The following is a 144,179-nucleotide window of genomic DNA, read 5'->3' as shown; positions in this document are numbered from 1 at the left end:
AATAATGATGTGAATCCAAACAGGTGATTGTAATCATGGTTTGGTACAAAAGCAGCCTCCAGGAGTCTTTGATGAGCAAAGATGATCAGAGGATCTCCAGTTTGTCAACAAATGCATGAGAAAATGATTGAAATGTTTAAAAACAATGTACCTCAAAGGAGGATCGGAAGGGATTTGCATATTTCTCCCTCTACAGTGCATAATGTCATTAAACGATTCAAGGAATTTCAGTGCATAAAGGCCAAGGGGGCAAGCTTAAGCTGAACGTTTGTGATCTTATATCCCTCAGACGGCACTGCATCAAGAACCGCCACTCAACAATAGCTGATATAACCACATGGGTGAGGGATTACTTTTCAATACAGAGTTACATGCACAAATGCCACTTAAAACTTTACTGTGCAAAAAAGAAGCCTTATGTTAACCATGTCCAGAAGTGGCATCGACTTCTCTGGGCTCAGAGGCATCTAGGATGGGCCATCACACAGTGGAAACATGTATTGTGGTCAGATGAATCAGCATTCCAGGTCTTTTTTGGAAAAAATGGATGCCGTGTGCTCCAGACCAAAGACAAAAAAAGCAAAACCACACGCTGCACACATTACAAAGGCATGGCTGTGGAAGAAGAGGGTATTGGTACTGGAATGGCCTGCCTGCAGTCATGACCTGTCCCCAGTAAGCGATATCTTAAGACGTGCTTCTTGAAAATACTTATTTTACACATGCTCGGCTTAACCTTGTTAATTATTTTGTTAGGTCTATTAAGCCTTGATTGGCTTTATTTACTGGATCACACACACACACACACACACACACACACACACACACAAAACACTGAAACATTTGGATCTCACAGGCTGTAGGTGATTTTAGTGAACACAGATTTCAAGCACCATAAGAAATTCAGTGCAGACATTCCAAACGTTCTGCTGTACAGTAGCGATAATGATATCAGCATGCCAGAGATCTGTGGCATGCTGTGTGGGTGCTAAAAGCACCTGACTGCTGGATGCCATTGCTCTATTACACTTTCAGACTGTGTTTTTCACATGGACGGTATGTGTTTGTGTGTGTGTGTGTGTGTGTGTGTGGGTTTTTTTTTGTGGAGGGGGCTGATGCATTTGATATGGGGCTCAACAGACACTTGACAGGATCAGACTGAGTGGAACTCAGTATTGGATTTGGCTGTTAAAAGCACGCTATCTGGTGAGCTGTCACATGAAATCATAGGGAAATGTGATTGGATAGCAAAATGTGTTTTTTATAATGTAAGAGCAAAAGTTGCTGTTATTATTATTGTTGGTATTATTGTTGTTATTATTATTGTTGTTATTATTATTGTTGTTATTATTATTGTTATTATTGTTGTTATGATGATGATGCTTATTATTATTATTTATTCATTAATTAATTGTTTGTTTTACCACCATCTTTTCCATGAGTGGTAGCGGTGGGTCACCTCACTACTTCTTCACAGGGCAAAATTCTACTTCTTATTATTATTGTTGTTATCAATATTATTATTACTATTGATGTTAGTATTATTGTTGTTGTTATCATTATTGTTGTTGTTGTTATGATGATGATTATTATTAATATTCATTCATTCATTCATTTATTGTCTGTTTCAACACCACTTTATCCTATTAAGCGTAGCGGTGGGTCAACTCACTACTTCATCACAGGGCAAAATTATTATTATTATTATTTTTATTATTATTATTATTAAGTGTCATTTCAGTAGACTGTCACGCTAATGTTATCCAAAAGTCTTGTCTTCTTCTTATAGTAATAATAAGAATATGAATAATAATAATTACTAGTATTATTATTATTATTAAGTGTTATTATTATTATTATTATTATTATTATTAAGTGCTATTATTATTATTATGAATCATTATTAAGTGTTATTATAATCATTATTATTATTATTAAGTGTTATTTTATCACTATTATTATTAAAGTGTTATTATAAATATTATTATTATTATTATTATTATTAAGTGTTATTATAATCATCATAATTATTATTATTATTAAGTGTTATTATTATTATTATTATTATTATTTCAGTGGGCACACTACTGTTATCCAAAAGTCTTCTTCTTATAATAATAATAATAATAATAATAATAATTATTATTATTATTATTATTATTATTATTATTATAGTATTAAAGTAGTATTTAATTATTGGAAATATTTAAAAAAAAATACTTGAATTGAGTTTTCAGAGGTTTTTCACTGACCAGCCCACTAGTCATAGTTTTGAAACATTTAACAATAAGCAGATGAATTGGTAACAGGTGAAGAAATCATGACTGGGTATAAAAGAAGGATCCACCTTGCAAAGACTTTGCAAGCAAAGATTGGTTGTGGCTCACCCCATTGTGCTAAACTTTTTTTTTGTCTTGTATTGAGAGATGTTATTCTGATTAATTCTGTAATTCTGATGATTAACAATTCTCTAATTATGTATTTTATGTGTACTGTACATAATATTGTAAAAAATATGTGGGGATTCCAGAGAAATCTCAGCCTGTGTAGGGTAGGGGGTAATCGTGGCTCTGCCCCATCTTTTCGCTGCTGTGCATTTCTGGCATGAACTGTTACATTTAAGTATAGTGACAACATACAATTAAGTTAAACATATTTTCTTTGTTTTTTTATGCTTCAAGACACAGATTGTTATTTGTATTGCTTTTTTTTTTCAAATGTCCCAACTTTTCTGAAAATGGGGATTATTTTATTCAATTTGCACATCAAAAGATCACTCTTATAATAGGGATGGACTAATTTACTATGTCAAATACTATATGGCTAAAGGTATGTAAACGTCTGTCTTTTTAATTAGGTCAGATGTTCTTTTATATAAACAACTATAGTGTATAATTCTCAATGAATCAAATATTGTGTGTGACTATAAATAAAAAGATAATATATTATTCTCTATAAATACAAATATTATTTTATTATTCATAAATATTTATAATGTATGATTCTCTTCAAAATACATATTTCATAAACTAAAAATATGAATCTTCATAAACTAAATGCATTTTATTCTTTATAAACAAAAATAATTGTTATTCTTTATAAACATACACTATCGTATTCTTCATAAATAAAAATACTAATTATTGTTTGTGATTATGTGTGGGTTTTGTAGACACAAATGTGTGTGATAATTATAATTTATCATTGATAATTATAATGTTTATAGTTATGCATATTCTTGTTTTTTTTTCTTCATGAGTAATTCTAGTTTTATTTGTGAGTTTTCATGAATACTCAGTAAGTGATTCTCCATCAACGAAGTCAACGAGTGCTTCTACATAAATACACTGTGTCTGCCACCTACTGTTATTTTTGAAACATTACAGTACATTTACTACATCCTGTGTGATTTTATTACCTTTTAAATTGGCTAAATATAAATGAATTTGAATAAATTGGCTGTCCTTAAAATACAGAACACACTATAATGACTGTGCTGCTTATGAACGATCAGGATAAATTCAATATGAAGTACTAGCAGCCAAAATAAGACAAATTAACCCAGAAATATAAATAAATCAGTCCATACAATTTTGTACTACAATGAGGACCAAAACCTGAGTTAAAAAAAACCTATTTTATTTAACTTTTTGTTTATGTTTATGGTTTAATAACACTATAACCAATAATAATGCTTGGAGCATTTTGGGGTGTTGCTAAAAGCTACTTATTATAAATAAAAACTTAAAGTAAGTGTTGCACTAGAGTCAGTTATTGACTAAACATGCATAAAAATTCGAATTATTTACTGACTGGGTCTTCATTTGATTAATCAATTTGTCTTAGTATGATGAGTGCTATCGGAGACCCTCCAACTTGGTTGGAATAAAAACCTGTAGTCATATTCAAATTAAGCCAGTGATAGCTCAGTGGTTAAGGTACTGGACTAGTAAACAGAAGGTTGCCGGTTCAAGCCCCGCCACCACCAAGTTGCCACTGTTGGGTCCCTGAGCAAGGCCCTTAACCCTCAATTGCTCATTGTGTAAGTCGCTTTGGATAAAAGCGTCTGCTAAATGCTGAACTAATGAAACACAAGTTATTTCTTTTGACATGTTTGTTAGCCAATGACCGGAAAATTAATTCTGATTGTTACAAGCATCTGGTTTGCTTCCAAAGGAGGACAATTATGTGTCCGTCCAGTCATTGCGCCAGACTATGGACAGGTAGATAAAAAAACATTCTGTCTGCCTTGAAACTGGATGTTTTGACACTGTATGAGAGCCACAACTAAGAGACAGAATCAGACACGGACACACTCACAGTGTGTGTTACAACATATTTATTGAAGAAAACAGACAGATAATACTCAATCAGGCATAACATTATGACCACCTCCTTGTTTCTACACTCACTGTCCATTTTATCAGCTCCACTTAACATATAGGAGCACTTTGTAGTTCTACAATTACTGACTGTAGTCCATCTGTTTCTCTGCATGCTTTTTTAGCCTGCTTTCACCCTGTTCTTCAATGGTCAGGACCCCCACAGGACCACCACGGAGTAGGTATTATTTGGTTGGTGGATCATTCTCAGCACTGCAGTGACACTGACATGGTGGTGGTGTGTTAGTGTGTGTTGTGCTGGCATGAGTGGATAAGACACAGCAATGCTGATGGAGTTTTTAAACACCTCACAGTCACTGCTGGACTGAGAATAGTCCACCAACCAAAAACATCCAGCCGACAGCGCCCCGTGGGCAGCGTCCTGTGACCACTGATGAAGGTCTAGAAGATGACCAACTCAAACAGCAGCAACAGATGAGCGATCGTCTCTGACTTTACATCTATAAGGTGGACCAACTAGGTAGGAGTGTCTAATAGAGTGGACAGTGAGTGGGCACGGAATTTAAAAACTCCAGCAGCGCTGCTGTGTCTGATCCACTCATACCAGCACAACACACACTAACACACCACCACCATGTCAGTGTCACTGCAGTTCTGAGAATGATCCACCACCTAAATAATACCTGCTCTGTGGTGGTCCTGTGGGGGTCCTGACCATTGAAGAACAGAGTAAAAGCAGGCTAACAAAGCATGCAGAGAGACAGATGGACTACAGTCCGTAATTGTAGAACTATAAAGTGCTTCTATATGGTAAGTGGAGCTGATAAAATGGACAGTGAGTGTAGAAACAAGGAGGTAGTTTTAATGTCATGGCTGATCAACAAGACCTAACCTTATGCTAAGCTATGCTAATGCTAATCGCTAAAGCACAGATACAATGATAGGGACTAATCGGAGGGAAGAAGCAGACATAAAAAGAGTGTGTAACCAAAACAAACACATTGAGTCTGACATCATGACATACAGGTATTTACTCCTCACCAAACTTGACATTTGTGAGGTAGTGTATTCCTAGCAAATTATAGCCCTCAGCCACTGTTTGAGTTTGCTAGCAATGAAAATGTGGACTTTATAGCACCAAATATGTATCACATTACACGATTTTTTTTTAAACATATACACACACCTACGTACACACACAACCCTGATTTTTAGTCTGACTTCAGTCTAACTTCTCATCAGTACTCCATGTAAATTTCTCATTCTCCTCTTTTCCACCCTTCTCTATTGCTCCATATTCAGTCACCTTCCTGAGGCTCAGCTGCTCCGTGACAGGTAGCTGCTCAGTCTCAACCCTGCAGTGGTTTATGGAGGAGAACATCTGGCTAATCTCCACAAATGTTTTGTTCTTTGTCTCAGGGATGATGAAGTAGACATAAGCTGCCACGCCAATGCAAACCCCGAAGAAAATCAAGTAGCAGAAAGCACCAGCTGACATCTGAGAAAGAAGGTGTTAATTTTAGGCTATTATTATTAAGGACTTATTTAGTACTTATGGAGTTTATGGATTAGGGGCATTCGGGTATCTGAGTTCATGGATTGGGGGATTAGGGTGTCTCAGTACTTAGGAATTAGGGGCATTTTGGTGTCTCAGTACTTATGGATTAGGGACATTTGGGTGTCTCAGTACTTATGGATTAGGGACATTTGGGTGTCTCAGTACTTATGGATTAGGGACATTTGGGTGTCTCAGTACTTATGGATTAGGGACATTTGGGTGTCTCAGAATTTATGGATTAGGGCCATTTGGGTGTATTAGAATTTATGGATAAGGGACATTTGGGTGTCTCAGTACTTATGGTTCAGAGGCATTTATGTGACTTAATATTTATGGATCAGGGGAAATTGTGTGTCAGTACTTATGGTCAGGGCCATTCAGGTATCTCAGAGTTTACGGATTAGGGGCATTAGGGTGTCTCAGTACTTATGGTTTGGGGACATTTGGGTGTCTCAGTATTTATGGATTAGGGGCATTAGGGTGTCTCAGTACTTATGGTTTAGGGGCATTAGGGTGTCTCAGTACTTATGGATTAGGGACATTTGGGTGTCTCTGAATTTATGAATTAGGGACATTTGGGTGTCTCCAAATATTACCCAGGCCTCCATGCATTCTGTCTCTTATTAAACACATAGGCCTAAAATCACACTAAACTATTATTAAAAGTGAAACATGCAAAAATCAATCAGAAAACTAGAAAGAAATGGATGTATACTTCACCTGTAGGAACGGAAAGACAAAACCGACAGTGAAGTTGGATAACCAGTTGAGAGATCCTCCCACGATGTACGCCGCAGGTCGGTGAGACTGTTTAAACAGCTCACCTGTCATAAGAAAAGGGACTCCGGCTGTGCACATGAGAACCAAAATCTCTTTAATTTAAAACAAAGCAACCCTTATTTTAACACCAAATGCAGACATTTCTTATTTTTTGGGTTTTATATGGTAAGTACATACGTTTGTGCCACTCTACACATGTCGGCTTCATCAGTAATGTACTAGGTTGCACCATTTTACTTATAAAAAATTGGGTATACACAATATGATGTACACGTCCAATTCAACTCGGCTTTCAAAGACTGTGGTTGATCAATTATTTATTGTGGAATGTTTTAAAATGGTTTACTTCTTATTTTACAATGTCCTCATTTTAATTGTACATTGCAGTCATCAAACTTTACTTATTTTAAAAACATAGAAACAAGCTGGTCAGCCAAATCATCAATCATCAATAAAATTCATATCTTTGTATTTTAATCACTGAAATAGTAGTTCAAAAGACCTAATAAATCATAGATTCAAGAAATGTGTTTTGTAATTTAGAACTGGATAATTTGTATAATATAATAATGTGTATGCTTCAGTGACACAAGAATACATCATCAGAGTTGTTCAGTACTTTTTTAATAGAGCTTTAAATTAAAAATTCTAATTTAAATTTTAAATTGTTCTCACCAGGCCCAATGCAGAATCCCGCAATAATGCCAACCACACAGGTCACACTGACATAGTGCATGAAGGCTATGTGAACCTTGAATTAGAAAGAACAATAAGCATCTAGCAATCAGTGTCTTACTTTCAAGGCCTGTAATTGCTATATAAGGTCATGTTTAAATGAGGTGAGGATTTAGATAGGTGATGCTGATACCTGCAACACATGGGAAAGTGTAATTCCCGCACAGCAAATGCCCATAAAGCTGAATCCACCAACCATCAGAGCCCTGCGACCCACTCGTTCAATGGTGAAACACTGTGAAGTAAATAAAGAAGACCAGAGAAAATCAAGAACTATCATGCTGCAGGAAACAATTAATGGGGGAAGTGATAAGAGAAGTGGTTGTGAAGGAAAATGAGAAGAAGGACTGGAAGCAAAGGAAACTAAATTAAATATAATAAAGGGAGTGAAGGGAAATCCAATGAAACTGAAGTATAAAGAGAAAAGGAAAACATAGGGCAGGGATTGAGAGGTGATGAGAACAAATAAAAGAGAAAGTAAGGCAATAAAATGAAAAGGAGGAAAATAAGAAAGAATTGATGGTGGGGCTGGGATTAGGAAGCGAGTGAAGGACCACATGGAATAAAAAAGGTATTAGCAAAGTAAGGGAAAAAGAAAGAACGGAATTGCAGAAATACACAGTCACGCATAGCTCATGAAGAAAGTTATGTTTGGTGAGCTGGCTTGGTGGGTATATAAAGTGTACGATAAGCTGTGTTCAGCCATAACATTAAAACCACCTCCTTTCTACACTCACTGTCCATTTAATCAGCTCCACTTACCATATAGGAGCACTTTTTGTTAGCCCCCTTTCATGCTGTTCTTCAATGGTCAGGAACCCCACAGGACCACCACAGAGCAGATATTATTTAGGTGGTGGATCATTCTCAGCACTGCAGTGACACTGACATGGTGGTGGTGTGTTAGTGTGTGTTGTGCTGGTATGAGTGGATCAGACACAGCAGCGCTGCTGAAGTTTTTAAATACAGTGTCCACTCACTGTCCACTCTATTAGACACTCCTACCTAGTTGGTCCACCTTGTACATGTAAAGTCAGAGACGATCGCTCATCTATTGATGCTGTTTAAATTGGTCATCTTCCAGACCTTCATCGGTGGTCACAGGATGCTGCTCACGGGGTGCTGTTGGCTTGATATTTTTAATTTGTGGACTATTCTCAGTCCAGCAGTGACAGTGAGGTGTTTAATAACTCCATCAGCGCTGCTGTGTCTGATCCACACATACCAGCACAACACACACTAACACACCACCACCATGTCAGTGTCACTGCAGTGCTGAGAATGATCCACCACCCAAATAATACCTGCTCTGTGGGGGTCCTGACCATTGAAAAACAGGGAGAAAGCAGGTTAACAAAGCATGTAGAGAAACGGATGGACTACATTCAGTAATTGTAGAACTACAAAGTGCTTCTATATGGTAAGTGGAGCTGATAAAATGGACATTGAGTGTAGAAACGAGGAGGTGGTTTTAATGTTATGGTTGATCGGTGTATATCCTTTGTTGCTGTCAAAATTGTGTTCCCTGGGTTGGATGGGACCTTCCAGCAAGACAATGCAACACGTCACACAGCTAGAAATGTCCAACGTTCCCCAGACCTAAACCCAATTGAGCATCTGTGGGACCACCTCGATCGTTGTGTTCACTCTATGGATCCTCCACCATGCACCCTCCAACAGCTGTGGGATGCACTGCAGTTAACATGGTTCCAGATACCTGTGACAACCTACCAGGACCTCATTGAGCCACTCCTAGTTCCTCTAGCTGCTGTACACTCCGTGCTGCACACAAAGGTTACTCTAGATATTAACTGGTGGTCATAATAATGTGACTCGACTGTGTAGTGAAGGGTAGAGAATAGAATGAGGCCAACAAACCCAATGGGAATGAAAGAAAGGAAGTGATGAAATTGGTAATAGCACACGACAAGTAGCAAAAGAAAAGAAAACACACTAGCACACCAGAACTGACATCTTGAAGTTTGAATCTTAGTTCTGTAACCGCCAGACACCTATACCGACAATGACTGGCTTGTCTCCTGGCTGATCGATGGTGTATTCATAATGAAACGGGGGGTAATAGAGATCAGTGTGTGACTCTCCATGCGCGATACAGATCGTAATATGAACCCGCCTTGGACTGATAAAAAAAAAAAGCGATCAGCTACTGCACATGTGTCAGAGGAGGCGTGTGTTAATTACGGTCCTCGTTTTATTGTTTTAAAGAAGGAGGTCCCTCCCTGTTTTTTTTAAGCATTTTACGAAGGCAACAAAAGACAAATCACAGGTTAAAGCAAAGAAATGAAAAAAATGAAGACAGTGAATGTTTTCTTACCCCGATGAGTCCGGCAATGACCTCGATGGCACCCGTTCCGACAGTTGTGTACTGAACCTGTGACACAGAGATTCCTGCACTCTCAAAGATGGCGTTTGTGTAGAACCAGATCTGAAAACAGATTCCAATATGTTTTATTTAAATAGCACACTTCTCCAACCCTCAGTTGCTTTACACAGACGTTACACACATATAACTTCATAAAATGTGCAAGAGCGTGATGGTCTTGCAGTTTTAGGCTGGGTTTTTAAATAAGAAGATTAGGAAGCTGTACTGGTGGAGCATTTTTGGCAAAACAGGGGTTTTGAACATGGTATCTGCTGGGTTGGCAACTGTCTGGCAGGTAAATTTGTCTAGCTTATGCTAGACTACACATATTTTGCCCTTATTTTCGCTCACCGACAGGTCGCCACTAGATTTGCCGGCTCGGAGGCAATTCGGCGTTCACTCTCGATCGCTGTGTGAACTGTTCAACAACTAGATCCGGCGGCTCGTTGAGCGCTTGCAGACTCAAGAAAAATGTCTAGCATGTTAAATATCTGGACCCCTCGTCATTTCTCGACAAAACGTAGTGTGGGAGACCAGACTGACTCATCTGCGATTCCTCCCAGTGATAGATCGTGTAGTGTGTGACCCACTATTACCGATTAGTTGTGTAGTGTGAAATCCACAAAAAACTTAAAAAACTCCTGATTGCAAGAGATCCAGTTGTGTAGTGTGAACTGGACAGCGATCTGACAGCCCCAAAAGTTGTGTGGTGTGGTGTGAACTTGGCATTAAGGGCTGGAGGATGACTGAAATAAATGTGCATGGAAAATGTGAGCTGTATTATCTGATTGTACACCTACAAATGGTTCCAACAAAGTAGCTGTAGCTAATGAAGTAGAAAGTGCAGACCATTGCTTAAAAATAGTAATTAGAGGAACTGTGACATAAAGGAACTCTGCTGTTCTCAGAGGCTTCTGCTTAATGCAGTAAGCCAGAATTCCCAGTATAAAAGTATCACAAATCCAGCACCTTTGATGGAGCACATTGTTGGGGTGGTTTTTGTTTATAGTTTCAAGTTGACGCCTCCTCATGATTATTGGACAATGAGCTAATGATCCACAGCTGAACCTCAGCAGGTGAAATGCTCAAGGTATTTAAGGACTGCTGTGGAGAATTCATTGAGGGCTGTTTTGATGGTTGTGCAGTAGATAGGTTTGATGGTTGGCTTGTATTCTAGTTCTTTTATTTAGCTTAGAAATGTTGTTTAGAGAATCATGTCTTGTTTTGTGTAACAGTCTAGTTCATGTTGAGCCTTAGCACTATGTTAGCTTAGCCTAGGGTTAAGGTAGTTTAGGAACACGTTTCATGTGTTAGCATTAGCGATTAGCATTTATGATAGGAGTTAGCATGGTAGTATAGTTCATGTGCCTTGTCCATTGTAATCATAAATAAACTTTATGTAACATCTGTGTGTGTGTCCGCCCTCGTCTCCCACCATGAGCCCTTTGTCATGTGGTATGAAAGGCAAAATGGGGGGGAAGTATGAAATGGGTGGTCCTACTCCCCAACTGCAGGTATTTAATAAGTCTATTTATTCACAAGTGCAGGTTATATCTTTTCAGTAATATTAATGTACAGTTAGGAATTGGAATTATTAGGCTAGAGGTTATGGGGGCTCCTACTTTGTGCTGGCCAGCCAGCCAGCAAATACTCACCGCATCTATGCCGGAGAGCTGCATGCCCATATTAATGACCATGACGGATATGACCTGCCAGCGCACGGCCCGGTCTTTAAGCAGCTCATAAACAGAGATGGTCCTCATTGAAGACAGCGAGCGCTGCTCCTCCTGCATCTCCTCCACCTCTGCCTGGATGTTAAGCTTTGCTCTGTACCACTTCAGAGCTGCCAACACAAGAAGACAAGAGGACGTCTGACACAAACATGGTGATGCTAATGATAAAGTGGGACTTTTTTTTATTTAGCAGGGCAGATAAAGCTGTAAACCAACCTGACCTGCTCAGCCTTTTAAAATGATAGCTGGTACATCCAAAATTAATAGTCAACCTGCAGCAACTATATTGTCAAAAGTATGTGACACTGCTCCTATTATTGTTATTAGTAGTATTACATTCAGGGCAGTACGGTGGCTCGGTGGGTAGCACTGTGGCCTCACAGCAAGAAGGTCCTGGGTTTGATCTCCAGGTGGGGAGGTCCAGGTCCTTTCTGTCTGGAGTTTGCATGTTCTACCCGTGTCTGTGTGGGTTTCCTCCGGGAGCTCCGGTTTCCTCCCACAGTCCAAGTAAGGATACGCAAGTAAGGTGAAATGAAGATACAAAATTGTCCATGACTGTTTGATATTAAAAGACTTGAAATGATGCATCTTGTGTAACCAGTAACTACCTGTCCTGTCATAAATGTAACCAAAGAGTGTAAAGCACGATGTTAAAATCCTAATAAGTAAATATGAATGTTATGATTACATTCAAGTGTTTCAGCCACACATATTGATAAAGGTGTAAAAAATCAATTCTAGAAATTACAATCTTCCAACTTTGTGTTAATCTTTGGGGAAGGCTCCCCGGTATGAATGTACCCCTGTTCATGAAGACTGGCTTGAAGAGTTTGGTGTAAAGAAACTTAAGTGCCATAAACCCAAAACCCTAATTTTTTGGATTAAATGAAACCTTATTTTTGACCAAAGTCAATGCCTGGCCTTAAAAATGCTCTTTTGACTAAATGGGCACATATTCCCAAAGACACAATTTAAAATCTTGGTGAAAGCCTTACAGCAAGAAGGTTCTGGGTTTGATCCCCAGGCAGGGCGTTCCGGGTCCTTTCTGTGCGGAGTTTGCATATTCTCCCAGTGTCTTCGTGGGTTTCCTCCGGCAGCTCCGGTTTCCTCCCACAGTCCAAAAACATGCAGTCAGGTTAACTGGAGACACTGAATTGCCCTATAGGTGAATGGATGTGTGTGTGTGTGTGTGTGTGTGTGTGTGTGTGTGTGTCTGCCCTGCGATGGACTAGCCCCGTCCAGGGTGTTACTGTGTGCCTTGCGCCCATTGAAGAGCTGGGATAGGCTCCAGCTATCAAATAAAAGTCAGTAAGAAAGTAATTGTAAGAAACTGTGTGTTTTTTTTATTATTTGCTTTTTCCATGCTGTCTCAACTTTTTCTGATTTGGGATTGTAATTATTACAAGTGACATGCATTATGTATCTATGTAGTAGTGCTCAAACATGCCTCATTCATTTGCCTCACTGTACCCCCATGCAAAAGCTTTGGCATTGTACTAATTGAACCTGCTAAATATTTATTTCACTATTTATTTTACTCTGATAATTTATTAGTACCTTTACTTGTTCCTTACAAGGCCTCATCAGACTGGTGGATTTTATTGTGGATAAATGAATAATTTACCTGTAATGGATGCATGAATATTATGCCTTTCAATCAGCAAATATCGAGGACTCTCTGGAAACCATGGCAAGAGCATTAGCTGGATAAATGTTGGAATCACAATTAAAGAAAGAAATAGTGGCCAGTGCTCTTCCTGTAAAATAAAAACAATACAACTATATAAGCCTGTGTTGTGCTAACATGTCATTTAGAAAAACACACTACAGCCAAAAATATAAGCAGCCTCAGGTCACTGGTTCAAGCCCCACCACCACCAAGCTACCACTGTTGAGACAGTCAGTAAGGACCTTAAGGTCCCTTCTGGCATTTTATTGTCAACACTTGTGAGTCAGTTTGGATAAAATGCTTCCAACTTTGTGACCAGAGGCACATTCATTCTGTAGCCTTCTGCAAACTCTTGACACAAGGTAAGGTTCATGAAGACTGGTTTGATGAATTTGGTGTCAAGGAAGTTAAGTGACCTTTACAAATATTAAGCCCTCACATTTTAGTTTAATTGGAACCTTAATTGTGAGCCAGGTCTTCTTATCCAACATCAGTGCCTGGCCTCAAAAATACTCCTTTAACTAAATGGGCACGTATTGACACAGACACAATCAAAAACTTTGAGGGGAGGTGCCCAGGTGGCAGAGAAGGATATTCCGCTAGCACACCAGCGCCGAGATTCTGAACACCCTGATTTGAATCTCAGCTCTGCTATCAGTCAGCTGGGCGCCATCTAGCGAGCACAATTGGTAGTGCCTGAAATTGGCCACTGTGTCTGCTGGGTAGGGAAATGACCGGACCAAGGGGGTGGGGTCTCAAACGCTGTGCAAGGACCCTGATTAGCAGACCAAGGCGCCTGTACGGAAAGTGCTTAAGAGCGGGGCAGCTTTAATTTAATTTGTAAAATACCTCGCAAGCCATTTAAAAAGTCTGGACATTCCTGGTCTAAAGTATTAAATTAGTATTCTAATAATCTGGCAGTCTGCCACAGAAACTTATCTTGTTTGTTTTAGAGATTGTGGCTACCTTCAAATATTGGATTTAATTGTATTTTAGAAAGGCAGTGAGCCAGGCTGTGTCCAACATACAGTATATAGTGTCCATATATATATATATATATATATATATATATATATAGTACCATAGTTGGTTATCAAAATCTAGTTTAAACCCTTCCCAGATGAATGAAGGATGTTATAGCAGTGACCCAACTCTCTATTAATGTTCAAGTCATGAAATGAGATTAAACAATCACATATGAATATAATGTTCATGTGTCCAAAAATATTGTTTTGATGACCTTTAATAAATGGTTGAATATTTGAGAAGTGTAGAAGTGGAAAAGCACCACATCCAATGGATAAAATGTCAACATAATGGAAGATCACTTTACCTTTCCAAGGACCTCATGGAGTCCCAGAATCTGAGCGATGAAAACTCCAACACAGATGAAGATGCTGGGTACAAAGCCTAGAAAACCACGGAGGCTCTTTGGAGCAATTTCTCCAAGAAACATGGGCACTACACTAAGAGAAATTCCTACACAAGCACAGAGTACGTAAAATTATAGACCTTATAAATGAGAAGTTGCTTTCTGTATTTCTGTATTTTCCATGTGCATCAGTGTTTTAAAAGAAAAACATACCATGAATAACAAAGACCAGACAGTCAACTAGAAATTCTCTTTTCAGTTTTACCTGAATGTATCCCTGTGATAAAGCGACCAATGATTATTAACTCTGGAATGCCACTTAGCCTGCTAAAGCCCATAAGTCCACCAGCTATGAACACGAGAATAGAACTCTTCACCAGAGTCCCTTTCCTGCACAGAAATAGAAGAAGCAACTGAATTAAACATCCTGTTTACTCCCACTACGATTAAAATCACTGCAGTGATCAATTCTTGCTTTGTTTAGGCACACTCACCTTCATTACCTCAGTCCAGCAAGATTTCTGTCTATGCTTAACAGAAGCCTGAATTAACATTGTAACATCAGTAATCAATATCTTTAGAGTATCTGTGCCAAGGTTGGTTCATCTGAGTGTTCAGAAAACTAACTCTTCACTGTTTCTAGACATTTCTACAGAGCTAAAAAGTAGTGTAGACCAGCGGCCCCCAACCTTTTCTGAACCACGGACCGGTTTCATATAAGATACAATTTCACTGACCGACAGGGATGGGAGGATTTAACAATACCAGTCACAAATTATTTAAAATGAGCTTTTTTGCTTCAACGAGACGCTGTTTCCACATAGGGGTGATACGAGACAACTGGTGGGGACCACTGGTGTAGACCATTTTAAGATATTGGTAACTAGAAATTCATAGCAATGTTTTATTTATTTTTTTCTCAATAGTTTGTCATAAAATTCAATATAAATTTGTCTTCATTTATATATTTGTTGAAAACCAAACTGATGCATGTACACTATTTGTTCTCGCTACTTAGAGTACAACAAAATGAGCCAAAAAAAAATGTGAAACAGTACCTGCCAAATTTGGTGACCAGCATTCCCACGGTGATGGAGCCTACCAGTCCACCAATGGCGAAGATGGACACTGTAATAGAGTAGAGTACAGTGATGGTATCCTTGCTCAGTCCACTCCCATTGCGCCTCAGTGCCGTTTGGTTAAAGAACTCTTTAATGTACTGGGAAAAAGAAAGTTGAGATAAAAACAAGAACAAAAATAGCTACATTTTTGTAACAACATTTTTGCAAATCCAAGGTTCAATGATGACCTGGTGGCATAATAGTAAGTGATTAAAAGATTGTGTCGTTAAAAATGCTATCATAGCCTTTCAAGAAAGCATAACTGGCATTGCCTGTGATTGTAACGAGGGACAGTATCTCTATAACCCCCTGAAAGCATGTTCTCATAATCAGAAGCTGTCTAGACCTTTCTTGTATTTACAAACCATATAAGATCTTCATATAAGAGAGCTTGTATTGGCACTGGGTGGTGGATTGAGTAGCTGGCATGGGTGGTAACTCATCTTTTATCTATTTATTTTTTAATTTATCCTTTACTGTTTTTCTTTGTTTGTCTGTCTGTGCTTGTCTATCTGTTCTATCACCTCTCCGCTTGGAGCTGAAGATTTTGATTTAATTTCCATTTGTTTTAGGTTCTGTTATTTTGGCCACCATGTTTGGGGTTCTTTAGCCACAATATTGTTTCACCTTGGTAAAGTATCATGCAGTAGTGTTCCTATGTTAGAACCTCACAGGTGCAAGGCTCTATCAGGTGCAGCCCTAGCGAGGTACGGCCCATCCTGTTTTACTTTTAGTTTAATTTTACTACCATAATTAAAAAACTATTGAGATTCGTCAAATAGACTAATTTACTTAACGACAAGGATTGTCTAAAACGGTTTGCACTCAGGGTTCCAGTTAATCCCTCTGATTAATTGTATGCCATTGGAATGAATAGAAAAAGACAAACTAACTAGTTTATTTAACCTAACCAAGTGGATTTTCTGTTAGAACAAGCATAACTGATTTAATTTTTTTTTGTGTGTTACGACTACTAACCCCTGCCCTTGTCACAAACTTCCTTTGCAAAACTTATGTCTCTCTGTCTATTAATGGCTAACACAACGCAACCAAAGGCATGCATTTCTTATTCTGGCATCGTGAACACTAACTGCATTCATGGCCATAATAAGGACATAAATTTCATTGGGCTCAGTCTTTGTACAGCTTCCCCTTTAGTCCAATAACTGATGGAATTCCTACAGCAGTAAGATACTCATTCATGGTAGAGAATTCAAACTAGTGTCATTTTTTACATATGCAACAGACAAACAGAGCAGACCAGTTACAGCCGTAGTATCCCCAACCATTTCAAATTTCCATGTATTACTTTTATGCTTATTATTATATATGTAATATTACTAACCTGTGCTGGAGAGTTGACAACGGCTAGGTTGTAGCCGTAAAGCATAGAGCTTCCGAAGGATGAGAGGAAAGCGGCAGCTAGCAGGGACCAGGTTAAATGCTGTCCAAACAAAAAATATGGTCAATATTAGTTATACAGTAATGTTTGATGACCATAAACAGGCTTCTGGTACATTTCTGCCTAGATTGTTAAACACTATCTGAATGAATTGGTAACGTTTAAGTGTCTTAAATATTTGTCTGGGTTATTTTCTGACTTTCATGTTGGGTCACCTTTGCACCTATGGCACTTCTGGGAAGGTTTACTTCTGTTTTAAATTTTCTGCACTTACAGCAGTGGTCCTCAACCACCGAGCCATGTGCAGGTACAAGTCCGCGGGTCACTGTGAAGCAGGCTTTTCTGAAGTGATGGCAACCAAAACAAAGTTACAGAGTAGACTGGACATAAGGAACACACTTCGGGTGTTATTGTGTTCTATCACCCCTAGGTGGGAGTGTCACATTGCAGCACAAAAAGCTCAGGGTTACCACTGGTTTTCCATCATTGGTGAGTAGTATTGTTATGCACTTTGTGTTTTCTATTATGCTTGTCGTATAATTCTATTTTAAATCCTCCAGCCTTCGCCGGTCTGTGAAATTATATCTTATATGAAAGCGGTACATGGTCGGGGAACACTGATTAAGAGCTCTCACAGTGGAGTCTTAAGGTCTTAAGGAAATTGCTTTGTAAGCTTTTCTAGATGAATAAACTTTTGATTCTTTGCAGTCTTTACTAGATGATTAGATTCAATGGAACTGTCAGTAATCAGTCCTCAGTGTGTCTAGTATAATTTAACCCAGTTATCAAATCAAATACATGGTTGATGGGTAGATTAAGTAACTAAAGAGGCAGTTAAATTTTCACACAGTGTTTTATAAGAATAAAGAAAGAAGAGCAGGTCATGACTAATCATGAGTACACAACAGTGCAGCAATTGTGCAGTGCCAGTTCCTGTGAAATAACCTGGAGGGCTTGATGTACTATTTAACAGTGATTGTAGTATTCTATCAGCTGAGATTAAACCCATGATTTTCTGCGTTAGTGCCAAGTCTTCTGCCTGCTGAACTACCAACATCCTGGTAAAAAAGGTTTTATAATCTGGTACTGGAGATGCTGGCGCCGTGTAGCATAGCATATCCAGCTTCTTGCATTTAATATAAGTGTGTCTGACATTTACTGACACCACAATATCACATTTTAATGCAGCCATGTTGTGTTAATAACTGCAGTGGCAAGAAGTGACATAGTAATGATAGACAAACACATTTTATGAATCACAGAGTATGAATCTCAGTTCTGCTTTATCCCAGAGCTGAGATTGCAGGGGTATGACTCTATGTGCATGATATCTGGCCTCATGTGTGAATCTACCAAAGGGAATAAGAAGGAGTCAAGGGACTGCATACGTATCGAAGGGACTGTGGGGTAGGTAAATATACCCTCCTCGGATGGCTAAGCTAATTTGGGAGAAAAAGGAAGTAAATGCATAAATAAAATGGAATAAAAAACACAGTGTGGACAAAAGTATTGGGACACACCTCTTTATCATTGTATTCAGGTGTTTCATTCAGTTCCATTGCTACAGGTGTATAAAATCAAGCACCTAGCTGTGTAGTCTGTGTGTGTAACAGATCATGTAAAGTTACAGAGAGGGGTCACCAAGTGCAGAGATCCAAACCTCCTCTGTCATTAACATCAGCACAAAAACTGTGCATCGGGAGCATCATGGCATTGGTCTCCATGGCCAAGCAGCTGCATGCAAACCTTACATCACCAGGCATAATGCAAATGCCGGATGAAGTGGTGTAAAGCACTCCACCACTGGACTCTGGAGCAGCGGAAACGTTCGATGGAAAGACAAATCATGCTTTCCTATCTGGCAGCCTAGCAAACAAGTCTGGGTTAGGCGAATGCCAGGAAAACGTTAACTGCCTGACTGCATTGTGCCAACTGTGTGCCAACAAGTCTGGTGGAGGAGGGATGATGCTATTGGGTTGTTTCTCAGGGGTTGGCCTAGGCCCCTTAGTTCCAGTGATGGGAAATGTTAATGCTTCAGCAGACCAAGACATTTTGGACAGTTTTATACTTGTAAATCTGTTTGAGATCAGTTTGAGATAGTCCCCTTTCTGTTCCAGCATGAATGTCCCCCAGTAAACGAAGCAAAAGAGGTGTGGTACCATGAAGGATCCCATCAAACACCTTTAAAATACCTTTTAATTCTCTTATAGATAAATGGACAAAAATTCCCACAGATAAACTCCAAAATCTTGCAGAAAGCTTTCCCAGAAGAGTGGAAGCTGATATAGCTGGAAATGGAGGGTTAATTCCATATTAATGCCTATGCATTTAGTTAGGTATGTCATGAAAGCTACTGTAGGTGTAATGTGTAGGTGTCCCAATACTTTTGTCCATATAATACAAGTACCACAGAGCGTATGTAACACAGTGATGGATTATGCTCTGACAATAATCCATCCAGCCATGCACGATGACATAAAAGCTACTGTATGTGTAATATGTAGGTGTCCCAATACTTTTGTCCATATAATACAAGTACCACAGAGCATATGTAACACAGTGAGGGATTAGGCTCTGACAATAATCCATCCAGCCATGCACGATGCCATAAAAGCTACTGTATGTGTAAAAGGAAGGTGTCCCAATACTTTTGTTCATATAATACAAGTACCAAAAAGAATATGCAACACAGTGATAGATTAAGCTCTGACAATAATCCATCCAGCCATGCACGTGATTGAATTAGCTAAAGCAAAGAATGTAACTGAGTCTGTCCAGAACATGCAGTTAGTGTTTTGGAACTGAACCAGCCTTTGATTTCTTCCAGAATATTTCTCAATGCCTGTTCACATCATCAGTTGTATAAAACTTTGGCAATTACTCAGAGTTATGAAACAGTAGCAGGCGAGTAGATTTTGGTAGCAGGTGTGTTAACATGTGTGCTCCATGACTGCAGTAGTTGCCATAATGATTAATGATAATAAATATTAAAGTCAAAATAATAAAAAAGAAATAGATAAAATGAGTAAAAATAGATATACTATGAATACAGGTGATTGACCGGGATGGGTGACCATCATCCTCATGCACAAATGACACTTAAAACTTTACTGTGCAAAAAAAAGCCTTATGTTAACCATGTCCAGAAGCGGCGTCGAATTCTCTGGGCTCGAAGGCATCTAGGATGGACCATCACACAGTGGAAACGTGTATTGTGGTCAGATGAATCAGCATTCCAGGTTTTTTTTTTTGGAAAAAATGGACGCCGTGTGCTCTGGACCAAAGACGAAAAGGACCATCCATACTGTTATCAGCAACAAGTCCAAAAGCCAGGGTCTGTCATGATATGGTGCTGTATCAGTGCCTTTGGTAAAGGTCATTTACACTTCTGTGATGGCAGCATTAATGCAGAAAAGTACATTAAGATCTTAGAGCAACATGTGCTGCCTTCAAGACGTCATCTTTTCCAGGGACGTTCAGGCATTTTTCAACAAGAAAATGCAAAACCACATGCTGCACACATTACAAAGACATGGCTGCGGAAGAAGAGGGTACGGGTGCTGGACTGACCTTTCTGCAGTCCTGACCTGTCCCCAATAGAGAATGTGTGGAGAATTTTGAATGGAAAAATGCGAAAACGACGAACCCGTACTGTTGCACATCTTAAGACGTGTTTGCAGGAAGAATGGGACAAAATAAAAGCTGAAACACTAAATCACTTGGTCTCCTCGGTGCCAAAGCGTCTTTTAAGTGTGGTGAAAAGGAATGACAACGTTACAAAGTGGTAAATACTTTACTGTCCCAACTTTTTTTTTAATGTGCTGCAGACCTGAAATGCAGGATTGGATGTTTATTAATAAATGAAATGAAGTTGAGCAGATAAAACATGAAATATCTCAGGTTCATTCTGTCTGCAATGAGCTAAAAGTCTTTTAGGAGGGACAAGCCACAAATCACTGACAGGTTGTTGTGTAGCTTACTAATGTACATACACACACAGATCCAAAACTGCCATGACCTCCCTGTCTCTTACTTTAAACATGTATTTAAAAGCAATGAAAGGTATCTTGACTTACCCCTTTAATTTTTCCACTGGGCTCTATTAAAACCTCTTCCGCCATCAAGGTGCAAATACATACAGGTCCCCACAAAGATAAGTGACTTGTTTATGTGATAAAAGTTCTGTATAATCAAAGCATTCTGATTCAGGCTCTGAAGGATTAAAGGGGCTGGTGATCAGTCTACCAGTCTGTGTATGCAGCACCTCCTCTACCTCCTCCTCCACCACCTTCTCCTCCCGTGACCAACTCATGCGGCTTTTCCTCGGGACTCGACAGTGAGACTCACATGTTAACTACCCTCTACGCTAACATACCGTAGCAAGTGTAAATTCCCATGAACCAAATCACATGAAAGAAAATAATATTATGAAGTGAGGGGTACTTACAGTACATGTTAGTCAAAGATCTTACAAATGTAGCTGTTGAATACATCCATCCAAAACCATACAACTCTCCATAACACTATATCAAACTTACTTAAATAGTAATTGCTGTAATGTTGCTATTATACACTGTCAGTTTACACCGATCAGGCATAACATTATGACCACCTTCCTAATATTGTATTGGTCCCCCTTTTGCTGCCAAAACAGTCCTGACCCGTCGAGGCATGGAGTCTGACACCTTTCTATCAGAACCAGGATTAACTTCTTCAGCAATCTGAGCTACAGTAGCTCGTCTGTTGGATCGACCACACGGGCCAGCCTTCACTCCCTACGTGCATCAATGAGCCTTGGCCCATTGATGCAAGGCCCTGTCGCCGGTTTACCACTGTTCCTTTCTTGGACCACTTTTGATAGATACTGACCACTGCAGACCTGGAACACCCCACAAGAGCTGCAGTTTTGGAGATGCTCTGACCCAGTCGTCTAGCCATCACAATTTGGCCCTTGTCAAACTCGCTCAAATCCTTACGCTTGGCCATTTTTCCTGCTTCTAACATCAACTTTGAGGATAAAATGTTCACTTGCTGCCTAATATATCCCACCCACTAACAGGTGCCGTGATGAAGAGATAATCAGTGTTATTCCATTCACCTGTCAGTGGTCATAATGTTATGCCTAGTCGGTGTATTTTAGTGTACATTATATAGTCACTAAAAGTATGTTGACACCCCTTCTAACTATTGAGCTCAGGTTTTAAAGTCACACCCATTGATAAAAGGTGTATAAAATCAATTTTATGACATAAAATAGCAAGTCAAAGTCGAGTCAAATCTATTTGTATAGCAGTTTTCACAATGGGCATTGTATCAAAGCAACTTCACAGAATCCAGGACCGACAGACCAAAGAACCCTGTTGAGCAAGCCAAAGAAAAGTACAGGGAGAAACCTTGAGAGGGACCAGACTCAGAAAGTCTCCTTGGGTGGTTATATAAGCTTCCAAATTTGTGTCACCGAGCCCTGTACCCAAAGCAAGGTCCACAAAGACATTGTTTGATGAGTTTGGTGTAAAGGATGCCAGTGGTCTGACCTCTACCATAATGCAACATCTTTGAAATATCAGCGCTTAACACAGGAATGCTTTTTGGACTTTATTATGAATGTCTGCAAACACACTCCAGTTTTTTTTTGGAAACCCAATTCCTAAACCTTTAATGTCTCTGGAGTTGCTCCCAATCCCTCTTTGTGGCTGTGACGACATTATTAACCATCTCAACACTTGTCCCATTAGGGGTCACTACAGTGAATGATTCGTTCATATATTTGATTTGGCACAGTTTGTTTATTTATATATGCTGGATACCCTTCCTGACGCTCTATTGTTCGGGATTGGGACTGGCACAAAGGGTGCACTAATATATGTCCTCCCACTAACTAGGTTCACACCTTGTGCTGAACTCCAAGAACTCAGACCACTGCTGTTACCAGTAGCATGGCTCTTACCATGAAGTCATATGAGCCCACACCTGTAAATAAATGTTAATATTAGCTCAAATTAATATTAATTACATATTTATTACAACTTACATTAACTGACATTAATAATTTGACTTGAATGCGACTTTAAAGTTTACACAACACTATTTTCACACATACACAAGAGCCATTACATTGTTCTTTATTGATAAATGATTAGCATTTTGCTTTGGTATGTTCATATTTATACATTTTGAGAACTTGAGAATAAACTTGCATCTGTCAATAAGGTGAGATTAGTTAAGGTCATGTAGAACTGTAATTAACACCTCTGTGACAAGATCAACACCTCCTTATTACCACAGTATTCAATTTAATACATTCTCCTGTGTTAAGGAATGCAACCCTGTGATGAACTTGAGACTCTATGACATGCTTCACAATATTTATTTTAGTTTTTAAAAAAAACAAAAAAACAATGATCATGGCCACTCAGGTGGTGCAGCGGTAAAAACACACGCTGGAACCAGAGCTGGGATCTTGAATACATCGTATCGAATCTCAGCTCTGCCTGCCAGCTAAGGCGGCCACATGAACAACGATTGGCCTGTTGTTCAGAAATGGGCGGGACTAAGCCGGATGGGGTCTCTCTCTCTCATAACTGGTGCAATTACGACCTCTGCTGGCTGATTGATGGTGCCTGCACAGAGATGAGAAAAGAATGCTCTCAGGGTGTGTCTCTCCGTAAACAATGCTGAGCTGCACTGTACTTGTCAAAGTGTAGGTGATACGATGCATACGGCATGCTGCCCACGTGTCGGAGGGGGCGTGGGTTAGCTTCGTTCTCCTCAATCAGAGCAGGAATCTGCATTGGCAGTATATATATATACTTATATTTATATATATTTTTTTATTATTCTTTCTTTCTTTCTTTCTTTCTTTCTTTCTTTCTTTCTTTCTTTCTTTCTTTCTTTCTTTCTTTCTTTCTTTCTTTCTTTCTTTCTTTCTTTCTTTCTTTCTTTCTTTCTTTCTTTCTTTTATAAACTACTCACAACTTCTCCCTTTAAAAATGTAAATTAAAATAGTCATTTTATTCACACTCTTTCATGTTGCTGTTGGGTGACTTTATGCCACGCCTGGCACAATAATCCAAGCACTTCAGCTTTATTTGATGGCTCATGACCACTCTCTTACTCTTGATCATATTCTAGAGGTTTTCAATAGGATTTCAGATCTGATGACTGGGCTGGTCATGACAGGGTCTTTATCTGGTGGTCCTCTAACAACACCTGACATAGACATGTGACATGGAGCGTTGTCCTGCTGGAAGAATCAAACCTCATAACCTCATACCTCAAATTGGAAGCATGTTTTCTTCCAGGATGAAATTGTATGTAGTGTAATTTCTGTGTCCTTCCCACCAACAAATCTGCCTGAAACGTGATACCAAAAGTAGTAAATGATTGATTTTTTTGTTGTTCAGATAAGTGTGCAGGCTTAGCATACAGCAAACCTGGACATTGACTTCATGTCTGTTCATTTTTTTATAGACCTTGCTTGCTGGAGTAGGAAACAGCCCTTCCTAAACTGTTGCTGCAAAGTTGGGAGTTCATAATTTCCTTTATATAATACACACATGAACTGTATTTCAGGACTCTGAGCACAATTCTGTAACACAGTTACAGTAAAACACCCCCCAGGACTAGCTAAGCATGTGTGTATGTAGATGCCTGACTGTCTGATTGCACTGCAGGGGTTGGATCCCAACAGTATTGGGATAGCATAATTTACCACTGTGCCACATGAGCACCCTAATATTCTTTCAGAATTTTTTTTATTATTATAAATAATAATAATAATAATTGTTATTGTATTTATTATATAACAATAATAATAACAAAATAATAATAATAATTGTTGTTATATTTATTATATTATTAATATATATATATATATTATATATATATATATATATATTATATATATATATATATATATATATATATATATACAGTGTATCACAAAAGTGAGTACACCCCTCACATTTCTGCAAATATTTCATTATATCTTTTCATGGGACAACACTATAGACATGAAACTTGGATATAACTTAAGAGTAGTCAGTGTACAACTTGTATAGCAGTGTAGATTTACTGTCTTCTGAAAATAACTCAACACACAGCCATTAATGTATAAATGGCTGGCAACATAAGTGAGTACACCCCACAGTGAACATGTCCAAATTGTGCCCAAAGTGTCAATATTTTGTGTGACCACCATTATTATCCAGCACTGCCTTAACCCTCCTGGGCATGGAATTCACCAGAGCTGCACAGGTTGCTACTGGAATCCTCTTCCACTCCTCCATGATGACATCACGGAGCTGGTGGATGTTAGACACCTTGAACTCCTCCACCTTCCACTTGAGGATGCGCCACAGGTGCTCAATTGGGTTTAGTCCATCACCTTTACCTTCAGCTTCCTCAGCAAGGCAGTTGTCATCTTGGAGGTTGTGTTTGTGGTCGTTATCCTGTTGGAAAGCTGCCATGAGGCCCAGTTTTCGAAGGGAGGGGATCATGCTCTGTTTCAGAATGTCACAGTACATGTTGGAATTCATGTTTCCCTCAATGAACTGCAGCTCCCCAGTGCCAGCAACACTCATGCAGCCCAAGACCATGATGCTACCACCACCATGCTTGACTGTAGGCAAGATACAGTTGTCTTGGTACTTCTCACCAGGGCGCCGCCACACATGCTGGACACCATCTGAGCCAAACAAGTTTATCTTGGTCTCGTCAGACCACAGGGCATTCCAGTAATCCATGTTCTTGGACTGCTTGTTTTCAGCAAACTGTTTGCTGGCTTTCTTGTGCGTCAGCTTCCTTCTGGGATGACGACCATGCAGACCGAGTTGATGCAGTGTGCGGCGTATGGTCTGAGCACTGACAGGCTGACCTACCACGTTTTCAACCTCTGTAGCAATGCTGGCAGCACTCATGTGTCTATTTTTTAAAGCCAACCTCTGGATATGACGCCGAACACATGGACTCAACTTCTATGGTCGACCCTGGTGAAGCCTGTTCCGAGTGGAACCTGTCCTGGAAAACCGCTGTATGACCTTGGCCACCATGCTGTAGCTCAGTTTCAGGGTGTTAGCAATCTTCTTATAGCCCAGGCCATCTTTGTGGAGAGCAACAATTCTATTTCTCACATCCTCAGAGAGTTCTTTGCCATGAGGTGCCATGTTGAATATCCAGTGGCCAGTATGAGAGAATTTTACCCAAAACACCAAATTTAACAGCCCTGCTCCCCATATACACCTGGGACCTTGACACATGACACCAGGGAGGGACAACGACACATTTGGGCACAATTTGGACATGTTCACTGTGGGGTGTACTCACTTATGTTGCCAGCTATTTAGACATTAATGGCTGTGTGTTGAGTTATTTTCAGAAGACAGTAAATCTACACTGCTAAACAAGCTGAACACTGACTACTCTAAGTTATATCCAAGTTTCATGTCTATAGTGTTGTCCCATGAAAAGATATAATGAAATATTTGCAGAAATGTGAGGGGTGTACTCACTTTTGTGATACACTGTATATATATATATATATATATATATATATATATATATATATATATATATATATATATAATATTAAAATATAATTATATTAACAATATATTACTGTATTATTATTATTCTTTTTATTAGTAGTATAGTTTACATGCCCATAATAATAATAATAAAAATTGTTGTTATATTTATTATATATTTTTTGTTTGTTTATGCATTTTCTCCCCTTTTTCTCCCTTTTAGCGTGTCCAATTGTCCGATTGCGTCATGCTTCCTCTCCACCAATGCCGATCCCTGCTCTGATTGAGGAGAATGAAGCTAACCCACAGCCCCTCCAACACGTGGGCAGCATGCTATATGAATCTGATCACCTACACTTTGACGAGTGCAGTGCAGCACTCTTTTCTTATCTCTCTGCAGGCACCATCAATTAGCCAGCAGAGGTCGTAATTGCAGAGAGAAACCCCATCCGGCTTAGTCCCACCCATATCTGAACAACAGGCCAATCGTTGATCATGTGGCCGCTCAGCCTTAGCTGGCAAGCAGAGCTGAGATTCGATACGATGTATTCAAGATCCCAGTTCTGGTTCCAGCATGTATTTTTACTGCTGCACCACCTGAGCGGCATATTGATTATATTATTCTATTATATATATATATATATATATATATATATATATATATTATAATTATAATATAATTATATTAATAATAATAATATATTATTATTATTATTCATTTATTAATTCACTGTCTGCTTTACCACCCCTTTATCTGATTCAGGGTCACAGTGGGTCCGATTCACTGGTCAAAATTTAGGAAACACCACACACAGGTTGCCAGTCCATCACAGGGCAAACACACACACACATACTCTCTCTTACCTAGGAGGACTTTAGTATTTACAATTAGCCTGACTGCATGTCTTTGAACTGGCGAAGGAAACCGGAGCTTCCAGGGGAAACCCATGTGGACACAAGGAGAACATGCAAACTCAACACAGAAAGGACTAGGACCGCCCCACCTGGGAATTGAACCTTGGACCTTCTTGCTGTAAGGGCCATTATTATTATTATTATTGGGGACAAATTAATAGAGCTTACATTTGCTCTGTTCCTATTTTACTATTTTATTAGATTTTTTTGTAATGACTTTAAATTCCACCAGAGGGCACTAGCATGTCATATAACTCAGCAAAGCACTAGGAGTACTCATTTTTAGAGATGGCCTTGGTAGAACTGACAGCCCAGATAAACTTTTTTTTTCCAGTTTTCTCTGGCTTTCTTTCTGCAGATGGTTTAATAAAAAAAAATAATAAAATTTTTTAAATCTCTGCCATGTAACAGCCTTTTCTGATATTAAAAAAGCCAAATTGTACTGTGGAGATCAAATCAATTTTGGTTGTTTTTTCTGTCATCACTTCTGACACAACCCTTATTATTTTTATCCGGGTTTAGGACCAGCACTGAGAGTGCACTGACAAGTTTACCAACCAAAGTCAAGGCTGGTCAAAAGACCTCACCCAACCTTTACCCCCCCAAATACAGAAACCTGTCTGTGTAGACATGTGTATGACTGGCTGATTGCACCACCGAGATTCAAACCCCAGATCTCAGCAGTAGTGAGCTAGTGTAATACACTGTTTTGCTACCTGAGTGTCAGACCATCTTCATTTATTTAAAAAGATGAACTTATGTTGAGTTGGCTTTGAAATTCCACCAGATGGCACCAGTATATTTAACAGTATCTTTGACAGCTTGGCATGGCAGCTTTGGTGGCACTCTAAAACACAACCTTGAACTTCTTTTGAAATGCAAACGAATCTCAAGGGTTTTGAATGTTAACCACGCACATACTTGAAGAAACCACATTGCACCTATCATTTCATAACTAAATCTGTCGTAGTTCCATCTGTCACGACTCCCAACCCAAAGTTTATAACACACCTGTTTCTAATACTCATACTGGAAGCCTAGATGACCTCAGTCAGGTGCTTTAGATTAGGCCTGGAACTAAACTCAGCGGGAGCAGGTTGGAGCAACTATGATGCCGTTTCTCCAAATAACACCTTCTCAGACTCTTTTTAATGAACATACCAAATGTGTTCTCTCACTTTTCCTAAAATAACACTCTTTATGGTTGTTTACGCAGGTAAACTCGGGTTGCCACTGGAAACTCTATTAGCGTAGGTTGACGTAGCAGACCACCACATGTTTTCCCCTTTCACAACTTATATAAACAACAAGGATCCCCCCGGATTTCGCTTCTTTACAAGTGAGGCATTTCCCAGAGAAGCAGGGGGCACTTGGGAAAAGCCGACCCGTGATCCACAGGGCACCACTACAGACCCCACACCACCACGGTGTTTCCTCCACACACTGAGTAACAGCTGTACAGACTGTTAAAGCGTTACAGTTAGTTATTTTTATGTGCCAGAACGAGACACAATTGACATTCTAAGGAACTGCATTTACCTCATGAGAATGAAGCACTAAATCTAACAGACCTGTACAGTTAAAGTCAAAAGTTTATTTCATGGCTGTCTTGGGATTGCAATATTTCTTATTTGTGATGGAATCAACATAAAATATACAACCCCAAATCCAAAAAAGTTGGGACAGAATGGAAAATGCAAATAAAATGAAAAATGCAGTGTTCCGTACTTTTACACTGACTTTTATTTGATTGCAGACAGGATGAACCTAAGATATTTCATGTTTTATCTTCTCAACTTTATTTCATTTATTAATAAACATCCATTCCTGCATTTCAGGCCTGCAAGACATTAAATGTCAACAGGTGATTGTAATCATGGTTTGGTACAAAAGCAGCATCCAGGAAAGGCTGAGTCTTTGATGAGCAAAGATAATCAGAGGATCTCCAGTTTGTCAACAAATGTGTGAGAAAATAATTGAAATGTTGAAAAACAATGTACCTCAAAGAAAGATTGGAAGGGATTTGCATATTTCTCCCTCTACAGTGCATAATATCATTAAACCATTCAAGGAATCTGGAGGAATTTCAGTGCGTAAAAAAGCCAAGGACGCAAGTTTAAGCTGAACGCATGTGCTCTTCAATCCCTCAGACGGCACTGCATCAAGAACCGCCACTCAGCAATAGCTGATATAACCACATGGGTGAGGGATTACTTTGGCAAACCTTTGTCAAGCACTACAATACAGAGTTACATGCACAAATGCCACTTAAAAGTTTACTGTGCAAAAAAGAAGCCTTATGTTAACCATGTCCAGAAGCGGTGCGACTTCTCGGGGCTCAGAGGCATCTAGGATGGACCATCACACAGTGGAAACATGTATTGTGGTCAGATAAATCAGCATTCCAGGTCTTTTTTTGGAAAAAATAAACGTTGTGTTCTCTGGACCAAAAACGAAAAGGACCATCCAGACTGTTATCAGGAACAAGTCCAAAAGCCAGGGTCTGTCATGGTATGGGGTGTGTCAGTGCCCCTGGCAAAGGTCATTTACACTTCTGTGATGGCAGCATTAATGCAGAAAAGTACATTGAGATCTTAGAGCAACATGTGCTGCCTTCAAGATGTCATCTTTTCCAGGGACGTCCATGCATTTTTCAACAAGACAATGCAAAACCACACATTACAGGCATGGCTGTGGAAGAAGAGGGTACGGGTACTGGACTGGCCTGCCTGCAGTCCTGACCTGTCCCCAATAGAGAATGTGTGGAGAATTTTGAAACGAAAGATGCGACACCGTACTGTTTGCAGGACAAATGAGACAAAATAAAAGCTGAAACACTAAATCACTTGGTCTCCTCGGTGCTAAAGCGTCTTTCAAGTGTGGTGAAAAGAAACTGCAACATTACAAAGTGGTAAATGCTTTACTGTCCCAACTTTTTTTGGAATGTGTTGCAGGCCTGAAATGCAGGAATGGATGTTTATGAATAAATGAAATGAAGTTGAGCAGATAAAACATGAAATATCTCAGGTTCATCCTGTCTGCAATCAAATAAAAGTCAAAGTAAGAAACTCTGCTGTGTCTTATCCACTCATACCAGCACAACACACACTAACACACCACCACCATGTCAGTGTCACTGCAGTGCTGAGAATGATCCACCACCCAAATAATACCTACTCTGTGGTGGTCCTAAAATAGACAGTGAGTGTAGAAACAAGGAGGTGGTTTTAATGTTATGGCTGATCAGTGTACTTTTAATCACTATCAAGGAATGTATTATCTAAACTGATATATGTGTATTTTAATCATATCCAAAAGATTCTTTTGGACAAAGATGTATACTATATGGCTATCCATATATCCATATTGCCATTTGTGGTTTTGAAATTAAATGTCCAACAAGCTAATTGTCAGGTGTTCACATACATTTGACCATATAGTGATAGAAAAAGAACATCTGCATAAATACATGTAAACCTTTAACCTCTACTATTTTCCATCGACTCCTTTGAGGATGGTCTTCATCATGGTAATCAGCCACCCACAGTCCCAGGGGAGTGAGGTCACATCGGCCCGATGGGGCGTGACCATTCGGAAACAAGGTGCTAAACCGATGATGGAACAGCTGCCCCGGCCATCAGGATGCTCAGCTACTTTGTGAAACGGCAGGTCTCGTTAACACCCCGGGGTCTATCCCTCCGTCAGCCGCGAATCCATTACGCCAGCCCGCATGCCAGAGCGAAAAACGTGGTGGATTTCGTTCAGTGTTTCCTACACCTCATGTTTCGCTCCATTCCTTGGGCGAGGGAACGGTGCCAGGCCATCGGGAGAGACCCTGAGCCGTATGGTAGTGGTTGTTTTAATTGCCTCGCACATAAAACCAGTTGTTGTTTTTAAGCTACTGGCGAAAAGCTGTTAATAGTTGTGGGGTTCCCTGGATGCTTCCTGCCTGCCTTCTTCTACTCCAGGCTTAGATTTTGGGACTGGGCCAGGAAGGCTGCTGGGGTTTCTGTCTTGACACACACTTATACAGAGCTGTGTTTCAGTACCACAGCTGTGGCTCAATGGAAAATGCACGCACTGGTTGGCAGCGATGCTTACCACAGGCACTTAGTCTTTTAACAACTCAAATAAACAAATTCGCTGTACCTCATAGCAGACATTTAACACACTTATTGTGCTCAGGGTGAACGCAAACTCTCCAACATGCAGGCCTTCTCGCAGTATTAATGTGTTTACCCTTTACCCCTTTCTTTTGTAAGGTACATGTGTCATGGCCTACTTGGAACTTTAATGATTTTGGAAAGTGTTTTTGGCTTTGACTGTAATATGTTCATCTTTGCCAGAAAAAAGTTCACATATTTAAGCAGTTTTATAAGTTTTTGTGGGTTATCTAAAAACATGCCAGGCCGAGCAAATTTTATTATGTCAACTCCTTATAATATAATATATATACCAATCAGACATAACATTAAAACCACTCCCTTGTTTCTACACTCACTATCCATTTTATCAGCTCCACTTACCATATAGAAGCACTTTGTAGTTCTACAATTACTGACTGTGGTCCATCTGATTCTCTGCATGCTTTGGTAGCCTCTTTTATGCTGTTCTTCAATGGTCAGGACCCCCACAGAGCAGGTATTGTATTATTTAGGTGGTGGATCATTCTCAGCACTACAGTGACACAGTGACATGGTGTTTTTAATCACCTCACTGTCACTGCTGGACTGAGAATAGTCCACCAACCAAAAATATCCAGCCAACAGCACCCTGTGGGCAGAGTCCTGTGACCACTGATGAAGGTCTAGAAGATGACCAACACAAACAGCAGCAATAGATGAGCGATCGTCTCTGACTTTACATCTACAAGGTGGACCAACTAGGTAGGAGTGTCTAAGAGTGGACAGTGAGTGGACACAGTATTTTGGACACAGTATTGTGCTTTTTCCTTTTTTTTAGTTACTTAGGATTTTTGTGGCATCATCTTGGGAATTCATGAAATGGAGAGTGGCAACACTGGATGCGATGTGGGTGGGGTTACCAATAGGAATTGAGCATTGAGCGGAGCGGTATGTGCATTATCTCCGTTTTTGATTCCTAGATAATAGTTCCTACTTAAGATGGAAGAGAACCACATTGTTAAGGTGTCAAACATCCACAAATAGATGACAGTGATCTCAAAGAACAAACACAGTTTCCTTGTCATGTTGAATTCACAGACAGTGATGAACTACTCAGGGATAAATTTTATACATGAGCTATTTCCCTCCAGGATTGTTTTTAAGAAGAAGATATAGTTTATTTGTCATATATACATATACAGATGTATAGTACAATGAAATTCTTTCTTCGCATATCCCAGCTTGTTTGGAAGCTGGGGTCAGAGCGCAGTGTCAGCCATCGTGTGGTGCCCCTGGAGCAGACAGGGTTAAGGGCCTTGCTCAAGGATCCAACAGTGACTGGGGGTACATGTCTGATCTGTGGTAAAAAAAAAAAAACTGTGTGGAAGGGAATCTGATTAGTAATCAAACTGTTTTTTCTACACTCTGTAGATACTAGCCAGTAAAGTACGACTGTATTTCAATGGCATTTGTTTATTTATTTTATTTTTTTCCCTTGGTGTCATTAAAATTTGTGGCATTTAGCAGACGCTTTTATCCAAAGCGACTTACAATCATTACTGAATACATTTTAAGCAATTGAGGGTTAAGGACCTTGCTCAGGGGCCAACTTGGCGATGGTGGGGCTTAAAGCAGCAACTTTATGATTGCTAGTCCAGTATCTTAACCGCTGAGCTACCACTGCCCTGAGCTCATGGACTTGACTCATTTAGACTGCCTAGCTCCAGCACCTGAACTACCTATTGTGTTTAATGCTGGGGCAATACGGCGAGTCTCATATACAAAACTAACTAACTGCAGAACGTCTGACCGCACATGCATAAACCAGGTGCTGCATTCTGATCGGCTGAGCTGAATGTCACTCACATATCGCCGCTACAATATTGTAATATAACAATAACGACCTGGCGAGTGCAGCCAATGGGGGGGCTGGGGGTCAGTGTGGTGGGGGGTTGAGTTCATGTTGTGGAGGGCCCCCCTCCGCCATGGGCCCCAGTGCACCTGCCCCCCCGGTAGTTATGCCCCTGAAATGTGTACAGACAATGATGACGCTTCCGATGTGAACAGGGTGATGAGCGATCAGCTATTTGGGCTGAACATATGGCTTGTTATTACATCTGATGACTGCAATAAATTAAAAGACACTGGAACATGGGTGACCCTGTTCATTATCAGTGAGATTTACACCATAGCCTTAGAAGCATTCGATGCAAAGCATGCTTCACTGTGGACTGCGTCATCCTTGTTTTAGCAGCTTATAATGGCAGATCTGTTACCCCTCTCAGGATTAGGTGACAGTTTTGGTTTTCCCTAACTTTGGCCAGAAACCACAGTTTCATGTATGTTTAATAGGTGCAGTCATTCATTCATTGTCAGTTTTACCACTGCTTTATCCTGGTTAATGTTGCGGTAGGCTAGCTGTATTTATATAGGCATAGAAGTTCACCAGCTGTAGCATGTATCATGATCACTAACAAGGGATTAAGAGGCCCTACCACACAGTTAAATGTCATTCATTATAGAATTTCCTACAACAACAAGTGACCAATGATCTAAGCTTTAAAACTGTATGGCCTAAGCTATTTACACTGATCAACCAAAACATTAAAACCACCTCCTTGTTTCTACACTCACTGTCCATTTGATCAGCTCCACTTACCATATAGAATCACTTTGTAGTTCTATGATTACTGACTGTTGTCCATCTGTTTCTCTGCATACTTTTTAACCTGCTTTCACCCTGTTGTTCAATGGTCAGGACCCCCACAGGACCACCACAGAACCACCACAGAGCAGGTATTATTTAGGTGGTGGATCATTCTCAGCACTGCAGTGACACTGACATGGTGGTGGTGTGTTAGTGTGTGTTGTGCTGGTATGAGTGGATCAAACACAGCAGCACTGCTGGAGTTTTCAAATACCGTGTCCACTCACTGTCCACTCTATTAGACACTCCTACCTAGTTGGTCCACCTTGTAGATGTAAAGTCAGAGACGATCGCTCATCTATCGCTGCTGTTTGAGTCGGTCATCTTCTAGACCTTCATCAGTGGTCACAGGACGCTGCTTACGGGGCGCTGTTGGCTGGATATTTTTGGTTGGTGGACTATTCTCAGTCCAGCAGTGACAGTAAGGTGTTTAAAAACTCAGCACAACACACACTAACACACCACCACCCTGTCATTGTCACTGCAGTGCTGAGAATTATCCACCACCCAAATAATACCTGCTCTGTGGTGGTCCTGGGAGAGTCCTGACCATTGAAGAACAGCATGAAAGGGGGCTAACAATGCATGCAGAGAAACAGATGGACTACAGTCAGTAATTGTAGTACTACAAAGTGCTTCTATATGGTAAGTGGAGCTGATAAAATGGACAGTAAGTGTAGAAACAAGAAGGTGGTTTTAATGTTATGGCTGATCGGTGTATATAGAGATGGCTTTTTTCTTTGTGGCTACCCTCCACAAACACTTTTCTAGGAAGGCTCGATTTTTCACAAGACGAGGTCAAGGAGGCCTAGCTAGCAATCAACATTCCAATCAATCTCAAAACTAGTCAAACTGTCATTTACATCATTGGTTTTATACACCTGTTAGCTATAAGGGGAATTAGCTCTAATGTTCAAATGACAGTATTGTAATTGAAAACATTTATTTGCAGTCTGTAGCTTCATTGTCCCCAGTGTCTGCTAGGTGACCTTGCTCTTATAAAATGCTGTCTGTAAAATGTTAAGGATGGAAGCAACCTGACGCTCACTACATCTCTCTGCCAGTAAAGCCAGAATTGAAGCTTCTTTTCCTCACTCAAAAATTCTCCACATTATTTTGGCAGTGGTTTTATACTTTTCCTCTGCACGTCAGATTTGGTTCAGTTGATCATTTAATCAGTTCAGTAATAAGTACAATGTGGTGTTTCTTTGTTGGAATTCAACAGCCAATGGGTACCAGTGCAACACCTTATTTGGGACAGTGGTATCCTAGTGGGTAGAGCTTTGGACTATTAATCGGAAAACCTATCTATCAGAACCAGCATTAACTTCTTCAGCAATTTGACCTACAGTAGCTCGTCTGTTGGATCCAGCCTTCGCTCCCCACGTGCATCAATGAGCCTTGGCCGCCCATGACCCTGTCGCCGGTTTACCACTGTTCCTTACTTGGACCACTTTTGATAGATACTGACCACTGCAGACCGGGAACACCCCACAAGAGCTCATTATTTTTTTTTCATTTGCCACCTGTCTAACAATGTCAAGATAAAAAAGCTTTTTTGGCACCCAGGTGGCGCCATGGGATATTCCACGGTTCGAATCTCGGCTCTGCTACCAGTCAGCTGGGCGCCATCTAGCAGGCACAATTGGCAGTGCCCGCAACAGACACAAAATTGGCCATCGTGTGTGCTGGGTGGGAAGGGGTCTTTAAACGCTGTGCAAGGACCCTGGTTAGCAGACCGAGGTGCCTGTGCAGAAGCACAGGCTTAAAGAAGGGGTCCAGGACCCCAGGTGGCGCTACCACACCAGCGCCGAGATTCTGAACTCCTCGGTTTGAAAATCAACGTTGCCACCGGTCGGCTGGTCACCCTCTGGCATAATTGTCAGTGCCTGCGGCAGACTCTAATTGGCTATCGTGTCTGCTAGGGGGGATGACTGGACTATGTGAGTGGGGTCTTGAAACGCTGTGCAAGGACCCTGGTTAGAAGACTGAGGCGCCTGTGCAGACGCACGGGCTTAAAGTTGGGGCCTGCTAGGACTGCGCATGCGTCGGAGGGCCTATGAGCAGTAATATACCCTCCTCGCACACTATCAGGGATCCACAGGAGTGGAAGACAAATTGACTATGCTAAATTGGGAGAAAAAGGAAGAAAATGCATAAATAAATAGAAAAAAAACCCTTTCTTAAAAGTGGTTATAGTGTGTATGAAAATTGGCACCAATTTAGTCAAAATGCATTTGTGCAGCGTTGCATAGATGTAAAACCTCTACGTAGTTTTCACTGTGTTCATGCTGTCACATCCTACTTTGACATTGTTAGGCTCTACGTAGCAGAAAATAAACATAACCCTAGTGAAAACATATACTGTAAATACACAGTCACATATAGTTACAGCAGGACCAATGCCTGTCCTGGCAACGGCATGCCATTGGCTGTTGAATTCCAACAAAGAAACACCACATTGTACTTAATACAGGACTGATTAAATGATCAACTGAACCAAATCTGACATACAGAGGAAAAGTATAAAATCACTGCCAAAAAAATAGGGAAAATTTTTGAGTGAGGAAAAGAAGCTTCAATTCTGGCTTTACTGGCAGAGAGATGTAGTGAGCGTCAGGTTGCTTCCATCCTTAACATTTTACAGACAGCATTTTATAAGAGCAAGGTCACCTAGCAGACACTGGGGACAATGAAGCTACAGACTGCAAATAAATGTTTTCAATTACAATACTGTCATTTGAACATTTGGAAGAAAAGACAGACACAGCAGCGCTGCTGGAGTTTTTAAATACCGTGTCCACTCACTGTCCACTCTATTAGACACTCCTACCTAGTTGCTTCACCTTGTAGATGTAAAGTCAGAGACGATCACTCATCTATTGCTGCTGTTTGAGTTGGTCATCTTCTAGACCTTCATCAGTGGTCACAGGACGCTGCCCACGGGACGCTGTTGGCTGGATGTTTTTGGTTGGTGGACTATTCTCAGTCCAGCAGTGACAGTGAGGTGATTAAACACTTCATCAGCATTATTGTGTCTTATCCACTCATACCAGCACAACACACACTAACACACCACCACCATGTCAGTGTTACTGCAGTGCTGAGAACGATTCACATATGTGAATATTTATTGTTATTATTATTATTAATAATAATAATATCATTTAAGGTCAAGTCAAGTCAAATTTATTTATATAGCGCTTTTTACAATAGACATTGTCTCAAAGCAACTTTACAAAATCCAGGACCAACAGATACAAAAACCCCTGTTGAGCAAGCCGAGGGCGACAGTGGCAAGGAAAAGCTCCCTTAAAATTACAGGAAGAAACCTTGAGAGGAACCAGACTCAGCAGGGCCCATCCTTCTTGGGTGGCCTGGAGGATACTTTAAATAAATAAGATTTACACAAATCATACAAACACAGAATTAAAATGAACTAAAAGTTATAACTAGCAATAATAAATAAATAAATAATAATAAAGTTATTATTCAGTCCAGTCTGTGATAAAGTCTGTAGTGAGTTCTTGACATTCTTGGTGCAAACACGCCAGTGCCCGTCTCATCCAGCAGGAGCAGCATTGTTGGCACGGCAGTCTCGACTTCATTCCTTAACCTCGGGCAGGTAAACAGGTTTCCATCAGAACCACCTCGGGAAAAAACAACAGAAACTGGAGTTAAAAATGTAAAATGCGAGTTAAGAAAAATATCAGTTTTACAGAGAGTTTTACACTCCGGCACTCCTAATTATTACAGCATAACTAAAAGGGAGAGCGAGCAGGTAACAAGGTCATGAAGGCTTTCACAGGACATCAGCGCCCACCTCCCCACCATCATCAAACCTGAGCGATCGGACAAGAGAGGCAGAACGACAGCAACCCAACATCCCTGATCACAAGTTTCCCCCCAAGCTCTGCGCCTTTGTCTACACTAATCAAAAGCCTGAGAAAATAAATATGTTTTCAGTCTAGACTTAAACACTGAGACTGTGTCCGAATCCCGAACAGAGGCAGGAAGATTATTCCAAAGTTGTGGAGCTGTGTAAGAAAATGCTCTTCCACCAGCCGTGATCGTTTTAATTCTTGGAACTATAAGTAACCCTGCATCTTGTGAACCGTGCAACTTTGTTATTCAGGAAGTTTGTATCAAACAAGTAGCCCTTCATATTACTCTTGAAGTAGCCCTCAGTTTTAAAAAGGTTGGTGACCCCTGCTGTAACCTTTGTTCTTGATATACAGTACAGCGCCTATAAGCTATAGTATACGTTGCAGTCAGTTTTATGAAAAGCATCCGCTAGATGGCGCAGCTGGTAAAGTGGGTGCCGCACAACAACATGGGTCTCGAGGTTCGATCCTGGCTGGTGGATGATACAGAATGCGATTTTCGTTTGTTTATTAAAAAATATGTATTCTTATATTTACATATACAGCATGTTTACATTCTGCATCAGTAAACATTTTATTGCTGTATTATGAGAGAACAGTCCAAGAGCACAAATCTACTGAAACCCAGATATAATAAAAAGTAAAAGTAGATCAGATTTTTATTTATTTATTTATTTATTTATGTATTAATTAATTAATTAATTAATTAATTTATTTATTTATTGGGGGGGGGGGGGGGGGGTCCTGAAGAGACTGCGCTGTTCTAACAGACAGGAAAAGTACTTCTTCTGGCTTGCACACAGTGTTTCTGGGTGGCACCGGACCCACCGACTAGGCTGAAGCAATCTGTAAGAGAGAGAGAGAGAGAAATTGAGAGAGAAATATTTATGCGATCCCCCGCTGTGCATGCGCTCGCTTATTTTCCGCCACATTTGCTAGGCAAACACATACAGCACCTGCGCGTCTCCCTGCGCTCCTCTCCACCAATCGCGTGACCAGGTTCCCCCTGTGACTCCGCCCCCTGTTATCTGATTGAAGTTTAGTCTCGCTTCATCCGTCGCTCCGGTCAAATCCACTTTTCCTCTGTGGCGGAGCGGAGCTGCCTGAACTCTTAACTCCACCGCGTTTTACTTCAAAGTTAGCTAACATGGCCGGTACTGTGCTCGTTCGGATTATTTTGGTCGCCCTTTGCGGACTGGTTTTGGGGAGGAAACAGGACTGGTCCTCCGGTGTCGGTGGTATTTACAGAGCAAGGTGCGCCGCCAGGTGCCTCAGCTTACACAGCGCGCGCATCGCTCACGCGCCCACCCACTTTCAGGTAAACAGAGCAGAACTGTTTGGAAAATATAAACAAAATATATATATTGTAATGTGTTAATATATTTGTATTTATGTATGTGTGTGTATATATAAATATAGTACATTGTTATGTGTCGTGTGGGCTTAAACAAAGACATTTACTTTATAAATTAATTAATTATTTATATTAAGTGTGTGTCTGGGTGTTCAAAATGTTACATTATTTATATACATACGTTATTTTCCTTTAAAAGATTAGTGCAGGTTTTTTTTATCATCCACTGCTTTATGACCCTAATCAGCCATAACATTAAAACCACCTCCTTGTTTCTACACTCAGTCCATATAGAAGCACTTTGCAGTTCTACAATTACTGACTGTAGTTTCATCTATTTGTTTCTCTACATATCTTTTTAGCCTGCTTTCACCCTGTTCTTCAATGGTCAGGACCCCCACAGGACCACCACAGAGCAGTATTATTTAGGTGGTGGATCATTCTCAGCACTGCAGGGACACTGACATGGTGGTGGTGTGTATGAGTGGATTTTTTAAATACCGTGTCCACTCTATTAGACACTCCTACCTAGTTGGTCCACCTTGTAGACGTAAAGTCAGAGACGATCGCTCATCTATTGCTGCTGTTTGAATTGGTCATCTTTGAGATTGAGACCTTCATCAGTGGTCACAGGACGCTACCCACGGGGCGCTGTTGGATAGATATTTTTGGTTGGTGGACTATTCTTAGTCTAGCAGTCACAGTGAGGTGTTTAAAAATTCCATGAGCACTCATACCAGCACAACACACACTAACACACCACCACCATGTCAGTGTCACTGCAGTGCTGAGAATGATCCACCACCTAAATAATACCTGCTCTGTAGTGGTCCTGGGAGAGTCCTGACCATTGAAGAACAGCATGAAAGGGGGCTAACAAAGCATGCAGAGAAACAGATAAACTACAGTCATAATTGTACTGCTACAAAGTGCTTCTATGTGGTAAGTGGAACTGAAAATATGGACAGTTAGTGTAGAAACAAGGAGGTGGTTTTAATGTTATGGTTGATCAGTATATATATAGTATGTTGTTATGTGTAGTGCGGACTTAAACGGGAACATTTACTTAAAAAATTAATTAATTATTTATATTAAATGTGTTTTTTGGTGTTCAAAATGTTACATTATTTATATAGTTTTTGCCCTGGTGTGTGTGATGATTTTATTGTATTATCATCCACTTATTTATGCTGGTCAGGGAATACCCTGGACAGGGTGCCAATCCATCATAAGACTTCAGCCGTTATTAATGTTAATGTAAGAAATGCATTGCTTGTCCCTCAAGTGATATACAGTTGTAATCTATACAATACAAGCAACCAAGATTAAGGGCCTTGCTTAAGGGCCCAACATGGGCAACTTGGCTAGTCACCTAATTTGTGTCATAATTTGTGTTATATATACATATATTCATATATGAGATAAAAGTGATACCACTCATCTAAGGTGCATGTCTGGTGTACTTCTGGGTATCTGTCTCAGATGAGTAAATTAATAAACTAAACAAAGCTCTTGATTTGCATTTCCATGTTGGCATTTTTATGTCAAAATTAAATTAGAACCCATGTTCATCCCTGCCAGCTTTAACAGGTGGAATAGTAAATGTATTTGATTACCTCTATAGTCACGGTCCTGGGTTCGATCCCCAGGTGGGGCAGTCCGGGTCCTTTCTGTGTGGAGTTTGAATGTTCTCCCCGTGTCCTCATGGGTTTCCTCTGGGTGTTCCGCTTTCCTCCCACATTCCAAAGACATGCAAGTGAGGTGAATTGGAGACACTAAATTGTCCATGACTGTGTTTGATATAACCTTGTGTGGAGTGATGAACCTTGTGTAATGAGTAACTCGCGTTCTTGTCATGAATGTAATCAAAGTGTAAAACATGACATTAAAATCCTAATAAAACAAAACAAACAAATCTTTATAGTCACTGATGTTTATTAGTGTAGTGAACCAATTTTTACTACACAGTCAGCTTTAGAATTATTGGCATCCTATGTGAAGATAAAAATGGTTTAAAAATACTTTATGACGCCGCTCAGGTGGCGCAGCGGTAAAAAGAAACGCGCTGCAACCAGGGCTGGATTCTGAGAAGCGTGGTATCGAATCCAGCCTTGCTTTACCGGTTCGAAGCCGAGTGGCTATATGAGCAACGATTGGCCGGTTGCTCATGTGGGGGGTTGGACAAAGAACCGGATGTGGGTCTCTCTCTGTCAGAATGCGATTGCGTTCTCTGCCGGCTGATTGGAGGCGCTTACACAGAGATGGGAGAGGGTGCCCTTAGGGTGTGTCTCTCCGCATGCAACGCTAGGTGGCGCCAAACTCGTCAATGTGTGGGTGGCAAAGATGCATCTGGCTGCTGCTCGTGTTTCGGAGGGGATACGGGTTAGCTTCAATCACCTCCGTCAGGGCAGGGTTCGGCATAGACAGAGAGGAAGCACGATGCTAATTGAACAATTGGATGCGCTAAAAGGGGAGAAAAAGGGGTTAAAAAAAAAAAAAAATAATACTTTATGGCAAATCATCCCACATTTTAAAATGTGCAAAATCAAGGTTTCATAGATACATAGGTACTTTAGTATTTGGTGACCAAACAACTTCAGTCAATTCATAAATAAAATCTTTAGTCTTTAGTTCTTCGGACTAATCCAGATATAACATGGTCCGTGGAAACCAAGCGTGTCTGCAAGCAAGAGTCTCTGTTCAGCCCAGTGACCTGGAAGATGTTATCAAAATCTGATACTGACGGGATACTGGATGCTGCTTTGTCGTGGCTGCTCTGAAAACGCCACTGTTCAGCTAGATTCATACAGCACTCATTGATTCTAGAATGACCGTCCGAGTACTAAATCAGCATTTAATCACCCCAAATGAATGCCTTTGATTTGGGTTGAACGTGTTGAACCATCGCTCTGAAGTGAACCCTTGTCAGTTATTTCAGACAGCCGATAGAAACAGCGTGACGAGGGGTTATTTGAACTCGATTTTTAACTGAACCAGTTTATTAGATGAGGGGTTGTCTAGGTCACAAAGCTTACAGGGGGCATTCAAGTCAGCGATTAGGGAAATTAGTCAGGCTTTTATGGTGGTCCATTTATGGTTGTCTGTGCTTTTACTGCCCTCACACTTAAAATCACCGTTGTGACACAATATTTTCACATTTTGATTAAGCAGATTTTATATGAAATATGAATCATAAATAATTAAACACAGAGTGCATTTCTTCTGTAGTCGGTATGAAATTGTCACTATAAAAACCCTAATATTTAGACGTTATTTATGATTTGCAATACTTTCAGACTTCTGAACTCTACTCTTGTAATTCTGTGAGTGTATGGCACGGTGGCGCAGCCTTACACCAAAAAGGTCCTGGGTTCGATTCTGTGTGGAGTCCTTTATGTGTGACGTTGGCATGTTCTCCATGTCCACATACGTTTCCTTTCATTGCCCTGGTTTCCTCCCACAAGTCCAAAGACATACAGTCAGGATCAATTGGAGCTACTAGAAATTGCCCCTTCATGTGAGTGTGTATGTGGGTGTGAATGTGTGTGTCAAGTCAAGTCAAGTCAACTTTATTTATATAGCGCTTTTTACAATAGACATTGTCTCAAAGCAACTTTACAAAATCCAGGACCAACAGATACAAAAACCCCTGTTGAGCAAGCCGAGGGCGACTGTGGCAAGGAAAAACTCCCTGAAAATTACAGGAAGAAACCTTGAGAGGAACCAGACTCAGCAGGGCCCATCCTTCTTGGGTGGCCTGGAGGATACTTTAAATAAATAAGATTTACACAAATCATACAAACACAGAATTAAATGATCTAAAAGTCATAACTGGTAATAAATAGATAAATAAACAATTAAATAATAATAGAGTTGTTATCCGCTCTAGTCTTCAATAAAGTCTGTAGTGATTTCTTGTCGTTGCAATTACTCCATACCCGTCACATCCGGCAGGAGCAGCATCGTTGGCACTGCAGTCTCGACTTTAATCCTTAACCTCGGCGGGTAAACAGGTTTCCATCAGAATGCCTTTGGAGTAAAACAACAGAGAATGTAGTTAATAATGTACAATGCTAGTTGACAAACAGTTTTACAGAGAGTTTTAGACTCCGGCAGCCCTAATTATTACAGCATAACTAAAAGGGAGAGCGAGCAGGTAACAAGGTCATGAAGGCTTTCATAGGACATCAGCGCCCATCTCCCCACCGTCATCAAACCTGAGTGATCGGACAAGAGAGGCAGGACAACAGCAACCCAACATCCCTGATCACCACAAGTTTCTATGACCAAGAACCCCCAAGCTCTGCGCCTTTGTCTATACTAATCAAAAGCCTGAGAAAATAAATATGTTTTCAGTCTAGACTTAAACACTGAGACTGTGTCCGAATCCCGAACAGAGGCAGGAAGATTATTCCAGAGTTGTGGAGCTTTGTAAGAAAACGCTCTTCCACCAGCTTTGGTCTTTTTAATTTTAGGAACTATAAGTAACCCTGCATCTTGTGAACGAAGTGGACGTGCTGGGTTGTAGTGATTAATAAGTTCACTCAGATACTGTGGAGCCAGACCATGTAGCGCTTTATAAGTTAGTAAAAGTATTTTGTAATCAATGCGAAATTTAACTGGCAGCACTGTGTGTGTCTGCCCTGTGATTCCTGCCTTTTGCTCAATACATCGGACCCACTGCAACCCTGATCTGGATAGATTGATGGTAAAACAGACAGTGGATGAATGAATGAATGAGGGAAGATTGGATCTTGACTATTTTATTAACATGCCCACATCTAGGGCAGTGTTTCCCAACCACTGTGCCGCGGCACATAAGTGTGCCGTGAGAAATCATCAGGTGTGCCGTGGAAGATTATCCAATTTCACCTGATTGGTACTGAGGTGTGTAGTGACAGGCAGAACAATTACATTCTCTTCCACTAGAGGGCAGGACAACTTCTTGGTGGTGTGCCTTGTGATTTTTCTAATGTGAAATATGTGCCGTGGCTCAAAAAGGTTGGGAAACACTGGTCTAGGTTGTATAGCACTATTTAGGATAGCGCTATATTTACTACCAATATTAATTGACACAATCAGCACTAGGTACTTTAATTTAATCCCAATTTTATTAATCCCAACAATTACAGCGTGTGTTACATCACTTATGGGGCGGCACTTCTCGCCTCACAGCAAGAAGATCCTGGGTTTGATTCCCGGGTGGAGCAGTCCAGGTCCTTTCTGTGTGGAGTTTGCATGTTCTCCCCGTGTCTGTGTGAGTTTACTCCGGGTGCTCCGGTTTCCTCCCACAGTCCAAAGACATGCAAGTGAGGTGAATTGGAGACGCTAAACTATCCATGACTGTGTATGATATAGCCTTGTGATCTGATGAACCTTGTGTAATGAGTAACTACCGTTCCTGTCATTAATGTAACCAAAAGTGTAAAACATGATGTTAAATTAACGTCCTAATAAACAAACAAACAAACATCACGTATGGTTAAATACTAGCTTGGTGGGTAGCACTGTCACCTCACAGCAAGAAGGTCCTGGGTTTGATTCCCAGGTGGAGCAGTCCAGGTCCTTTCTGTGTAGAGTTTGCATATTCTCCCCGTGTCTGCATGGGTTTCCTGCAAGAGCTCTGGTTTCCTCCCACAGTCCAAAGACATGCAAGTGAGGTGAATTGGAGATACTAAATTGTCCATGACTGTATTTGACATGAATTAAATAAATAAATAAATAAATTAATAAATAAATTCATTCAAATTTACCTAACCCAGACAGCAAGTCATACACTGGATTATGTCTTTTAACTACCAAATGCACTTTAAGATATGACACATGAATAGTGCATACTACTTTAGATTGTTTTATTAGACAATATGCACACAGTTCGGTTTTATTAGCACACAGCTGCATGCAAAATTCTGTGCGCCCTCGGCTAAATGACATTTTTTGTTGGCCTTTAAATTAAACAACATCTGCAGCGATCGGGTGGCACAGCTGTCCCTTAGGCCAGCCTGGCTATCAGCCAGCTGGGCGCCTACCCAGACGTGATTGGCTTTGTCCGGGTGGGGGGGGACCAGAATAATGCGGGTAATTAAAAAACCTCTGCAACAAACTTTCATTTCATCTCATCTGTAGCCTAGTGGTTAAGGTACTGGACTAGTATTCAGAAGGTTGCTGGGTCAAGCCCCACCTCTGCTAGGTTGCCACTGCTGGGCCCTTGAGCAAGGCCCCTAACCCTCAATTGCTTAGATTGTATACTGTCATAGTACTGTAAGTCGCTTTGGATAAAAGCGTCTGCTAAATGCTGAAAAGTTAAAATGAAAAGTTTGGACACCCTACCAAGCCGGTACAAGCAAGTACAGCTTGCAAGTACATTTCGTATCCAGTATCCAGGGGTCTATTTCTGTGACTGGTTTAGGAATTTTTATACACTCATGCTTTTAGTTCTGGGATTTTTTGGTCATTTGTAGGCACAGCGTTAGGGCTAAATATCAGCGATTATAGCATCGAGGCATCGTTTAATCCATACAACTATATACAGCTCACGGTGTTTTACGCAGGTGACGTGAACAAGCCGAGGGCTGCATCCCGAATCTCATACTTAAATCCTTAAATAGTACTTAATCCGGGTACTTTTGCGTACAGTTCAATGAATACTACGTATCTGGACACGCCGCTCCTGCGTACTGTTCAGTATGAAAGTGCGATTTGAAACTCAGCCGAGATCTAATAGCGCAGACTGCAAAATGGAGAGAGAGAAAATAGCGAGGGGCGAACAGAGGAGACTGGACAGAGAAAACGACAGAAAGTTTGAGATCATTTCAAGCTGGAAAAAATGAAAACTCAGTTGAACATCCACACCATCAGAGCGTCTTGTTGATACGTTTACTTTTCTTCATTGCAACCACCACAAGCTTTTTTGAAGGCTTAGGCAAACACACATGTACACGCTAGGGGTGGGCGATTTAATATAGTTCGCGATAATAGTTGTAAATTCAATATGATTTTTGCCATATCGCGATATTGTTAGCAAACGCGCGTCACTCGCTCTCAAGCGCGTAACAGTGAAATAATGGCGACCAATGCAGAGAGTAGTACCGGAGTTAGCACTGAGGTTGAACTAGTCCCTTAAAGGGGAGCTACATCACTAGTGTGGAAGGTTTTCGGATACAGAAGGTCAGACTCCAAACAAACGACTGTAATTTGCAAAACGTGCAAAAGTACTGTGACGACAAAAGGTGGCAACACATCAAATGTATTTCAGCACCTAAAGCAAAAGCACTGGCGTGAGTACGAGTCCGAGAATGATGCGAGGCCAAAAACTGTGTCAGTGAACGAACATAGAATACACAGGTTACCATCTGAGAACGTTTAAAACACAAAAACGCTAAGCGGAACGCTTTCCTTCGCGTATGAGCATGGAAACTGAATGACTGAGTCAATGAGTCAGAAACGACTCTTTTCAGACAAATTCATTGGAATCGAATCAGACAACTGTGCTCTTATCTATGGTAAAGATTCATTCATTTTGCTCACTCTGTGGGCAAAACAACTCCGGTTCAAGAGATTCAGATGTATAAACCAATCAGAGCTTCGAATTAAAATTTTGGGCGGAATCTCTCTCTTCATTGGTTGCTGTATAATTGACAGATAAGTGAACGAATTACCAGTTTCAGCTTTTAACCGCGACAGCCGAGAGAATAAATGAAGTTAAATGATCTAAGATGGTTTTCATTAGTTAGGTGGATAAACACAGTTAAATATTAATATAAATATTTTTATATTCTGGAAATATTCTGGAAATATACAAGATGGCCTCCAAGGTAAGCTGCGGTTATGATTTTATACTGCTGTGTGGTTGATCTGGGTCGCAGTGCTGCTGTTTACCGTGCGCTTTCATTTTGCAATGATAGCAAAGCATGATCAAATATTAAACGTTTTCGGGATTTTTTCGATGCTCATTTATTTGAAGTAAAACGGACAGTATAAATGGGATTGTGAGATTCGGCTGGTTTGTTTAATATAAATGTTGTCAATATGAATACAAATACAGCCTGTAATAATACAAAATATAAACACTGACTGTAATTAGTCAGAATTGATCAGAACTACAATGTTTTGTGTTCGTAAGAAAAAGTGTTCTTATATGTCGCTCGTTCGTGAATATCGTTATCGCAAAAATATCCTAAAATATTATGATATTATTTAAAGGTCATATCGCCCACCTCTAGTACACTCACACAAACGCCAAATCTACTTCATCTGACAGATACAATCCTGACAGAACCTCCTACAAACGCCACAAAGCCTCCTAACAAAATATTAAAGCTTTAACTTATGCGTGAGCTGTAGCTGAAATTTTAGCTTATATTTATGTATTATTTATGCCTCAGTTTTAGGTTGCATGTATACATTTTAAAAATAATTTGATTTATTTTTGATGTATTTGTTTTTGCATTTCAATAATGTTCTCTTTAAACTGTCCTGTATGCAAGGAATAAAAATGTACAAGTTGTTTTAAGACATGTCTTATTTAATCTTATATGTATTTATTTTTGCTCTTTATTAAAGCAAAAGTATTTCTTATCCGATTACTCGATTAATCGCTGGATTAATGGATAGAATACTCGATTACAAAAATAATCGATAGCTGCAGCCCTACACAGCATGTTGGTATACACACAGATTTCCAATGTTTCAGTTAAAAAACCATGAGGAACGTTCTAAAAGCTTTAGTTTGTATTTTGTTAAGTATTAAATGATGAAATGATTTAGTTTCTAGACTGACTTAGACTAAGGGGGATTTAGTGGAATCCATTCCACCATCTATCTGTGCAAATGTTTTCTAGTAACCCTGGCCACAACATAACTACAAATCACAATACGTCTACACCCATGTCTAAGACTTGGCAAGACGTTATTTTTATCAAATGCTGCTCCTTTTTTTAAACAAACTCAGTTATTGTTGGTAAAGAGTCGCATTTTTACTTAATCAGTTCATATCACTCATTTCCACAATGTCTCTGACTTAAATTTACCTCAACATTTGCAATCGACTTGCAGAATCATGTGCACGTTAGGATGGTGCACTTTCAATCCCACGGGTCCTTTACTGCTGTTTGGGGGTTCGATTTTTCTTTTTTGATGAGCATACTAACAGTTTTATACCAGCTTTAAGGTTTTTAGATCTTCCAGCATTGCCTTCACTTCCACAGTTCTACCCAGTCTGGTGTACCTCTGGGTATCTGTCTACCCAGTCAGTTGTCCAGGATCCATTCGTCCAGACAGTGGAAGAATGAATGAATGTGTTCGTGTCTCAATAAACATTTCACCATCATACACCTCAAGATGGGTTGTATGATGCTAGGTAGAACTTCCACAGTTCTACCTAACAACTATTTCAACAGCTAACATCTATAGCAACTGCTTTATCCTGGTCAGTTGCCCAGGATCCATTCGTCCAGACAGTGGACGAATGAATAAATGTGTTTTTCTCAGGTTTGAATCCGTGTCTCAATAAACATTTCACCATCATACACCCCGATACGGTCGTGCAGCATGTGCAGCATAAAATCAAGGAGAAAAAATAAATGAATCTGAGTGGATTGTGCTACGTGGCTAACAAGGATTGTCTGTTCTATAGTGAGTTGAAGGTTAATAAATATTTTTTGCAATGCATGTTGGTGTTATGTTTCGTAGAGACCGATAAGGTCAGAAATACTCCAAAACTTGAGTGTCTGCCCCTGTCCCACCTCACCCCGTATCTTGCGTTCTCATTGGCTGTTCGACACCGCACTCGTTGCCAGTCGGCCGACTCATCCAGATATTTAGCAAGCTAGATATTTATCTCTAGTGGACCAGCGGCTCGGATCGAGTTGTTGAGTAGTTAACACATAGTGATTGAGAGCCGAGTTTCGATCGCCGAGCGAACGCCAAGTTGCTCTTGAGCCGGCAAACCTAGCGCCGACCAGTCAGCGAGCGAAAATCAGGGCAAAGATCGTGTAGTGTGAACTAGACATAACATGCTTATACTAAGGCAATGATGCGCAAACTACGGCCCGTTAGGCTGTATAATCCGGCCCGCTGAGTATTTACAAAATTGTCCTAAATCCTGCATTTCAATTGATTCCACTAAATGGCGTACGCCAAACACTACCGATCTTCGCTAAAGCCGAGTCTATCTGATCTACACACAGATATTTATTCATCACATTTGCCATCGCACTGAGCTTTACCACCCTTCTGGAGTTGCCTATCACGCCAGCGTGATCTAACCACTTGGCTGGTTTAAAAGGTCACACATAAACTATTAACTTATGTTGAAAGTGCTGTTTTAAAAGCTTAATTGGTTTTGTTTTGACGGTGATACACCAAGTAGAAACAACGATAGAAATAATAAAAAAATACATAAAAAAATCACATTCACGCATGTGTAAACGTGCGCATAATGGGATGAGTCTGGCGTTTCATCTATATTCAAAAATCCATCCTTTAATCACGAAAATAAAGGTTTAAAAGTCACCAAACTTTGATACACTGGCAAAAAATGGTGACCAACAACACTGTTCCCACTGAAACTGATTAAGGGCAATCTTTCCTTCTTAGATTGTACATGAGTTGTAATTTATATTAGTTCCAAACCCTCACCCCCGCAACGACCCGGCCCGTCTGTCAATTTTTAAAACCCAGTGTGGCCCTTAAACCGAAAAGTTTGCCCACCCCTGTTCTATATTTCCACCACCCGCTATATATTTCCAGTTCCAACAGAAAACACTGGGCGCAAGGCCGGAACTCCCTGTACAGGTTGACAATCCATCACAGCCACAGCCACGACCCTGACCAGAATAAAGCAGTTAATGAAAATAGAAATAAACTCCACATTTCTGGCACGAACGCTGCATTGTTATCCACGACCTAAACCGAGCTTCTGCCTGAGGCTTTGGTTATTGATCCGGCTTCACAAAGGATTTGTTTGACTCAGAAAAGATTTCTAGATCTTCCAGCATTGCCTTGACTTCCACTGTTCCACCTAACAACTATTTCAACAGCTGGGCGGCACGGTGGCTAAGTGGGTAGCACTGTCGCCTCATAGCAAGAAGGTCCTGGGTTCGATCCCCAGGTGGGGCGGTCTGGGTGCTTTCTGTGTGGAGTTTGGATGTTCTCCCCGTGTCCGCGTGGGTTTCCTCTGGGTGCTCCGGTTTCCTCCCACAGTCCAAAGACGTGCAAGTTAGGTGAATTGGTGATACTAAATTGTCCAAGACTGTGTTCGAAATAACCTTGTGGACCGATGAACCTTTTGTGATGAATAACTACCGTTCCTGTCATGATTGTAACCAAAGTGTAAAACATGACGTTAAAATCCTAATAAATAAACAAACAAACATTTCAACAGCTAACAACTATAAAAACTGCTTTATTCTGGTCCAGTTCCACCAGAAAACACTGGGCGCAAGGACAGGTTGTCAATCCATCACAGGCAGCCACGACCCTGACCAGAATAAAGCAGTTAATGATAATGAAAATAAATGCCACAGTTCTGGCACAAACACAGCATTGTTATCAACGACCTAAACCGAGCTTCTGCCTGAGGCTTTGGTTATTGATCCGGCTTCACAAAGGATTTGTTTGACTCAGCCTGTGGTGATCCAGATTAAAGATGCACGCAGAATCAGATTATCACATTTTACACCCATTTTGCATGCCATTTATCCTTAAGCGTGCAATCCCTTGGCTCGGAGCACGAGCATAAGCATAAGCACCGGAGGATTTGCTGGGTTTCGACGGAGCCGAAGCCTTTTGTTCTGTTCTTTCGCCAGAAGCCGTTCTAGCAGGAAGCCGTGTCGAAAATTCGTTCTTAACAAGCTTATATTTGCTAAGGGAGCGAAATCCTGCGACGGTTCCCGACACGCTAAGAAACATTCCAAGAAGCGATGTGCAAACATACTTTGTGATTGCACGAGCTGCTGAGCGGCTCTCTGAACATGTTTGAATCCAAACACAGGTTTCCTGGGTGAATGTTTGTGTTGGAACTTGGAAGGATGCTTTATATTGGGATTAGGTTTAAGATGGGAAGCGATCGTGGCAGTCGCGTGAGGTTCAGGGTTGCACAGGTGGAATGCAGCTACTATTGGCTTTTGTTTAAAATGTGGTTGCACATTGAAGGCCTTGAGCATAATAGACCTCTTCACTACGCTGTGCACTTATGTATGGGTAACACAATAGCGTCTTTCAATGAGGTTTACAAATGTATTTCATTACAGGATTAGTAATAAATGAACCTTTATAGTAAATAGTAATAAAAACCTGGTGTTATTTTAAATCGAATCATGTTTCTTTCAGCGTTTAAGCATTTTCTTTAGACATATTCCTTTTAAAACTATTACATGACATGGCCACACAGGAATACTTTACAACTATTTAAAACATGTACACCGATCAGGCATAACATTATGGCAACCTTCTTGTTTCTACACTCACTGTCCATTTTATCAGCTCCACTTATCATACAGAAGCACTTTGTAGTTCTACAATTACAGACTGTAGTCCATCTATTTCTCTGCATACCTTCTTAGCTTGCTTTCACCCTGTTCCTCAGTGGTCAGGACCCCCACAAGACCACTACAGAGCAGGTATTATTTGGGTGGTGGATTATTCTCAGCACTGCAGTGGCACTGACATGGTGGTGGTGTGTTAGTGTGTGTTGTGCTGGTATGAGTGGATCAGACACAGCAGCACTGCTGGAGTATTTAAACACCTCACTGTCTTTGCTGGACTGAGAATAGTCCACCAACCAAAAATATCCAGCCAACTGCGCCCCGTGAGCAGCGTTCTGTGATCACTGATGGACAGTGAGTGGACACGGTATTTAAAAACTCCAGCAGCACTGCTGTGTCCGATCCACTCATACCAGCACAACACACACTAACACACCAGCACCATGTCAGTGTCACTGCAGTGCTGAGAATCATCCACCACCTAAATAATACCTGCTCTGTGGGGGTCCTGTGGGGGTCTGATCGCAGAGCAGACACACATACACACATACACACACACATTCACTTACAGGGCAATTCGGTGTCTCCAATTACTGCAATTGACTGCATGTTTTTGGACTGTGGGAGGAAACGGGAGCTCTCGGAGGAAACCCATGCAGACACAGGGAGAACATGCAAACTCCGCACATAAAGGACCCATGACCTTCTTGCTGTGAGGCGACAGTGCTACCCACTAAGCCACCGTGCCGCCGGTAGTAAATCAATAAATATTAAAATAAACGTGTTTAAAGTTCTTTTCATAAAACTGGTAATTTTTTAACAAAAATAAGTAAAAATTAATTTGACCAATTTTGTGTAAAGTGTACTAATATGAAACATCTTACTAGCATAGCACAATTTCATTTTCTGACATTAGCCTATGCTTTATGTTAAAAGTGCCATCAAAAAGTACCCGGTGCTATCAGCGTGTACATATAGGCACAATTGGCTGTGTTTAAAGGGTGTTGGCTTAAACCTGGTGATGGATTGGCGTCCTTTCCGGAATGTGTTACTGCATTGCGCTCAGTGATTCTGGGGAACTGGACCCATGTCGACCCTGACCAGGATAAAGCCATGATAAAACAATTAAAATATAGACTGATCAGCCATAACATTAAAACCACCTCCTTGTAACTACACTCACTGTCCATTTTATCAGCTCCACTTACCATATAGAAGCACTTACTGTCCCTGTTCTTCAATGGTCAGGACCCCCAGAGGTCCACCACAGAGCAGGTATTATTTAGGTGGATCATTCTCAGCACTGCAGTGACACTGACATGGTGGTGTTGTGTTAGTGTGTGTTGTGCTGGTATGAGTGGATCAGACACAGCAGCGTCATCAGTGATCACAGGACTCTGCCCACGGGGTGCTGTTGGCTGAATATTTTTGGTTGGTGGACTATTCTCAGTCCAGCAGTGACAGTGAGGTGTATAAAAACTCCATCGGCGCTGCTGTGTCTTATCCACTTATACCAGCACAACACACACTAACACACCACCACCATGTCAGTGTCACTGCAGTGCTGAGAATGATCCACCACCCAAATAATACCTACTCTGTAGTGGTCCTGGGAGAGTTCTGACCATTGAAGAACAGCATAAAAGGGGGCTAACAAAGCATGCAGAGAAACAGATGGACTACAGTCAGTAATTGTAGAACTACAAAGTGCTTCTATATGGTAAGTGGAGCTGATAAATTGAACAATGTGTGTAGAAACAAGGAGGTGGTTTAATGTTATGGCTGATCAGTGTATGTAACAATGCAGTAAAATAGATTTGAACAGTGCTAGCTGTTACTCAACAGTCCTGGTTGGCATGGCTTGGCATTCTTGCTCCAGTTGTAAGTTTTACAGTAGCTGAAATTTTAGCTTCAGTTTCACGTTTCTCATGAGATGAAAGCATGTTTACCGTCATCTCTTCATCTTTCTTTCCGCAGAGTAATGGATCCCTCGGCTGGTGTCAAGGCCATAAACAATGCGCAAAGGTAATTCCCGCCCAAATTACACGCTATTACTTTACCGCTGCACATCACGTCAGAGAAGATCCGTCATTTTAAAACATTGGCATGCTCACCCGCCTTCCATAATGATATCATACATCACATTGAGAACATGGTGACGCTTTTGAGTTCAGACCATTTATTTCTATGCTAGGTAGAAATGAATGTCTGACATGTAAAAAAATATTACTGACTTAAAGCACTGCAGATAACAGGTGTTGTGTTCAATGGTGGTATCAGCTTCACTTACCATATAGAAGCACTATGTAGTTCTACAATTACTGACTAGTCTATCTGTTTCTCTACATACTTTGCAGTGCAGTGACACTGACATGGTGGTGGTGTGTTAGTGTGTGTTGTGCTGGTATGAGTGGATCAGACACAGCAGCGCTGATGGAGTTTTTAAAAACCTCACTGTCACTGCTGGACTGAGAATAGTCCACCAACCCAAAATATCCAGCCAACAGCACGCCGTAGGCAGCGTCCTGTGACCACTGATGAAGGTCTAGAAGATGACCAACTCAAACAACAGCAATAGATGAGCGATCGTCTCTGACTTCACATCTACAAGGTGGACCAACTAGGTAGGAGTGTCTAATAGAGTGGACAGTGAATGGACACGATATTTAAAAACTCCAGCAGCGCTGCTGTGTCTGATCCATTCATACAATAACACACCACCACCATGTCAGTGTCACTGCAGTGCTGAGAATGATACACCACCTAAATAATACCTGCTCTGTGGTGGTCCTGACCATTGAAGAACAGGGTGAAAGCAGGCTAAAAAGATATGTAGAGAAACAGATGGATTACAGTCAGTAATTGTAGAACTACAAAGTGCTTCTATATGGTAAGTGGAGCTGATAAAATGGACAGTGAGTGTAGAAACAAGGAGGTGGTTTTAATGTTATGGCAGTGATAGCTCAGTGGTTAAGGTACTGGACTAGTAAACAGAAGGTTGCCGGTTCAAGCCCCGCCACCACCAAGTTGCCACTGTTGGGTCCCTGAGCAAGGCCCTTAACCCTCAATTGCTCATCGTGTTCAGCTCATTGTGTAAGTCGCTTTGGATAAAAGCGTCTGCTAAATGCTGAAAATGTAAATGTAAATGTTATGGCTGATCGGTGTATATTCTAGCCACTATCTACACAGACCTGCTTGGCTGTATCTGAGGCCCAGCTGTTGGTATGTGCTTTTTGTCAGTGCGCTCTCAGTGCTGGACTCAAATCTGGATTAAATAAGGAGGGATTCATGAGGAATGGCATCTGGTATAAAAGCAATTCAGGTATGTAGAGCAGAATTCTATGCTGTGGTGACATTAAATACAGGAGCAGACCATTTTTATAAATTTAAAATGTTTTTAAAGGATAAAACAGGGTACACTTGTAAGGAAGCCTATATATTTATGGTGTAACCATGGATATCCATGTTAATGTAGATCCAGGCTGTCATTATTATAACCCTGTAGACCCTGTACTTTAAATTCTAATTCTTATTACCTCATTAGTGTTTATTTTTTAATAAGAACCAGCTGGCTTTACCTCAGCTCATATTTTTACCACAACAGAGAGATGTAAAGCTGACAGGCCGCCACTTTAGATTTTTTTTCTTCCTCCTCATTATTATGCAGCTCTATTTGAAATATGGAGCACCAGCTCTCGCTCTCTCTGATGTATGGCACAAAATCAGGTTAGTTTTTTTCTCTTGTTTCTTTTCCACACATACATTTACATATCGTTAAACTAAAATTAGAGCCCATACTTAAACCTCCTAAACACGCACATGAATATATCAGTCGATCTAGGTTCCTGATCAGCATGAACTCCTGGGCCGCATTTGCATCCCATAGTTTCATGTGTTTTAGGAATCAAGATTATATCCAGATAGGTTTAATTAGGGCTGGGCGATATGGTCAAAAATAATATCTTGATATTTTTTCGCTGAACGGCGATATAAAAATATCTCGATATTTTTTTATCCCATAAGGTAATAACAAAAAGACACTTCTGAGACAAAGCTACATGTTCCAAATTTTTTACAGGCACTTTTATTAAAATTCATGCTGGGGAAGCTTCACACAAGAACTATTTTTACTTAAAAAAAAAAAAAAAAGAGCTATTCTAAGAAAAAGAAAGTTGTTTCTAAGGTATCTCCTGTCGTGTAATGTAAACGTTTCTTAAAAAATCCCCCCCAAATGTTTTCACAAAAATCCACCCAAACGTTTTCTCAAAAATCCACCCAAACGTTTTCACAAAAATCCACCCAAACGTTTTCTCAAAAATCCACCCAAACGTTTTCTCAAAAATCCACCCAAACGTTTTCTCAAAAATCCACCCAAACGTTTTCTCAACAGTTGAGGGAATTTTTGGCTAAATTGTTGGGAATGGTTGGGTGAATTGTTGAGGGAACATTTGGGTGAATTGTTGAGGGAACGTTTGGGTGAATTGTTGAGGGAACGTTTGGGTGAATTGTTGAGGGAACGTTTGGGTGAATTGTTGAGGGAACGTTTGGGTGAATTGTTGAGGGAACGTTTGGGTGAGTTGTTGAGGGAACGTTTGGGTGAGTTGTTGAGGGAACGTTTGGGTGAGTTGTTCCTCACGTTACCTCAACGTTCCTTCACGAATGTTCCCCCAACGTTCCTTCACGAACGTTCCCCCAACGTTCCCCTCCGAACGTTCCCCCAACATGCCCCCCGAACGTTTCCCCACGAACGTTCCCCCAACGTTTCCCCACGAACGTTCCCCCAACGTTCCCCCACGAACGGAACGTCCCTCAACGTTCCCCCTCAACGTTTCCTCAACGTTCAGAGGCATGCTGGTACGTACCGGATAGCAATTACAAATATATTGTCTAGCCCTTTAAGAATGTTAAGTGCACTATAGGGCGCAGGGAGCTAGTGTGTAGGGAAGGTGTCGGAATTTACCGTTTCCGTCTGTGCTCGTGTTCTTCTGTTGTTTTGCACTGAGCTTGTGTGACATTAAATATAGCGTTCTCGTTAAACCCCCCTCACATGTTTGGACTTTATACATTATTATGTATATGTCGCCACAACATTTACATTAATATTTTTTTACAGTATATAACTCAGTTCTGTAATACAGGTATAACTAATCGTTAATGTTACTGTGTAACTATTACAACATTTCATGCATTTTAATCAGCGTTCTGCTTCATGCACTTTATTATTATTTAACAGCTTTGTTTGTTGTTTCATTGCTGTTTGCTCCTTGTTTACTGCAGAGTTAGTTCATGCAATTTTATTAATTTTGGTTGTTTATTGGCCAAGAACAAGAAATACTATAATAGAAGATAAATAAATAAATGAGTCTCGGACGTCGGGCGATCATCCAGTATAAACTAACATGACCACGTACAACATCCAGTACAGAAATCACTCTCCATAATGTTTTTTACAGATATAGCAAATATCTATACATGCACATCACATATACAAACACAAGAGTCAGAACAACAGGAGATGCACCGTTACGTTATTATTACTGTTTATAACACTTGTGCTTGATTTACACTGTTTATATATGAAGTAAATACGTGCATGTCAGCGCGTGCATGCACTTGTATGTATTTCCGTTTTCCAATATTGGTTTTTGAAACGAATAACGACTCGTTTTCTTGTTTTTCAACTTTGGGATTTGAAGTGAAAAACGAATGACCAAAGGTACACGGAGCTGGAACCTTTTGTCTGGACTTGTTTTTGGCATTCTCTACAGAATACATTATTCCGCTGCTCATCTGACACTTTGAATCCGAACCATCTCCAAATAATTGAGCCATTATTATTCTTTTTACTAAGCAGCTCATCCACCGTCTCCATGCCCTCATGGGAGTTTTACTTACAGAAATGTGTTCTGAGGGCAGAAAGAATTGGTGGTGGCGGGGCAGGTGAACATGCGCAGAGACTAACTGGGAGAAGAGAAAGACGAACTGTCGGATCTAATTGGAACGCAACATCTATATCGATATACGCGATATTGTCTTATCCTATATCGCGTATGAAAATATATCGATATTTTATCAAATCTCGATATATCGCCCAGCCCTAGGTTTAATCCACATCCAGGTAGAAATGTGTTTAAAACAGAATTTAATATGCCCAAGAAAACCATTTCAGAATCTTTTCCGGGCAGTTGTTACACAAGTGCAAACACACCGCGATGCCAAAAGTATGTAGATATTATTTTGCAATATTATTTTCCCATTGGTTTTTTTGTACTTTGTACTGAATTGCTCAGTGAAAGAAAATAAGGAAAATATTTATACTGAAATAAAGTTGTAATATATTAGAGAATATTATTGTACAGTTATAAAAATTAATCCTAATAATGATAAAATTTAAGGAATTTATTTCTTTTAGTAGGAAGAACCTCTTAAACATGGTGCTTTTTGTTAAAAGGAAAAAACTTTATCGTAAAAGCATTACAACCTTATTTTAACTTTTTTTGAAAATATTGCAACTTTAATTTTATACAAGAATTTAGACATTTATAAAATAATTTTTTTTATATTATAGTTTTGTTCTTAAAATATTGACTCAATTTTGTGTGTAAGTTGTGCTGGTATGAGTGGATCAGACACAGACACTGGATTTCTTCCACTGTCAGAACTTAAATTAAAAATGTTTTTCTAAGTCATTTTTTTATTCTTAAACTTTTTTTCTAAAACTATTTTTGTTCTTAAACTTGTTTCTAAATCTATTTTTATTCTTAAATTTCCACAAAGTTGAATCAGTTCATCTGGACACAAGTTTGTTGTAGAGATACGTTTCGTCACTCAATCCAAGTGACTTCTTCAGTCTGAAGAAGTCATTCGGATTGAGTGACGAAACGTATCTCTACAACAAACTTGTGTCCAGACATTTCTAACATTTTGTGGATTTGTGTACCTGGATTATTGAGCATGCATCAACATATTCTTAAATTTGTTTTTAAAACATTTCTTTATTCTTAAACTAGTTTCTAAAACATTTTTTATTCTTAAACTTATTTCTAAAACGTGATTCTCAAAATGTCTAAACAAAATTGTTTATTCTCAAACTTTTTTCTAAAACATTTTTATTCTTAAACTTATTTCTAACTTTTTTTTCTTAAACTTTTTTCTAAATCATTTTTTATTCTTATACTTATTTCTAAAAAAATTGTATTCCTAAACTTTTTTCTAAAACATTTTTATTCTTAAACTTATTTCTAAAACATTTTTTATTCTTAAATGTTTTTCTAAAACATTTTTTTATTCTTATACTTATTTCTAAAAAAATTTTATTCCTAAACTTTTTTCTAAAACATTTTTATTCTTAAACTTATTTCTAAAACATTTTTTATTCTTAAATGTTTTTCTAAAACATTTTTTTATTCTTAAACTTATTTCTAAAACATTTTTTATTCTTAAATGTTTTTTTAAAACATTTTTTATTCTTAAACTTATTTCTAAAACATGTTTTATTCTTGAATTTGTTTCTAAAATATTTTTTTAATTCCAAAACTTGTTTCTAAAATACTTTTTTTATTTTTTTACTTTTTTCTAAAACTATTTTCTTATATTGACATTTACTTGGAACATTTTAATGTTAGTTGATTCACAAAATATTATGACTTTATTGTCAAATCTTTAATTTGTATTCATTCATTTATTATTATTTTTTTACCACTGATTCATTATGGTTAGAGTTGGGGTGGGTTTATTTCCTCAGAAATCACTGGGCAAAGTGCATTAACACACCCCAGAAAGGATGCCAGTAAAGCCAGTCCATTGTGGGGCTTTAGTCAAATTGGCCAGTCATATCTGTATGTAGATGCCAGTCCAGCTGATAGCACTGCTGGTTTTACTGCACCATTGTTACTTTATTTTAATAATATCAGAACAAATCTTTTTTACTTAAAATATTATGGCTTTAATATCAGAATAACTGTTACAGAAATACGGTGATTTACTACTCAAACTGTCACGATAGTGGAGCTTGGCTTTATTTTTCAGAACGTTATGACATCATTTTCATAGTAGCAAAAAAAGCTTTATATATGTTGATTCTACTGTTAATACATTTTTTGCTTATGCACATGTATGACCCCCAAAGTAGACTCCTCTCTGTTCATTCCAGCAGATCTTGTTGCTTTAGAGATCTATCAGCCTCAGACAGACAGACAGTAGTAACATCGTTAGGTTTTGTCAGTAGGCCGTTCCGAACATATTTGACTGGGTTTAATTGCGTTATTACTTCTCATGGCTTCCTCAATTACATAATTAAAAGCTCTCTGTTGCTAATTAGGAAGCATTTTGCTTTTAGGAAGTGCCGCTCGAAAGTAATTAGTAAGTGAACACGACCTGGAGTGATTCATGAGCTCGAGCTCGTCTTATTTATGACTCTCTGTCTGGAAGCTCTGTGGTTACGATTAGCTTCCTACCATAACACGAGAGGTTTTAAACGCCGTTTCAGTCCCTTCGCCTCCTCCACCGCGTTCAGGTGTAACAGGACCTCAAACGTCAATCAATCCACCACAACAAAGCGTCTCCGTCTGAGGGCTTGATTTAAAGGCTTTTTTTAGGGCTGCACATGGCACGCTAACACAAGGCAAGACGCGCTCGTTGTTCTCATTACTCTCTTTATTGTAATGTCTGGTAACGACTGTTTTTGTGTATATTATGTGGATAATCAAAACACGGCTAATGATCCCACTGCTTGAGCAGGTGTTTACAAGCAAGACGCATGACCAAAAATGTTTGTTGGAACGTTCAAACTAGTACAAAATAATGTTGCTTGTATTTAGGAGAACTTAATGAATAGCTCTGAAGGTAGAGGATCTAACATGAGCTGCAGTGTTGGAACATTACACTTCTAGATCAGATATGGAGTCTTTTTATACACGAGAGATACAGAGAGTGGCAACTATGTTTTCTTTAGTTTCCTTCTGGATCAATAAACTATCTATCTTATCTGTCTGTCTACCTGTCTGTCTGTCTGTCTACCTGTCTGTCTATTTATCTGTCTGTCTACTTATCTGTCTGTCTTTATCTATCTGTCTGTCTGTTTCTCTGTCTACCTATCTGTCTGTGTATTTATCTATCTATCTGTCTATCTGTTTACCTATCTGTCTGTGTATTTATCTATCTATCTGTCTGTCTGTCTACCTATCTGTCTGCCTGTCTACCTGTCTGTATGTCTACCTATCTACCTGTCTGTCTGTCTACATATGTGTCTATCTATCTGTGTATCTATCTGTCTGTCTGTTTCTCTGTCTACCTGTCTGTCTGTCTGTCTACATATCTGGTTGTTTGTCTGTGTATCTATCTGTCTGTATGTCTATCTTCGTATCTATCTATCTGTCTGTCTGTTTCTCTGTCTACCTGTCTGTCTATCTATCTACCGGTCTGTCTGTCTACCTATCTACCTGTCTACCTATCTACCTGTCTGTCTGTCTACATATCTGTCTGTCTGTGTATCTATCTATCTGTCTGCCTGTGTATCTATCTGTCTGTCTGTTTCTCTGTGTACCTATCTGTCTGTCTGTCGGTCTACCTATCCTATTTTACATCATCCCATGTGCTCCAGAGAAGAAGGTGTGTAAATTCTTAGATACCTTAAAATGCTGCCTACTGAGATGCCTTAATCTGACTGATATTCTGACTGAATAGCGGTGAAGGCAATCCCAGCATTCAGTGTGGCACAACTTTTCTCACAAAAAATTATAAATATGGTGGACAATGTTGCATCAGGTAAAAATGGGCCCTTCAGTCCGATTGGATACAAAATACAAACTAACCACACAGCTTTGGGCCCTGTCCCATTTCTTTCTTGCTTTTTGCACGCCATTACTCGGTCCTGCTATCAAACCCTGGAATGAATGCACAGCTTCTTACCTAGAGCTAGCATTATGCATGGATGGCGCTAATGTGGTTTGGTTCCTTCGGCTGCAAAATTTTGACACAGTTCACTGAAGCAGCTACCTAGGCGTGACGCTCCTCCGTTCTGTATATTTGTATAGTCACGTTTGTCTCAAGCACAGAATATATACATGTATTTAACTTATCCACAGCGTGTACACTGTTTCCAAGTAGTAAAAATCTGACATTTTTTAGACATGAGGTTTGGTGTTGCTTGACATGCTACAGACCAGTCATGCTATTGAAGTCACAGACTCGAGTCCCCATCTCTGCTATACATACATGTTCGGCTATGTCTGGAGGCGGGATGGCCGAAGTAATGCGATAGATTGGCGCCCTGTCTAGGGTGTGTAAACCCCTTTCGCCCAATGATTCCAGATGGATAAAGCAGCTGATAAAAATGACATTAAATGAAATATCACACTATAAGAACTTAAATGGAACTCAGTAGTTATTGTGTATTGCAGCTAGTGACTGCTTATATCAGTAGGGCTTGGGTTTTCTTTTTTGAATCATGAGGATGTTTGAATGATGCCGTCTGCAGTCATGGCATACATGTTCCTTATAAGTGTACGTGAACTTTTAAATTACCTTTACTATTATACTGTAGAGTATTAGATGACTTTGCCTGGCTGGATATATTTTTGGTCGGTGGACTATTCTCAGTCCAGCAGTGACAGTGAGGTGTTTAAAAACTCCATCAGCGTTACTTATCCACTCATACAGCACAACACACACTAACACACTACCACCATGTCAGTGTCACTGCAGTGCTGAGAATGATCCATTACTTAAATAATACCTGCTCTGTGATGGTCCTGGGAGAGTCCTGAGTCTGACCATTGAAGACCAGCATGAAAGGGGGCTAACAAAGCATGCAGAGAAACAAATGGACTACAGTCAGTAATTGTAGAACTACAAAGTGCTTCTATATGGTAAGTGGAGCTGATGAAATGAACAGTGCGTGTAGAAACAAGGAGGTGGTTTTAATGTTATGGCTGATCTCAAATAGTCTAAAACTCCACCAACATGATGAACTTGAAAATGGGTTGATGAGCTGAATCCGGTGTTAACAGCTACTGTAGTCTAGTCTGCATGAAATACAAATCAGCAGTTTCAGGCATATCGTTAGAGCGATGTCTTTCCTGAATGTGTCTTGCTGTCTGCAGCTTTTAAATAACCTTTATTTTCAGCATAGAAAGGAATGCTCGATTTGCGTTGGAAATGGAGCAGAAAACTAACCGACTCTGAGGTATTATACAGGCGCTGGGCTCACAAGTGGATCCGCAGGCCCTCGGATGAAAGCAGAAACACATTTTTTCGATACAAGCTGCTAGGCGTTCCTTCAGAAAGGTGATCGCTACGCTCCTGTGTTTTCGGGCCAGTGGTGCCAGAACTTGGACCATGGCTGGTGTTGAAAAGCTGTTTGTGTTATTTTGATGTATTGAAATGGAAAGTGCCGTTGAGTTAGTCGAGTGTCACTGAGCTTGACAGATTGCGTAACCTTTCGAGAAGTCCCACACTGTTTCTGGACGGGTTTCTGGTTTGTTTCCACCACACTCCAGGAATCGTGAAAGTGTTGTGAAATGACAGCAGTAATGGAAATTATGAAGTAATGATGTCAATTTTAGTTTTGTAAGGTGTTTTCGCTTTGCTGTGGACTCAAAAAGTGTTTTTTTAGCTCATTGTTATGTTCTGAGTCTATTTTGCCCTTGCAGTGAAGTGAATGCAGTTAAAAAGCTTAAAATCCCAACTTTTTACCTCACTATTTGGGCGGCACGGTGGCTAAGTGGGTAGCACTGTCGCCTCAAAGCAAGAAGGTCCTGGATTCAATCCCTAGGTGGGGCGGTCTGGATCCTTTCTGTGTGGAGTTTTCATGTTCTACCAGTGTCTGCGTGGGTTTCCTCCCACAGTCCAAAGACATGCAAGTGAGGTGAATTGGAGACACTAAATTGTCCATGCCTGTGTTCGATATAACCTGTTGATATAACCTTAACATGACGTTAAAATCCTAAAAAATAAACAAACAAACCTCACTATTTAAAAAAAATAATAATACAAATTGGAGTATGAGCACCATCAATGCCATTGCTATCAATGGCTGGTAATCAGATAGCGCTTTTCCACCAAAAGAACCCTGGTTCTTCAACCGGTTCTGTTCAGGTTTCTTCGAACTTTGGTGTTTTGTAGAGAACTGATGCACGTTTCCACCAGTTTTTGGGAACCAAGCCTGCATCATCAACGGTGGGCGTTACACAGTGAAAATAAAGAGTCGTAACATGATGACGGAGCGTGTAGATTATGTAAGAGCAGTTGTGCTGTTGTTACAGATGTTTTTTTTTAATGCAAAAAGCATCGCTCAACTATCGGTAACAAGAAGACGTAGACGTGTTTGTCGCAGTTGTTGTTTTCTTTAGTTCATTGACGTTAGAAGCATATTGCGGGCCGCTCAGGTGGCGCAGCGGTAAAAACACACGCTGTTCACCAGAGCTGAGATCTCAAATACATTGTAACGAATCTTGGCCCTGCCTGCCGGCTGAGGCTGAGCAGCCACATGAACAACGATTGGCCTGTTGTTCAGATAGGGGCGGGACTAAGCCGGATGGGGACTCTCTCTCAGACTAGTGCAATTACGACCTCTGCTGGCTGGTTGGTGGCGCCTGCACGGAGATGGGAAAGGAGTGCGGTAGAGGGTGTGGCTCTCCGTACACAGCGCTGTACTGCACTGCACTCGTCAAGTGTAGGTGATAAGATGTTCGATTGCTGTGCACGTGTCAGAGGGGGCGTGGAGCAGCCTCGTCCTCCCCAGTCAGGAGCAGGGACCAGCATTAGTGAGAGGATGATTGACGGGCAGAAATTGGATGCGCTAAAGTGGGAGAAAAAGGGGGGAAAAAGAAGCATGTTGCAAATAGCTGTTTTGCTCAGAGTTCGGCTTGAGCGATAGAACATCACCAAAGTTCCACAACACGAACATCCATCTGTGTGAAATAACCATCAAATCTACTCTAAAAGCTCCACATGTATCTGTGTTCAGCCGTATTAACTCCACATGTGGTGTTTTTGCAGCTGCTTCTTGAGAAACTCGAAAAAGCTTCACCTAATAAAATGTAACGTGGCTGAATGTCCTAAAAGAAACGCTCAATTTTTCTCAGTTATTACTGCTCATAACTGCTCTGTACTGCCCAAATTCATCAGTCATTGTTTTAGTACAACAAGCCACGTTACGCTTTATTTTTCACGTTAAGCGTTTATATCACTCAGCGTCATATCACTCAGTTCAACGCTTTGAAAATATCAGCGAATATCAGCAGCAGACCGACTCAAAATTTAATCAGGTGAACTTTCAAAGATGAAAGTGCTGCACAAACGGGGTTTAGCAGCTTCTCATGTGAAAGCAACCAAACCTCTAAATTGTGATACACCCACAGATTACGTCACGGTTTGCGCTGAAAAACCAAGTATTCTGGGGTGCCAGATTAGAACGCTCATTCGCTGGTTGGAACCTCTGGTTCCGTGTGTGGAAACACGCAGAACTGGTTCAAAATCAAGTTCGCGAACCGGAACGGAGCCGGATCCGCGTCGGTGGAAAAGGGCTAAGGGAGTGCATAAGCTTTCTGTTTTGGAGAGACAGTCTTCTTCATTTAAAGCACCACTAGCCAGACTTGGGAATTTGGGAGCTTAGGTTAACAGAAGGGCCCCATTCCTGCAAGTCTATTAAACTGTACATTCAACAGCCCAAGATTCAAAAAGAATGCTTGTCTGAATTGAAGTGTCTTAAAGGAAGCACATGCTAGCCGTCACCCTCCCGGTCTGGTAGCTGTCATTAACTAGTGGGTGGAAATAAGCAGTGATTTTAGAATAAAAACAAAACTGGGTAATAAATGCCTGTCATGCCAGAGCACCTCTGATATAAAACATGTTTCGTTAGCTAAATAAGTGCAGGGTTTCTGAAATACCAGGTTTGAGGCTTTGACAAAATAACGTTTTAAACTGTAAGCTTCTAATAAATTCTGATCGGCAAAAATACTTTAGCTCGGACCCCACCTTCCAAACAAGGTATCTATCAAAAGTGGTCCAAGGGCTCAGGTGGCGCAGCGGTAAAAACACACTCTGCAACCAGAGCTGGGATCTCGAATACATCGTATCGAATCTCAGCTCTGCCTTGCCAGCTGAGGCTGAGCGGCTACATGAACAACGATTGGCCTGTTGTTCAGATGGGCGGGACTAAGCCGGATATGGGTCTCTCTCTGTCAGACTGGTGCAATTACGACCTCTGCTGGCTGATTAGAGGCGCCTAAACAGAGATGAGGAAAGAGTGCTCTTAGGGTGTGTCTCTCCGTACACAACGCTAGGTGGCACAATACTCGTCAATGTGTGGGTGATGAGATGCATTCGGCTTGCTGCCCACGTGTCGGAGGGGGCGTGGGTTAGCTTCGATCTCCTCGGTCAGAGCAGGGATCGGCATTGGCGGAGAGAAAGCACTATGAAATTGGGCAATTGGATGCGCCAAAGGGGGAGAAAAAGGGGAGAAAATGCATTAAAAAAAAAAAAGTTGTCCAAAGAATGAAGAGTGGTAAACCAACGACAGGGTCATGGGCGGCAAAGGCTCACTGATGCACGTGGTGAGCGAAGGCTGGTCCGTGCGGTCCGATCCAACAGACGAGCTACTGTAGCTCAAATTGCTGAAGAAGTTAATGCTGGTTCTGATAGAGAGGTGTCAGAATACACAGTGCATCACAGTTTGTTGCGGCAGCAAAAGGGGGGTCAACACAATATTAGGATTAGGTCATAATGTTATGCCTCATCTGTGTATATTAGTAGAAATATTGTACATGCAGCTTAAAGCTTGAGAACCGAGGTTAGGACGCCGGAGCACCTGAAGTCCTTCCTTCTATCTGTAGTGGAAAAATGCCGTATGGTTCCGTACTTTGCATCTAAAACTGCATTAACCTCACAAGTAGAAAAGCGCCGTCATTTATAGCAACGCAATTCTGCTCCTCACAGTTGGCGAGCGAGTAAAAACTCAGTACTTACCTGCCATTTACAAGCAGTGAATGATATGAAGATTTTAAAGCCTGTTTAAATACTTAAGCGAGAACTCCCCACGTTTACGAGCGGAGCGTATTTAAGAGTTGTAGGCAGGGTGCAGGATCTTCCCCTAGCGCTACACTGTTAAGGGGACCGATGGTGTTCGCGTGGTTATTGCGTTCAGGCCCTGGGCGTCTTTCAGCAGGCTCCTGGCCGGACTGCGCTCTATAAAACAAGCTAGTCCTGCTTACTCACGGTGCCCCTAAACCTCCCCGCTATTATTCATAGTTTCCAACAGCTCTGCCGCCCCGAATAAAACCCGCTCCCGTGCTCTTTTAAAGGCATGACTTCTGAGATAAATGGCTTTTCCTATTGTTATTCGGAAAAAAAAGTTTCCCAGAATATCCTTTGTCTAGTAAGTAGCTACTACTTACACATGCACACACATTAAGCTGTTTATATGTTCATACCATTTAAGCTTTTAAGGGTTTTGTCCATTCCTAAGGTTACACGGTGCATTTTCGAAGTATTTTCACGTTCCTCTGTAAAGACCACAAACCCTTAATTTAAAATGATTGCATTTGCATTGTGGGAAGTTTTTCACTTGTAGCGTACATTTATTTCATAGTGGTTTTGGAATTAATTTGGAATATTGTTCTGTAATTGAATAGTTGGACAACATACAGTGTATCACAAAAGTGAGTACACCCCTCACATTTCTGCAAATATTTTATTATATCTTTTCATGGGACAACACTATAGAAATAAAACTTGGATATAACTTAGAGTAGTCAGTGTACAACTTGTATAGCAGTGTAGATTTACTGTCTTCTGAAAATAACTCAACACACAGCCATTAATGTCTAAATGGCTGGCAACATAAGTGAGTACACCCCACAGTGAACATGTCCAAATTGTGCCCAAAGTGTCAATATTTTGTGTGACCACCATTATTATCCAGCACTGCCTTAACCCTCCTGGGCATGGAATTCACCAGAGCCGCACAGGTTGCTACTGGAATCCTCTTCCACTCCTCCATGATGACATCACGGAGCTGGTGGATGTTAGACACCTTGAACTCCTCCACCTTCCACTTGAGGATGCGCCACAGGTGCTCAATTGGGTTTAGTCCATCACCTTTACCTTCAACTTCCTCAGCAAGGCAGTTGTCATCTTGGAGGTTGTGTTTGGGGTCGTTATCCTGTTGGAAAACTGCCAGTTTTCGAAGGGAGGGGATCATGCTCTGTTTCAGAATGTCACAGTACATGTTGGAATTCATGTTTCCCTCAATGAACTGCAGCTCCCCAGTGCCAGCAACACTCATGCAGCCCAAGACCATGATGCTACCACCACCATGCTTGACTGTAGGCAAGATACAGTTGTCTTGGTACTTCTCACCAGGGCGCCGCCACACATGCTGGATACCATCTGAGCCAAACAAGTTTATCTTTGTCTCGTCAGACCACAGGGCATTCCAGTAATCCATGTTCTTGGACTGCTTGTCTTCAGCAAACTGTTTGCGGGCTTTCTTGTGCGTCAGCTTCCTTCTGGGATGACGACCATGCAGACCGAGTTGATGCAGTGTGCGGCGTATGGTCTGAGCACTGACAGGCTGACCTCCCACGTCTTCAACCTCTGCAGCAATGCTGGCAGCACTCATGTGTCTATTTTTTAAAGCCAACCTCTGGATATGACGCCGAACACGTGGACTCAACTTCTTTGGTCGACCCTGGCGAAGCCTGTTCCGAGTGGAACCTGTCCTGGAAAACCGCTGTATGACCTTGGCCACCATGCTGTAGCTCAGTTTCAGGGTGTTAGCAATCTTCTTATAGCCCAGGCCATCTTTGTGGAGAGCAACAATTCTATTTCTCACATCCTCAGAGAGTTCTTTGCCATGAGGTGCCATGTTGAATATCCAGTGGCCAGTATGAGAGAATTGTACCCAAAACACCAAATTTAACAGCCCTGCTCCCCATTTACACCTGGGACCTTGACACATGACACCAGGGAGGGACAACGACACATTTAGGCACAATTTGGACATGTTCACTGTGGGGTGTACTCACTTATGTTGCCAGCTATTTAGACATTAATGGCTGTGTGTTGAGTTATTTTCAGAAGACAGTAAATCTACACTGCTATACAAGCTGTACACTGACTACTCTAAGTTATATCCAAGTTTCATGTCTATAGTGTTGTCCCATGAAAAGATATAATGAAATATTTGCAGAAATGTGAGGGGTGTACTCACTTTTGTGATACACTGTACATCTAAAATAAAAATAAACCAGTCCTTATGTACACCGATCAACCATAACAATGAAACCACCTCCTTGTCCATTTTTGTCAGCTCCACTTACCATATAGGAGCACTTTATAGTTCTACAATTACTGACTGTAGTCCATCTGTTTCTCTGCATGCTTTGTTAGCCCCCTTTCACCCTGTTCTTCAATGGTCAGGACTCTCCCAGGACCACCACAGAGCAGGTATTATTTAGGTGGTGGATCATTCTCAGCACTGAAGTGACAATAACATGGTGGTGGTGTGTTAGTGTGTGTCGTTTTGGTGAGAATGGATCAGACACAGCAGCGCTGCTGGAGTTTTTAAATACCGTGTCCACTCACTGTCCACTTTATTAGACACTCCTATCTAGTTGGTCCACCTTGTAGATGTAAAGTCAGAGACGATCGCTCATCTATTGCTGCTGTTTGAGTTGGTCATCTTCTAGACCTTCATCAGTGGTCACAGGACGCTGCCCAAGTGGCGCTGTTGGCTAGATGTTTTTGGTTGGTGGACTGTTCTCAGTCCAGCAGTGACAGTAAGGTGTTGCACAGCGGTAAAAACACATGCTGGAACCAGAGCTGGGATCTCGAATACATCGATACATCGTATCGAATCTCAGCTCTGCCTTCCGGCTAAGGCTGAGCGGCCACGTGAACAACGATTGGCCTGTTGTTCAGATATGGGCGGGACTAAGCCGGATGAGGCCTCTCTCCCATGACTGGTGCAGTTATGACCTCTGCTGGCTGATTGATGGCGCCTGCACAGAGATGAGAAAAGAGTGCTCTCAGGATGTGCACTGCACTGGTCAAAGTGTATGTGATAAGGTGCATACGGCATGCTGCCAACGTGTCGGAGGGGGCATGGGTTAGCTTCATTCTCCTCAATCCAAGCAGGGATCGGCATTGGTGGAGAGGAAGCATGATGCAATCGGGCAATTGGACGTGCTAAAAGGGAGAAAAACGGGAGAAAATTCATAAAGAAAATATATTTAACAAAAAAACCTCCAGCAGCGCTGCTGTGTCTGATCCACTCATACTAGCACAAGACACACTGCAGTGCTGAGAATGATCCACCACCCAAATAATACCTTCTCTGTAGTGGTCCTGGGAGAGTCCTGACCATTGAAGAACAGGGTGAAAGCAGGCAAAAAAAGCATGTAGAGAAACAGATGGACTACAGTCAGTAATTGTAGAACTACAAAGTGCTTCTATATGGTAAGTGGAGCTGATAAAATGGACAGTGAGTGGTTTTAATGTTATGGCTGATGGGTGTATATTGGTGATTATTTAAACCTGGTTATCCGAAGCCGGTCCCAAGTCACCATAAGACGGACGGGAACTATACACGTCCTTCTCAGCACGGCGGTGCGTCGCGGCGACCGGCATGTCTCATTAATACAGCATGAAATTGGAAATGCGAATTCCCTCGGAGCTGCCAGATCCCTGCTCGCTCATGCAGGAGGTAAGTATTTCTCTCTGGGAGACTGGCTAGAGGACACCGGAGACAATGCCAAAAGGAAACAGGGACCGATCGAGTGAGCGAGAGAAAGTAGAGAGAGGGAACGCGGAATGTCAGGGCGTATTACTGAGGCGAGAATGAAAAGTAGTCTACATTTGCATTGCTTAATGTAAATGACAGATATTGCTACAGGCTCACGCTGAATTCTCTTTTCTTCTCTGGCAGCACAGGAATCAAATCAGGACATAAAAAGAAATGTTTCATTTACATAAAGCCAACAGCACCACACTGTTGCTTGTTTTTAACGAGCTGCTGGTTTATTTAAAAGTCTGAACACTTTCCATATAAACCGCTGGTGGCCGTCTAGCCGACCAATCTAACCTCTGCCGTCTGCTGTCTGTGTGCAGTGCCTGGAGCCATGCAAGGAATCCTGGGAACAGAGGGACGGACCCTGCCGCGAGCTGTGCGAGGTATCCGCAACACTACTCCTTTTATTCAGAACGGCTGACGCTCGCGGTATGGTAATCTACAACCCCAAATCAGAAAAAGTTGGGACAGTATGGAAAATGCAAATAAAATAAAAATGCAGTGTTCCTTACATTTACTTTGACTTTTATTTGATTGCAGACAGGATGAACCCAAGATATTTCACGTTTTGTCTGCTCAACTTCATTTCATTTATTCATAAACATCCATTCCTGCATTTCAGGCCTGCAACAAATTCCAAAAAAAGGGCTCGTAATGAGGTGAAAAAACTAAATGATGCGATTTTAAACAGGTGATGTCAACAGGTGATTGTAATCATGGTTTGGTACAAAAGCAGCATCCAGAAAAAGGCTGAGTCTTTGATGAGCAAAGATGATCAGAGGATCTCCAGTTTGTCAACTAATGTGTGAGAAAATGATTGAAATGTTTAAAAACAGCGTACCTCAGGCCGCTCAGGTGGCGCAGCGGTAAAAACACACGCTGGAACCAGAGCTGGGATCTCGAATACATCGTGTCGAATCTCAGCTCTGCCTGCCGGCTAAGGCTGAGTGGCCACACGAACAACGATTGGCCTGTTGTTCAGAAATGGGCGGGACTAAGCCGGATATGTCTCTCTCATAACTAATGCAATAACGACCTCTGCTGGCTGATTGATGGCGCCTGCACAGAGATGAGAAAAGAGTGCTCTCACGGTGTGTCTGTCTGTACGCAACACTGAGCTGCACTGCACTCGTCAAAGTGAAGGTGATAAGATGCATACGGCATGCTGCCCACGTGTCGGAGGGGGCGTGGGTTAGCTTCGTTCTCCTCAATCAGAGCAGGGATCGGCATTGGTGGAGAGAAAGCATGACACAGTCGGGCAATTGGACACGCTAAAAGGGAGAAAAAGGGGAGAAAATGCATAAAGAAAATATATATTAAAAAAAACAATGTACATCAAAGAACGATTGGAAGGGATTTGCATATTTCTCCCTCTACAGTGCATAATATCATTAAACCATTCAAGGAATCAGGAGGAATTTCAGGGCATAAAGGCCAAGGGTGCAAGTTTAAGCTGAACACTCGTGATCTTCGATCCCTCAGACAGCACTGCATCAAGAACCGCCACTCAACAATAGCTGATATAACCACATGGGTGAGGGATTACTTTGGCAAACCTTTGTCAAGCACTACAATACAGAGTTACATGCACAAATGCCACTTAAAAGTTTACTGTGCAAAAAAGAAGCCTTATGTTAACCATGTCCAGAAGCGGTGCGACTTCTCAGGACTTTTTTTGAATGTGTTGCAGCCTGAAATGCAGGAATGGATGTTTATTAATAAATGAAATGAAGTTGAGCAGATAAAGCATGAAATATCTCAGGTTCATCCTGTCTGCAATGAAATAAAAGTAAATGTAAGAAACTAAAAGACTCTGATTTGGGGTTGTAAATACTGCTAATGGGTTGTTGTCCTTTATCAAAGACTTTTGCTCGCTCCCATGTTAGAACTCGCTAAATCCCATTGTCCTGAGAATAATAACCCTAAATGAACTTCCTCTTTCGTTTCCAAGGCTTTTGTATACACGATTCTATGAACGTCGCACATCCTGTGATTGTAATAGACTCGTCACGACTCGGTTTAATTCGAAATGAGGTTTTTTTGGCAAAGCCACGTTTCTCCTTTCCTGTTACATGATTCATAAAATCACAAGAACAATGAGGTCTCTGAATGGCTCGTGATTAGCATGCATGCCAAACGCTTGGAACCTTATCCAGCTTCGGTGGTTTAGATCAATAACACATGTACCACTCTGACCCTGGTCATACACTTCACTGCCAAGACATAATGCTATTGGTAGCAACGACCAATTTTATGCATTTTTATTCACAGAATTTAGCAGGCGCTTTTATCCAAAATGTTAATAAACGAATACCATGCAAGTAATTTAGGGTTAAAGGCCTTGCATAGGGGCCCAACAGTGAGTGGTAGTTGGGATTAAACCAGGAACCTTCTAAGCACTTTTACAATATCATAAAACATCTCACTGTGTTAAATATCAACAAGTCTTATGCTTTGGTTATTAAAAATAAAGTAGTGTAGTGATCAGAACTAGTTCAGCATTCAGAATGTACAGTTTAAGCAAAGTTGGTTGCACATATTACATTACATACAACACACATATGAACTGGGCGGCACGGTGACTCAGTGGGTGCTGGAGTTTCTATTAGACACTCCTACCTAGTTGGTCCACCTTGTAGATGTGAAGTCAGAGACGATCGCTCATCTATTGCTGCTGTTTGAGTTGGTCATCTTCTAGACCTTTATCAGTAGTCACAGGACGCTGCCCACAGGGCGCTGTTGGCTGGATATTTTTGGTTGGTGGACTGTTCTCAGTCCATCAGTGACAGTGAGGTGTTTATAAACTCCAGCAGCGCTGCTGTATCTGATCTCCTGATGTCCCTGCAGTGCTGAGAATGATCCACCACCTAAATAATACCTGCTCTGTAGTGGTCCTGGGAGAGTCCTGACCATTGAAGAACAGCATGAAAGGGGGCTAACAAAACATGTAGAGAAACAGATGGACTACAGTCAGTAATTGTAGAACTACAAAGTGCTTCTGTATGGTAAGTGGAGCTGATAACATGGACAGTTAGTGTAGAAACAAGGAGGTGGTTTTAATGTTAGGAGGAATGCTGGGAGGAAACCGGAGCTCCCGCTGGAAACCCACGCGGACACAGGGAGAACATGCAAGCTCCAAACAGAAAGTACCCAGACTGCCCCACCTGGAAATCAAACCCAGGACCTTCTTGCTGTGAGGCAACAGTGCTACACACACATCTTTCAAATTGAGCTGTTTACATATAATTTAAATGATTAATTTAACATTTAGCCCTCCTGTAGCTTAATGGATGATAATTCCTTTAACCCATCATATATTAATAAATGTAAACATGTTTACCAGTGCTGCGTATTAAATATACATCCTAGTGTTTTTGCTGACTTGTATTTTCATCACTTTGCACCAGCGCGTGTTTGCCAAGCGTCACGGCGAGTGTGTGATGAGCTGCGAGTTCCTCCGCTCCGTAACGCTGCTGAAGCAGGGCGAGTGTCCGGCTCCGGAGCGCGCCAGCGGATTCGCCGCGGCCTGCGTCGAGGGGTGCGCAGAGGACGCAGAGTGCCCGGGACACAAGAAATGCTGTGCTAACGGATGCGGGCACACGTGCCAGCCACCCAGAAATCTCTACAGAGGTACAGTACAGGATGCATAACATATTAATATTACAAAACACAATGTTGTGGTCAATTCTGGAAAAAGAAGCCAAAACATAGACATTATTTAGTTTGTTTACATTGTTTTACACTTTGGTTCTATTCATGACAGCACAGGTAGTTACTCATTACACAAGGTTCATCAGTTCAAGTTCAATGTGAAACACAGTCACAGACAAATTTGTATCTCCAATTTGGGGCGGCTCGGGTGGGAAGAACCAGTTGCCTCACAGCCACAAGGTCCTGGGTTCAATATTGAGTAAATGAGTAACTAACGCTCCTGTCATGAATGTAACCAAAGTGTAAAATATGACATTAAAATCTTAATAATCAAATAAATGTCTCCGGGGCTGCTCAGGTGGCACTGCGGTAAAACATGCTAGCACACCAGAGGTGGCATTTCGAACTCATCGGTTCGAAACTCAGCTCTGCCATCCGGCTGGGCTGGGCGGCTACATGAACAACGATTGGCTTGAACGAATTACGACCTCCGCTGGCTGATTGATGGCGCCTGCACATACAGTGTATCACAAAAGTGAGTACACCCCTCACATTTCTGCAAATATTTCATTATATCTTTTCATGGGACAACACTATAGACATGAAACTTGGATATAACTTAGAGTAGTCAGTGTACAACTTGTATAGCAGTGTAGATTTACTGTCTTCTGAAAATAACTCAACACACAGCCATTAATGTCTAAATAGCTGGCAACATAAGTGAGTACACCCCACAGTGAACATGTCCAAATTGTGCCCAAATGTGTCGTTGTCCCTCCCTGGTGTCATGTGTCAAGGTCCCAGGTGTAAATGGGGAGCAGAGCTGGTAAATTTGGTGTTTTGGGTACAATTCTCTCATACTGGCCACTGGATATTCAACATGGCACCTCATGGCAAAGAACTCTCTGAGGATGTGAGAAATAGAATTGTTGCTCTCCACAAAGATGGCCTGGGCTATAAGAAGATTGCTAACACCCTGAAACTGAGCTACAGCATGGTGGCCAAGGTCATACAGCGGTTTTCCAGGACAGGTTCCACTCGGAACAGGCTTCGCCAGGGTCAACCAAAGAAGTTGAGTCCACGTGTTCGGCGTCATATCCAGAGGTTGGCTTTAAAAAATAGACACATGAGTGCTGCCAGCATTGCTGCAGAGGTTGAAGACGTGGGAGGTCAGCCTGTCAGTGCTCAGACCATACGCCGCACACTGCATCAACTCGGTCTGCATGGTCGTCATCCCAGAAGGAAGCTGACGCACAAGAAAGCCCGCAAACAGTTTGCTGAAGACAAGCAGTCCAAGAACATGGATTACTGGAATGCCCTGTGGTCTGACGAGACCAAGATTAACTTGTTTGGCTCAGATGGTGTCCAGCATGTGTGGCGGCGCCCTGGTGAGAAGTACCAAGACAACTGTATCTTGCCTACAGTCAAGCATGGTGGTGGTAGCATCATGGTCTTGGGCTGCATGAGTGTTGCTGGCACTGGGGAGCTGCAGTTCATTGAGGGAAACATGAATTCCAACATGTACTGTGACATTCTGAAACAGAGCATGATCCCCTTCCTTTCAACGGGATAACGACCCCAAACACAACCTCCAAGATGACAACTGCCTTGCTGAGGAAGCTGAAGGTAAAGGTGATGGACTAAACCCAATTGAGCAGCTGTGGCACATCCTCAAGTGGAAGGTGGAGGAGTTCAAGGTGTCTAACATCCACCAGCTCCGTGATGTCATCATGGAGGAGTGGAAGAGGATTCCAGTAGCAACCTGTGCAGCTCTGGTGAATTCCATGCCCAGGAGGGTTAAGGCAGTGCTGGATAATAATGGTGGTCACACAAAATATTGACACTTTGGGCACAATTTGGACATGTTCACTGTGGGGTGTACTCACTTATGTTGCCAGCTATTTAGACATTAATGGCTGTGTGTTGAGTTATTTTCAGAAGACAGTAAATCTACACTGCTATACAAGCTGTACACTGACTACTCTAAGTTATATCCAAGTTTTATTTCTATAGTGTTGTCCCATGAAAAGATATAATAAAATATTTGCAGAAATGTGAGGGGTGTACTCACTTTTGTGATACACTGTATTTGAGGAATAATGCTGATCAGGGTGTGGCTCTCCGTACACAAAGCTGATTCGCATATGAACTCGCCTCGTGCAGGAGAAAAGATGCAGTCGGCTACTGCACACGTGTCGGATGGGGCGTGTGTTAGTCTCACTCTTTTCAATTGGAGCGGGGGTAAGCTCCAGTGGAGAGAAAGCATTTTTGGAAAATTTGGAACACCCAGATGTGTTTGTTTGAGTATTATATTAAAATATTATAACATTTAAACCTTTTCATGTATGTATCTTTGTATACAAGAAGATGATTTAAATTTTCTTCGCCCCACCCAACCCCCCTCCCTCAAAAAAAGGGGGAAGTTGGAAACAGGGAAATTCCCCCAAATAGTTTAGGTGACATTGCTTAGTCGCACTGCTTTAACTGCACTGATCTACTGCTTACTAATGTAAACAATGTTGTTTGTTGTGTTGGTGCTTTTTAGTTGAAGTTTCAGCATAACACTGATGACTGACTGATGTTTATAATAATAAGTTAATAAAAGCTCACAGCACTATACATGACTACATAAATAGGTTGTTAATTATGAATTATGATATGAATAGATATTACTGTATCTTGCATGCAGGCGCTCCTCTGAAGCCTAGGAAGGAGCTGGTGTTTGAAGAATTACCTTCTGGCGTGTTGGAGGTGCGCTGGTCCTCCAAATTCAACGTGTCCGCAGAGCCGGTGCTGAACGTACTGCAGAGACGCTGGAATTACGGCATCCACCCCAGTGAGGATGGCGCAACCGAGTGGCAAGTGGTGGCACAGGTATGTGTGTGCTTTCATAATTTGCCTTTAATTTTTTATTTTTTTATTAACGGGACGGGTGTGTAGTGTCTGGAGGAGATGATCGAACCCAGGTTCTTAGGATCTACATTTCTTAGAGGTTCCGAGTACACCGTATAGCCATATGTATGTGGACACCCATACCCTGCTAATTATTTAGTTTTGGGGTTCCAGTCATACTCATTTTTCCCCATTACAGTATTAAATCTTTCATTTCATTTTTTATTTGGGTCATGGCGTGCCCAGCTCCCCCGGGAAACATTGGGCGTAAGGCAGTCGGCAGTCAATCGCAGTTCTTCAGCCCGTTCGTCACTGACCGTTTCAAAGTGCCTCCAATGAGATGAACTAATTGATAGTTGGGATGTAACGATGCACCACAAGACAGTTAAAAATCGGTGCACATGTGCCACGATTCGAAACGGTTATTCATTTAAGATGAATCGATGGTCACCTAAAAAAACCCAGCAGAGGGCACTGGTTTTATTCACCTCGCCTGGTCGACGGCACTTCACAAGGTTGCCAGGTAGAGGATTTTCCAGCCAAATGTATTTATGTGAGGATACTTTCTTTATTTGTATTATTCATTTATTTATATAATGTTGGATTTGTTTGAAATTTTCATTTCAGTTTTTTTTTACACGGTAAGCATTATTTGGCATAGTTTGTACCTACCTCAGAAATAAAAGGGCATTTATTATTTAGATAAATAAAAGATAAGCACAAATACTGTAAAGAGAAATAATAAAAGGAAACCGTCATCATTTGTCTTCAATTTCATTTTGTTTAAAAAAAATCGGGAAAAAAATCGTATCGTGAACCCAGTATCGTGAATCGTATCGCATCGTGGGTAGAGTGTATCGTTACATCCCTATGACGTAGTGAAAGCATCTCAGGCTGTACGAACAACAGTTACTGTGAACCAAACTTAACATGCCCGAGCTATAACACAAGTTTAAAAGTGAAACAGTGAGGAAAATCCAGTGTAAAATAAGTGGTTAGTTATGCTATGAGGATAAGTGGGATGGATCTTTTATTATATTAACATAACCCGCCATCTAACATAGTTAGACATAGTCAGTCATGTCTGTGTAGACCCCCGTCTGCCAGTAGTACAGCTGAGATTTGAACCTTGACCTCAGCAATTGTGGACCAGTGTCACACCTGCCGCACCAGTATAAAATCCATTCTATAAAACAGATCATTATTAATTTGCTGTTTTAGCATGGGGGCGGCACGGTGGCTCAGTGGGTAGCACTGTCGCCTCACAGCAAGAAGGTCCTGGGTTCGATCCCCAGGCGGGCCGGTTCGGTCCGGTCCGGTCCGGGTCCTTTCTGTGCGAGGTTGCATGTTCTCCTCGTGTCTGCGGGGGTTTTTTCTGGGAGCTCCGGTTTCCTCCCACAGTCCAAATACATGCAGTCAAGACCCTGAATTGCCCTGTAGGTGAATGGGTGTGTGTATGTGTGTGTGTGTCTGCCTCGCGATAGACTGGCGCCCCGTCCAGGGTGTTACTGTGTGCCTTGCGCCCATTGAAAATCTGGGATAGGCTCCAGCACCCCGTGACCCTAATTGGATAAGTGGTTAAGACAGCGAATGAGTGAGTGAGTGTTTCGGCATGACTGTGTAGCCTGTGTGCAAAGCTAGATCCATAAAGGCACGGTCTGTCCAGTTTAGTGTGGAGGAACTACAGTGACCTTAACCCAGATGAACACAGCTGGAATAAATTGTAAGGCTGATTACAAGCCAGGTCTTCTTGTCCAACGTCAGTGCCTGACCTCACAAATGCTCTTTTGACCGAATGGCCACAGTTTCCCCCCGACAGAAGATTGAAGGCTGATTTGGAAGTCAGTACCGAATGCTTTTGGAATGGTCAGGTGTTCACATACTTTTGACCATATGGTGTATATTTAGACAAGCCCCTTCTTCCTCTATCCATTCATTCCTATGTCGATTCCGTTTATGATTTATTTCCCTCAGTGCTGTGAGTCAGACACTTACTCAGTCTTTCTGTGCATCACTCATCCAGTTTCATGCTGCACATTCTGAATCTTTCATCCTCTCTCATAGACCTCAGAGGAACGCGTGTGGCTGACTGATATTCGCCCAGGACGCTGGTATCAGTTCAGAGTGGCTGCTGTTAATGTGCATGGAACGAGGGGATACACCACCCCCAGCAGACACTTCAGAACTTCCAAAGGTGAGACAATATGGGGTTTTCCATCTATTTTTCATTCACACTTACCTGCTGTTAGTCCACCAGGTGCCAACACAGGGCAGCAGGATAATCCGCTAGCACACCAGTACCAAGATTCTAAAGTCCTCGACATCGAAACTCAGCACTGCTACCGGTCGGTTGGGCGCCTGCAATTCCTGCAGCAGACAAGATCGGCAATTAAGTCTGCCGGGTGGGAAAAGACCGGACCGAAAAGTGGGTGGGGTCTTAAACGCTGTGCAAGGAGCCTGGTTAGTAGCCTAAGGTGCCTGTATGCCTCTCTACGTGCGAATTCACTGATAGTGTGGGCGAATAAGAGGGGCTGCGGACTGCGTACACGTCAGAGGGAGCGTGAGGCAGGCAAAATTACCCCCCCAATTAAAAATTGGGAGAAACAATGACAAATGCATAAATAAAGACTTATGATTGGCTGTGGGTCTTTTGGGGATGGTGGGGAGTTGAGTTGGGCTAAAACGGGGATTCTCGTCTTTGCTGTGCGGTTGAGGTGCCTGCTCAGGGCGCGGCTGATCGCGCTCAGCATGTGGCTTTCTATGTGCAGTAAGCTTTGTGAGAACTCGTCGCTGGTAGGTGAAAAGAAGAAATTGGCTGCGCACATGTCAGAGGAAGCGTCATTGCCTCGGCCCCCCCAGAGGATATATACATGACGCCCAGGTGGCGCAGCGGGATATTCTGCTAGCACACCAGCACTGAGATTCTGAACACCCCGGTTTGAATCTCGGCTCTGCTACCGGTCGGCTGGGTGTCATCTAGCGGGCACAACTGGCAGTGCTTGCAGCGGACAAAAATTGGCCACCAAGTCTGCTGGGTGGGACTAAATGGGTGGGGTCTGAAAATGCTGCGTAAGGACAGGGGTTGAGGGCTGCTCACGCATCGAAAGGGGTGTGTAGCAGGCAAATATACCTGCATGAATGCATTCGGGATACCCAGCAGTGGAGGTCTAATTGGTTACGCTAAATCGGGAGGAAAAGGAAAGGAAATGCATAATTAAATAGAACAAAAATATATATACATACATAAAACAAGAACTGCTGCAAGTACAAACATCTAAATGTCTATTTTATTTCATGATTTGGAACTAAATGAACTCCTTTTACTGCTTTGTTTTAACCAAGATCAGTAAGCAGAGCTCTTGTCTGTCAATTGAAAGTTTGTGGGTTCGAATCTGGCTCTGCCAAGCAGCCACTGACTGACACTGAATGGCTGATCCTGTGCTCTCAACACAGTTTGCAAAAAATCTCATTGTACTGTACACATGTACAATCCCAAATCAGAAAAAGTTGGGACAGCAAATGCAAATAAAAAGTTTCTTACATTTACTTTGACTTTTATTTAATTGCAGACAGTGTTTTTCATGTTTTATCTGCTCAACTTAATTTCATTTATTAATAAACATCTATTCCTGCATTTCAGGCCTGCAACACATTCCAAAAAAAGTTGGGACAGTAAAGCATTTACCACTTTGTAATGTTGCCAGACGTTTTGGCACAATACACGTTTCCACTTTGTGATGGTCCATCCTAGGTGCCTCCAAGCTCAGAGAAGTCGACGCCGCTGTTTTGCACAGTAAAGTTTTAAGTGGCATTTGTGCATGTAACTCTGTATTGTAGTGCTTGACAAAGGTTTACCAAAGTAATCCCTCACCCATGTGGTTCTATCAGCTATTGTTGAGTAGCGGTTCTTGATGCAGTGCCGTCTGAGGGATCGAAGATCACGGGCGTTCAGCTTCAACTTGCACCCTTGGCCTTTACACACTGAAATTCCTCCCAATACCTTGAATGGTTTAATGCTATTATGCACTGTAGAGGGAGAAATATGCAAATCCCTTCCAATCTTTCTTTGCTCATCAAAGACTCAGCCTTTCCTGGATGCTGCTTTTGGACCAAACCATGATTACAATCACCTGTTAACATCACCGGTTTGGAATTACATCATTACTAGCCCTGAATTGCCTCTGTCCCAACTTTTTTTGGAATGTGTTGCAGGCCTGAAATACAGAAATGGTATATAAAGGTATATTAACAAATGAAATGAAATTGAGCAGACAAAACATGAAATATCTCAGGTTCATACTGTCTACAATCAGTAAATGTAAGAAACACTGCATTGTTATTTTTTATTTGCATTTTCTGATTTGGGGTTGTATATTTGACAAATAGAAAGGCATCTCATTCTGCATCAGGCTCAATAAGCAATTAAGGGGGAGGAATCATTACTCATCCTCTCATTACTAATCATGTTGCCATTTGGCGTCCTCAGATCCCTCTCCTCCTCCGGCGCCCTCTGACCTACAGGTCACTCACACGACCTCTGGCTCGGACAGGTCGGTATCGGTGGGTGTGAGCTGGGTGGCTCCGGTGGACCCAGACGTCCCAGTGCACCACTACAGACTGGCCTGGAGCTGGACGCTCACCGGACAAGAGCCCAACATGCCTCCTAAACTGAGGCGGAGAAAAACCATCAATGGGGTAATTCTAATTCTACTCATCTTCTTAATCTTATTTCAGTCCCCCACCCCCCACCACCAGCAGCTTGGAGGCAAACCCCAACTCCCCCCTTTTATTCGATTTCATCCAGCAAGCCACGATAAATGAAGTATAACAGTGCAGAAAGGCGAAGGATAAACAACTGGCGAGTGTTCCTTTGATCGTGCAAAGCTTTAAATTGGATGCCAGGATGGTATCGTGTTGCATAAGGCACGCAGGGCTTCACAGCTCTGTCCGGCACATGGCCAAGAACAGCCTATCAATTCTCGTTTTATTTCAGAACGTAAAATCCTAATAACAACAAAACTGTTTTTCTTCAAGTGAGATCATTTTCAAGGACTTCTTTTTTTCCTCTCCTTAGCAATCTTCAGAACTGTTTGTGTTTGATGTGCATGCTACATTTTTCAGACAGTCTAATAGGGTGTTGGTATTTTCTTATAAAATGGAATTCTTTAATTCTTTAAATTACAGCTGAATCAGCTGACACATCCATTAAAACATCGGTTTAATTAAAAATAAAAAAACTCCCACACTGTATTTGAAGACTCAATTAGAAGGGAAAATGATGCTATTTATTTATGATTGATTAGTGGACCAATGCCTGAATAATATCACATAATAGAAAAGTATTACATCATGTATTATGTAAGTGTAAGTCCTAAAACGTTTCACGATATGACAGTGAGTGACGCTAACCAATGTCATGCATGTGTGAGCTCATGTATAAAAGTGGGCATTTATTTTTATATTTTTTGGGGTTTTGGGGCTGTTCTGTCACCTAGTTAATACATCTTTTTACATGTATGCACGTATACTGATCAGCCATAACATTAAAACCACCTCCTGTCCATTTTATCAGCTCCACTTACCATATAGAAGCACTTTGTAGTTCTACAATCACTGAGTGTAGTCCATCTGTTTCTCTGCATGCTTTTTTAGCCTGCTTTTCAATGGTCAGGACCCCCACAGAGTAGGTATTATTTAAGTGGTGGATGATTCTCAGCACTGCAGTGACACTGACATGGTGGTGGTGTGTTAGTGTGTGTTGTGCTGGTATGAGTGGATCAGACACAGCAGCGCTGCTGGAGTTTTTAAATAGCGTGTCCACTCACTGTCCACTCTATCAGACACTCCTACCTAGTTGGTCCACCTTGTAGATGTAAAGTCAGAGATGATCGCTCATCTATTGCTGCTGTTTGAGCTGGTCATCTTATAGATCTTCATCAGTGGTCACAGGACGCTGCCCACAGGGCGCTGTTGACTGGATATATTTTAGGTTGGTGGACTATGTCTGATCCACTCATACCAGCACAACACACACTAACACACCACCATGTTAGTGTCACTGCAGTGCTGAGAATGATTCACCACCCAAATAATACCTGGGAGAGTCCTGACCATACAAAGCATGCAGAGAAACAGATGGACTACAGTCAGTAATTGTAAAACAACAAAGTGCTTTTATATGGTAAGTGGAGCTGATGAAATGGACAGTGAGTGTAGAAACAAGGAGGTGATTTTGATTAACCTTTGCTAACTGAATTGCCGTAGGATAGATAGGACCATCTCATATTGCAAATTATCCAGTAAACATGAGGCACTTGAACAGAGGACGGTGAATTAGATAATAAGCCAGTGTATTTGTTCATTTTAATTAGTCTTTATATCCGTGGCACTAATGTGTGTGTGTGTGTGTGTGTGTTTGTGGTCGTGCAGGACACAGACACGGTGGAGCTGGAAGGCTTGAGGGAGAACAGGAACTACACAGTGGAGCTGCAGGCTGTTTCCTACTGGGAGCAGCTCCCTCTAAAGGGCACCAAAGCCATCCTGCGCTTCTCAACACATCAAGAAACCGGTACTCCACTCACTTCTTCTGACGAACAATGCTAATGCAACTATGCGAGCCTGAAGGCTAGTGTTGCTGGATGACATGACTACATGCATTAACGTTAGCTTTTATTTACCGCTAGTCAATAGAGAGAATACACTGTATGTATTGGACATACTTGAATGACACTACTCTTAAGTGTTACACTGAATTAAATACACTGAAGCGATTATGGTAGGTATATAAAGGATTCATGGCATGGCAACACTTGTACATTTCTACCTTGAAGCAAAAGCTAATTCATCTTGGATATTTTTGGAATCTGGTGTAGCTAGAGAAAACCACATGAACAATTCCAGTGAGAATTTAACCCGGGTCCCGCAGACCCATATGCCTATGCAGCATCCACTCACTAGTTCTTGTGGTGACGTTGCTCCGGAGGTGGATTAGAACCTGATAGTAAGGCGCCCAGGTGCTCAGCGGGATATTCCACTAGCACACCAGTGCTCAGATACTAAACTCTCAGTGCCTGCAGCAGACACTACTAAAGTGGGTGGGGTCTTCAGACGCTGTGCAAGGACCCTGTGCAAGGTTAGCACCCGAAGCCTGAGGCACCTGTGCAGAAGTGGAGGAGCCTCATGGGCAAATCCATGAAGCATGGCTAAAAAAAAGAGTTGAGGGACTGTGAACGCATTGGAGGGGGCATGGGGCAGGTGAATATACCCTCCTCGGATTAATTGGCTATGTTAAATCTGGAGAAATAGGGAGAAAATGCATAAATAAAAATAAATAGAACCTTATAGTAAATGTTGCAGCTGATGGTCTGGCGATTTTTGTTCATGATAAGATTTAGCAGTTTGTAGGCTTATGCTAAATAATATTAATATTATATATTAATATTAATAATTATATATATTAATAATTATATATATTAATAATTATATATATATTAATAATTAATTATTAATAATTAATTATTCATATCAGAGTGCCAGGTTGGAAGTCAATGCCAATTGCGAGCCATTCTAATGGCACGGTTAGAATCATGAGAATGAGAATGCTTAGTTGTATGCTTTATTGTATACACCTATTAATAATGGATTTGGGCGCCCAGGTGGCACAGCAAGATAATCCGCTAGCACACCAGAGCTTTCGAAACTGTTGGCTTGGCGTCCCCTTGGCGGGCATAATCAGCAGTGCCTACATCAGTCAAAATTGGCCATTGTTTTTTTCCATGGGAAAATTGGGTGGGGTCTTTGAGGTGCAAGGTCCCTGGTTAGTAGCCCAAGGTGCCTGTACAGGAAAGGGAGAAGCCTGGAGATCAGGGCGTGGCTTTCCGCGTGCAAATTCTGGCCTCAGACGCGAATTCACTGAAGGTGTTGGCGAACAAGAAGGGTTATAAACTGGCACACGTTGGAGGGAGCTTGAGGCAGGCTAATATTACCCTGCTTGGACATGACCGGAGTCTCCAGCAGCGGAAGACAAATTGACTGCGGTCAGTTGGGAGTAAAAAGAGAAGAAAAAGAGTAATTAGGGTACTGAAATATGGATCAGATTAGGATAGCAGTAACTTAGTGGTTAAGGTGCTGGACTAGTAATCAGAAGGTGCTGGTTCAAGCCTTACCACCACCTAGTTGCCACCCTCAAGCAACCCTCATTTGCTTGAATTGAATTCAGTCATAATTGTAAGTCGCTTTGGATAAAAGCGTCTGCTAAATGCCACAAACGTAAATTCATTAGAGGGTTGCTGGTTCAAGCCCCACCTCTGCCACATTTGGGCCCAAGAGCAAGGCAATTGACCCTCAATTCCTTGAATTGTATAACAATCTGCTAAAATGTGACTGAATTAAAACTGAGAGCTTTGGGGGTGGTGCAGCACTCTAACACAAACATCACACGAATGGAATTTGTTTTATTTATTTATTTTTAATATCTATATTTTGAATGGCATCATTTCAGAATCCAAGCCCACAGCCAGTCCTGTGATTCAGAAAGGTCAGTCAGACATGCTGGATGTAGGCACGCCATTCTACCAGGACGGGCAGCTCCAGGTTCGAGTTTACTGGAAGAAACGAGGTAAGAGGGGAACGATAGATCTTCTCTTTCATCTGTCTGTGTCAACAAGGAAAAACTCTGTAGTGCTTTTTGAAAAGGACGGCACCTCAAAGCGTGGATCTGCCTTTGTGTAAACAAACTGATTTACTCAAATCAGCGCACCCTTAATCATGTGCAAGCATGAATGTACTTGCTGTGTCTGTGCTCACTAAGAAGGAGCTGCAGTTCATACTTTATTATGCCGTTGATTTGATATCCTCAGGTTATTTTTAGTATATAGAGCTATAAAACTACAAAAGTCATTGCATTGCTTAGTGAGGTTTGTATTTTGGCCACGATTCAATTTCAGTGATGCCCCTTTTCCACCGACGTGGAATGGAGCCCGTTCCGGTTCCCGAACTTGATTTTGAACCGGTTCCGCGTGTTTCCACGGAAAAAAAAGAGGTTCCAGACAGCGAACTAGCGGGCCAATCTGGCACCACAGAATACTTGGTTTTTCAGCGCGAACCGTGACGTCCATGTGTGGGCGTGTCATGTTGTACAGCATAGCGACAGCAACAATGGCGTCAGCTGGTGTCTCGTATGGAGCTTGTCGCTGCATTTTTATCTTTTAAAGTTCACCTGATTAAATTTTGAGCCAGTTTGCCGCTGATATTTTCAAAGCGCCTTTAAAAGGATGAATTGTGTGATATGACGCGGTAAAAGTGACCCGGACAGAACGGAAAACGCTTAACGTGAAAAATAAAGCGTGAAGCTTTTTCGACTCCCCGAGCTGCATAAACACCACACGTGAAGTAAATCCAGTTAAACACAGATACATGTGGAGCTTTTAGAGTAGATTTGATGGTTATTTCACACAGATGTTTGTTCGTGTTGTGGAACTTTAGTGATGTTTTATCGCTCAAGTCGAGCGCTGAGTAAACCGGCATTTTGCGCCGAGAGTCGCGGTGAAAGTGAAGCCCAAAACGCTTCTCACGTCAATCAACTAAAGAAAACAACAACTGATACAAACACATCTGCGTCTTCTTATCCCCAACAGCTGAGCGATGCTTTTTGCATAAAAACGAACATCTGTAACAACAGCACAAATGCTCGCACATAATCTACACACTCCACCATGATATTACTACTTAGGGCTGTCGCGGTGAAAGAATTTCCCCTTGCGATATTCAAGCTATCTAAATTTTTTTTTTTTTTTTTTTTTTAATTACTTAATTAATCTGGATTTTAGAGCTATATAAACAAGCTTTATTGTTAGGCTATGATTCGGTATATTATTGCTTTATAATGACAAAGATGAGACAGCTTTAAGACCAATGAAATGCGTGTTTAATGTTAAATACAGAACAGAGCAGGGATGCGCGCGTCTTTTCTCTATTAAAAAAGGTTTAAATTTAGCTTCTAGCCTAGGATAGATATACACTGTGAAACGAAAAAAAAAGAGTTTAGGCTAAATATTTTAAATGCACATCTAATCAAAATATGGTAAAAAAAAAATAGAATAAAGAATAAAGTCTGTAAGAGTTTAAACCTGCGTTATCATGCGCGCTAGAAGAACCAACATGTTCATCTGATGTGGTTTAGAGAGGATCTGAGTGGGGTAGAGATGTTCCCGACGTTACCGATGTTGCACTAATACACGTGTACTGATCCTGCATGCGACTTTACAGATCAAAGCAAATCTAGCCTGGTTATTGCGCCACTATTAACTATCTATTTAGTAGATATAATTAACATAACAATATATACTACATTTTAAGTTATTATTCGTTTCAATAAATTTTTATTCAACGAAAAAATACATTTAAATCATTCCAGCAAGCCAGAAAGAGAATATTTGCAGGCTGCAATGCCATATTAACCGTCATTAAGTGTTTTAGTACGCCGAGGCTGTTTGAATATAGTCTAAATTACAAGTATTTTATTGAGTGTGAACTCAATTTGATTATTAATAAACTTGCCTATAATTCCTGTTGTGATTGTTTACATTTTAAAACACAAAGCCTGACACTCAGCAGCAACGCATGCGAACAGGTTGCGGGAAAATGTCGCTCCTAGCTAATTTTCATTATGAATTTATTTAACACTTATTACGCCCGATTGTAAGCGTATAAAACAAGATGGACCCTGCAACAACAAAAAAAAGTTAAGAAAGAAAGAAAAAACGTGAATATCGCGGTGATGCGGTTGCTTGGCATGCCCTGCGGTTGGCTGGTCTATACCGCGATATTTCAAAATTGCGGTTAGCGCGACAGCCCTATTACTACTCTTAACTTTCGTTAAGTAACGCCCACCGTTAATGACGCTGCTTGGTTCTCAAAAACCGGTGGAAACGCGCATCGGTTCTGTACAGAACACCAAGGTTCTAAGAAACCTGAACAGAACCGGTTCAAGAACCATGTTTTTTTTGGTGGAAAAGGGGTATGAGAGAAACCAAAGCGTACGATCAATTCAACGCTCGGTTCTGTTCTGAGAGGAACCTGCTTTTAGTTCATGCTTATTTAGAATTGGACCCTCCCAGCCACACTTTTTAGTCATTTTTGTAATTGTTGGGCAGTTGTAGCCTAGTGGTTAAGGTGCTGGACTAGTAATCGAAAGGTCACTGGTTCAAGCTCCACCACTGCCAGGTTGCCACTGCTGGGCCTTGAGCAAGGCCCCTAACCCTCAAATGCTCATAATGTGCACTGTCACGGTACTGTAAGTCACTTTGGATATAAGTGTCTACTAAATGCATAAGTATACTAGAAAATGTAAATGTAATGTAACATTAGCGTATGAACCACCGTCCATCCATCTAACAACCACTTAAATAAAGCAGCTGTAGCTTAGCAGTTAAGGTACTGGACTAACAATCGTAAGGTTCAAGTCCCACCACCTTAAGGTTGACACTTTTGGACCCCTGAGCTAGGCCCTTAACACTTAATTGCTTAAATGATGTTTATTCATAATTGTAAGTCACTTTGGATAAAATTGTCTGCTAAATGCCACAAATGTAAATGTAAATATAATGTCCTGGGGACTGAAATGTCACAGATAATAAAAATAGTTTTCTACAAATACAGCAGTGTCATTTTCTGTTTTGGATGTAATACTGATATCAGAATATCAGAGTATCGGCTTCAACAAGTTTCTCCAACATGGAAAATGTGCAACACATTGTGAATGTTTGAAACAGCTATACGTGTGATATAAAATTCTTATATTTATGTCAGATCAGTCACTGTTCACTGCATAAAATACATCCGTGTAAGAAATCAGGAATGTATTTCGTCTTGTTAATTCTTATACAGCATTTACTGCTTTATCAGGGTTGGAGTCATGAAGGGTCTGGTTTTGCCAGGAAACACTGGGTGCAGGGCAGGTAAACCCAGGACGGGGTGCCAATCCATCGCAGGGCTTTGGCCATCACTCCCCTCAGAGATAAACCGCCATGTCTGTGTAGACACCCAGTTGGTGGGCCAGTGTAATGGAGCGCTGCACCATCCACTGTGTCTGGCTGGTGAGATGTAATCTAAGCACTACCAAACAGGTGTGTCAGAGATTTAAAGTCTCTGGAACATGGATGACATTGTTCACAGGCAAGCAAGTTTTGCGTTGTTCTAGGATTAGTGTCTGACTTAGTGTGTAGTGTCTCCTACTGTTGCTTTTTGTTTGTTCATGTGATCAGCAGCACACTCTAGTCAAGCTTTACCAATGCTGTTTTTATGTAAAGCTTGCTTGACTGTAAACAGTGCCCGCAGCTTCTAATTTGTCAGTTCTGTAATTTATGACTTTTCTTGTTCATGTTTAAACATATCGCCCATGTTCCAGAGGCTTTATATTTATGACAGCCCTGTTTGGTGGTGCTTGGATTACATCTCACCATCCAGACACGGTAGTGGGTGCAGCAGCCTTTCACACTAGCACACCACTGCTGAGACACTGCCAGGAGTCTACAAAGATATGATGGTTTATCTCTGATTAATTGGCACCCTGTCCTGAATTGCCCTGCACCTAGTGTTTTTATTTCTGTTGAATGACATTTCATCAAGTGGTTGATATAGTAGTGCATTCAGAATGCATCATACGTTTGATTTGTATCTGGTCTAGTTGCTAAATATAAAGCGTTTGCATTTCTTTCTCATCAGATTTGACTGTGCACCGGTACCGTGTGCTGTGGTTCCCTGAGTTTTGTTCTCATAACGGAAGCAGGGTCCAAGAGAAGCTCATTACTCAGGTATACTCTCAATTTATCTTACCTGGCATGAATATACAGGTACAAGGCTGAACCCTGACAGATATTCTGCTATAAGATGAATAACTACAGGAAACAATGATTTATCACCTGTAGTAAAAAAAAAACACCAAAGGGGAAATCACATGCATCAATCATAAATAGTTCCATTTAGAAATCTAGCACAATCTAGATCTAGAATATAATATGCAATAACTATGCATGTCAATATTGGTGCCATTAATGTCTAACAATTCATTTCCTCAGAATTTTCATTACACTGCAATGCAGAAATCAATCAAGCATGGATTGAAAATGTCATCTACAGTTTTACTGGACAATAAATGCTCTTTTTATTGTGTTATTTTTCAGGAGAATTATGCCACTCTACCTGGACTGCAGTTCTCCTGCAAATATAAAGTTATCATCCAGGCTGTCGGGTTCAAAAGCCAAGCACAAGCAGAGAGCACCACCTTCTCTACCCCGCCCTGTTCAGCCATTCAAGGAAAGACCTTCAAACCTATAAGCTGCACCGGAGAAGCAGGTTAGTATCTTCAGCATCAAGACACGTTGCTTCATTTGGGTATTTTCATTCGAATGTATGTTGGAACACATTCAGTTGATTCAAATGAATCAGTTTATATGGGTAAAAAAGCCATCAGGGTGGCACAGTGGCTTGCTGTCACCCCACAGCAAAAAGGTCCTGGGTTTAATTTCCAGGTGGAGCGGTCTGGGTCCTTTCTGTGTGGAGTTTGTATGTTCTCCCTGTGTCTCTGGGAGCTCTGGTTTCCTCTCACAGTCCAAAGACATGCAGTCAGGTTAATTGAAGCTGGTAAAGTTGTGGTGTGTGTATTGGCCCTGTAAAGGACTGGTGACCCATCCTGAGTGTTTCTTACCTTCAGTCAGTCAGTCAGTCAGTCAGTCAGTCAGTCCTCCTATAGCTCAGACTACTTGGCCAAATATTATTATATATTTACCATCCTTTTTGGCATCTGTTTTTAATGATATCTTCTGAAACCTGTGCCTGAAAGTCCTTGAAATTCCCAAACCACCTGCACATACAATTTATATGGGTTGAGTCTTTGTCTGCTCTAATCAGAAATGTACTGACCCATGAATTACACAGCTGACCTTATAACTGACATGAGTGAGTGAGTGAGTGAGGCCACCAGACAGCACAAATAATTGAGATTAGTACTTCAATATTGGTTGTAATTACAGCTTTAAGACTTTCATGGTAAAAAATCTTCTATTTTACCTGTATTTAATTAAAAATTGCCTTTATAGTACAGATAATTATAGGGGCCCTCAGACAAACTTACCATTTTTAAATCTTGAGTCTTGGGCCTGGAGATTGGCTTGGCCAGGCAGTCACCCTCACTATTTTAAGTCTTTATGTCTGGGGTCATTGTCTTCTTTAAGCATCAAGATTTAGTTTCTCGACTGATAAGTTAAAATTCTCTTCTAATATGTCAATTTACTTTATACCATTCATGTGTCATCAGATGATGTTTAATACCCTAGTACTGTTTGCAGAGAGGCAGCCCCATATCATGATGATCCCACCTTCATACTTTACTGTGGTTATGGTGTTTTGGCTCCTTCACAAATATACAAATATATGATTTCTTTATGTAATATATTTTTATACTATGGTTCATTAGCACATATTTTGTAATTATTACCTAAAGATGATGTATTTAGATCACAACTAACTTTTAAACCTGATCATATCAAATCAGGTGAATAATTATTTCTTATTTTATTGTCTTTTCTGCTTTATTCAACAGTCGCTCCTTCAAAGGTCCAAGCCAGAGCAGAGAACCTAACGGCAGCCTTTTCAATCCATGGTAGCAACGTAACGGCTCTGTTCTCATGGGTGGTGGCTGTAACCCGACCCCCTCAGCAGGTCACAGGTTACCAGGTCACCTGGGCGGACGTTACAGCTGAGAAACGCAAAACCAACCAGGCCAACAATCTTATCTCTCAGTCCCAGATCCTCCCTCCGGTGAGTTCCCAAACCACCTGCACATATCATTTATATGGGTTTAGTCTTTGTCTCCTCTAATCAGACATTCACTGACTCAGGAATTACACAGCTGACCTTATAACTGAGCTTTAGCAGGTGCTTGTATTCAAAGCAGTTGAGGAGACCAGTAGGGGCAACTTGTAGTGGTGAAGCTCAAACCAACAACCTTCTGAGCACTAGTCCAGTACTTTAAACACTAAGATATTACTTCCTTGCTACTACATGTTCCATTACATCAGGGTTCCTCAACCTTGGTTTAATGATTGAACTTCAGGCAGAGGTTGCCCAATATCAGAACATTATCAAGGGGCTACTGTCACCTCACAGCAAGAAGGTCCTGGGTTTGATTCCCATGTGGAGTGGTCCGGGTCTTTTCTGTGTGGAGTTTATATGTTCTCCTCGTGTCTGCATGGGTTTCCTCTTGGAGCTCTGGTTTCCCCCCACAGTCAGGTTAACTGGAGACTGTGTGTGTAAATGTGTGTGTGTGTTTGCGCCCTGTGATGGACTGGCAACCTGTTATCTACCTTTTGCCCAGTAAATTGTACTCACTGTGACCATGAATAGGATAAAACGGTGGTAAAAGAGACAATGAATGGATGAATGTTTGATTCAGGCCCTGCAGTAACTATTATGGATGCTAGACTACAAGCTTTTCTGGCCAGGCTGCCACTGTGGAAGAGCAGATTAGAGTCAGACAGCTATGCCAACTTCTTAAATTCTCTTCCAAGATGGAATCGAGAGTGTCAGTTTCTTTGAAGGCAGAAATCTTCAGACATCTGGTTACACCGCAGAACTCTTTCAAAAGTTTCTTCTGCTCAGGGGATTTTAAAAGTTGAGACAGGGATTCGTAATCCCTTTCTTCCTTTCTTTAGACACTATCAGTGATGAAGATCTGAGTACAGGGAAAGTTATGTAATGTAAATTCAATAAATACATAAATCTGCTATTGGTTGGCAAAGCAAGCCATGGATGATCTGATTCCATTTGCTACTACATACCTCTGTGTGTCAGAATCTTTCGCACTTCTTAGTATAAAAATGAAAAACTAAAATGAGTTGGATGTCAAAGATGACATATGTGTTGGCTTGTCGAAGACCCCGCCACAATTTAATCTCCTTATTTAATAAAATCAACTACAACCATCACAGTCAATTAAAACGTTGGGCGTAGTTGCAGTTTGCATTTGTTTAATTTACAATAGATGGATGATGGATGTGTTTCATTTATTCATGGATTGGCTGTTCATGAAAAGAGTGGAGCACACAATTCTTTGTGAAGATTGTTTAATAATTTGTATATGAGGCATTTAATATTCAAATAAAATAATATTCATGCATTTTCACTTTCATCAGATTCTCAAAAGGGTCTGTTATTAAAAAAATAAATAAAAAAATCAACCTTGCAGGTATACGGCTGTGCGTACAAATTAATTGGCTGTCTTTTGAAGCCATTGATTTTATTTCTGTTCTTGTGCATGACCTCATATAGCTCAGACTACTTGGCCAAATATTATTATCCTCATGGCACCTGTTTTTAATTATTTCTTGTAAAATATGTGCCTGAAAGTCCTTGAAATTCCCAAACTACCTGCACATACAATTTATATGGGTTTAGTCTTTATCTGCTCTAATCAGAAATATACTGACCCATGATTACACAGCTGACCTTATAACTGACATTTAGTTGTTGATTTTATCCAAAGCAATTGAGGTTTAAGGGCCTTGCTCAGGAGACCAACGGCAACTTGTGGTGGTGGAGCTCAAACCAGCAACCTGAGCACTAGTCAAGTATCTTAAACACTAACATATCAGCCCTGCCACTATGTCTCTCACTAGACCAGGTGTTTGCTTAACCAGCCTGATTGTTTGATACTTAATACTATACAAATTTTTTCTAGAGAGGGGGTCTATAACCTTCACTCGATTCTCAAAAGGGTCTGTTTATTAAAAAAAAACCTTTTCAATCTTGCATGTGTACATTTTTCCATACAAATATTATTACCATCCTCATGGCATCTGTTTTTAATTATATCGTGTAAAACCTGTCCTTGAAAGTCCTTGAAATTCCCAAACCACCTGCACATACAATTTATATGGGTTTAGTCTTTGTCTGCTCTAATCAGAAATGTACTGACCCATGAATTACACAGCTGACCTTATAACTGACATCTAGCAGAGTAGACCACTGGCAACTTGGGCCTTGCTCAGGAGACCAGTGGCAACTTGTGGCTGTGGATCTCAAACCAGCGACCTTCTGAGCACTAGTCCAGTATCTTAAACACTAAGATGTCAGTCCTGCTACTACGTCTTTGGACATTAAGTACCTCATACACAAAGTATTACACAATCTTTACAAGGAATCACTCTTTAGACTCCAATCAACTTTGCTCATTCCAGATTCCATTTTGCCATTTTGCTTCCATTCTGAACCTCATTTCTCTGTATCCCTGACCTGCTGTAGGAGAGGAACATCCTGGTGGTATCTGGTTTGCAGCTGGCATCTGTCTACAGGCTGGAGGTGGGAGTGATCACCACCGGAGGTCAGGGACCGACAACATCCAGAATTTTCCAGACTCCAGGCCATGCCAAGCCTGTCTTACACTACAGTAAGCTTTTACATCCTTATTATACATCATAACACTTCTTTTTTGACATTACTTCCATGTAGTCTCCTAAAACAACCTTCATTTTTCACGGCATGGATTCCACAAAATGTTAGTAAGTAAGTAAGTACAATTTATTTATAAAGCACATTTAAAATGACAGTCAACCAAAGTGCTGTACAATACAAACATAAAATACCGAGAAATGTAAAAAAATAAAACATAAATAAATACTTAACAAGATTGCACAACACTTAAGAATCAAATGACAATTTAAAAAAGTGTGTTTTCAGTCTTGATTTAAAGACTGTAAGAGAGGGAGCAGACCTAATATTCAGTGGTAGGCTATTCCATAGCTTAGGAGCAGCAACTGAGAAGGCACGATCACCCTTCAGCTTCAGTCGTGACCGAGGAACAGCCAGCAGTAACTGGTCTGAAGATCTCAGAGACCTAGATCCCGAGTAAGAACTAAGTAACTCTGAGACATATGATGGAGCTTGCCCATGTAATGCCTTAAAAACAAACAAAAGAATTTTAAATTGGATCCTGTTCTAGAAACATTCCTTTTGACAATAAGGTTCATGTTCATTTTTTTTTTTTTCACAATCGACCTGTAACCTAACACCTCCTGTTTCACTTATCTGTAGAACCCAAGGTAAAAAAGCACCATTTGAGGTCAGTCATGGAACAGCACTAAAGCTCACACTGGAGCAAATCGTCCACAAACCCCCAAACCCAGCTCCTCAGGAACACAAGAACCGAAGGAACCAAAGACCATCCAGTGGAGAGGAACAGAACCAAGAGAAACATCTGGCTATGTCAGAGCAATAAGGAAATTATGTAAGAAAATACTAGAAAGAAACGCGATCCCAGACATTCTTAACTCCAGTCAGAGTGGGAAAACTGGGACGACGGGAGAAAAATCAACCATTGGAAAAGAAAATTTGAATAATGATGATAAATGGATATGCAACCATAACCTGAGTGAGTTTTGCTTCTCTTTTGCTTTTAAATACACCTCAATGTTCCCTTTTCGAATGGCACTTAACCGACAGACTGACTGTTCTCCCGTGTTAAAAAAAGTCAAGAATAAAAGAAAAATCAAGTGTCTGCAGGTCCAGTGTTGCATGCGTGCGGTGAGAAGTTTCGCCTCGACCCATTAATAAAGCGGACCCGTGATGTGGTGTGCCATTGCATGTGTACTCCCCCATGGTTTTATCATTTGTGGGCATGAACCTTTACTATGTGTCAAATTCCGACTATACAAACCATAATTCCGATCCGTACTCGCTATATTATCAATCCCGTGTGATTTGGATGTTGTACAGTTCTGTTGCTATGCTGTCTTGTAATTCCTGTATATATTTTACGTCTATTTATTTGTGTATTTGCTACAGTTGTGTAATATTGGTGTGTATATGTGCTCATGTGTACTCAGTTGCCAATTTAATAGGTACGCTTACCTAGAATTAGACTGATTGGACATTTTATTAGGATAAATAAGATAGGTTCACTTCGGAGGTGTACAGTTTTTGACAGTTCGCCCCCATCTACCCTGTTAATAAAAAAAACACTATGGAATTGCATATTATGTGTGTGGTGGACTATTGTTAGCACAAAAATCAAGTTCTTTTGGTGGGTATTTTACTACATTTGGAAACATGATGATAGAGAATCACTTTTAGCCACAAGCCTCAGTGAAATTAGCATTCATTTTGGATTATTTGGCTTGCTGTCTACATTCCAATTCATCCCTAAAGAGGTTAAGCTAAGGACTTACTATTAGGAGTTCTACTAGAACCTCTATTTGTTGGCCCTCACCAAACGGGACAGCAGAGATTCACTTTTAGCCACAAACCTTAGCAAAATCAACATTCATTTTGGATTATTTGGCTGGTCGGCTGTATTCCAATTCATCCCAACAGGTTAAGCTTAGGACTTACTATTAGGATTTCCACTAGAACCTCTATTTGTTGGCCCTCACCAAACAGGACAACAGAGATCCACTGTTGTCAGGCCACAAGCCTCAGCGAAATCAGCATTCATTTTGGATTATTTGGCTTGCTGTCTACATTCCAATTCATCCCTAAAGAGGTTAAGCTAAGGACTTACTATCAGGATTTCTGTTAGGATCTTTATTTGTTGGCACTCACTAATTAAACTGTTGCTACAAAGTTGGAGCTTATTAGAATGTTAATGCCATAAAATGCATTTCCATCCCCCCTAGTCCAACAATGAATGGATTTGTGCTTAACACAAAGCCATCATTGTACACATTAGCACAGATGTTGAATTAAGCATTGTGGGCAACTGCTTTTCTATAGAAACCAAATGTCTACAGCTTCAACAAACACTTATTTAGATGTTGCTTGATCCACTTGATGGTCCTGCTCTGTAAGCTTGTTGTTGGTTCTAGACATTTTTACTTTACACTAACAGCAAGTTGGCCACTGGTATTTTTATTTTGAGCTCTCATGGCTGTATGAACGTGGTCCTGTGGTTAATAGGTTAAACAAATTGCTTAAATTTATTATACCTACAAACGGTAGGTGTATCTAGATTAGCAACTGAGCGCATGTGTGTGATTGAATCATGTATTGACCTCCAAGAAGCCTAAATATCCTGACAGAGATTTTGTATAAAATATTTGTACATTTCCATTTAAAAGTGAACCTAAAGTGTAATGTAAATATTTTTATTATTAAAAAGTCATCACCCTACTCCTGTTTTTTTTTAATCTATTTAAAACTAGACCAACAGCCAGTTTTATAATCTGGCAGTGACATGGGTATACATATAAGACATACACTGATCAACCATAATATTAAAACCACCTCCTTGTTTCTACACTCACTGTCCATTTTATCAGCTTCACCTACCATATAGGAGCACTGTGTAGTTCTACAATTACTGACTGTAGTCCATCTGTTTCTCTGCATGCTTCTTCAATTGTCGGGACTCCCAGGACCACTACAGAGCAGGTATTATTTAGGTGGTGGATCATTCTCAGCACTGCACTGACACTGACATGGTGGTGGTGTGTTAGTGTGTGTTGTGCTGGTATGAGTGGATCAGACACAGCAGCGCTGTTGGAGTTTTTAAATACCGTGTCCACTCACTGTCCACTCTATTAGACACTCCTACCTAGTTGGTCCACCTTGTAGATGTAAAGTCAGAGACGATCGCTCATCTATTGCTGCTGTTTGAGTTGGTCATCTTCTAGACCTTCATCAGTGGTCACAGGACACTGCCCACAGGGCGCTGTTGGCTGGATATTTTTGGTTGGTGGACTGTTCTCAGTCCAGCAGTGACAGTGAGGTGTTGAAAAACTCCAGCAGCGCTGCTGTGTCTGATCTACTCATACCAGCACGACACACACTAACACACCACCACCATGTCAGTGTCACTGCAGTGCTGAGAATGATCCACCACCTAAATAATACCTGCTCTGTGGGGGTCCTGGGAGAGTCCTGACCATTGAAGAACAGCATGAAAGGGGGCTAACAAAGCATGCAGAGAAACAGATGGACTACAGTCAGTAATTGTAGAACTACAAAGTGCTTCTATATGGTAAGTGGAGCTGATAAAATAGACAGTGTAGAAACAAGGAGGCGGTTTTAATGTTATGGCTTATTAGTGTAAACTGTAGTATCTGGTGCAACTTAAGGTTGGAGTTTTCTTTAGCAGTCGACAACTGCTAAATTTAAAATCCACAAGGCACAAGAGCTACTAGTCATTAGGCATTAAAACTTCTTTCTTCATGAACTATATTCTATACACAGTATACATACTATTTAATGCAACAAATAGTGCTTTCAATAGTTAACAGAAGTATTTGACTTATTAAAGTAAAAGTATAGTTATATTTTGGTTGGAAACGGTGAGGGTGGGAGGAGTAGTAATTGGTCGTGTCTGAGAGACTGAGAGAGAGCTTACAGTCCAGATTTAGCGCCATCTGATTTCCACTTTTTTGGAAGCTCAGAGAAGCTTTAAGGGGAAGAAGATTTTCATGTGATGATGATGTGAAAGCAGTGGTGCATCAGTGGCTACACGCTCAACCAAAAACATTTTTTGCAGATGGCATTAAAAAGTGGGTACGATGCTGGAAAAATGCATCTGAAATGTGTAGAGTGTAGAAAAGTGATGTCATTTGATATTGAAATTCTTAAAAAATACAGTCAAAAACGTGCATAAACGTTTTGAAGAACCCTCGTATATTGGCATTATAAGTCATTCCCACAACTAGGGGGCAATGGAAGTTTTGGGCTACAGAGTTGCATAAAGGAAGAAGAGTATAGTGTATTTCACAGCATTAGCATAACATAGCATGCTATTTAAAATATTTTTGTAGAATTATATAGTATTACAGTTTGATATTGTGTATTATTAACTTTGAACTGACTGGACGGATAAAACTCGAGTTGCACTGGACAGTGTGAAGGTAGGCAATCCCAAGGCTGTTTTTTTTTTTATTTAACCCTTTAATGGTCTGTTCAACCATGTCTAAATACTTGGGTAAAATAAGCTGTATTTAAATGATCTTGTTTGGGCCGTATCTACTCCTTGGTTGACATGTTAAACTCAATAACATTGGTAGATGCCCAATTGGTAGGCTTTCTAACCTATATGTCAACTCGAGGCTAGCAGTTGAAAAGTCATCCATGAAAGTTGGTAGAGGCTCATTAAAAATACTGTGTGCACTAGTAAAAAATAATCATAGTTTGTTGTTGTTATAGTCCCATGAAACTAAGAAATGCAAAGAAATAATGAACCTTATTGTCTTGGTGAGACCATTAAAGGGTTACAGAGAAACTGTGGTACATATACTGATCAGCCATAATATTAAAACCACCTCCTTGTTTCTACACTCACTCTCCATTTTATCAGCTCCACTTACCACATAGAAGCACTTTGTAGTTCTACAATTACTGACTGTAGTCCATCTGTTTCTCTGCATGCTTTGTTAGCCCCCTTTCATGGTAGTATTAGGGTGGTGTGTTAGTGTGTGTTGTGCTGGTATGAGTGGATCAGACACAGCAGCGCTGATGGAGTTTTTCAACACCTCACTGTCACTGCTGGACTGAGAATAGTCCACCAACCAAAAATATCCAGTCAACAGCGCCCTGTGGGCAGCGTCCTGTGACTACTGATGAAGGTCTAGAAGATGACCAACTCAAACAGCAGCAATAGATGAGCGATCGTCTCTGACTTTACATCTACAAGGTGGACCAACCAGGTAGGAGTGTCTAATAGAGTGGACAGTGAGTGGACATGGTATTTAAAAACTCCAGCAGCGTTGCTGTGTCTGATCCACTCATACCAGCACAACACACCAACACACCACCACCATGTCAGTGTTACTGCAGTGCTGAGAATGATCCACCACCTAAATAATACCTGCACTGTTGTGGTCCTGTGGGGGTCCTGACCACTGAAGAACAGGGTGGAAGCAGGCTAAAAAAGTATGCAGAGAAACAGATGGAAACAGTCAGTAATTGTAGAACTACAAAGTGCTTCTATATGGTAAGTGGAGCTGATAAAGTGGACAGTGAGTGTAGAAACAAGGAGGTGGTTTTAATGTTATGGATGATCAGTGTATTTAATGTGGTACTACAACCCTGTTAGCACTTGAATACTACACAAATAAAAACAGCCGTGAATTAGGTAGGGCCTTAATAATAAGGCAAGCTGTTGTTCATCACCAGGCAAAAATCCTATCATGGCTAAGATGCTGTGCTATCTGTTCTGTATATAATGATCTCACTTGGGTTGTATACACAGGTGGAAGGATTGCTCTGTTCTAGCAGCCTGTTCCTCTTCCTATGTATTTGCAGAGTCGTCAGGAATATGTGTGCAAGCAAATCCGTAGCAGATCTCTCAGGATACACATATGTGTGCGCTTGAACACACCTGGGGCTTCACTAGCGCACCTTTTGATTCGAGTTCATTTGCGTCTGTGTGCGTTTCTTTAACAATGCACCTAGGACTTGTGCACTGCAAGTGTGTGCATGTGTAAGTTCTTCACAGATCAGCTAAAATCACCACGTCGCTATTGTTTTCACCCCAAAGAATTCTCTGAATAGAAAGCGGGGCCAATAAAAGACAACCGGTGTAATACTTTGATTTTCCATAACGCACTGACACAACGGCGAGGACAATAAAATTCTTTTCCCACATGATAGATATAATCTACGAGGGATATCACACCTGGTTTGTGCGCATTGTATGGCTTCCACATGTGTGTGTGTGGTTATGTACGACGGTGAAGACTGATCCTCGGATTTATTTACGGCCCATGTTTCTGCTATAAGCCGTGTTTTATGGCTAAATGAAATCAATCTGACTCAGATCTCTGAGGGAGTGTCCTGAAAGTGTGAAGTAAAAAACCTGCTTTGTACAGACCAGTTTACTTTCAAAGCTTTAATAAATATCTTACATTTTTAACTCAACATTTCAATCAGTCAGGAATGTGGTGGGCAGCAGGAGTAAACCCTGGAGGATGCAGGAACACACACATCACTTACCAAGGTCCAATCAAGGTCAGGTTCAAGCCCATGATTCTTATTCTTATAACTAAATCACTAAAAATAAGAGAACAGACTTAAATGTGTGTTTGTTCATTTTACTGCACAGTTTTTATGTATTTCTAAATGTAACATATTAAAAACTATAAAATAAGAAATGTTTCATACCTTTACAGCATATATAACATATTTCTATTTATTAAAACATCAAGGTATTCAAACTTGCATAATACTTTATTACACCACACCTCGCCTTACAGCAAGAAGGTCCTGGGTTCGATTTCCAGGTGGAGCGGTCCGGGTCCTTTCTGTCCATTCTGAGTTTGCATGTTCTCCCCGTGTCTGCGTGGATTTCCTCCAGGAGCTCCAGTTTTCGCCCCACAGTAAAAAGACATGCAAGTGAGGGGAATTTGAAATACAAAATCGTCCATGACTGTGTTTAAAAAACTTGAACTGATGAATCCTGTGTAATGAGTAACTACCGTTCCTGTCATGAATGTAACTAAAGTGTGTGAAACATGACGTTAAAATCCAAATAAATAAATAAATAAATAAACAATTTAAAAAACATAACACTGATCATGCCATAAAAAACACATTTATGTGTATTATGGGGCATAACAATAATTTAATAAATAGTAATAGTAATAATAATAATGGTAACAATAATAATAATAACAATAATAATGAAAATAAAAATAATGATGATAATAATAATAATAATAATAGTAATGATAATAATAACAATAATAATAATGATAGAAATAATACATACAATATAATAATAATAATAATGATAATAATGATGATGATGATGATTATAATAATAATAATATTAATAATAATGATAAAAATAACAATAATAGTTATGATAATAATAATAATAATAATTACAATAATAATGATGATAATAATAATAGTAGTAATAATGATGATGATAATGATAATACTGTAATAATAATAATAATAATAATGATATTGATAATGATAATGATAATAATAATAATAATGATAATAATAATAATGATGATAAATGATGATGATAATAATAATAATAATGATAATAATATTAATTAACAGTTAAAATAATAATAAAAATAATGATAATAATAATGATAATGAAAATTATTAAAACTAATGAAAAGTAATAATAATAATGATTATAATACTACTACTAATAATAATAATAATAATTAACAATAATAATAGTAATAATAATAATAATTATTATTATTATTATTATTATTATTTTTATTATTATTATTATTATTATATAGAATGGCTAAACATAAACAGTCCTAAAGTCCTAAACCTAATAAATGTGCTGTTGTGAGACCTGAAATAATTTAGTGTGTCAAATTTAAAGCACTTCTTGAACAGCAATGTAAAAGACTAATATGAAAATATTTAAACTGTTAAATTACAATTATTGCTGTGAAAGGTGGTGCAGAAAGTCGATAAGTTAGGGTGACTTTTAAAACAGTAAATAAAATTATAATTTTTTGTTAATAATTGGTTGTGCTTTTACTCGAGTTCTCTCTCTAATGTTTGGTTTAATTCGACAAATATTCCTGTAATACAGCCGAACCACAGTGATAAGTGAGTTTTAATCTATTCTACATAAATCAGGGTCCTAGTACACGATAACACAGAGCTGTTTTGAATCTGATAGCGTGAGCATGTTACGAGTGTTTGCCTAATTGTGAGGAAGACGGATTGGTCTAAAACGGTGAATAATTTTAAACAGATGCACCTCAGGACCCAGAATGCATTAGGAAAGAAGTGGTACAGCTGGGAGCGTGCAGCAGTCCTCTTCCCGGTGAGGTGTCAAACCATATGGCTGGATTTATGAAAGCCCGGAGAGAGCGATAGAACGAGGGAGAGAGAGAGAGGACTCGGCTGGTTGGAACATGTTTATGACGCTCTGGAGAGAGCGGGGCGGGGGATGTGATAGAAAGACTGAGCCAGATTTACACAAAGGCAGAGGGGGAAAGTGAGAATAGATGTGCTCAGGGTTTTAAAAAAATTGGACCAGATGAAATATACATCAAAATAGTTCGCGCTCTTTGGGCCAGAAAAGGAAACGAGATTTCCTCCCTTTTTTTCCTCTTCCAATCCTCTTGTGAGCCTTTTTTGATGGAGCCAATGTCTCTAGGGACGTTTTCACAAATGATTTTGCTCTGGTTAATATCTTTATGGTACAGATCATCTTGGCGCAAGTATTTATTAGCTTAAAGTAGCAAATTCTTTAAAATCCGTGCTGGTGGTGGTAATAATCGATGCAGAACCGTATGGTTCATCCTTACTGATGACAAGCGGTATGGTTTTGGAGCTCGCATCAAACCCAGCTTGTCTTCAAAAGCGAGCGCGCTCTGTTTTATGAGCCACCCATGGGGCGGCCGTGTTCACATGAATCAACACTCATTGACAGTCTGTTAAGGCTGCAGGGTGGAATCGGTATATAATTTACTCGCTGGAGAAGGACTTCTGCGGTTGCTTGATAGTTTTTGCATTATAACATCTGTGCTAAACAGGACGATCCGTCTGCGAAAGTCACTGGCACAGATGTTTGAAACCCCATGACATTATGAAACAAGATCATTATTGACACATTACTGACAATGATTTTATCCCCAAAACACTGACATACCATGCATACATCACTGAATTATTATTATCCCTCAAAGTATTCAACTGACATACTCAACAGCTATTCCTTTAGCCGTCTTACAGCCAGTTTGCCACAAAATTGGACCCGCCAAGGTTTAAATGTGTGGAAACATATTTTGTGATTGTTTTCCATGGCATAACCAATTTAAACATCCCGCCTTGCAAACACAAACCATTCAAAGATATTAGGCATGATGTGATTTTGAACGCTGCATGGATGTTCTGACATGGTGCCTTGTCTGCAGTGTGTCTGGATCGTTTACACAATGTTCAATTTAAACAGCTTAACACTGATTAGCCATAACATTAAAACCACCTCCTTGTTTCTACACTCACTGTCCATTTTATCAGCTCCACTTACCATATAAAAGGACTTTGTAGTACTACAATTACAGTCTGTAGTCTATCTGTTTTTCTGCATGCTTTGTTAGCCCCCTTTTATGCTGTTCTTTAATTGTCGGGACTCTCCCAGGACCACCACAGAGTAGGTATTATTTAGGTGGTGGATCATTCTGAGCACTGCAGTGACACTGACATGGTGGTGGTGTGTTAGTGTGTGTTGTGCTGGTATGAGTGGATAAGACACAGCAATGCTGCTGGAATTTTTAAACAACTCACTGTCACTGCTGGACTGAGAATAGTCCACCAACCAAAAATATATCCAGCCAACAGCGCCCCGTGGGCAGCATCCTGTGACCGCTGATGAGAGTCTAGAAGATGACCAACTCAAACAGCAGCAATAGATGAACGATCGTCTCAGTCTAATAGAGTGGACAGTGAGTGGACACGGTATTTAAAAACTCCAGCAGTGCTGCTCTGTCTGATCCACTCATACCAGCACAACACACACTAACACACCACCACCATGTCAGTGTCACTGCAGTGCTGAGAATGATCCACTACCTAAATAATACCTGCTCTGCGGTAGGTTCTGTAGGAGTCCTGACCATTGAAGAACAAGGTGAAAGCAGGCTAAAAAAGTATGTAGAGAAACAGATGGACTACAGTCAGTAATTGCATAACTACAAAGTGCTTCTATATGGTAAGTGGAGCTGATTAAATGGACAGTGAGTGTAGAAAGAAACAAGGAGGTGGTTTTAATGTTATGGCTGATCAGTGAGAAACCAATGAGTATTAAAACTATAAGGAGGAAAATTGTTTATTATTTATTTATTTATTTATTAGGATTTTAACGTCATGTTTTACACTTTGATTACATTCATGACAGAAACGGTAGTTACTGGTTAAACAAGGTTCATCAGTTCACCAGTTTAATGTCAAACACAGTCATGGACAATTTTGTATCTCCAGTTACCCTTGTTGCATGTCTTTGGACTGTGGGAGGAAACCGGAGCTCTCGGAGGAAACCCACGAAGACACCCGGACAGGAGGAAAATAATAATCTTATCATGTACTTAGTGCCGTTGCTGACGTTAAACTAAATAAGCATATTTTTTATATTAATACACATTCCAGATTTTGACAGTCATTAATTTAATATACAATATTATCCACAGTTTATATTTTAATATTATTAAGTTATGAGTATAAACTTCTCAAACCATTATACCATTACAGCCCTAAATTGGAGTACCGCACGAGTCACGGGTGTCTCTGCTGTGTGCTGCAATCTGTGTACGAGCTGAAAGGATAATGGCCCATTTTTCAGCCAGTTCATTCTCCTACTGATGAAAGAAGCTGAATAGGATCGAGAGAGATTAAATAAAAGAGAAACCCGGACCACAATGAATGCAAAGTCCTTTTGATGGAATGTAATTTTTCCACTGTAATCTAATAGGACAGGATAGCAGAACGGGCCTTGAGTTACTCCTGGGGGGAGGAAAATAAGTGTGGGGGGGGGAGGCCATTACTGCGAAGCCTGCACTATCTCAGCCGAGCTGTTTCTGAATAGTAAGCAGCGTCTTATTTAGAGGCTCAACACTGTCACTAAGGAGACAGGAGAGACCGAGAGAGAAAGAGCGTGTCCAACCAAAACACAGCCGATAATGTGTGTGTGTGTGTGTGTGTGTGTGTGTGTGTGTTACGGCAGCAGATGTGCAGTTATGATTGTATTATTTTCAGGGTTATGGCTACAACTCTTTCTCTCACTCCCTCTTGCTCTCTCTTTATTTCCTTTTCTTAACTTTATTCTCCAGAAGGAACCAGTTACACTTTCCATTTCCATCCCATTTGAGCCATATCCTTTTTATAGAGCAATACACTTTTAATAAGGCAATGTGCGCACACCTAACAAGCCCATCGACACATACCCACAAACCACATTCGACATCTATGGATAAAAGACAAACATTTTCATTGTGCATTTTGGCCCTACACAGATTAGTAACTAATAAATGAATGAATTGCATGGTTGGGGGGAGGGGGGTAATGGGGAAGGGGGATAAAACTGCAGTGCCCAATGCAGACATGAGAAACAAGTGCCAAACTTCACATAAACTGTAAACAACTGTAAACTGTAAACTGTTTTGTTCCATGCCGCTCTCCGTTAGAGCTTGGGAGGAGGTACATGAAAGTCTGTGCCTCAGGTGGAGGTCTGCGACTAGGCTAAAAGGGAAAAGAAAAAAAAGCACAAATTTAATAATAATAATAACAATAACAATAATAATAATAATAACAATAATAATAATAACAATAATAATAATAATAATAATAATAACAATAATAACAATAATAATAACAATAATATAATGATAGTAATAATAATAATAATAGTAATAATAATAGTAATGCATAATAGTAAATGCATAATAATAATAAGAAGAAAAAGAAAAAGAAGAACAATGCATTATAATAAATGCATAATACTACTACTACTAGTACTATTAATAATAACAATGCATAATAGTAAATGTATAATAATATTAATAATAATAATGCATAATAGTAAATGCATAATAATAATGCATAATAGTAAATGCATAATAATAATAATAATAATAATAAAAAGAATGATAATAATAACAATGCATTATAATAAATGACTACTACTAATAATAATAATAATAGTAATGCATAATATTAAATGCATAATAATAATAATAATAATAATAAAAATAATTATAATAACAATGCATTATAATAAATGACTACTACTACTACTAATAATAATAATAGTAATGCATAATAGTAAATGCATAATAATAAGAAGAAGAAGAAAAAGAACAATGCATTATAATAAATGCATAATACTACTACTAGTAGTACTATCAATAATAATAATAATAATAATAATAATAATAATAATGCATAATAATAATAATAATGCATAATAGTAAATGCATAATAATAATAATAATAAAAAGAATGATAATATCAATGCATTATAATAAATTATTATTAATAATAATGCTAATACTACTACTACTAATAATAATAATAATAACAACAATAATAATAATGGTTAATAGTACATTAATAATAATAATAATAATAATAATAATAATAATAATAATAAAGCATAATTATTTAATGCTGGTAAAGATTTAGGAATGTCCCTCAGCCATATTCAGTATTCAAACATGCAAGAAACAATAAAATAAAACGTTGTAATATTTTTCATAGATTAATGTCATTGCTTGGAATCACATGTGCGGAGCCTCTAAATGCAACAACAGTTTCAAATAACCACTATGAGCACTCAGCAGCTGCAGGCATGTTGATCCTACAGTGAGCTAAAACCCTGTGAGACATGCTGTATACTTTATAATCCCATACAGACATCTGGATATCTCAATTTCTCCTTCCATACAGATTATTACTGCCTTTCAGCGCAGGAGAATTAATAGATTGTGGTGCTTTTATTGCATTCGTTCTGGTGCTCCACGTCGCACCCTGATGTCTTGTTTAAAAGGCCTATTTGAGCTATTGCTGTTTTCATTTTATTTAATTTTTTTCTCTCTCCATTTTTTCCCCCTCCAAATCCTGTTTAATATGGATTATGTAGAATGAGTGTCCCGGGATTAGTCAGCCTAGCAGACTCGATGATAAAGCACTAGCATTAACAAAAGGATGTGTTTGTGTTTTCTGTTGCTAAGCTGAGCTTCAAAACATAGAACGGTATTTAGGGCTGAGTTTTTAATATAAATGTATAAATCCACCCAGTACAGCACATATTAATTCAGCTGGTTGTTATTGTAGCAAATGCTAAAATGATGAGGTGCTCTGTGTCATTTATACAAACAATTGCATGATAAAGTACTGAACCATTTAAAATTTTTTGGATTTCAAAATGAATTACTTCTATATGTGTGTTCTGATCTTCATCTAGTCATACAATATACAGTGGTACATTGAGTTTAAAAGGCATTGAGTTTCAAAGTATTTTTTCCTATAAGGATGTATGGGAAACCTGTTAATGCGTTCCATCCTTCCATGGAACTGCATATATTTTAGGCTAATGTAAAATAACGGGGTTGTTTTTTGACACTTATACACTGAAAATAACACAAATACAATATAAAAACACTGAAATACAATTGAAAAACAGGTAAAAATCAATAAACATACAATAGTCCTGCACTTTACCTTTACTTCTTTATTGTTTCCTTATGCTACGGAATACCGTATTCCTTAGCAAGTTCAGTAAAGGCGTATTCACATAAGAAACAGCACAACCGCCTTTGTGCTGACTGTGCCATTATTTCTTATGGAGTGTGGCGGTGCACAAAAGTTAACGTGACTTATTGTACTAAAACAAGTGAGGAATTTCATTCGTGGAGAGAACTTATGAGCAGTACTAAATAAGAGAGGTTTAGTGTTTCTATGTCGTTCCTTTAATACATTAAGTCACGTTAAGGTTTTTTAACAATAAGCGTTTTAGACTTTCTCAGAAAAGCTGTTTCTCACAATTTCTAAGAACCCCGAGCTATAACACAAGTTTAAAAGTGAAACAGGAGTAAAATCCAGCTAAACACAGATACACGTGTAGGCTTTCAGAGTGAATTTGACTGTTATTCGTCTCATACACACACTTTGTTGAACAAAGTGCTGAACAAAGTGGCTGTTCATTGTTAATATAAAATTAAAGAAATAAATTACCAAAAAAAAGCTAAACAAGTCAAATTTAAGAGTAAAAATTTCTCCACAAAGTGCGTCGAATTTCGAGTTACAAGGTACCACTGTTTAAGGATGCTGCTTGGGATGAATTGGAATGTCAATTGTGAGCCAGGCTTTTACATCCAACTAAAAGGGCACAAATTTCCCCAAACACATTTCTCCAAAATAAAAATAGTAAAGTTATGCTGTACAGTTCTGCTAGTTTGTGGTATGTTAAGGTTATACAGTGGTACCTTATAACTTAACGTCCCCTAAACTCAAAATCTTTAAAACTTGACGCTCTTTGTCAAGAATTTTGTACTCTTAAACTCAACGTTTGCCTTAAACTCAACTTGTGTGCGACCGCTGCTTTGCTCAGTGCTCGGCTTGAGCGGTGCAGTAAATTGTCATCAAAGTGTGAATATGAGACGAATCTGCATTTGTGTGGAATAACCGTCAAATCCACTGAAAGTGTCCACATGTATCTGTGTTTATCTGGATTTGTCTCCTGTTTCACTTTTAAACTTGTGTTACAGCTCGAAGTTCTAAGCAATTGTAAGAATCAGCTTTTCCATAAGAGTCTAAAACACATATCAATAAAAAAAATTATGTGACAATGTATTAAAAGAACGACATAGGAACACTAAACTTCCCTTAATTATTACTGCTTATTTGTTCACTCCACTAATTAAGAAGCATAAGAAAACAATAAAGAGTTAAAGGTAAAGTGCAGGTGTTATTGTATTTTTTTTTATTGATTTTTAAATGTTTTTTAATTGTATTTCAGTGTTTTTATATTATATTTGTGTTATTTTCAGTGTGTAAGTGTACAAATCAACCCCAACATTTTGCATTAGCCTTAAATACATGCAGTTCCACAGGACCATGGAATGCATTAACAGGCTTCCTATACATCCTTATGGGAAGTTTTATTGTACATCATCTATCTGTCCGTCCGTCCGTCCGTCCATCCATCCATCCATCTATTTAGTCGAGTTTCAAGGTACCACTGTATAACATTTTACATATTAAGATCTTTTTTCCTGTATCTGGCTAGCTTATATTGCACTATAGTAAACAAGAGTCAGGAGGATAAAGTGACATAACTTTACAGGACATGGGTTTCTAAGCTAATAGGCAACCTTGCTTTGCAGAGTTAGCCTCCATTCATTATACTGTAAGGAAAAATGCAGCCTTTTGCAGGTTTTGGCATGACTGTGTTTAATTTTACATAAAAGCGTTTCTTGTTCTCGGTAGAAAATAAGGCTTGACAGCACACTAAAATATTTTGGGAAATATGAAATACTCACAAAAGGCTTAGCAAGCTAATAGGCTACCTTTCTCTAAGAATGTACCTGTTAGCTACTAAATAATAAGTTATACGTTTTTAGCAAATAGCTGGTTGTTTTTCCCTTCTTCCTGACAAAGTATATTTGTATCATTTATTTTTTGCTCTAATTGGGCCAAGCCAGTTTGAAATGTGTAACTCCCGAACTGAGTCTTACTCTTCCCCTGGAGGGCATTTAATGTTTTATGTAAAAGGTAAAGTGCTGCATGAGAGCACTTAATGTGTTTTTCAGAGGTATGTTTAGATGAGGGATTAAATAAAAGCACCTACCATTGATTACTGGCATGCTTATACACATATAATATGCTTTAGTGTGTAATACTTTCCAATAGTTTTAGCATAAAGGTAACATAAATTTAATTAGCATAAAATGGTATATGAATATGATCATAAATAAGTTTCATTTACAGGAGGGTAGCAAGACGTGCTGTAATGACGGTGTTTTTACATAAATAGAACTGAGCTGACAGGGTTTTTGGATTTTTTGTAATCTCCGGGCTCAGATAGCGACAGACCTAGTTGGAGCGAGTGTGTGCCAGGTGGTCGTTGGTGGTTGCTGTTTTGAAATGCGATGTCAAAAGTGATCAGGCTGCGGTTTTAAAGCTGCGGTGTGGAATAATGGCTTTGTTCACGGCCAAGATGAAAATCTGTTCTATCTATCTATCTATCTATCTATCTATCTATCTATCTATCTATCTATCTATCTATCTATCTATCTATCTATCTATCTATCTATCTATCTATCTATCTATCTATCTATCTATCTATCTATCTATCTATCATCTATCTATCTATCTATACGTGTTAGCTTGGAGAGGGAAAATAAAGCGAGGTTAGCATCATATAGCTACATATGTGAATGTACATTTCCAGGCAGACAGTAAGAGAGATCATAGCTCAGATAATCCTGATGGCGGCACTTAATCAAAACCAGGAGCTTTGGAATCACACTCCTGAGATGTGATTTCACTCATAAATTAGCCACCAAAGGCACAGAAAGGCTCGCTGTTCCCGAAATGTGCATGGCTTTACTACCCTCGGAGGAACCCCAGAGCTCTTACGGTGCGCTTTTATAGTCTGTACTTTAAGTGCACGTTCACCCTTGATGATACGTTGATGATGACCTGGCACCACATTACAGGCTCAAATTGTTACGGATGGGTGACAAATCAAAAAAGCAAATAAACGAGGGGAGAACTGACAGATGCCAATGCAAAACAAGTCACCGCTACCAACAGAGAATGAATATAGTAGCTTTATTACAAAGATGACTGCACTATGAGAGCTCAATCGTAAGCACTGGTCTACAGAGGTGGAATCCTTCAGCATATTCTCAACAAGTGGAGAGTGCAAGTGGAGCATGGTCCAAGAGAACAGCACAGGTCTGAATGCTAAACCACTGTAGTGTGTTTTCTGGCATGGTTTGGGTGTACTTGCTCTCTCAAAGAGGAAAAAGGTTTTACACATTAAATAGTTGTTGGTCATTGATGTCTTACCTCCACAGGGCATCAAGGGTCACTTTATGATTATATTGTAACGATATGGGCTAGGACGAGACAAGCGGGGGTGGACACAAACGCACAGATGTATAACAAAAGATATGTAATAATAACAAAAGAAACAAGACACAATACAGGTTTGAACAAGACAACACACACACATAGACTAAGTTAAAAGCTAATGCTAGATGCTACACTAATCTAAACATACATGAATAATGCTAAAGCTACACTAATGCTAATTTGCTAAACACATGAAACCTAAACCCTAAGCTAAGCTAACACTTATCTATATCTATAACATACTTGAACAAAACTAAATCTAAACTGTTCCCCAGCTGCCTCCTTTTATGTCTCTGGGTGATTAGTAGGGGACCAATCAAAAAAAGGGCCTTGGCTGAAGACTGAGAGCTCTCCCAGGGAGAGGGGCATGGCAATTAAGTTAGTGTAGAATAGACCAGACCAGTACAGATCTGAATGCTAAACCATTGCAGTGAGTTTTTGGCATGGTTTGGATTTATATGTACAGTACTCTCAAATAAACACTAAAATCTCACACCTCAGAATACAACAGAATTGTGGATCATTCTGCAGGAAGTATGGCTCCTGTGAAGGACCTACCAAGTATTAAACTGCTGTTCCAGTTTTTCTGGCACTTTAGTGTACATTAAATAAGGTTTTTTTTTTCTCAGCAGGATGTAATGACTGAAACAAGCTCATAAACTAAAGACACCTGGATGGAAACTAGAGAAATAAATAGAGAAAATAATGTTAAATGTTGGGACAGTCCTCATACGAAAACCTTGGTGTATTTTCACCATAAATAGCGGCCCTTGACATAGAAAAGGTTGAGAAACCCTGAAGTAGGTCGGTGTTGTCTCAGAACCTGCAGGGATGATTGACATGTAAATGAGCTCTCAATAGAGAGTTCAAATGGCTGCAGCAAATCAATATTTCATCACGGCCACTTTGCGCTTCCAGGCATTCGCATTTCAGACGCATATAATTGAAAACCTCAATCAATCAATCATCTGGATGACAGAGACCCTCGGCCTGTTTGTGCCACTATAAATTTAATGCAATTTTGTGAATACATCTTAAAAGCTGTTATTTGGATTCATTTTTAAACACTAAAACCACCTCCTTGTTTCTACACTCACTGTCCATTTTATCAGCTCCACTTACCATATAGTGGATGTCTGAGTGGATCAGACACAGCAGTGCTGCTGGAGTTTTTAAATACCGTGTCCACTCACTGTCCACTCTATTAGACACTACTAACTAGTTGGTCCACCTTGTAGATGTAAAGTCAGAGACGGTTGCTCATCTATTGCTGCTGTTTAAGTTGGTCATCTTCTAGACCTTCATCAGTGCTCACAGGACGCTGCCCACGGGGCGCTGTTGGTTGGATGTTTTTGATTGGTGAGCTATTCTCAGTCCAGCAATGACAGTGAGGTGTTTAAAAACTCCATCAGCACTCATACCAGCATAACACACACTAACACACCATCACCATGTCAGTGTGACTGCAGTGCTGAGAATGATCCACCACCCAAATAATACCTGCTCTGTAGTGGTCCTGTGGGGGTCCTGACCATTGAAGAACAGCATGAAAGGGGGCTAACTAAGCATGCAGAGAAACAGATGGACTACAGTCAGTAATTGTAGAACTACAAAGTGCTCCTATATGGTTAGTGGAGGTGATAAAATGGAAAGAAATGGATAGAAACAAGGAGATGGTTTTAATGTTATGGCTGATCAGCGTATATTAAGAAGTCAGAAAAAATACACCCCTATAACAACATATTAATAAGAAGGACTTAACATGAAGTGTCACCCTTTGGATTTAGAACAGCTTTAAACCTTCTCTAAATGCTCTCATGTGTTCCAAATGCTTCATGGTGGGATGTAAGATCGTACTTTAAAAGAAAATCTTCCAGTTCTTTGCTGAAAAAGGAAATTAAGATCTACTTTACATTCTGTGCTTTTTATAAAGCTTTAATGGAAAGTGCTAGTGCTTGACTTTAGCCCGGTGGCCACTTTCGATTAATTTTAGCATATACAGGGTATAATCATCCTGAAATTAGGAAATATCATTAGAAAAGAGTGTTTTTGTTGGCTGTTATAAACCATGCAAAGCAATGACTGGATGTAATGATTTCCATAAGTTGATGTTAATACCATTATGAATAATACATTGTATGAGGGATCTTCAAAAAGTTACCACACTATTATATTTTTGTTTGAAACAATGAGGGTTGGAGGAGTTGTAATTGGTCGTGTCTGGGAGACTAAGAGAGAGCTTATAGTCCAGATTTAGTGCCATCTGATTTCCACTTTTTGGACCACTCAAAGAAGCCTTAACGGGAAGAAGATTTTCATGTGATGATGATGTGAAAGCAGCGGTTTATCAGTGGCTACGTGATCAACCAAACACGTTTTTTTAACTTTACCAGGGTTCCAGCTTTTTTGCTACTTACAAAAGCTATGCATTTTTACACATCAGACTTTAATACAAACGTTTTAGAATGGCAGCTCCGCCAATAATTCCAATCCTGTGAAGCTAACAATGTACAGGTTTTGTTGAGAATTCTCTGATTCTCTGGATTCTATAGATATTTGGACTCTACATCTGGAGTCTGCATGGTGGGAAAAGACCGGACTAAAAAGAAGAGTAGTCTGAGGTGCCTGTACAGAAGTGGAAGAACTCTGAGATCTGTGTATGGGCGACTAAGAAGGGGTCAAGATGGGGTTAAGATGTTTTAGGAAAATATACTGTCCTTTGATGCAATAGGGGTCCCCAGCAGTGGGAAAACAAATTGGCTATGCTAAGTTAGGAAAAATTTTTTAGAAAACATATACATAAAATACAACACCAAATCAGAAAAAGTTGGGACACTATGTTAAGTGCAAATAAAATAAAAATGCAGTGTTTCTTACATTTACTTCAACTTTGATTGATTTGATTGCTCAACTTCATTTCATTTGTTAATAAACACCCATTCCTGCATTTCAGGCCTGCAACACATTCCAAAAATGTTAGGAAGGGGGCAATTTAGGACTAGGATGGACAATCACACAGTGGAAACGTGTATTGTGGTCAGATGAATCAGCATTCCAGGTCTTTTTTTGGAAAAAATGGACTCAGTGTGCTCCGGACCAAAGACGAAAAGGACCATCCAGACTGTTATTAGTAACAAGTCCAAAAGCCAGGGTCTGTCATGGTATGGGGGTGTGTCAGTGCCCTTGGTAAAGGTCATTTACACTTCTGTGATGGCAGCATTAATGCAGAAAAGTACATTGAGATCTTAGAGCAACATGTGCTGCCTTCAAGACGTCGTCTTTTCCTGCACACATTACAAAGGCATGGCTGCGGAAGAAGAGGGTACGGGTACTGGACCGGCCTGCCTGCAGTCTTGACCTGTCTCCAATAGAGAATGTGTGGAGAATTTTGAAACGGAAAATGCGACAACGATGACCCCGTACTGTTGCACATCTTAAGACGTGTTTGCAGGAAAAATGAGGCAAAATAAAAGCTGAAACATTAAATCGCTTGGTCTCCTCGGTGCCAAAACGTCTTTTAAGTGTGGTGAAAAGGAATAGCAACATTATAAAGTGGTAAATGCTTTACTGTCCCAACTTTTTTTGCAATGTGTTGCAGGCCTGAAATGCAGGAATGGGTGTTTATTAATAAATGAAATGATGTTGAGCAGATAAAACATGAAATATCTCAGGTTTATCCTGTCTGCAATCAAATATAAGTCAGAGTAAATGTAATTATTAGCATTTTCCATGCTGTCCCAACTTTATTTATTATAACTTAAATCACACTCTTTAGCTCAACATGTTTGACTGGTCAGGAGTCACAAACTTTCTATATACAATTTTAACAGTATGGCCAATAGTATATGAACATTCCTCCCAATTATTAGCTTACGGGTGTCCTGATCCTGCCCCAACGACTAGCACATAACCCCTGTGCACAAAACAAAATTAAGTCAAACGTTTGACCAGTGTGGTGTAAAGAAACTCCAGTGGCCTGCACAGGGCTCTGACCCCAACACCTGAGGGAAAAATTAGAGCGTTGCGAGCCAGATCCTTCAGCCAACCTCACAAAAAGCCCTTTTGGCAAACTGGGTCCCAATTCCCAATTCCCAACGACGCACCCCAACACTCCAAAAATGTTGTAGAAACAAGAACAGATGAACAGATGAGTCTGTTATAGCCATGAGGAAGAGGAGCAATTCCATGTTAATGCGAATGGTATGGATATGGTATAATATGTCCAACAAGCTCATGGCCAGATGCCCGAATAGTTTTGGCTGTAGTGTAGAAATCTTGTATACGGCGTATAAAAGCTGGAGAATTGTAGTAGAACTTGGAGCTACGCCCAAGTGAAAAGCTCTTAGAACTTGTGCTGAAACTGGATAATCTTTTGAAATCTGATAACCTACTACCTTATTCACAGACTGTAAATAAAACCATTGGCTGTACATACACCGATCAGGCATAACATTAAAACCACCTCCTTGTTTCTACACTCACTGTCCATTTTATCAGCTCTACTTACCATATAGAAGCACTTTGTAGTTCTACAATTACTGCCTGTAGTCCATCTGTTTCTCTACATACCTTTTTAGCCTGCTTTCACCCTGTTCTTCAATGGTCAGGACCACTACAGAGTAGATATTATTTGGGTGGTGGCTCATTCTCAGCACTGCAGTGACACTGACATGGTGGTGGTGTGTTAGTGTGTGTTGTGCTGGTATGAGTGGATCAGACACAGCAGCACTGCTGGAATTTTTAAATACTGTGTCCACTCACTGTCCACTCTATTAGACACTCCTACCTAGTTGGTTCACCTTGTAGATGTAAAGTCAGAGACGATCGCTCATCTATTGCTGCTGTTTGAGTTGGTCATCTTCCAGACCTTCATCTGTGGTCACAGGACGCTGCCCACGGGGTGCTGTTGGCTGGATGTTTTTGGTTGGTGGACTATTATCAGTCCAGCAGTGACAGTGAGGTGTTTAAAAACTCCATCAGTGCTGCTGCGGGGCGTGGGCAGCATCCTGTGACCACTGATGAAGGTCTAGAAGATGACCAACTCAAACAGCAGCAATAGATGAGCGATCGTCTCTGACTTTACATCTACAAGGTGGACCAATTAGGTAGGAGTGTCTAATAGAGTGGACAGTGAGTGGACACTGTGTTAAAAAACTCCAGCAGCGCTGCTGTGTCTAGCACAACACACACTAACACACCACCACCATGTCATTGTCACTGCACTTCTGAGAATGATCCACCACCTAAATAATACCTGCACTGTGTTGGTCCTGTGGGGGTCCTGACCATTGAAGAACGGTGAAAGCAGACTAAAAAAGTATGTAGAGAAACAGATGGACTACAGTCAGTAATTGTAGAACTACAGTGCTTCTATATGGTAAGTGGAGCTGATAAAATGGACAGTGAGTGTAGAAACAAGGAGGTGGTTTTAATGTAATGGCTGTATTAGAATACATTTGTAATGCTTGACTATACACTTATGGAAACATGAAATGTAGTCAATCATTTGATATATAGTATGTGCCTGCACTGATATATTTGATAATCCTGTGTTGGTAAATATAGATTAAATTAATTAGAAGATCCTGAAATAGCCAGAGTAGGTGTAATAAATCAGAATCATAAATAGCTCCGTGGAAGCTCGTAGCCACCTTCAAAACATTGATTCATAGATCCATTCAATTTAAAGCACATCAAATCACTGGTAATATAGTATTGATCAGTGGTAGGTGGCAAACTGTGAGGCAATGCACTGTGTGTGTGTGTGTGTGTGTGTTGACCGACATCACAACAGATCAAATGTTTGTAATAATTCAGAATGCTATTTTTATTATTTTTAATGCCCACCAAAATGCTAAAACTGTCTGAATATCAGAAACTGTTCTGGCCCCTTAATTTTTTGCATGGTTTATGTTGTGGGGTTGATTTAAATAGATATAATTGCCCTTTATACCCATCAATCTACACTCAGTCACTCATAATAACGAAGCAAAAACACAGTTTTGTTAGTTTTGTTTAGAAATTTATTGAAAATCAAAAACTCACTCACTGTCTTATCCAGTTAGAATTGCGGGGGAGGGGGGCTTGCTGGAGCCTATCCCAGCTTTTCAATGGGCGCAAGGCACACAGTAACACCCTGGACAGGACACCAGTCCATCGCAGGGCAGACACATCTACACACACACATACACACACCCATTCACCTACAGGGCAATTCAGTGTCTCCAATTAACCTGACTGCATGTTTTTGGACTGTGGGAGGAAACCGGAGCTCCCGGAGGAAACCCACGCAGACATGGGGAAAACATGCAAACTCCGCTCAGAAAGGACCCGTACCACTCCGCCTGGGGATCAAACCCAGGACCTTCTTGCTGTGAGGTGACAGTGGCGTAACTAGGAGCTCATGGGCCCCAGTGCAAAAAACATTTTGGGCTTCCTCAACAAATTTCATATATACATACAGGGGTTGGACAATGAAACTGAAACTGAATAATTGTGAATAAAAGTGAATAATTTATTAGTATGGTGTAGGGCCTCCTTTTGCGGCCAATACAGCGTCAATTCGTCTTGGAAATGACATATACAAGTCCTGCACTGTGGTCAGAGGGATTTTAAGCCATTCTTCTTGCAGGATAGTGGCCAGGTCACTACGTGATGCTGGTGGAGGAAAACGTTTCCTGACTCGCTTCTCCAAAACACCCCAAAGTGGCTCAATAATATTTAGATCTGGTGACTGTGCAGGCCATGGGAGATGTTCAACTTCACTTTCATGTTCATCAAACCAATCTTTCACCAGTCTTGCTGTGTGTATTGGTGCATTGTCATCCTGATACACGGCACCGCCTTCAGGATACAATGTTTGAACCATTGGATGCACATGGTCTTCCAGAATGGTTCGGTAGTCCTTGGCAGTGACGCGCCCATCTAGCACAAGTATTGGGCCAAGGGAATGCCATGATATGGCAGCCCAAACCATCACTGATCCACCCCCATGCTTCACTCTGGGCATGCAACAGTCTGGGTGGTACGCTTCTTTGGGGCTTCTCCACACCGTAACTCTCCCGGATGTGGGGAAAACAGTAAAGGTGGACTCATCAGAGAACAATACATGTTTCACATTGTCCACAGCCCAAGATTTGCGCTCCTTGCACCATTGAAACCGCCGTTTGGCATTGGCACGAGTGACCAAAGGTTTGGCTATAGCAGCCCGGCCGTGTATATTGACCCTGTGGAGCTCCCGACGGACAGTTCTGGTGGAAACAGGAGAGTTGAGGTGCACATTTAATTCTGCCGTGATTTGGGCAGCCGTGGTTTTATGTTTTTTTGGATACAATCCGGGTTAGCACCCGAACATCCCCTTCAGACAGCTTCCTCTTGCGTCCACAGTTAATCCTGTTGGATGTGGTTTGTCCTTCTTGGTGGTATGCTGACATTACCCTGGATACCGTGGCTCTTGATACATCACAAAGACTTGCTGTCTTGGTCACAGATGCGCCAGCAAGACGTGCACCAACAATTTGTCCTCTTTTGAACTCTGGTATGTCACCCATAATGTTGTGTGCATTGCAATATTTTGAGCAAAACTGTGCTCTTACCCTGCTAATTGAACCTTCACACTCTGCTCTTACTGGTGCAATGTGCAATTAATGAAGATTGGCCACCAGACTGGTCCAATTTAGCCATGAAACCTACCACACTAAAATGACAGGTGTTTCAGTTATTTTGTCCAACCCCTGTATATATATATATATACAGGCGGTTGAGTTTTTGTCATGGATGGGCCCCTGCCATGGGCCCCAGTGCACCTGCCCCCCCTGTAGTTACGCCCCTGGTGTACCCACTTAGCCTGCATGCCGCCCAAATCAAAAACTGCAATCTCTAATTCACAAAAGTTTTTTAAATAGACTGGAATATGCTTTATTGTTGATGTACAAATACAATGAAAGTAGATTTTATTTCCCAATCAACATCTCTAGAAGAAAATCATCCCAATTCATCCCAATCAGTGTAAGGGCACTCCGCTGGCTACTGGATTTTTTAATGCTGGAACAAAAAAGGGTCACTCCCAACTTGTCGCCACATAGCCGGGAGCTAGCATGAGCATTGGGTGTGGCTGTAAAACCCAAACTTAATGACCAGACAAAGGGTCCATATACTTCAGTGTATCAGAATTATGATCTTGGCTCATCCTGCTGTATTATTTCATTATGTAGCATTATACGTTGGCTCACAGATGAGCCGTCTGACACGTCATCCATCATTCCCATAATGCTCTGGATTTTGTCAAGAACACAGATGGGCTGTGAATCAAAGCAAGTGTGAAGCCACACACATACACACAGACATGCCATTTTGTACAAACATTTCAAGCATCTAGTTTTCAAGGACTTGTCCAAACCAATATTGATACACAGAGTTACACTTAAAAGTTTACATACACTTGTAAGTGGCATATACTATATGTGTGGATTTGGTCTTGATTGGGATACATGTAATACTTCTGTGCCCAAGAAAAAGTTCATGAATTAGATTTCAGAAGACAATGTAATCATTGTGAGTCAAAAAGATACACAAAAGAACTTTAGCTTGGCATTTAGCTTGGTGGCATGGCATCATAATTCCTCATTGGTGATTACGCTTGACCGTTTATCTGCATCACCCATTACATGGAACCAAGTACATAGAACAGGCCGCTCAGGTGGTGCAGCGGTAAAAACACACGCTGTTCACCAGAGCTGAGATCTCGAATACATCGTATCGAATCTTGGCTCTGCCTGCTGGCTGAGGCTGAGCTGCCACATGAACAACGATTGGCCTGTTGTTCAGATAAGGGACGGGACTAAGCCGGATGGGGACTCTCCCTCTAGTCACTAATCACTAGTGTGATTACGACCTCTGCTGGCTGGATGGTGGCGCCTGCACAGAGATGGGAAAGGAGTGCGGTAGAGGGTGTGGCTCTCCGTACACAGTGCTGTACTGCACTGCACTCATCAAGTGTTGGTGATAAGATGTTCGATTGCTGTGCATGTGTCGGAGGGGGCGTGGAGCAGCCTCGTCCTCCCCAGTCAGGAGCAGGGACCAGCATTAGTGAGAGGATGATTGATGAGCAGAAATTGGATGCGCTAAAAGTTGGAGAAAAAAGGGAGGGAAAAAAAGTACATAGAACAGTTGTCTTTTTGCCAAGGTTGGGAATAAAAAAAAAAAAACAATCTTTTACCTTCTGATCAAAGGAAATATGTCTGTATGGCCCGACGCCCTTTATAGAGAAATTTGTACCCTTAAACTCAACATTTCCCTTAAACCCAACATTTGTTTTAAACTCGATGTTTGTACGACTGTCGCTTTGTTCACCACTCGGCTTGAGTGGTGCGGTAAAACGTCATCAAAGTGCGAATATGAGACGAATCTGCATTCGTGTCAAATTCACTCTGAAAGTGTCCACATGTATCTGTGTTTAGCTGGATTTTCTTCCTGTTTCACTTTTAAACTTGTGTTATAGCTCAGGGTGCTGAGAAAATCAGCTTTTCCAAGAGAGTCTATTGTTTTGTTTTGTTTTTTGATTTTCCCTCGATTGTTTTCCCCCAATTTTCTCCCCTAATCTAGTCGTGTCCAATTACCCTGATTGCATCCTCCACTAATTCAACCCTCCACCGCTGACTGAGGACGCTTCTCAACTGACACTTTTTGTGCATTTTTCACCTGCTTGAGTCGAGTTCCTGAATACCAATCAGCATTGTGCACGGAGAGCCACACCCTGATCAGTATTATTCCTCAGCCCTGTGCAGGCGCCATGAACAACTAACCCTATGAACATGGTGGTGGTGTGTTAGTGTGTGTTGTGCTGATATGAATGGATAAGACACAGCAGCGCTGATGGAGTTTTTAGACACCTCACTGTCACTGCTGGACTGAAAATAGTCCACCAACCAAAAATATCCAGACAACAGCGCCCCGTGAAAAAAAAGGTTAGTGGTCGCGCCTTAACCGACAGAGAGCCCAAATATGTTACTGATGATTTACTCTAGGAATGATGATGATAAAATGATTTGATTTTCTGCCACTGTCAAGAATGACAAGTAACCAAGTAATATCAAAAGACATTTGCCATTTGGTCTCTAATTTGGTTTCAGTGTCATAATTTTTTTCTGGCAGTATTCATTTACTGAGACAAATGAGCAGTTGTCATAATATTGATACCCAAACAACACTTAGTTCATGAGTACGGCATGTTCATATGATAATGAGAGCAAAAGACCAGAATATCTTGGCACATCATTTGTCGGACCCCACTGCTGTGACTGTCATCTGTGATTAATGCATGAATGATTGTGTTTTTTCTTTCTCATTCCTGTATGCTAACGACGAGGTCTGCTATTCTACTCATTCGAAGGCTTTTATGTTTGACCGGCAGCCAATCTGACCTGGCTTCTTTCATCGAGCACCTTTAATACCGACTCTGCAGTGTTAGAATTGCAAATAAATCAGGTTAAAGAGTAGTTCTGAATAAAAACAAATATACTTCAGGTTCTACCTTGGTGGCATGTTGAAGGAGTCTATCGACCAGAGGACTAAGCCAATAGATCATACACCGATTAGCCATAACATTAAAACCACCTCCTTTTTTCTACACACATTGTCCATTTGTAGTTTTACAATTACTGACTGTAGTCCATCTATTTCTCTGCATGCTTTGTTAGCCCTCTTTCATGCTGTTCTTCAATGGTCAGGACTCTCCCAGAAGGACTACATAGTAGATATTATTTAGGTGGTGGATCATTCTCAGCACTGCAGTGACACTGGCATGGTGGTGGTGTGTTAGTGTGTCAGACACAGCAGTGCTGATGGAGTTTTTAAACACCTCTCTGTCACTGCTGGACTGAGAACAGTCCAGCAACCAAAAATATCCAGCCAACAGCGCCCCGTGGGCAGCGTCCTGTGACCACTGACAAAGGTCTAGAAGATGACCAACTCAAACAGCAGCAGTAGATGAAAGAAAGAAAGAAAGATAGATATCCTTTATTTGTCATATATACATATACAGATGTACAGTACAATGAAATTCTTTCTTCGCATATCCCAGCTGGTGTTGGAAGCTGGGGTCAGAGCGCAGGGTCAGCCAACTTACGGCGCCCCTGGAGCAGACAGGGTTAAGGGCCTTGCTCAAGGACCCAACAGTGGCTACATAGCAGAGCCTGGATTTGAACCGCCAATCTTCCGGTTGATAGCCCAAAGCCCTACCCACTAGGCTACCACTGCCCCATGAGCGATCGTCTCTGACTTTACATCTACAAGGTGGACCAATTAGGTAGGAGTGTCTAATAGAGACAATTGGACAGTGAGTGGACACAGTATTTAAAAATTCCAGCAGCTCTGCTGTGTCTGATCCACTCATACCAGCACAACACACACTAACACACCACCATGTCAGTGTCACTGCAGTGCTGAGAATGATCCACCACCTAAATAATACCTGCTCTGTGGGGGTCCTTTGGGGATCCTGACCATTAAAGAACAGGGTGAAAGCAGGTTAAAAAGTTATGTAGAGAAACAGATGGACTACAGTCAGTAATTGTAGAACTACAAAGTGCTTCTATATGGTAAGTGGAACTGATAAAATGGACAGTGAGTGTAGAAACAAGGAGGTGGTTTTAATGTTATGGCTGATCAGTGTATATTGGTGATGGCAGAAACCCAAATGGACCAGGGTTGACCTTTCTGTTTGACACTGAAGAAGGGAAGCATCTCAAAGATTCCTCTCAGGAATAAAAATGAGGGACATGGTTATTCAGCAGCTGACCACTCATGAATAATTGAACATTTTTTTGTTTGGCCAGACTGTGCCTGTCCATTGACTATTTTTAAACAGCGGCAGCCTGAAGGGTTTCTTTAATGGTGTCGATTGTACTAGCATGAAAGATGTTTGCTGAATATCTTAAGGAAAGCACTATGTTCCAATACCTTTTTTAACATGCTCTTATTGGCTTCGCCTTAGGGTTCCTCCATCCACTGCTAACAAATAATGTAATGAGGACAACTGGTAATGGATTCAACAGGTTCTGACTACAACAGACTTTGACATTACATAATAAAGATAAAAAAAACTTTTAATAATTGCTGGGTTTAAATGAAATAATAAAAAAAAACAATAAAAATAATTGTTTAATCAGAAAAAGTTGGGACAGCATGGAAAATGCAGATAATAAAAACACAGAGTTTCTTACGTTTACTTTGACTTTTATTTAATTGCAGACAGGATGAACCTGAGATATTTCATGTTTTATCTGCTCATCTTCATTTCATTTATTAATACACATCCATTCCTGCATTTCAGGTCTGCAACACATTCCAAAAAAAGTTGGGACAGTAAAACATTTACCACTTTGTAATGTTGCCATTCCTTTTCACCACACCTAAAAGACGTTTTGGCACAGAGGAGACCAACTGATTTAATGTTTCAGCTTTTAATTGTCTCATTCTTCTCTGGCAGGCAGGACAGTCCAGTACCCGTACCCTCTTCTTCCTCAGCCATGCCTTTGTAATGTGTGCAGCATGTGGTTTTGCATTGTCTTGTTGAAAAATGCATGGACTTCCCTGGAAAAGATGACGTCTTGAAGGCAGCATATGTTGCTCTAAGATCTCAATGTATTTGAGTAAGTACTTGAGCAGTATTTCTGCATTAATACTGCCATCACAGAAGTGTAAATGACCTTTGCCAAGGACACTGACACAGCCCCATACCATGACAGACCCTGGCTTTTGGTCTTGTTGCTGATAACAGTCTGGATGGTCCTTTTTGTCTTTGGTACCTGGAATGCTGATTCATCTGACCACAATACACGTTTCCACTGTGTGATGGTCCATCCTAGACTCCTCAGAGCCCAGAGAAGTGGCATTTGTGCATGTAATGCCAAGATCACACTACACGACTTTCCAAGTCGTTGGGTCGCTGTACAGTTCACACTACACGACTTTCCAAGTCGTCGGGTCGCTGTACAGTTCACACTACACGACTGAATCTTTTGCACTCGGGAGTCTTTCAGTCAGTGTATAGTTCACACTAAACGACTGATCGGCAATAGGGGGTTTCACACTACACGATCCATCACCAACTGGAATCGCAGACGAGCTTCTCTGGTCTCCCTTTTTTTCTTTTTTTTTTTTTAAAACACACGTGAGAAATGACGAGAAGTTTAATGATACCACGTCCAAAAATGCACGTCAACAAATAGCGAGAGATCAAAGTTTGTGCGCTGACGTGATGAAATCAAGGAGGAAAAATAAATGAATCTGAGTGGATTTGGCAACACGAACAGTATATGGCGTGTTCTGTAGTAAGTTGGAGGTAATTAATAATTTTGCAATGCAGCGTGGGTGTTATGTTTTGTAGAGGACGATCAAGTCAGAAATACTGTAAAACGTGTGTGTGCCGGTGTGTCCTGATATAAACTATATTAATTAAACCCCTGTACCACCTGTTTACACTCGTCTCTTGCGTTTCCCCTCACGCTGTATCCTGCGTTCTCATTGGCTGTTCGACATGTCACTCATTCCCAGTCGCACATCTGAGATCAGATATCTGACGTGCTAGAAAACCCGATCCAGTCGCTGAGCGGTCGGCGACCGGTCGGGTCGAGTTGTTGTATAGTTCACACTTAACAACTGAGAGCCGAGTTTTGATCGCCGAGCGAACGCTGAGTTGCTCCCGACCTGGAAAATCAAGCGCCGACCAGTCGCCGAGCGAAAATCAGGGCAAAAATCGTGTAGTGTGAACCAGGCATAACTCTGTACTGTAGTGCTTGACAAAGGTTTGCCAAAGTAATCCCTCACCCATGGGGTTATATCAGCTATTGTTGAGTGGTGGTTCTTGATGCAGTGCCGTCTGAAGGATCGAAGATCAATGGTGTTCAACTTAAACTTGTGCCCTTGGCCTTTACACATTGAAATGCCTCCTGATTCCTTGAATGGTTTATTGATATTATGCACTGTAGAGGGAGAAATATGCAAATCCCTTCCAATCTTTCTTTGAGGTACATTTTTATTTAAACATTTTAATCATTTTCTCACACATGTGTTGACTAACTGGAGATCCTCTGATCATCTTTGCTCATCAAAGACTCAGCCTTTCCTGAATGCTGCTTTTGTACCAAACCTGTTTGGAATCACATCATTATTTAGTTTTTTCACCACAGTACTAGCCCTAAATTGCACCCGTCCCAACTTTTTTGTAATGTGTTGCAGGCCTGAAATGCAGGAATGGAGGTTTATAAACAAATGAAATGAAGTTGAGCAGATAAAACATGAAATATCTGGGGATCAAACTGTCTGCAATGAAATAAAAGTCAAAGTAAATGTAAGGAACACTACATTTTTGTTCCAATGTCCCAACTTTTTCTGATTTGGGGTTGTAAATGCTATACCAAGATTCTGCTTCATGTTTTGTGCTTATACAACATTAAAAAACTCGCAGATCAGTTGAGCTGTGATGGATAATCTTCTCGTGTGTGTGTGTGTGTGGGAGCTGAGAGAGACCGTTTCCTCCCAAACACCTGTAGGTTTGTTTATACAATCTCAGCAGCAGCGAGGTTCTTGGAGGACGAACATGTTGAAACATCATGACAGACTGTCAACACCTGTATCAGTCACCCTTTAAAACTGGCATCTTGTGCATACCGTCTCGAATCGAGACAGAGAGAATAAAAAGAGTCCATCACTGAAGATTAGATGATATTCCTCAAGGGAATGTATCACAATGTGGCTTTCAGCTGTTCACACATAGTAGGGATCCGGATGACATAATGGGCCGTGTAGTGTCAACGTCTTGGCACGGGATGAAGAAATACTGGTAATTATCCAAATGATCCAACTTTAAAGTTTCGACGAGTCAATACGTTCGGGTGGAAACATTTCAGCACCCGTAATCCTTTGAGGTGGTGTGTCATCGCTTTTGAGAAAGTCTGAGTTTTTTTGCTTCATGAAAAAGTGGAAATAATAATTTCACACCTCGAAGAAAATGCAGTAATTGTGCTTAGTAAAATGAACGGGATTTACTGAGGCTCAGATGGCCCATTGGCTGTTTACTTTACGTCAATTAACACTCAAACTTTAGAAACATTTAAGTTGTCATTATGAGATGGAGAGTGTAGAGAAATGGATTTATAGATATTTAGATATATTTTGATGCATCTTTACTCTGGTATAAATGACTAAATGAGTGAATGAACAAAGAAGTGCTCAAGATCTCAATAAAACCAATTAAAGTTGTATAAACTTTTGATAAAGTCTTTTATGAGAATGTATAACTTAATATTGCAAATAAAAAACTCAAATGTTAAAGTCTAAAACATACATAAAAATCTAAAATTGATTTTTTTTACAACCCCAAATCAGAAAAGGTTGGGACATTATGGACTTTTATTTGAGATATTTCATGTTTTATCTGCTCAACTTCATTTCATTTATTAATAAACATCCATTCCTGCATTTCAGGCCGGCAACACATTCCAAAAAAATATAGAAGCACTTTGTAGTTCTACAATTACTGACTGTAGTCCATCTGTTTCTCTACATACTTTTAGCCTGCTTTCACCCTGTTTTTTAATGGTCAGGACCCCCACAGAGCAGGTATTATTTAGGTGGTGGATCATTCTCAGCACTGCAGTGACACTCACATTGTGGTGGTGAGTTAGTGTGTGTCGTGCTGGTATGAGTGGATCAGACACAGCAGCGCTGCTGGAATTTTTAAATACTGTTTCCACTCACTGTACACTCTATTAGACACTCCTACCTAGTTGGTCCACCTTGTAGATGTGAAGTCAGAGACGATCGCTCGTCTATTGCTGCTGTTTGAGTTGGTCATCTTCTAGACCTTCATCAGTGGTCACAGGGCGCTGCACATGGGACGCTGTTGGCAGGATATTTTTGGTTGGTGGACTATTATCAAACCAGTAGTGACAATGAGGTGTTTATAAACTCCATCAGCATTACTGTGTCTTATCCACTCATACCAGCACAACACACACTAACACACCACCACCTTGTCAGTGTCACTGCAGTGCTGAGAATGTTCCACCACCTAAATAATACCTGCTCTGTAGTGGTTCTGGGAGAGTCCTGACCATTGAAGAACGGCATGAAAGGGGGCTAACAAATTATGTACAGATGGAATAGATGGAGTCAGTAATTGTAGAACTACAAAGTGCTCCTATATGGTAAGTAGAGCTGATCAAATGGACAGTGAGTGTAGAAACAAGGAGGTGGTTTTAATGTTATGGCTGATCAGTGTATTTTTTTATATTTTTTACTTTTATTGCCGTCACACCACAAGAGATTTTGCATGTTTGCCAAAACTGTTACACAAACCATTCCATTTTGCATTACTGACACAAGTTAATTGTATGAAAAAAAACTCATCTTAATAAATGCTTTAATTTAATTATGATTTGATTATGGTAAAATCAGGAGGCATGTCACCCACCCGGTTGTGTTTGTGTGTTGAGGAAATTAATGAGTTAAGATTAAATCACTTGAAGCTTAGCAGAGTATGAAGGGGAGTTTGTTATAGTTGCATGGGAGATTTTATTTGGGGGAAATGTCCATCATAGCTGTTACTGGGCTAAAGATCAGCGGTTGGTCTGAAGACTGTGGGAAATAAATGCAGAATTTAAAGAAGTAAAAAGGAGTACAGTAGTGTCCAGTAGTAGTGGAGCCAAACAATTGCAACACAGGTTTGATCTTTGCATGTCCTTCCCATGGCTGTCTTTCCTCCTACCTTACTCTTCCTCCTACCTGGTGATGTGTTTACGCCGATGTAAATAAGATTATTTTAACATTCAACAATTCTCTCATTTGAGGCCGATGTCAGAAAGAAAGCCTAAACTGTACCTGTAGGCTGTGATTATCCAAGTTCTACCCAATTGTCTACCATTCATTTGAAGCTGTTGGAACTTGAGCGACACTGTACAGCGTCGAGAAAACTTTACCACCATGGGCTCAGATGTGCGAGAAAGAAAGCTTTGCGACTCGGTGGGTAGCACTGTTCCCTCACAGCAAGAAGGTCCTGGGTTTGATTCCCGGGTTTCCTCCCACAGTCCAAAGACATGCAAGTGAGGTAAATTGAAGATACAAAATTGTCCATGACTGTGTTTGATATTAAAAACTTGATTGAAGCAGAAGCTTGACAGCATCTAAGCCTAAGCTTGGCTAGACAAAGCTTACTTGACTGTGGATAGTTTTCCTGCATCTGTTAATTCATGACAGAACTGTTTTGGTCGGTCTTGGATTATATCTGACCATCAGACAATGAGTAGAGACATTAAACTTACTTATAAGGCAGATTATTTAGATTACGTCACCGCAGTTTTCGCTTGCTAAGCTAACTCCGTTAGCCTCAGATCATTCAAACCAATTGGCTGAGGAGACACAACCCCCTAGCATGCCAGCTAACATCTCACTCCATGTACTCACTCACTTTCTTAACCGCTTATCCAATTAGGGTCCTTGTTGTGCTGGAGCCTATCCCTACTTTTTAATGGGCACAAGGCACACAGTAACACCCTGGACGGGGCGCCAGTCCATCACAGGGCAGACACACACATGTTCACCTTTAGGGCAATTTAGTGTTTCCGGAGGAAACCCACGCAGACACGGGGAGAACATGCAAACTCCGCACTTGCTGTGAGGCGACAGTGCTACCCACTGAGACACCGTGCCGCCCCACTCCATGTACTGAAAATAGTTACATTGTCAATGACAAGCCTGATTTAGGTCTTTGTCTGATTTGGGTCTTGGTCTGATTTGGGTCTTGGATTACATCTGACCATCAGGCAAGCGTAAGTTTACAAGTTGTTAGTTTTGCTTTATCAACGTTCGCAAAAGAGCACTATTTTGAGTACTTCATATTGGTATGGTCCTATTTATTAATTTAGCAGATGCTAATATCCAAAGGCACTTACAAATGTATCTGAATATGCTGTATGCAAGAAATTGTGGCATCTTGGCATTGATAGGACATGAACCAGCAACTTTCTGGTTGACCCTCCTCTGCATAGTTCACTGTTATGTCTAATAAAACCGTCGGCAAAATTAACAACTGTATGTTTTCTAATCTGTATTCGATCAGTTCTGACTTGATGAATGTAGCATAACAGTCAGATTTGTGCTAGTGTGGCACTGTTGGTATTCAAACAATCTCTGAGGCTGGTTGAATTTTTATTAAGTGCAGATATGAGGTTTTATCACTGCATTTCTTGTGTAATACATACCAGTTGGGTCTTTCCACATCATCCAACTCCCTAATGTTTAATCACATTAATCAGCCTTCACCAGTCCTCCCTTGTAGACGATTACATTCCTTAGTTTTTTTAGTTGTGTACATAACATGGCCTTAGCTCTCTTGTTTTAGCATTTTAAACTTTGCGTGACTTATATAAGAAACAAACGTACAGACTTTATAGAGTCTATACAGAATCTCCTTTCTACTCCCAAATATCTGTTGCTATTTCCCGTCCACTAGCTGTGTTACCCTATCACATCATTGTTACTGAACATGGTGTGTCTGTTGGTCGCAGCGCACTTTGTGAACCTGCAGCTTTTACTGTTTTATTGGGTAGACTGAGCTAGATATGAGTTCACGTACACCTATATGCCATTCGGGTCAATACATTTACCGCGTATGTACTTTGTAATGGTTACGGTTCTTTTATCCACAAGATACTTACTAATGTTTCAGAATTAGATATGAGTTCACGTACACCTATATGCCATTCGGGTCAATACATTTACCGCGTATGTACTTTGTAATGGTTACGGTTCTTTTTTCCACAAGATACTTACTAATGTTTCAGAATGCAATGCTCAGGGGCCCAACAGTGGCAACGTGTCCGTGGTGGGACATAAACCAGCAACTTTTTCCTCAATGTAAGTTAGTGGAGGTCTGTACAGAAGTGTGTGACAAATAAGATCAAGACAAATAAGGGGAATTTAAGGTCCCTTGGAGTATACACAGATTCCTGTAAGATAGAAAAACCCTGTTTACAGAGTTGGTGCTACTCTAAATACGTCTGCCTCTGTGCACTCGTGTTATGCAATGACTTCACCACTGACGCACTTTGAGTTTTGAGACAGCTAGAGACCGCAGAAGGAAATACCTCAGGCATTGTCACAGTAGTCTGAGCTTTACTGCAATACAAAGAGCCTGAACAAGAGCGACAGCATTCGAACGCCAAGCCGTCATGAAAGATAAATCACCCCTATTAGTCTAAAGACCTCAAGTGACACAAAGGAATTCAGACAAATTCTCTCTAGTGGCGAAATGATTTGCAAATGTTCTGGTATGATAGCCGTGTGACATAGTGTCACTGGATCTGCTTATAAAGGTGGTGACATTAAATCACGCATAATGATGTAGCGGTAACGCAAGGATTAAAATATTTGCTTGGGGAAATGTGTCTTTTCAAGAGGACAATACTTATTTTCAGGAGAGGTTTTTTTCCCACAGTATTAGCAAAATTGTACAAAATAAGCCAAATTATTGCTTAATCTTTTGATTTTTTAAATATTTTTGTAAAGAAAAACATTAAAACAACATTAAAGAATAAGCAAGTGAATTGGTAACAGGTGAAGGTACCATAATTGGGTATAAAAGGATGTTTCAATAAATGCTCAGTCTTTTCAAGCAACTTTTTGCCCACTTTTGTTCAAAAAGAACATTTCTCAATGCAAAATTGTAGATAATTTAAGTGTTTCACTATCTACCGTACATAATATTGTAAAAAGGTTCAAAGAATCCAGAGAAATTGTAGTCTACGTAGGGCATGACTACGAAGGCATGGGTTTTTGGCAAAACCATTGTATATACAGTATATATCAGCCATAACATTAAAACCACCTCCTTGTTTCTACACTCCCTGTCCATTTTATCAGCTCCACTTACCATATAGAAGCACTTTGTAGTTCTACAATTACTGACTGTAGTCCATCTGTTTCTCTGCATGCTTCGTTACCCCCCTTTCATGCTGTTCGTCAATGGTCAGGACGTCAGTGGTCCCAGGACCGCTACAGAGCAGGTATTATTTGGGTGGTGGGTCATTCTCAGCACTGCAGTGACACTGGCATGGTGGTGGTGTGTTAGTGTGTGTTGTGCTGGTGTGAGTAGATCAGACACAGCAGCGCTGCTGGAGTTTTTAAACACCTCACTGTCACTGCTGGACTGGGAATAGTCAGCCAACCAAAAATATCCAGCTAACACCGCCACGTGAGCAGCGTCCTGTGACCACTGATGAAGGTCTAGAAGATGACCAACTCAAACAGCAGCAATAGATGAACGATCGTCTCTGACTTTACATCTACAAGGTGGACCAACTAGGAGTGTCTAATAAAGTGGACACGGTATTTAAAACTCCAGCTGTGTCTGATCCACTCATACCAGCACAACACACACTAACACACCACCACCATGTCAGTGTCACTGCAGTGCTAAGAATGATCCACCATTGAAATAATACATACTATGTAGTGGTCCTGGGAGAGTCCTGACCATTGAAGAACAGCATGAAAGCAGGCATGTAGAGAAACAGATGGACTACAGTCAGTAATTGTAGAACTACAAAGTGCTTCTATATGGTAAGTAGAGCTGATAAAATGGACAGTGAGTGTAGAAACAAGGAGGTGGTCATAATGTTATGCCTGATTGGTGTAAATAACAGTTTTTACAGGAGTTATTCGTTGTTGTTTTTGGTCTGTCGGTCCTGGATTCTGTAAAGCTGCTTTGAGACAATGTCCATTATAAGAAGCGCTATACAAATGAATGTGAATCCGTTCTGATCCTATGATGATCCCTTTACATTGATGAATGAGGTAAAGGGTGTTAACAATTTTTTCCAAAGCAACAGATGGGCTACAGTCAGTATTTGTGTACCTACAAAGTGCACCATCTGGCAGGTGTTCCTGATAAAACGCCACCAAAGTAGACCAACCTTATGAAGTTACAAATGAGCATATACTGTATAACTCCAGTTTTTCCCCCTATAATGTATTTGTTTTAGTAACTACATTTACATTAGCAGGCAGTGACAGTGAGTTAGTACTAAAATAAAGCTCACAGTTGCTCTGTTTGCTGCGGCTCAGCTTTTTGGCCCAAAGGCGTTCCCTCATGTCTGACAAATTGTCATTACTCTCAGCAAATACATTGAGTGCGCCTCTGCCGATGTGTACTCAGAGAATCGCTCCAAGCAACATTGAGAGAGAGAGAGAGTGAATGAAAGAGAGAGGGAAATGGAGGTCGACCAGTACACATTGTGATATAAAACCTTACGTAATTATCAGCTTTATGTCCAGCAGGATCCAAAAGTCTCAATTCACTCCCAAGAAGTGTTTTATAGACTCCCTTATGAAAAGTAAAATGTGAGTATAAAAATGTTATTATTCAACAATACGATGGTTATAATTTTGAAAATAGCCGCCTGACACATCATCGTATAAAATGAAATTAGGTTTGAATCCTTGCTTCATGCACCATTTGGTTAATTCTGACACTGTGTACACTGGCAATAGTTTATATTACTTTCATTAATATTAAAGCCATAGACAAAAAAAACTACAGTTAATGATGAGAATCTCAAATATTTATCAGCTACTGTAGGGCACAAGGTGAGATTACGCATTGTACAGAATGCCTATTCATTGCATTGCAACACACACACACACACACACACACACAGACCTATTTACCTAATTACTAAAGCCTAGAAACAGTTAGCATGGGCCAGTGGCGTAACTAAGAGCTCATGGGCCCCAGTGCAAAAATAAAATTGGGCCCCCTCAACAAATTTATATATATATATATATATATATATATAGGTCTATTAACGTTAAGCAGGTTACACAGATTCCCAAAATCCCTTGCTGTGCACTCACTGTATATTTTGATTACATGTATTCTTAAATTTCATTGTCTTTTAGTTATTTTTAGTTATTTTAGTTATTTTAATATTTTACTTAACGAAAATATTGTCGTGTTTTTACTTTCATTATCGCCGCACTTTACCGCTAGCATTAGCCACTTGCTACTGTAGAGCGTCGGCTCACCTAGCCGCTGCGAGTGCCGCTCGTCTGGTGGGGATGCTACGGGTCTTTTGCTGCGTGCAATGGTGGAGGTGTGGGAATAAAGGCACATGACAAGGAAGAGTTCACTTTAACTGTTAGTCAGGACTTCAATGAGCGATACAACACTTTAGACTGCCTAGCTCCAGCACCCGAACTACCTATTGGGTTCAATGCTGGGGCTATACGGCGAGTCTCATATACGGCGAGTCTCATATACAGAACTAACTAACTGCAGAATGTCCCAACGCACATGTATAAACCGGGTGCTGCATTCTGATTGGCTGAGCTAAATGTCACTCACATATCGCTGCTACAATATTGTAATATAATAATAACGACCTGTCGAGTGCAGCCAATGTGGGGGCAGTGCGGTGGGGGGTTGAGTTCATGTCGTGGAGGGCCCCCCTTTGCCATGGGCCCCAGTGCACCTGCCCCCCCGGTAGTTATGCCCCTGGCATGGGCAGTCCACCTACAGGTACACTATATGTCCAGAAGTACGTAGACACCTTTCTAATTATTAAGTTTACTTGTTTTAGTTACATCCATTGCTAACAATTTTATAAAACTAATTATAACAAATACATATTTTATGCATCCAACTTTGAAGCAATTGTTTGGGGATTGTCATACAGTGTTCCAGCATGATTGAGTATGTGTGCTTGACTGGCCTGCCCGCAGTCCAGATCTGTCTCCTATTGAAAATGTATGGCACATCATGAAGAGGAGAATGGAACAACACCAAGCATGGAGTGTTGAGCAGCTGAGGTCATGTATCAAGCAGGAATGGAGAAAAAATCCACTAAAACGGCAACAATTAATAAAATCAATTCCTGAATAATTAAAAATAATGTAATTAATAGACATGGTGATGTAAATGGTGCACTCTGTTCCATCTTGGACCTCCAAATGGGCTGCTGTTCCAACTTCAAGAAGTGTTAGAGACATCAAATTCAAAATCAGTTTAGAATTACAAAATACAATCAAGTTCGCCAGTAAAAACAGTGGAAATCTTTGCTTTGTACGTTTTCCAAGATAAATGAAAGAATCAACAAATCACAGATTCTTATTTTTATTGTAGTCCAATAAGCATCACCAATAAACAATTAAAAATCATTTAAAACTTCCGTATGCAGAATTCTATTCCCAAGCCTGAAGCCCAGGTGTGCCATCCATCATTCCCCTCCGCTGATAAGATCTGACACCGAGCACGAGAGACGGCTGCAGGACCCTAACCTGATACGCAGTGGGCTCTTCCACCTGGGTGGGCTGTGAGCACTGGAACGCGCCAAGGCGGACCCGGAGGGCCCTACTCGTTCCCAGCTGTGACTGGAGCCTGGGGCCGTGGCTCAAAGAGGAGCCCCTGTGCTGAAAGATGATGGTGTGACACTGGAACACAGAAGAGCGATGAGAAAAGAGAATTGACCTGAGGGGACGGGAAGATGTTTCTGTTACTGCAGTGTGAATATGATGCCATGTGGTACACGTGCTTTCTCAAAAAAGTCTGTCTGTCAAAGATCTGTCAAAAATTAGAATTAGAAGCTAGATTTAGTGTTCAATGATGCTTTTGATTTTTATTATATTATATAAGAAAATGTGTAAAACGTATCAGATTTTTGATGCATTCTTAATATTAACACTAAAATATAATTGATTTGAAGGCACCCAGGTGGCGCAGCAGGATATTTCGCTAGCACACCAGTGCCGAGATTCTGAACTCCTCGGTTCAAAACTCCATCTGGGCACCACCTAGCGGGCATAATTGTCAGTGCCTGCAGCAGACTCTAATTGGCCACCGTGTCTGCTAGGAGGGATGACCGGTTTATATGGGTGGGGTCTTCAAACCCTGTGTAAGGACCCTGATTAGCAGATAGAGGCATCTGTGCAGAATGCATGGGTGAAAAGAAGGGGTCCGCTAGGACTGCGCACAGGTCAGAGGAGGTGTGAGGAGGAGCAACATTAGAGGAGCAACATACCCTCCTCTAATGCAATCAGGGATCCCTCAGCAGCGGAAGACAAACTGACTATGTCAAATTGGGAGAAAATGGAAGAAAATGCATTTGGGCAGTGCGGCAGGAACAAGAGCCTGGGTTTAATTTTTTCACTGTTTGCATGTTCTCTCAGTGTCCGTGTGGGTTTCCTCCAGGTGTACCGTTTTCTTCCAAGGTTCAATGCAGTCAAGTTAAGTGAAGCTGCCAAAATTGAAAATTGACCAGAATGTGTGTGTGTGTGTGTGTGTGTGTGTGTGTGTGTTTTGCCTATTGAATCAGACCCACTTTAATACTGTTCTTCAATGGTCAGGACTCTCCCAGGACCACCACAGAGCAGGTATTATTTAGGTGGTGGATCATTCTCAGCACTGCAGTGACACTGACATGGTGGTGGTGTGTTAGTGTGTGTTGCGCTGGTATGAGTGGATCAAACACAGCAGCGCTGATGGAGTTTTTAAACAAATCACAGTCACTGCTGGACTGAGAATAGTCCACCAACCAAAAATATATCCAGCCAACAGCGTCCCGTGGGCAGCGCCCTGTGACCACTAATAAAGGTCTAGAAGATGACCAACTCAAACAGCAGCAATAGATGAGCGATCGTCTCTGACTTTACATCTACAAGGTGAACCAACTAGGTAGGAGTGTCTAATAGAGTGGACAGTGAGTGGTCACGGTGTTTAAAAACTCCAGCAACGCTGCTGTGTCTGATCCACTCATACCAGCACAACACACACTAACACACCAACACCATGGCAGTGTCACTGCAGTGCTGAGAATGATCCACCACTCAAATAATACCTGCTCTGTGGTGGTCCTGGAAGAGTCCTGACCATTAAAAAGCAGTCCTGACCAGAAAAAGCAGTGGTAAAACAGACACTGAATGACTGAATAATGTTATGTAGTTTCGATTATAATATCATATATAACAACATGTAGTTATATATACATATTAGCATGTTTATTATATGTGATACCATTGTTGGCCCTATAATGTAAGTATATGGACAGTTGTAGCCTAGTGATTAAGGTACTGGAGTAGTAATCAAAGTGTCACTGGTTCAACCCCACTACTGCCAGGTTGCCGCCATTGAGCAAAGTTCTTAACCTTCAGTTGCTTAGACAATATTTATTGTAAGTCGCTTTGGTTAAAAGCGTCTGCTAAATGGTGAAAATTTAAATGTATGTGGTGTGGCCTGGTGGGTTCATACTGTATATACAGTTATATGTAAAACCACAATATACATTTATTTATTTATTTAAAGATACTTTGTTGTTTATATTTCTATGTAAACGTTATAAAAAATTTTATTTTAAAGTGAACACATGTACTGGAAGTATACTGGGGAATATTTCAAATATAAAATTCACATTTTAATTTAGAAAGCTGCCACTGCCACCTGCTGGTAAAAATCTTCCAGTCTGGCACTTCACAGGATTAAATCTGTCTTTTTTTTGTCCCAACCAGACATTTTACCTTTTTCCATTGATGTGACCTTTTGCTCTACAAACATCCAATTGATTTTTAATGACTACAGACACTTTTATTGGATTCAGTGTAATAAACCCAGCAAATCCTTTTCATTGATCAGTTTAAAGGTCACTCTATTTTCACGTTTTTACCTACTTTGTGATTATTGTTGGCTTGTGTAGTACATTCATCAGTGACTTATTGAGGGGCTGTCAAACTACTTAAAAATCAATAAAAAAAATATATAATAATATATTTTTCCCCTTTCATTCCCATGTGCAGTCAGTAATTAAAGCCTGATTGTTTTTGACCTCAAAAATAAGAATTATTCAGGCTTACTTTAATTAAAAATCTGGTATTTGTGGCTGCCATCAACTGCAGTCAATGTAATTAATGCTTTAATTGTGTGCAAGGCTAAACAATCAACCATAACACCACTGGCAAAGCCATGTCCTGGCAGTGCAGAGCCAAGCCCTTCCAGTGCAGATCCATGTCTTCCAGAGCAGAGTCATTTTTTCCAGGTGCAGAATCAGCCTGACCAAGCCATGTCCACTCAGTCCAGGGCTGTGGTCACCCAGTGCAGAGCCATGTCCTTCCAGTGCCGAGCCATGTTCAATTCATGCCACCTCAAGAAGAAACATTAGAAAGCAGATAGATAGATAGATAGATAGATAGATAGATAGATAGATAGATAGATAGATAGATAGATAGATAGATACAGACAGACAGACAGACAGACAGACAGACAGACAGACAGACAGACAGACAGACAGACAGGCAGGCAGGCAGACAGGCAGGCAGGCAGATGAGATAGATAGATAGATAGATAGATAGATAGATAGATAGATAGATAGATAGATAGATAGAGACAGACAGACAGACAGACAGACAGACAGGCAGGCAGACAGGCAGGCAGGCAGACAGGCAGGCAGGCAGATGAGATAGATAGATAGATAGATAGATAGATAGATAGATAGATAGATAGATAGATAGATAGATAGATAGATAGATAGATAGATACAGACAAGATAGATAGATAGATAGATAGACAGACAGACAGAGAGATAGACAGACAGACAGACAGACAGATTAGATAGATAGATAGATAGATAGATAGATAGATAGATAGATAGATAGACAGGCATACAGACAGACAGACAGACAGACAGACAGACAGACAGATAGATCCAATCGATCGATCGTCAAGCATTACAGCAGCTCAAAATATATTAGAAAAAAAATATTAAGCAGGTAAGTAAATATTCACAGATGTTTATTGTAGGTTCCATAAACAAAGTGGCAGATCATACTTCATGAGTCTGTCCTGATAGTCCAGGTAGTGACTGCATTAATAAGGTTAATGGTCTTTTTTTTTTGTCCAAAAGTTTTTCTTCCTTCTTCATATCCAGATTAAAATATGTGGTACAAATCATCATGTGTCATGTGAGTCATAAGACTGCCAAGTAAACATGGATTTAGCATGGACGAATGGCATGAGGTTATATTGATGTGTACATCGTGGGTCACACTATGGGAAGATACGGAAAAGATGAGCGACAACATGAAACAAAGTTCAAACAGACTGAACTTTGAGCACAGAGATAAGCTGTGATAACCAAGTGTGAATGTGGCAAATGTGCACTGTCTGCACTGCTCAAGATAGTGCAGTGGCAAGGTAAGCATAACCACTTCACTCTATGGAAAGCAATAGCAAAGCCTAGCTAAGGATTGAAGGTCAGGCTCCCATAGAAGGTCAGATTAAGTGGGACTTTGTTTATTCACTTTGGTGGCAGGGAATTAAAAGATTTGTTTTTACACTCACTGTCCTTTTTATCCGTTCTACTTACCATATAGAAGCACTTTGTAGTTCTACAATTACTGACTGTAGTCCATCTGTTTCTCTGCATGCTTTGTTAGCCCTCTTACATGCTGGTCAGGACTCTCCAGGACCACCACAGAGCAGGTATTATTTGGGTGGGGGATCATTCTCAGCACTGCAGTGACACTGACATGGTGGTGGTGTGTTAGTGTGTGTTGTGCTGGTATGAGTGGATAAGACACAGCAGCGCCGATGGAGTTTTTAAACACCTCACTGTCACTGCTGGACTGAGAATGATCCACCACCTAAATAATACCTGCTCTGTGGTGGTCCTGTAGGGGTCTTGACCATTGAAGAACAGGCTAAAAAGTGTGTAGAAAAACAGATAGACTACAGTCAGTAATTGTAGAACTACAAAGTGCTTCTATATGGTAAGTGGAGCTGATAAAATGGACAGTGAGTGTAGAAACAATGTTATGGTTGATCAGTGTATATTAATCTGTGTGATAACAGTTAACATCAACATTACTTTTGTTACTATTACTACATTCATAAACAGTTATAAACATGTGAGATTCAGAGTTTACATACACACTAGTTTTGTAGTGTCCTTCACCTATTGACGTGGCTTCTTAATCTCAATTTCTTGTATATACTGGAGTCTTCACTACAGCTAATATTAAGAGGGCTTGTACGACTGCACCCAAATAAACGACTGCTGTGCTTAAAAAGAAAACTCACATAAATGTGAGAATAAATTCCAATCCTAAATTGAATCAACAGGGGGTGATGTTTTACTGCAGAACTCTCAGGAGCTATACTCCAACCAGATAATACGGAATAAAAACACGTTTTAATAGGAAATTGAATAAATAAGACCATAAGACCATGAGAAATGTGAAGATAAGAGTAATACAATAGTAAAACTATTTAATTTTTGTTTATTTATTTATTTATTTATTCATTTATTTATTTATTCATTCGTTTTATAGAAGGGGCAGTTACTAACCAGTTGCATTATGTTTTATGGTCATACAGTATTTTTTTTTTTATATCTAATCAGTTGGGTCACTGTTTCCTAAATATTTTATAATAATTGGTGAGTCTCGAATGCACTAGTAGGCCTAATCCATTTAAGCACCGTACCATAAGCTTGTTGGACATCCAATTCCAAAAGCATGGACATTAATCTTGCTATTGTTGTAAATGATAATCTTCTAAAGTCTTCAAATAATAACTGAGGGTTCACCTTTTCACTAGTTCTTTCCCTTTCAAATGAAGTAAAAAACTAACCCTGCACTCATTCATGTTAAACAAGGGGGATACATTCTTTGTTTTCCTTCCTCATGTCATCTTTTAACATGGTTTAGCAGATCTGTGTTCTTAGTCTAGAGAAAGTACTATACATGTTTACTGAGACACTAAGCACTTCTGTAAGTCGTACTGCATATGAGTTTCTCACTCTCACTCACTTTCTTAACCGCGTATCCAATCAGGTTTGCGGGTGGGTGCTGGAGCCTATCCCAGCTTTTCAATGGGTGCAAGGCACACAGTAACACCCTGGACGGGGTGCCAGTCCATCACAGGGCAGACACACATACACACACACATATAGGGCAATTTAGTGTCTCCAATTAACCTGACTGCATGTTTTTGGACTGTGGGAGGAAACCGGAGCTCCTGGAGAAAACCCACGCAGGCACGGGGAGAACATGCAAACTCCACACAGAAAGCACCCGGACGCCCCACCTGGGGATCGAACCCAGGACCTTCTTGCTGTGAGGTGACAGTGCTACCCACTTAGCCACCGTGCCTTCCAATGTGAATTTCTGTAATACAGTATGTAGATGTACTACCATAAAAAACCCTACAATAGCTACTTGAAAAAAAGATTTACTCAGCATAAGCCATAATTTCTTAAAAGATGCCTTCAACGTTGTGGATTAAGATATGGATACATATATGGTGTAGCCAGAGGAATGTTGCTGGAACATGCCAGATACAGTAGACTCTTGACTTACGAATTTAATTGGTTCCGAAGGGCTGTTCTTAAGTCAATATGTTTGTTAGTTAAACCTATTTTTCCCATAAGAAATAATGTAAATAGGATTAATCCATGCCAGACCCCCCAAACCACCCCCTTACCTAACCTTTCTAATGTCTTAAATGGTCTTTTTTGTTATAAATACAAGTGTATTGTCCCTTAAATCTTAAATTATAGAATAGACATAAACTGTAATAAACAATAATACACAACAATACACAGTAGTACTGTACATAAAACACACATCACATTTCAGTACAGTACGTGTGCTGTACCATACATCATAATACATTTCCTTCTTTTTATATAAATTGTATCTACCAGAAACAACAATAACTCTCATATTTCTCTATTATTTCCTTCTTTATTTCAATAGTGTTGTATTTTGTAGGTGTAATTGCACAAAAGAAAGAATACTTTACTGTGCCGATTTCCTTCTTCTCTCTCACTTACTGTCCCCGCTGTCTGATACACAGTGACAGCTACTGGCAGGAGTAATTATACAACAACAAATAGTGATTTTCTCACTATTGTGCTTTCTCTGCACATTCTTTGGGGACATTTTAATATAGAATTTTACAAAATATAAAGAAAACACCGGAAAACACCGTCCGCTGTTCGAATGTTCACTCACTGTATATATATATATATATATATAGAGAGAGAGAGAGAGAGAGAGAGAGAGATGGTTGGAGTGAACTTGTTCGTGACGTCACGTGTTTCGAGAATTTCCTAAATTTGTTTGTACGTTAAGTTGAAAAAGATCGTTCGTAACCCAAAATGTTCTATAACACATTTGCTTTAAATATTTTATAAAAATATATATTTTTTAAATGTAATATGGAGATCTTTCACCTAATTTACTATAATATAAGCAAATAAATATTGGCCACTGCACTTTAAGCTTTTTATTTGAAAGGGAACACGGAGTGGGTACTAATTTGGAAAACACCCAGGTTCAAATAGATTGTCCAATCACAATACAGAACCCAGATCATGTGATACATCTTTACTTTCACTTTTTTGTTTTGAATGTTAGCGTTCAGTCTGGCACGAAGGTGAGTTGCAGTATAGTAACCTGATAAAAGCCACTGTAAGTGAGGTACTTAATAATAATAAAGAAAGTGTAACGTTTATAACGTCTTGTGGATTTACTCCTGAGTACTCTCCAAAAACGTGCTGGGCTTCATTGATTTGCCCACAGATGTGATGGTCAATTTGTGAGAGTAAGGTTGTCTGTGATGGACCTGCACCCTGAATGTGTTTTGCACCTATTGTACACTATATAGTTCAGGTGTATCACACACCCATTGCTAAACGTTTTTGTATACAATGATTCATGGGTTTCTTGTTTGTTTGTTTGTTTATTAGGATTTTAACGTCATGTTTTACACTTTGGTTACATTCATAACAGAAACAGTAGTTACTCTTTACAGAAGATTCATCAGTTCACAAGGTTATATCGAACACAAGTCATGGACAATTTAGTATCTTCAATTCAACTCACTTGCATGTCTTTGGACTGCTGGAGTAAACCCATGCAGACACGGGGAGAACATGCAAACTCCACACAGAAAGGACCCAGACCGCCCCACCTGGGGAACGTACCCAGGACCTTCTTTCTGTGAGATGACAGTGCTACCCACTTAGCCACCGTGTATGGGTCTCTTAAAAATGCTGTATCAAAATATACGTACACCAACTTAGATGATTAATTAGATGGTCTAGAATGAGTTATAATGTGATTTAGGGTTATGATTGCCCATATAAATAGGGCTAGTTTTATTCTAACTAAGATGTATGACTAAGATGCTCTCTTGCCAAGATTTAGAAAATGTTAAATTGTCACTATTTAAGAAATGTGGCCGCTCACACACACGCTGGAACACACACACTCTGGAATCAGAGCTGGGATCTCGAATACATCGTATCGAATATCGGCTCTGCCTGCCGGCTAAGGCTGAGCGGCGACATGAACAACGATTGGCCTTTTGTTCAGATATGGGCGGGACTAAGCCGGATGGGGTCTCTCTCTCATGACTGGTGCAATTACGACCTCGGCTGGCTGATTGATGGCGCCTGCACAGAGATGAGAAAAGAGTGCTCTCAGGGTGTGTCTCTCCATACACAACGCTGAGCTGCACTGCACTCGTCAAAGTGTAGGTGATAAGATGCATACGGCATGCTGCCCACGTGTCGGAGGGGGTGTGGGGTAGCTTAATTTTCCTCAATCAGAGCAGGGATCGGCATTGGTGGAGAGGAAGCATGACCCAATCGGGCAATTGAACGCGCTAAAAGGGAGAAAGGGGAGAAAATGCATAAAGAAAATATAAAAATTAATTAATTAATTTAAAAAAAAAAAAAAGAAGAAATGTAACTGGATGGTCATATGTAGTCCTAAAACCTAAAAAAAGTTTGCCATAAATTAGCCATAAAGGCCTGATATAATCCCCCATTAATGTTATATATTATTTCTACTCATCCTACAAACCCAGTCTGGGACATTTTTGAGAAATTAAAAAATAATTAAAATAAATAAATAAAACAAGAAGCTGTAATTAATTAAAAAAAGATCACTAAGTGGACAATAAATAAATATATATTTGTAAATATAAACAAATTAAGAATTTGATGCCTGCAACACATAAAAAATAGGAGTCATGTTTACCTCTATGTTATTTCAACTTTTTTAAACTACTTGAGGAATTGAGGGTACTAATTGTTACACTTTTGCA

The 144,179-nt window shown here is 40.4% G+C and overlaps 2 protein-coding genes across 2 annotated transcripts; one reads left to right on the top strand and one right to left on the bottom strand.

Annotated features, from left to right (window-relative positions):
- Positions 1 to 5,565: 5,565 nt before the first annotated feature.
- slc2a15b (solute carrier family 2 member 15b) lies at positions 5,566 to 21,217 on the bottom strand. Its single transcript, XM_063010853.1, has 12 exons — positions 21,173 to 21,217; positions 17,040 to 17,138; positions 15,632 to 15,792; positions 14,839 to 14,963; positions 14,535 to 14,680; positions 13,157 to 13,289; positions 11,455 to 11,642; positions 9,752 to 9,862; positions 7,550 to 7,651; positions 7,357 to 7,432; positions 6,622 to 6,749; positions 5,566 to 5,841 (listed from the first exon to the last, which is right to left on the bottom strand). The coding sequence occupies exons 1-12, from the start codon at positions 21,215 to 21,217 to the stop codon at positions 5,566 to 5,568; spliced, it is 1,590 nt and encodes a 529-aa protein (XP_062866923.1).
- Positions 21,218 to 39,397: 18,180 nt separating this feature from the next.
- Positions 39,398 to 97,582, top strand: anos1a (anosmin 1a). The gene is made up of 15 exons (XM_063010852.1): positions 39,398 to 39,568; positions 54,067 to 54,114; positions 71,200 to 71,262; positions 74,287 to 74,509; positions 77,220 to 77,404; positions 79,487 to 79,616; positions 81,909 to 82,117; positions 83,852 to 83,990; positions 85,323 to 85,358; positions 85,923 to 86,039; positions 90,146 to 90,234; positions 90,604 to 90,775; positions 92,022 to 92,239; positions 94,721 to 94,865; positions 95,510 to 97,582. Exons 1-15 carry the CDS (start codon positions 39,398 to 39,400, stop codon positions 95,557 to 95,559), a joined length of 1,995 nt encoding a protein of 664 aa, XP_062866922.1. The 3' UTR covers positions 95,560 to 97,582.
- Positions 97,583 to 144,179: the final 46,597 nt, after the last annotated feature.

Source organism: Trichomycterus rosablanca, chromosome 15 (genome assembly GCF_030014385.1).
Source record: "Trichomycterus rosablanca isolate fTriRos1 chromosome 15, fTriRos1.hap1, whole genome shotgun sequence".
Lineage (NCBI taxonomy): Eukaryota > Metazoa > Chordata > Actinopteri > Siluriformes > Trichomycteridae > Trichomycterus > Trichomycterus rosablanca.
Note: the sequence above shows the minus strand (reverse complement) of the source record. Positions and strands in the feature narration are given on the sequence as shown.

Excerpts from the sequence above, each read along its gene's own strand:
- slc2a15b (XM_063010853.1), bottom strand. The coding sequence starts at position 21,217 with ATGGCGGAAGAGGTTTTAATAGAGCCCAGTGGAAAAATTAAAGGG. Across the intron at positions 7,433-7,549 it reads CACTTTCCCATGTGTTGCAG|GTTCACATAGCCTTCATGCA; the intron begins GTATCAGCATCA and ends TTCTAATTCAAG. Across the intron at positions 5,842-6,621 it reads TTGTCTTTCCGTTCCTACAG|ATGTCAGCTGGTGCTTTCTG; the intron begins GTGAAGTATACA and ends CTTCTTTCTCAG.
- anos1a (XM_063010852.1), top strand. The coding sequence starts at position 39,398 with ATGGCCGGTACTGTGCTCGTTCGGATTATTTTGGTCGCCCTTTGCGGA. Across the intron at positions 79,617-81,908 it reads ACACTTCAGAACTTCCAAAG|ATCCCTCTCCTCCTCCGGCG; the intron begins GTGAGACAATAT and ends TGGCGTCCTCAG. Across the intron at positions 82,118-83,851 it reads GGAGAAAAACCATCAATGGG|GACACAGACACGGTGGAGCT; the intron begins GTAATTCTAATT and ends GTGGTCGTGCAG.